This window comes from Pleuronectes platessa, chromosome 10, assembly GCF_947347685.1.
Source record: "Pleuronectes platessa chromosome 10, fPlePla1.1, whole genome shotgun sequence".
NCBI classification, from domain to species: domain Eukaryota; kingdom Metazoa; phylum Chordata; class Actinopteri; order Pleuronectiformes; family Pleuronectidae; genus Pleuronectes; species Pleuronectes platessa.
In genome coordinates, this window is record NC_070635.1 from 505672 (window position 1) to 643253 (window position 137582).

Genomic DNA, 137582 nt, shown 5'->3' on the forward strand with positions numbered 1-137582 from the left:
AATCCTTTTTCTCCCAGTGGACAAACTGCCTTAAGTCCGGTCACTGTGCATCATGAAGCATCAGAAAACACAAACATGCAGGAATAGAGGATGTAAACATCAGTGTTGGTCGGACCTGGAGTCCGAGGGAATCTAAGAGGTGGTGACATCTTCTCCTCGAGAAGAGAAGACAATGGAAACAGTCGAGTTTAGATCGTCAGCAGACCTGAAACTAATTTGCTCCGATTCCTCCGCAACTCCAGGCGGCAATAAAAAACAAAACAAATAGCTAAAGAGTCAAAAAATTCAAATGCATTCATAAAAAATACAGTATAATTCTATACCAAAACTGAACTCTGGCTAAATACTGATGGAAATATTTGATATATCAAAAGTTTAACAGTAGAAATACAAAAAATCTAAACATGCTAAAATAAAGCTCAAAATAAAAGCTACACATTATTCATGTCCAGTGATTCTACATAAGTGCTTCAGCTTCTGATATTCCTCAACAGCAGGTTAAACTGTGGTTTCAGCTTTTCACAGGAGGTGCTAATGGATTCAAGCTTCATGAGTCAAACACAAGAAAAACAAGAAGAAGCTCAGCAGGTGTGAACGTCTCGGTCCATCACACAAACATCAAACACACAAATGTTTTTACTCTGAAGAAATCAGCTTTGAGCAGGTGTGATGCAACAGGATGTTAAACCTCTGCACACTGAGAGTTTCTGGATCATCAGCCCCCCCCCCCCCCCACCCCCCCGATCAATTTTCCACACCCCAACGTACGAAAGACTCAAACTGGAGTCGCTAACATCACTAAGTGATTGTCAATTTTGCTAAAGAAATGATTATCAAAGAGTTTCCAATCATTGTTCTTTTGAGTAACTGGATTGCTCCAAACCAGTGACTGTTAACTTCTCTCCCAGTGTGTAGAGGCTGCATCGTTTGCACCAGAGGCGAAGACAAGAATCTCTTTTTGAATACATTAGAATTTGTCATGTAAATGTAAACTTCCACAGAGTCAAAGTGAAACAGTCGATTTATCCAATTAGACGTGAATCCCTTTGTTGTGTTGTCTGCGGCTCCACCGGGAGTTAAAGACACGTTCAGTGAAGGAGCGGATGCACCATGTCACTTTTTGGCATCTGATTGACAGTTAAGGCAGTAAACTGAAGATTAACGTCTCCACGAGAGCAGAGCTCAGTTTGAACTAAGCTTCTTTTAGCACCAGGAGAAAAACATTAGTGTGAATGAATTTTCCTTTTACAAACTTTTCTCAGAGACAGAAATAATGAGTAAACCTCCATAACTTTGATAACTGGGGAACCTGAATGGCAAAAACACAAATTTTACCAAGTCTGGTAAAATTCATAAACCTTAATCCTGAAGTCCTACTTTATTTATACAGTATCACAAATACTTTTTATTATTCTGCTCATTGGTTGGTTGGTTAATAGTTGTGCAAGTTGTTGAATAGTTAAATCCTCTGTGTGAACATTTTATTCACGTGAACCTGTTTAATAATCCAGACATGAATGTTTCTGATCCAGACCATTGGTCCATTAAATCATGATATTAATCTGAAAATCCGTTTGATATTTGGTTCATTTAATTATTTTTTGCATATTCTTTGTTAACATGTATGTTTCTGTGCAACAGATTTCCACAGCAGCTGACGAGCTCGAGAATCAACGACCAATCAGCTCGTGGCTGAAGAAACGATTTGTAGACGAATCCACAGCCGTTCAGACTCGTCTGTAGATAATATGTCGTTGGTTTGATTCTGCACTTCAAATATGTTGACAATAAGTAAACTTTATTAATCCAGGTTTTGTTTGTAGCCTTGTTAGCATGCTGTTGTTTTATTTTTCACTATTTCATATCATAAGACTTTTTCGCATGCTTTAGGTTTTAGCACACGTGTGTATTAGCCCCTGAGTAATGTTTTAGCATGCTAACAAAGTCATTAGCATGCAAGCTTTTTTCTATAAAATATCTGCTTGTAATAGTTATTAGCACACCAGAATGACAAGGCAGATATTTTGGTGTGCTAGCGATATTAGCATCGCAGGCTAACAGGGCTATACTGTGCATCATTGTGAAAAGTGATTTTAAAAGAGTCGCTCTGAACTGATGTCGCTGAGCGGAGGACGTAAAACACTGGACGTTAAAATCAATCTGAACAAATCAAGCTAGCAGCGTTAAACACTGAGGAAATTAAAAAAGAGAGCGCACTGTCAGGAGGACACACAACAGGAAGAGGGCGCTGTTCTATAGACGCTCACAGCTGATGAGCAACGAAAAGCTCACGAGACAGAAAAGATCTTTAAACATGTCGACCTGTTTCAGGCGGGAAGCAGCAGGGATGATGGGAAATGTAGTCGTGACAATAATATGAAAAGTGAGATTATCAAACGTGTCACTGATACAATCGATGGTTGAAATGTGAGACTCGGCACCTTTTCATGTGACGTCAGAGGTTTGAGAAGATTCAGTGGCAAACAGAATATATTTACATTTCAATGGTTGAAACGACGCTTGTCCTGGATCAGCACTAGTTACCTCTGAGTTGTGATCAGGTGAATTATCCAGGTGGCTGCTGAGCTGAAAGGTCGGTTTGCTTAGAGACGATGTCTTACACAGTCGAACCTGGAGGGGGAGCAGGGATGGAGGGAGCAACCAAAGAAGTGAAGAAGGGAAGAGAGGAAGACACAGAGAGGGAAAGTTAGCCTCGGTCATCACGTGGATCTGATCACATGATCACGTGAAGAAAGGAAACAATCGACTCAGTGTTGAAGATAATCTGGATATTCTCATGATGCTCCTCAGCTGCTCTTTAATGGCTGATTAGCAATGTTAGCATTCCTCACTGTGTGTGTGTGTGTGTGTGTGTGTGTGTGTGTGTGTGTGTGTGTGTGTGTGTGTGTGTGTGTGTGTGTGTGTGTGTGTGTGTGTTTGGTCAGAAGGAAAATGGGAACTTAATAAAACAGCTCATCTGAGACTGAATCCTGAAAACACTGTTTACCTGCAAAACAATCCATCGATCATCCCAACAGCTGAAATGTCAATCAACCAAAGAATGATTGATTGACTGATGGTTGTGTCCCCTTTGTTTTAACAGGTTTGTGGGACACGTGATGCAGTGGACAGGGGACACGAGGACGTACCTGTGGGATGAGGACCACAGGTCACACTGTAGGACGTCCACAGACTCACGGCCATCAGGAACGTGGCTATGAAGCCAAACACCTGAGGAGAAACATATCACTACATCAATACAACTAAATATGAACATTAATGTCATCATTAGAACTGAATACAAATATTAATACAATCGTTCAAACTCCTTGGTCCAAAACAAAACCAATTTACTTAACACAACAAACACATTTTACAAATAAGGAAACTAAGAGGACCTTGTTCCTTCTTCATTTTATATGATGTGTTTAACAATTTAACAATGACAGATTTGTCAAATGTGATGATAAATTATTTTGGTCACAAATTTCTTGTTAGACATTTTACACTTATTTTAATTAAACATTTGTTATTCTTTTGTCTTTTGAGTTAACAGCTGTCACGATGTGTTGGACGTTCAAACACAAGTTGTGAGAACACGTCATGGATGAAGGTATTAATGATTCTGAGAGTAAACACATCACAGAGGTCAGAAAGGTCAGAGGTCGTGAGCAGCTTCAGAGGTGGACGTTCTTCAGGACTCAGCTCATGGACACCTAACACGACCTTTCCCATGATTCCCAGTATGTGTACGTACCGATCCCACCACCAGCGCAGACACAGATCCACTGTTCACCGCAGCCACGATGGAGGCGATGAGGATGAGGACGGTGCCGACGGAGTAATGGAAAAACTCCTGAAGCAACAGAACAAATAAATAAATGTGTATCTTCAGGCTGAATCAAATCAATCAAGGATTAAAATACTTATTTATTAATAACTCAACTTATTTAAAACCTAGAACATAATATTGTACACATTAAAGACTTTTAGAGAAAGTCTTTAACGGCGCTCACCGTCAGAGGCCAGTTGATGCACGGCATCTTGGCCTGCAGCCTGAACAGGTGCATGAGGAAGAAGATGAGGAAGGCCACGAGGAACCACAGCGTCACCACCTCAAAGAACTGGAACGCCGCCCAGCTGGGCCAACCGCGAGCACAGCGGACACACAGGAAGGTGATGAGCAGAGCGAGCTGGAACACAGACCTCAGATCAGCCCTGGAACGTCTGAGGCTTCAAGGAGACTTGATGTTTACCTTCGTCTCTCTGAGCTTTAGATCAGATGATATGTAGTTTAAACTGGATTCAACTTAATTCATCAGTTTCATGAAACAGCCTCTCGATGTCATTTTATCAAACATGAAGACACCAGTTTAACTCCGTTAAACACCAGTTTAACTCTGGTTAAACACCAGATGAACTCCGGGTAAACACCATGTTAACTCCAGGTAAACACCAGGTTAACTCCGTTAAACACCAGTTTAACTCCAGGTAAACACCAGTTTAACTCCGGTTAAACACCAGGTTAACTCTGGTTAAACACCAGATGAACTCCGGGTAAACACCATGTTAACTCCAGGTAAACACCAGGTTAACTCCGGTTAAACACCAGTTTATCTCTGGTTAAGCACCAGGTTAACTCCGGGTAAACACCAGTTTAACTCTGGTTAAACACCAGTTTATCTCTGGTTAAACACCAGGTTAACTCCGGGTAAACACCAGGTTAACTCCGGTTAAACACCAGGTTAACTCCGGGTAAACACCAGTTTAACTCCGGTTAAACACCAGATGAACTCCGGTTAAACACCAGGTTAACTCCGGTTAAACACCAGGTTAACTCCGGTTAAACACCAGGTTAACTCTGGTTAAACACCAGATGAACTCTGGTTAAACACCAGTTTAACTCCGGGTAAACACCATGTTAACTCCGGTTAAACACCAGTTTAACTCCGGTTAAACACCAGGTTAACTCCGGTTAAACACCAGGTTAACTCCGGTTAAACGCCAGATGAACTCCGGTTAAACACCAGGTTAACTCCGGTTAAACGCCAGATGAACTCCGGTTAAACACCAGGTTAACTCCGGTTAAACGCCAGATGAATTCCGGTTAAACGCCAGATGAACTCCGGTTAAACACCAGGTTAACTCTGGTTAAACACCAGGTTAACTCTGGTTAAACACCAGTTTAACTCCGGGTAAACACTGGATACACTCCGGTTAAACACCAGGTTAACTCCGGGTAAACACCAGGTTAACTCCGGGTAAACACTGGATACACTCCGGTTAAACACCAGGTTAACTCCGGGTAAACACCAGTTTAACTCCGGGTAAACACTGGATACACTCCGGTTAAACACCAGGTTAACTCCGGGTAAACACCAGGTTAACTCCGGGTAAACACCAGGTTAGCTCCGGTTAAACACCAGGTTAACTCCGGGTAAACACCAGGTTAGCTCCGGTTAAACACCAGGTTAACTCTGGTTAAACACCAGGTTAACTCCGGTTAAACACCAGGTTAACTCCGGTTAAACACCAGGTTAACTCCGGGTAAACACCAGGTTAGCTCCGGTTAAACACCAGGTTAACTCCGGGTAAACACCAGGTTAGCTCCGGTTAAACACCAGGTTAACTCTGGTTAAACACCAGGTTAACTCTGGTTAAACACCAGGTTAACTCCGGTTAAACACCAGGTTAACTCCGGGTAAACACCAGATGAACTCCGGGTAAACACCATGTTAACTCTGGTTAAACACCAGGTTAACTCCGGTTAAACACCAGGTTAACTCTGGTTAAACACCAGGTTAACTCCGGGTAAACACCAGGTTAACCATCATATAGAACTTGATGTAATTAGTGTCAGATTCCCTTCAGTGATATCATGTCCTGGTTAAAGATGGACACAGTCTTGGTTCACGCCAGGTAGACAGCGGCTTGTCTCCGGGTAGTGTCCCACTGCAGTGGGTGGACTCTCACCATCTGTCCCATCTTCAGCAGACCCGGGATGGTCCGGGTGTAGCCCGCGTTGAAGACGCTGTCACCGGAAGTCCTGGTGGTGGATGTCGTGGTGACGACGGTGTGCGACATGTTTCCGGTAATCAGGGGTTCGATAACGTTTAACTCGTTAAACTGCGAAAGAGTCACGGTCAGTAATAACGACACAGACCGACTGACGGCACCGAGCACACACCGGATAAACAACCACACTTCCGGAGATACCTTTCAAAATAAAATCTAAGGCCCAGTATTTAAAAAAATACTTAAACATTTGACTTCATTTAAGATAAAATGATAAATAACAGGATTCAACAGTTACATCGAATACTCAAATATAAAGTTTGAGAAGAAGTATTATATATATTTTTTTATTTCATTATTTTAGGAATTATTATATCATATAAATATTATTAAAATCTGAATGTGTGTGATTGCATCTCTACATAGACTAATTATCATATATTAATCTTGTTCTTTCAGTAACTGAACCAACAATATTTTGTGAAATATTTTCCTTTTTATCTTATTTGACTCATTGAACTTTGGGATATTTGTTTGTGATTGTGTAGGTTTGTTTTATTATTATGTAAATCAATTGTTTTATTTTATCTTATTAGAAGTCCATCTTGTTACAAAGTTAAGATTTTTATAAATTATGATTATCATTATTACTTGTTTAAATGTGGTGCAGCGAGGTCTTAATTTAGCTTCTATGTGTATCTGTGCTTTTATTCTGAATTGTTCTTGCTGTTCCTGGTGTCTCCTTCCTCCCTCTCTCCTCCCTGTGATCTTTGTGGGACCTGTTCGATCACAATCCTGTGATCCTTCTATGAGCTTCGATCATATTCTTTTATCATATTCTTTTCATTTCCTCATGGTTGCTACTTGCCAGTAAAATGAAACTGTAGAGTCGCAGCTTTCTTTTTCACAATCAACCGTTTTCGCCAAAACGGAATCAAGAAGAAAACTGTTCACATTTTGTCCTTTGTCTTTCCCTGTAATTTATTCATGTCTGAATAAATTTGAATTGCAGTTTTTCTTTGCCCTAAACAAACTGAAAATAGATCCTACATGTGATATGAATGAATTTGAGGGAAGTGGGTCCATGTTACTCTCTGGTGAGGGATGTTCTAGGTCCAGTCCTCAGACTCAAGTGGATCTGGCTGTTGAGTGGGGAGCCCAGTGAGAAGTTAAAGGAGGAGCTTGACAAGTAGCTTGAGGAGAAGCTCGTCCTGAAGCTGGAGGAGGACCCCAAAGAGGAGCTGAAGGAAGAGCGCATCCTCCATCTAAAGGAGAAGTTCTACCACATCAACAAGCTTGTTGACGAGATCAAGGAGGAGCTCCAGGAGTAGTTTGATGAGGAGCTTGATGAGAAGCTTGAGGAGAAGCTTGATGAGGAGCTTGAGGAGAAGCTTGAGGAGAAGCTTGAGGAGAAGCTTGAGGAGGAGCTGAAGTAGCTTGAAGAGAGACTAAGAAAAAGACATGCTTAGGACAAGGAGACATAATGTTGAAGAAAAGGATCAATCAATCAAATTTGATTTGCATAGCCCATATTCACAAATCACAATTTGACTCATAGTCTTTGACAAGGTGAGACATCCTCTGTTCTTAACCTTCAACAAGAGTCAAACTACTGAAACCCTTTAACAGGTGAAGAACGTAGAAACCTCAGAGAGACACAGAGACATGTGAGGATCTGTCTCCCAGGACGGACACAAGTCAACAGATGTCAAGTTATATATCAGCCGGTCCTCCTGCAATCATAGTCTATGGTCAGAATAAAGGAGGAGACAAAGGAACGTGAACTCTCTCTCTCTCTCTCTCTCTCTCTCTCTCTCTCTTGTGTATATGGAATGTTTATCGGATATATTTGTGATGGTTATCTCTTGTCTTTTTGTCACGATCAGATCAGATCAGATCAGCGGTGAAGCAGTAGTACACAGATATGATGAAGAGTGGATGATGAAGAAGATGAGTGGAGTGGATCAGCATGCTCTCAACATGAATCCATCGTGGATGTGCGATGTGTTTTCTGGGCTAACCCTAATATAAGAAACAAACTCATATAAACTGTATGGGCAGCTTGTGTGTATTCTTCAGAACAGAAGTTTGTATATATTCAAACGGCTGTAAATGATGTGACACACTTCAACGACCTGGTGTTGCTCAGAGGGATTAATGTCCCGGTCTCAAAGGTCTCCTCTGCAGAGACATGACCATCTAGTTTGAGCTGATCTCTTGTCAGATTTCTGTATCTATCTCCACATTGACGACCCAACCAGTGGCTTGACAGCCGAACTCTGAAACAAGTCTTTTAACTGTGTCCAACATGTGACTGGTCCAACTCATAACCGCAGCCACACATTAGATCTTGTCTTCACCCTCAGTCTGAGCATCAACTCCTGAGCTCAGAGGACGGACATTTGTCTCTGACCGTCTTCCACAGGTCTCCTCCTCCGATTCTGATGTTTTACTCATTGGCTTCAATAATCTCTGTCAATCCACACTGGATACCATAGCCCCTATCAAACCAGACTGAAACCACCTGGTAACACCTCAAAGGGTTGATGAGAAGCTGCGAGATCTCAAACGCTGAGCAGAGACTCTGAAAGGAAGTGGAAAAGGCCGGGCTGCATGTCCACGACTTCTATATGAAAGACATCGTGGTGCACGTTCTGAGACAAGTTGTCTTTGTAAGTTTATTTGTAAAAGCTTTCTGCAGAAAGGATCACACAGGCAAGGTGGAGGTGGCAAGTGACATGACGAGTGAATCGCACCATAACGTTTATGTTGAGCTGTGTCTGTCACAAAGTGAGGACGGGCCTCACAAAGAGATTTGTACAAGAGCACACACACACACACTCACTCTCACACACATACACTCACACTCACTCTCACACACATACACTCACACACAGGAAGTGAAGCTGAAAGCTGCAGAGCTCTTGAACAGTCATATGGATCAAACTGACCGAGAACAGGAAGAGGTTCAGTTTCGAGTCGGAGCCGCAGTGAAACCTGGTGCACCACACTCAGACCCGACTGCTCTCTGATTGGCTGCGTCCAACCTTCAAAGACTTTGGTTAATATTGAATCTTTTCTCTCTGAAATTAGAATTTAGATTAGATTTTAATGTATGTGTTTATCTCCCAGTTGGAGACGTCACACGGTCCCCTCTGTCTCCCCCTGCTGGACAAAACCCAGAGCAGCTAAACTCGACCGAGGCTGGAACAAGAACCTTCTGTGAAAATCACGAACATGAGGAAAAACAAAAGAAACACAATCATTTTAAGTAAATGGATTTATTGACATTTCTCAACCCATGACTTTCTGTTCAGCGCTATCTTTTTTTTTATATCCGGAAGTAACCGGAATGGATGGGGGGGGGGATACGAGAGGACGTAGCTGGGTTGAGTCTCTGTGGAGTCGGAGGCTTTAAACCAAATTATGATTATGATTATGATTAAGAGAGTTTTAGAATACAAGCATCGCATCATTTCCGTTTCATGCATGAAACTCTCTGTTGATCCTGAGAAAAGAAGAACAAAACGATTATAAGCCAGATATTATATTTATTATATTATTATAATCATAATTATTCTTATGATTATCATTATTATTATTCGTTTTTCATACTTACCGCTGAACATTGACAGGAGAATACAGGACGACTGAAAAAGACAAAGTTCATTCATTAAAATTCACACTTCCTTAAACACTTAGTAAGTAACAGTACAGTTAGTAACAGTACATAATGGGAAAAAGTCCAAGGGGGGTGAATACTTATGCAAGGCACTGTATACAGTGTATATATCCTGTCTGTGTCTGGCTCCTGTTCACTCTCATCAGACCGAACATGGTCTCACTTGCACCAGTGTCTCATTGGGACTTTAAATCATTGATTCACAAACATCCTCAGGTTCTGATCTTCTAATTGATCATCTGATCCAAAGAGCTGCAGATAACAGTGAACTTGAGACTCAGAGGAACCTCCTCTCCTGTCTCCTCTCCTGTCTCCTCTCCTGTCCCCTCTCCTGTCTCCTCTCCTGTCTCCTCTCCTGTCTCCTCCCCTGTCTCCTCTCCTGTCTCCTCACCTGGCTCCTCTCCTGTCTCCTCTCCTGTCTCCTCTCCTGTCTCCTCACCTGGCTCCTCTCCTGTCTCCTCTCCTGTCTCCTCACCTGGCTCCTCTCCTGTCTCCTCTCCTGTCTCCTCACCTGGCTCCTCTCCTGTCTCCTCTCCTGTCTCCTCACCTGGCTCAGGGGGACAGCCGGAGCTCAACAGCTGATGACCAGTTGGACCTGAGGAGAAGAAACGTTGTCTCATCAGAGGTTTTTCACACAGTAATGATGTCTCATTGTTATTATTATAAGCATTTGATTATGTAACTATGCTGTAAATATATTAATATATAAAACAACCAAGTTCATCAGTGTAACGTGTAAAACATGCACGAGAGGACATGTTTACTTTTCATCATGACGACTTTGAATCGTTTGTGTGGAAATTAAATAGATTAAATAAAAGCTTGTTTTTGTTGAGTGACTTCCGAGGGTTCAGAGGTCACAAGGTCAGAGAGGTCAACAGGACTCACTGCCCACGACCGAATAAAGCAGCTGGATCTCAGAGTCTCCGTCGGCTGGAGGCTCGGACGCTCGCACACCCAGGGTCTTCACTTGTGGAAACACACAAACATGTTTTTACCTCATGTTGAAATCGAACTTCTCCTTTTCTGCAGATGTGAAACTTTCACTGTCAAACCTGAAGCCGACTGAGGCGCGTTCCTACATCAGCGTTCTCGTAAACAGTAGAAGAGTCGAGTGGAGCTGAAGAGAAACAAGACACATTACAACCAAGAGCCGGAGGAGCTGCTCATTTCAGAATTATGTTGTTCAAAATTATAAACAATAACTAAATAGATAAAATACAGATATTTCTGGTTCAGTGACAAACCGATAGAGATGCTGTGATTGAGGCGGGAACCACAGAAGTAAAAACTCTGTGTGTTCTTTCTCACCAGACACTGAACACATCACCTGCTCATTTATAGAAAGAAAATATAACAAATATCGATGATAAAAACGTTGTTTCATTTATCGTCTCCGCTTAACAGTTAACTGATCTACTGGGATGGTTCTACAATAATAATAATAATAATAATAATAATAATACAATAATATTAATTAAAATAACAATAAAATAAAAGAAATAGAGTAATAATAATAAAACACAAATACACTAATTACAATCATAATCAAATACATCAACAATAACAACAATAATAATACAAATAATACATAATACAATAATAACGATAATAAGTCTTGTAAATCGATCATTTGAGACGTTCCACTGATGATTTGATGGATAAAAAGATAATGAATCTGCTGGAGGAGCAGTTTTCTAAGATCTGACTCACCTCTGTTCCTGCGACAGTGAACAAGTCCTGCTGTGAAGAGCAGCAGCAGCAGCAGCGCCCCCATGAGGCCACACACCACCGCTGTTATCATCAGGGTCTGACTGGTTGGATACGACCTCTGAGCTCCGCCCAGCCTGCTCTCCGCCCTGCAGGTCAACTCCTCCCCCTCCAGGTAGGGCACCTCGCCGATCCGTCGGAACGGACCCGCCTCGGTCGTCCGCCCCTGGTCCTCTAGCTTGAACCCGGAGGCCGACAGCCAAACCAGTTTGGGCAGCGGGTGGCCCTCCACCTCACACTGCAGCCTCCGGGGGGCGCTGCCTGAGGCCGGGGGGGGCTCCACCACATCGAGACTCAGGATCTGAGGTTCAGCTGCAAACAGAACTTAGATTCATACTTCATTCCACAGATCTCAGCTGGTCTGTTTCTGTCGTCAGCTCATTCACGCTTGTGTGTTAACGTCTCAGTGATGTTATTGGTTCGACTTGGACATGTGACCTGTGACTCAGCGCTCTGTAGCATTCTCACAGCTAACAGTGACTCTCCAGTTCAACAGGTGAGCAGCTCTTCACCTGTAACATGAAGCTGGGTCTTTTGTCTCAAACTCCACCGGCCGTCCAGCTCCACTGTGCAGAAGTACTGACCAGTATCCGTCAGCTGGACCCTCCTGATGAGGAGGGACAGCTCCCCCCGCCTCGGATCTCCAGTCAGCGAATGTTTGAGCTCAGAAAACGAACATTCTGCGAGTCCCTGAGTCGCTGAGTCGTTTCTAAGTGAGCAGCTGAGGAAAGGTGACAAGTCAGCAGCTAGCCACCTGACGTGGATCTTCCCTGAATACTGCTGTCGATTGGAGCTGGTGAGGGAGCAGCTGAGGACGGCGTCTTCTCCTCTGGAGGCGCTGACCTCCGGAGAGACGGCCATCTTCCAACCATCGCAGCAAGACCCTGAGGAGGAGGACACGTCATGTATGAGCTGGGGACATGTTTTAGGGACAGGTCCCTGACGACAGCTCGCAGCCCTGAACGTCTCCTGGCGGGGTCCGGCCCAGAGGACCGAGGCCTCCTGGACCGGTTGTTGGTTCGGCTAATGGATGGATGGTTCTAACTGATCTTTGGTCAAGATTCATCTTCATTAACAACACGAGCCGACATTACAGCTTCAAACGGTTGGATTGAGTCAACGTGAGCAGAGAAGGAAGTTCTTACCTGTGAAGATCACTGACAGAATAAGAAAGATCAGCTGATTCTGCTGCTGCATCCTCGGGCTCCTCGCGAACTGAGAGAAGTCTTCACGGCTTCAAACCAAAATAGCAGCAGAGGAAGTTCTGTAAGATGTGTCATACGAAGACTTTGTTCGAAAGCGGAAGCAGAAGCTACGGACGCAGCAGGAAGTGATGTTTGACACATGTTTTACGTTTTTGAATATTTGAAGTCCTTAATATTCTGTGTACATATGATTTGAGTCTGAATCCTACATCTGATGTTTCAGTTTCACAAACAAGAACCTTGTCATGCAAAGGTTGTCCTCAGGATGGCGCCAGAGAAAAGGTTATGGGCTCATTCAACAGTGATAGTATAGACAACATCACAGCTCATAAAACAAAGCCAGGCGCCCCCTGGTGGTACCTCAAAATGGCAGCGTTAGCATCTGAGATATTCTGGCTTCATTTCTGGAGGAAATGCAGACGTGTCGTCCGTCTTTGTTTCTGTGATTCATCATCTGGGGATCAGGATATTTTTACAGTCAGTGAGTTTCCTGATGAATACTGTTCAAAAGCAGAAATGGGAAGAAACCTAGTGACACAGTGACAGGGCTGTGGAGGTACTGAGTCACACACACACACACACACACAAACACACACACACACACACACACACACACACACACAAACACACACACACACACAAACACACACACACACACACACACACACACACACACACAGCTAGTCGTGTAGTTCCTTCAGTCTCATCATGGACGTTCTTCTGCTCTGCAGCTCTCTGCTCTTCTCTGCTGTCGGAGGTGAGTTGATTCATATTCATCATAAAACTGAACATTATACATTTATTCATGTGCAGAATGTGTGTGTGTTGGGGGTGTTTCTCATATTGTGAGGACAATCATTGGACCGTGATGTACATTATGAAACTTAAGATTAGTTTGGGTTCAGCTTTAGGTCAAGTAGTAACTGTTTAGAAACAGATCAGCGGTTGGAAACATGAGAAACACTGAGGTTCTGAGTAAAGTTAAAGCTCCACAGGCTGAAACATGGACCTTCTACCTTCTACATAAAGACATTGAGATGCTCTCCACCATTCCCCCCCCCCCCCCCACCAGTGCTCGGCTCTGGAGACGACGGCTGGTCCATGAACGTGCAGCCGGAGGTACGAGCCATCGACGGTTACCCGGTGGTGCTGCCCTGCACCTTCAGTCACCCGCAGCACTCCCAGCATTCCTCCCTGAAGGTGCTGTGGCGTCTGGGCCACGGTCAGGGCGCCACCGTCCTGTTCCGCTGCACCAGTCACCCCGGGCCAGCCGCCTGCGAGCCGGGGCCCCAGCAGGACCAGCGCTACCGGCTGGAGGGAAACCCCCGACAGCACGACCTGTCGCTGCGGATCACCAGCGCCGCCCTGCAGGACAGCGGACGCTACTACTGCAGGGTGGAGGTTCAGGGACAGGCCCACATCAGCTTCGAGGACAAGATGGGAACCAGACTGAGAGTAGAGGGTACGTTTGACCAGACACAACGTCCTCAGCGCTTGAGCTTCTTGTCCTAACGAAGGATTCAAGTCACAGATTTAACAGCTCTACATCCACAAGGCAGGTGTGAACGGGGCCTGAGGTGTGAACGGGGCCTGAAGTGTGAACGGGGCCTGGGGTGTGAACGGGGCCTGAGGTGTGAACGGGGCCTGAGGTGTGAACGGGGCCTCAAGTGTGAACGGGGCATCAGGTGTGAACGGGGCCCCAGATGTGAACGGGGCCTGAGGTGTGCACGGGGACTCAGGTGTGAACGGGGCCTGAGGTGTGAACGAGTCCTCAGGTGTGAACGGGGCCTGAGGTGTGAACGAGTCCTCAGGTGTGAGCGGGGCCTCAGGTGTGAACGGGGCCTCAGGTGTGAACGGGGTCTGAGGTGTGAACGGGACCGGAGGTGTGAACGGGGCCTGAGGTGTGAACGGGACCGGAGGTGTGAACGGGGCCTCAGGTGTGAACAGGGCCTGAGGTGTGAACAGGGCCTGAGGTGTGAACGGGGCCTCAGGTGTGAACAGGGCCTGAGGTGTGAACAGGGCCTGAGGTGTGAACGGGGCCTGAGGTGTGAACGGGGCCTGAGGTGTGAACGGGGCCTGAGGTGTGAACGGGACCGGAGGTGTGAACGGGGCCTCAGGTGAGAACAGGGCCTGAGGTGTGAACGGGGCCTGAGGTGTGAACGGGGCCTGAGGTGTGAACGGGGCCTGAGGTGTGAACGGGGCCTCAGGTGTGAACAGGGCCTGAGGTGTGAACAGGGCCTGAGGTGTGAACGGGGCCTCAGGTGTGAACGGGGCCTCAGGTGTTAACGGGGCCTCAGGTGTGAGCGGGGCCTCAGGTGTGAACAGGGCCTTAGGGATCGGTAGACAAGATGACATCACCGTTCACACAGTCCACTGCTACTTTGTGAGACGAGTACGAGTCAGAATCAACAACAATGGCGTCTATGTACGAGTTTCTCTACGGGTGGTTAGCCCTGCTAGGTCTAATTACAAGTTAGCAGCTAAACTTCACTGCTGTATATCACCATCATTCTTCTCTGGTATTTGACGGGTCATCGATGGAGACTTTGTCGCCACCTACTGGCTCAGGGAACTTGTTTGTGTGTTGTTGTTTTCTTGTTTTGTTTTCTTGTTTTCTTTTTTAACGCAGACCAAAACACAACCCCATTGTTTTCAAACTAAAATGAGAGCTTTTACACGAGTCTCGGACTCAGAGGCTGTCCTCGGGGGGGCTGCTGCCCCCGTGCTGTTGCCTGCTCTGCCTGCAGGTGGCGACACTTTGTGTTACTCATCAGTTTCTTCCCGTCTGTGCAGCTCCTCCAAAGATCCTGGCCCTGTCAGTGGAGGGCAGCGAGCAGTCCGGGTACCGGGCTCTGTGCCGGGTGCAGGGCTCCCCCCTGCCGGACGTCCAGTGGCTCGGCCCCGATGAGCTGCTGGAGGGGGCGGTGGTCGGCCCGCTGGCGAAGGGGACGCCGGCTCACTACCAGACCGTCAGCCAGCTGCGAGACGTGGAACCGGGCCAGCACTACACCTGCAGCGCCTCCAACCCACTGGGCAAGGAGCAGGCCGCCCTGTACGTCCTGCCCCCCCGGCCGCCGCTGTCTGTGGGCGGAGCCTCGCCTCCTCTCCTGCTGCTCCTGACGCTGTCGGTGGGGGCAAAGGTCATCCTGCTGGTGGGGGTGGGGGTGTGGTTGGTGCAGGGCGGTGCTCTGCAGGTGGTCGGCTGCTGGTGGAAGTAACATTATTAAGTTTAATGCATGATGATTTTTGTCCTAATTATGTTTTGTGAAATTATTAATTATTATTTTGTTTCTTGGATCCTGTATTTCCAGATCATTTCCTTTAAATTTTATGAAAAGAACTGTGACGTGTTGTAAAACATGAAATTACTCTTATCATACGGATTATTATTAAATATTATAATATTCAAGATTAATTCATGATTCATGTTCACTCTGAGGACGCAAAATAAAACTTTGTTAGATCTGAAGACAAATTATAAAACCATTAGTTTACGACAGAGGAATTCTTCAGTTTGAGTCTGACAAAGAAACTTAATATCAATAAACAGTCTTTTAATGTTTTACTCCACGACTGTATTTTTATTATTTCAGTGTTTTGCATTAGTGGGTGCAGTGACCCGTGACAGCCAGCAGGGGAGCTGGTGTCCAACTGGAGGTTTGGGTAAATTTACAAGCTCTGCAGACGAATCACGTTGCAGAACTTACAGATGTTTACATATTGTTTTACATGAGCAGAAGCACGATAAGTACACATGAGAAACTTTGACCTTTGACCTGAATTATTTTGTGTGTGTCTGCAGATTGGAATCATCACGTTGTCATGTGGAAATGTTTGTAATAAAGTTTCTTTCATTTCATTTTTCCAAAAACACAGAAATCATGTCACACTTCAAACTTTATTTAAATAAACATGATGTTTAAACTACAGCGTCTATTTCTACACGTGTTAACGATTCACTGTTCATCTCTGACTCTTCTACACTGTGGTGACTTAAAGTGGAACTCGACTCTTCTTAGATAAATTATGTTTAAGGCTCCAGACTTATTGATTTAACGCTGTCACTCTAACATCTGCTGCTTGTGCTCAAACTACGCAGCTACACACTCAGCTCTTCATCTCTTCAGCTCTTCATCTCTTCAGCTCTTCAGCTCTTCAGCTCTTCAGCTCTTCAGCTCTTCAGCTCTTCTCCTCACACAAGCCTCTAGATGGCGCTGTGTGGTGAACTCGTGTCAGTGGAACTTCAGAAGAAGCGTTTGTGAAATGATCTGTACGTGTTGAAGGACAGACGCCAGGTGGCGCTCTAATGAGCACATCTGCTCTGATGATATTAATGCTATCAGACTACAGCAGCTACAGGTTGACCTAAAGCACTCTGTTAATGATTAGAGGGAAATATGAGCACATCTGGATCAGAGATCTGAGATCCCTCTTCCAGGTCAGCTGCTGGTTTCCCTCAGTCGCCGCTCCCGCCCTGCTGCTCTATCCCAGTGGGAAGAGGAGGGGGGGTCTGTAGCAGACGGGATGGACGGCCTTGCAGCAGTCCTGGTCGCTCCAGCCGAACTCCTCCCCGCTCCTCAGACTCATGATGGCACACTGGCCTTCGTTCACCGCGCCGGGCTCCCCGTCCTTCCAGTTGGTCGTGTTGACCGGCTCGTTGTCGAGCCAGTACCACTCCCCACTCTGGGAGCTGCGACGCATGCCGATCCAGGCCTCCTGCACGCTGTGGTTGTTGGCCCGGACCATCTCTTGGTAGATGTGCGTCACGTTGTGGCTGCCGGAGAGGCTGACGAGCTGCAGCTCTTTGTCTCTGCAGTACTTCACAGACTCGCGCCAGCCGGCCGCCACATCTCCGATATGTACGACCTCTGGTTCCAAGAGGCAGCCCCTGAAATCTGTCATTCACAAGAAACATCACACTGGAGTTAGTTTAGAAGTGAAACCAAACCATCGACCGAGCACAAGGACGACACGGAGCCACCGGCTTCTTCTCCTCGTCTCTGGAAACTGAGTCTTCATGTGAATATGTAGAATCTGTGGGAACAAGCTTCTGGTTCCTGTTCGAGTTCGATCTCCTTCAACAAACATTCATATACAAACAGCTGCTGATGTGTTTGTGTGTTTGTGGAGAAACGTTCAACTTGTGATGAAAGAACCGAGTCTGACTGAGAACAGACGGATCGTTGTCCCCAGAGGATGATACATCATCAGACCAGCCAATGGGCTCTGAGATTCATTCGCTCCAAACTACTTGATGAAAACGTCTAACTTGCAATTTTTTCTTTCTTTAACAACATTTCAAAAGGTTGCTTCAAATTTGCTACCTGTGATAACTGCTGATGATAACTTCCTGTTGGATGTTTGTTGATTCTTGTGTTTGAGGATAAAAAAAGTTTATTCACGACTTTGAGTAAATAACGTGACTGCTATCATCAGACAAAGATTTTTAATTCTCAAAGTTCAGTATTTAATCAAAGAGCATTTAGAGTCTTAGACAGTTAGCTAACGTCTGCTGAATTAGCTTCAACACAATCTGCTAAAACTAAAACCGTGTTGTTGATTTGTGTATTTGTTGAAGTAGTGACTGTGGATTCGAGCTGAAATCTGTTCAGAGTTTATTAAGTTTAAATGTTGAAGCTGAAACTCTGACGGATCCGTACCTGCAGTGCTGCTGATGACGGGCGCCGGGTTCCCAAACAGAGCAGCTCCATAGTTCCCATGAAAGTAGACGGCCATTTTGTGAGACGTGTGCCAGAGGACGCTCTTGTCCAGAATCACTTTGACCTGGGTCGAGACGAACTCTGTCCCCCTCAGCTCCTGCCAGACTGGATTCTCCAGAGGATCATTTCCAATTCGAACCCCGTCTGTGAGGTGCTTGTGAACGAGGATCACAGCAAAGTTCTGCATGTCTTTGACTCGATTGATCACATAGCAGGAGGCGAAGTGGGCCTCTGGGATCAGGGTCAGGAGGAACCCTGGGCGGTAGAGGAGGGCGGTTCCGTTGGTCTCCACCAGCGGCGAGTCCGGGTCAAAGCTTCTGATCGTGGTCGATTCGTTGCTGGATATTAGAAGACGTGTTTCGTCCGTGACCAGAAAGGGAGGAATGAAGAACCGGAGCTTGTGGTCGCTGGCGGGCGACAGCGTGGTCTGCAGGATGCCGCAGGTGCAGTTGTATCTGATGGTGCAGGCGTGACCGAAGAGGACGGCCACCGGCTGGTCGGCTGTCACAGCTCGAGGTCCTGCCTGTTGAACCAGGACCTGAAGGACCTGCTGGGACTGAAGCACCACTTCTCTGGGGGGGACTTCTCCGATGGTCACCGTGGTTTGTTGTTTCCCACTGATGACAAACAGGGAGAAGGGTCTCCTCTCAGTCACCTCCAACGAGACCTGGTCAGTGGTTCCTTGGATTTGCGGTACAGGCGGGATGAAGTACTCCTTTCCCAGTTGGGATGTTGGTAGAACCAGAGCCGTCTGCACGCTGTTGAGTTTGCGGCTGCAGGAGCGGACGGTGATTTTCTCAGTGCTGGTGATGAGGAGAGCTTTGCTGGAGATCTGATTCTTTCTGAGCTCCAGTTCCTCGTCTACCAGGATCTCTTTGGTTTGTCCGGCGCTCAGAGTCTCCTGCTGGTTTCCGAGTGTGACCTGAGTGTCACGTAGAGCGGTCAGCTGCACACTGTTCACCGGGGGGGTCGGGTGATAGTACGCGATGTTCTCCGGAAAAACTACAACGAATCTATGACCAGCGTCGTCTACACGAGGATCAGCAGAGGAGTCTGGGAAAATAACTCAAACTGTCAGTCACGTTTTTTAAAACATAAAAACTGCACAAATATTTCACATTTTTGTATTAATTATTTATTTTTTAAATCAATATTTCATACACTAATTAACTGGAACATTAGACTGTTTATAAACATGATCAGGGACTGTGTATTTCGATGATTCATGTTCACTGCATCTTCTTGCACCAGGTGTTTGTGCCCTGGTGTGTATGTGATTATTTGTATTTGTTATATAGTTATTATTATATATAATGATTCTATAGACTGTACCTGAGTTTCTGGCTGCCAGCAGCAGCAGCAGCACAGACCACATGTTCACAGCCGGTTCACAGTGAGTCACTGAGATCTGGAACAAAGATCACATCTGAGACGTGAGAAGGAAACCAGTCCCACAGTTGAGTTTTAAAAAACTGATAAATCAAGATATTAAATAAATGACAATTAGGAGCAAAAATATTTGCCACAATAGAGAAGACTAAACTTCTTAGAAGAAACAATTTACTTCTATAAAAACCAAAGAAATAATCCAGAACTCATCTTTAAATGAAAAGGTTGATAAAGGATCTGATGCCTTGTGACCTCTGACCTTCAGAAACATTAAAATGATAAATCATGGTCTCACCTGCAGCTGACGATCTGTGTCTGTGCTGCTCGTCAGTCGTCCTGTGTCCTCGTCTCGGCCTCAGCACTGGAAGGAACATTTGTCAGTCAAACGATCCGGAGACGTTTGCATGAGACGTAGATCAGGACAGAGGTCAGAGGTCACTCACTGTGTGTGTGTGTGTGGGGGGGGGGGGGGTGTGTTTGTGCAGCTCAGGGTCATTTGACTGTCAAACTGACACCAGATCAGATCAGGACACAAAACCTGCACACGCACACACACACACTCACACAACAACACACAAACACAGACCAACACTAACACACACACACACACACACACTCCCTTGCGATTTATTAAAAACATTCCTGACAAGATATTTAACTAGTAAATGATTTGTTTCTTCATGTTGGACACAAGATGTCGGTGCAGGCACACAAGCACGCAGACACACACACAAACACACACACTCACTCACACGTTATAATCCTGCTCACACTCCAAACCTTTATATATTCCAGTTGTCGTAGTTGTGTAACCGTCGACACTTTCTGAGAAAATAGGACAACGAGTGTTTGTGTGTTTGTAAAACAGAGTGAGAGACAGAGAGAGAGAGAGTGTGCGTGTGTGCGTGTGAGTGAGTATGTGTATGTGTGGGTGTATGTGTGTGTGTATGTGTGTGTGTATGTGTGTGTGTGTGTGTTAATCTTTAATCTGGCTCTAGATTACAATTGTCAGGAACTGACACGATGACCTCACAGCTCAGATGTGGCCCCTCCCTCCTCGTACATGAGGACAGACGGACGCTGTCCCTCTTCCTCTCTGGTCAAACCCGTGGACATGGCCGCGTTCGTCTCTGTGAGTAAATGTCTCCTTCGTCTTGTCTCTGGTTTGACGTGATGGAGATCAGATCTTTACACGATGGCTTCACTTGATCGGATCAATTATCAATGATCAAGATTCACTTCATTCAAAAAGCTCCATTACAGTGAGTAGAAGATCTGCATTCAAATAAAATATGACAAAAATCTGATTCGATCAAATAAGATCTGAAATTCTGATGTTTATTGATCAGTTATAATAATAGATTATTATTAGAATATTAAAATAATATGAACACAGAGTATTAATAAGAAACTGTCATGAGAATCAAATTGAGTGAAAAATGTGAAATATTTAGTTTATCAGCTGAAACATGATGTTTGTTTCTGTCAGATCATGTGACAGTGAAATATTAATCTTCAGGTTTCAGTCGATCCAGATTCCAGACTTTATTTTGTCAAGAGCAACAATTACATTCAACCGGCTCCCTTCTTACCGTGCTCCACAATATCACACAACAAAAAAAATTAAACAGAAAGAGAAAATTAAGAATAAGAGAATTAAAATATAATAAAATATACACATAAATATAAATGTTTGACTAAAATAAAGTATGTTACTGCAGAGTAGACTGCATGACTGAATGAAACATGTGATACTCATAAGGATGTGAAGGAGTTCAGAGCCGGGGGCGTCTCCGGGGGGGGGGGGCCGTCTCTGAGCCGGATGAAAGAACCGGATCAGGCAGCTTATCGGCTGGTCGGGTCTTTAATGATCCGGTTGGTGGTCTTCCTGCAGGGCCGGGTGTAGAGGTCCTAGATCTATATAGATCTAGGACCTCTAGATCGATATAGATCTAGGGTTAGCTTCCACGGAGGACCTCTAGATCTATATAGATCTAGAGGTCCTCCGTGGAAGCTGCTCCGTCCTGGTGCTCAGCCGTCACCAGGACGAAGAAGAGACGTTGTTCAAATCTCGTCACTTTTTAAAATAGAACAATTCATCGAAATGTGAGAAATGTACCTGCAGATTGACCTGTGTGTGTGTGTGTGTGTGTGTGTGCTTCAGCTGGCGACGTGTCACCACTGCTCGGTGGTGTGGTCTCGTCGGGGTCTCGTCTACAGAGACTCCCTGTCGGCTCGGTCCAGGAACCTGAGGGCCCCCGGGAGCCCCCATCACTGGGCCCTGGGCCCCCGGCTGCAGGGCCTCCACAGCAAACATTACTGCATCATCAGGTAACACACACACACTGAGAAGTACACACTGAGAAGTACACAATGAGAAGTACACACTGAGGAGTACACAATGAGAAGTACACACTGAGAAGAACACACTGAGAAGTACACAATGAAAATTACACATTCTGAGAAGTACACAGTGAGAAGTACACAATGAAAAGTACACAGTGAGAAGTACACACTGAGTAGAGCACACTGAGAAGTACACACTAAGAACATCACAGTGAGAAGTACACATTGAGTAGAGCAGACTGAGAAGTACACACTGAGAAGTACACAGTTAGAAGAACACAGTGAGAAGTACACACTGAGAAGTACTTCTCTTCATCGTCTCTCCTCTTCCTCACAGACTTCACCTCCCAGAATCCATTGCTCTGGCTCGCTCGAAGCCGTCAGGATGATGAAGATGAAGATGATGATGATGATGATGAAGATGATGAGTCTCACTGATCAGACAGCGGTTGGACACCAGAGGGCGCCGCAGGGCTCAGAGTAGTATATGTGAAGTAAAGATGATAAAATATTTATAAATTATACATATTATTGATCATATAAACTCAGATTAAAAAATATTTATTTTTATTGTTAGTCTCTTACTGAGCAGATGAATCTGTTTAATGCTGTAAAATGATGTGAAATAAACACACACGTTTATTTCTGTGTCTGTGACTTTTCACTTTTAAATCCCAGTAACGTTTCTAAAGCATCATGGGAGCTGGCGTCTCGACAGGGAGACAGGGGTCAAAGGTCGTGTGAAATATTAATAAGAGGGCGACGCAGGACGTGGACTCCTGCTGAGGTTCATCACTGCTGTGATGATGACAACCAGAGAGTGGAGCTGTAACTTTAACACACACACACACACTGACAAAGACACTCATCACACACACACACTCTGACACACAATGACACTGTGACCTTTGACCTCTAAAATCCAATCGGTTCATTTGTGACTGCCAGTGAACATTTGGACTAAACTTTCAAGGATTCATGGAAGATGTTCTTAGAATAACAGGTTCCTAAGGAAGCAGAGTTTTAGGCAACCTTGACCTCTGACCTTTGGACTCCAAACTCCAATCAGTTCCTTTCTTGGGCCTTTGTAGCGAATGTGAAGATGAAAATAGGACAAATGGAAAAGCTGACAACATAAAGAACAGAGGTCATGAATGAGAGTTTGACTCTTTCTCCGGACTGAGCGTGGAGCAGGAAGCAGCTGGTGTCTTCTGGACCTGCAGGAACACTTTGAATGTGAGACTCTGTGGAACAACAAAGACTTGACTGTGCTGAGATCAGCCGATTAGAGCGGAGCGGCCGGGGGGAGACCCCGAGCTGCTGATCCCAGATGAGCTGCTCCAATCACACTCTGGCTCCTTCTCAGATATGTCACCAGATCAGAGGGAATCTGATTCTGTTCCTTCTTCATCTTCATCATCTCCCAGCAGGAGGAGGGTGGTGCTTTCAGGGGCTGTGTTACACAGTGGGAACAATCCCCTCCTCGCTACAGGAGAACAAGCAGTGGAAACAACCAGCACTCGAACCTTCACACTCCTCTTCTATTCCTCCAGTGTGTTGTTCTCATTTCATTTCACCTCCAACTAGAAGGTTGTGTTTCCATCTGCCTTTGTTTCTGTATCTGTTAGTTTACAGTTTTCCATAATTCTGAAAGGAAAGAACAAAATTCTATTTGATGCAGAAGCGGGTCTGGAATTTGTTATCACTCAAACTGAGACATTTTAAAACATTTCCACTGACCTCTCAGAATAATTCTTTATTTGTGATTCAGCTGCTGTAAAAAGTACATATCAGGTTCTTATTAATAACATGTAAGAACCCTAAATGTTATATTTCTATTAAAAAGGAGAATTAAAGATAAAACATGTATATCTGATGTTAATATGATGTGAAATGTGTAGATATATAAACCGCTCAGAGTTAAATCTGTGATTTTATAAAGTTAAACTAACAGTGAAAAACGTTCATGACTCCGCCTACTCCTCATCTCCCTCGGTGATTGGTGGAAATCGGGCAGCCGCTGTCAATCAGAGAGGGGCGGGACATCTGGAGTTAATATCTTCCAGAGGTTTGTTTAGAAGGAGAAGCTGATTGAGGAAGAGGAGGAGGAGGAGAAAGAAGAAGAAGAAGAAGAAGAAGAAGAAGAAGAGGAGGAGGAGGAGGTGATCAGCTGCTCCGGGACGCAGAGGAAGAGGAGGAAGAGGAGGAGGAGCAGATGGAGGAAGAGGAACAGATGAGACCGCTCCTCACGGCGGTAAGTTCGACCGACAGACAGCGGGACGTTCCGCGGAGTCGAGCCGGACATGGCGCCTGTTGGCCCCGCGAGCTCCGGGGGGGGGTCCCGCTGTCTGTCCCTCTTGAACGAAGCACGCTGCTGCCAGGAAGTGATGGTGCTGATGAGCAAACTTCCCGGAACTCGTCCGTCCGGGTCCGTGGTGGTCGGTTCTCAGAGTCCCGTGAACCCGGTGGAGGTTATCAAACGGTCCTGAGAGCTGGTTCTGACCCGGACTGACCTGTTCTATCATTCGAGTTAAAGTGCATCCTTCAAACTCGAGTCTTTATCCCAATGTGTCTGCTGTTCTGTTCAACTGCTGTTACTCCCCCAGCCCTGAGGCCCCCCCTCTCAGTGCGTGTGGCCCCTCCCTGTAAATCCCTGTGTGTGTGTCGCCCTCGTGCACGTGCAGAATGCGGGTCTGATTTCTGGTGATTGTGACGAACTGTGTGGAAAGTGTGTTTGCACAGTTGAATCAGACGTGGAGCAGAGATGCTTTAAATGATGCTTTAAATGAATGGAGTTTGGTGAGGTGGACCAGGGCCCACGAGCAAGGCACAGAGCGCAACTTGCTCTAATGACCCGGTTCTGGGGCTGACCTCTGACCTCTGCAGTTCAAGTCCTGAAGCTCAACCTGCTGAGGTTTGATTTCCTCATCTCAGAGGCCGCTCCGCTGTTACCGCTGACACGAGTCAGGAATCAAACTTGTGAAAACTTTTCTTTGAAACTCGTCAAATTAAAGTGTAACAGTTCGGTGGGCTCTTACTCTGAAAACCGTCTAATTGATTAGTTACTTACAACAGATCCAAACACATTTAAAGTCCTTTTCAAACATTAGTAATTTAAGATGCTTACTTTTTGGTTTTTAAGTGTAAACATACGTCTCAATTATATCAATATTCTATAAGGAAAGGTTCCCAAAATATCAGAATGTAGTTATTTTCATTATAAATTAATCAACCATAAAGAATGATTTAATAAATAACTGGTAAATCGAAAGATAATGAAATGAACCGTTTCTTAAGAGAATATTAATTTATCACTAATAATAATGTACACGATGTCAGTGAAGGTAAAACAAAGATATTGGTGCTTTGACTGATCGTCGCACGTTTGGAAAAAAGTTATATTGATACAACTTTATATTCCTTTTTATTGATATGTTTCAGTGCTCAGCATTACCTCTAATATCTCCCTGTGAACTGAAGTGGAGTAAAACTAATAAAGTATCAGAAAGTACTTTAGTAAATGTACTTCGTTACCTTCCGTCACTGAAGTCAAGGAAATGAAAACATACTTTTATTGGAGCGGTCAGTTCGTACTTCTGTTATTTGTCTGTTGTTCTTATCAAAGATGGTGAAATAAATAATGTTTGAGTGTTGTTGACACTTTGTGTCTGTGCAGCCTTAGACTTTGTATTACTATATACAGTACTTCTATATATATATATATATATATATATATATATATATACACACTATAATCTGAGCCAGTGGTTTGTGAGTTTTTCCAGTGAGCTGAGCTGAGGAGGTTTACTGGAGGAACAGACTGAACCACTGGACCTGTTGCTCCACAGGGCTTCCTCTGAAAGGCCAGAGGCTTCAGAACCAGCTCCACTCTGAACTGCAGCAGAACCACTCACCGGCTTGATCCAGATCAACAGGAGGGAAAAAACATCAGTTTCCTTTTCATCAGCTTTTGGCAGTTGAAAGAAAATGTGAAACCTGGACTCAGTGAGTTTGTGTTTCTGCTGCTTCACAGTTTTATCACCAGCAGGCGAGTCTCAGTGAATAGAAAGGATTTCTCTAGAAACATCCTCTAACCTTTAGGGCTTTTTCAATCAATCACTCAATCAAATTGTATTTGTAAAGCCCACATTCACTTATCACAGTCTCCTAGGATTTAACAATCTGGAGCTTCCTCTGTCCATAACCCTCAACAAGCGTGAGGAGACACCATCAACCTTCATAGTGAACAGAGACGTCAGTGAGTTGAAAGAAGGATCCATCCTCTAGGAGCCGTTCACACCTGGTTCAGAGCTTCACTTCAATGTGAAGCTGAACATCAGGTGTGAACGGCTCCTCAGAGCAGGAGAGGAGTTCTGGGTTTGGATCCAACTGAACCTGGTTCTGTTGGTTTGCAGTGAAAACACTTAGTTGGAGTGTTTGGACTTTTGGACCAATCACAGGAAGTAGAGACAGAATTAAACAAGAGAAGAAGAAGAGGAAGAGGAAGAGGAAGCCGCTGCAGTCTTCACCTCCGGCGATATGTTTGAACCACGAGGACGTTCAATTGGTGCATTTGAACTTCTGTGGAGTACTTAGGTACTGTGGAGTACTGTGGTACTGTGTAGTATAGTGGTACTCTGGAGTACTGCACATAAAGTTACTGATGCTGCCATTAACTAATAACACGCCCACATCAGACGCCGTCAGTGTGTGGGTCAGTGTGTGGGTCAGTGTGTGGGTCTGTGTGTGGGTCTGTGTGTGGGTCAGTGTGTGGGTCAGTGTGTGGGTCAGTGTGTGGGTCAGTGTGTGGGTCAGTGTGTGGGTCAGTGTGTGGGTCAGTGCGTGGGTCAGTGCGTGGGTCAGTGCGTGGGTCTGTGTGTGGGTCTGTGCGTGGGTCTGTGCGTGGGGCTGTGCGTGGGACTGTGCGTGGGGCTGTGTGTGGGGCTGTGTGTGGGACTGTGTGTGGGTCTGTGTGTGGGTCTGTGTGTGGGTCTGTGTGTGGGTCTGTGTGTGCGACTGTACTCTGTCAGGTTGATGTCAACTTGTGATGTTTGAAAGATTTGGATAACTGACCACACACTATGAATAAAGATGGAAAAATAAATAGGATAAATTAAACTAATAGAAATATTGAAAAGCTAAAATGAATGAATGCGAGCTCCAGAAACACTGTGTGTGGTTTGTGTTGTTGTGCAGCTGTTGACACAGTCCAGCTGTTTTCAGCCACTTCCTTGTTGCTGTGGCGGCTGCGGGGGGGGGGGCTGCATCTGTTGGATCATGGGACACAGAAGAGCGGCTGGAGGCGAACAGCCAACACATGACAAACACAATTACTACTTATTATGTTGACACAAATATCGTCTGATCGATATTTACAGTTAAACCATAAATTAATTATAAAACAAATACAACCAAATATAGAGAACTTGATTTAATAGAATAAACATTTATTTATTTGTTTTATTAGTTTATTCTGTTTCGAAGTTTTGGTTAAACATGAGCACAGATATTAACATGTCTGTGAAAGATTCGTTAATTAACACAAACCTTCATTTACACTGAGGCTGGAAAACAGCTCCAATCGGAAAAAGCACAGAAAGAATTCAAATCGCTCTTCATTCAAATGATCCGATATCGATTCAGAATCTTTATGTACATGAAATATATGATTGACCACATTTTATATAAGAGCAGCAGCAACATGTTAGTGACTCGCTCATCTCACATATTTGTCTGGAGACACACACGCACACGCACACGCACACATTCCAAGGAATACAATCCTAATCATCCACTGTTTACCGAGCTGGTAACATCTGCCCTGTTCCAAATGTTCAATGCTCTTGTTTTGGTTGTGTGGTTTGTTTTAATTCTAATATTTGTAATCGATATTTAAATGTCAGACTGAATATTCTTAAGAATTCAAAGTTAATTGCTCAGTGAAAAGGTTAATTGTGGAATATGCTATTATCATTATATCAGTGAAATGGTTTCAAAATTAGGACAATAATATTATTTATCACAATCATTTCTGGGACAATTGATCATCCAACAAAAGTCATATGTCTGTCCCACCTTAATATTGTTTCTGAAAGTGTTGTTCATACCCAAGTCAAATTTCTATTTTACACTGAAATATCTGAATCGATATTGAAATGAAACGAGAGCTTGTGAATGGGAATCAAATCCTTTAGTTGAGTCAGTGGCGATGCTCAGTTGTAAAGTGAATATTTGTCAGACGACATTAACTGTGTGTCTTGTTCTTCTCTGCGCCGCTGGCAGAGTTGTGTACTCGGTCATTTGATTTGTGTTGTCGGAGCCCAGAGCAGTGGGTCTGAAACAGAAGTAAAACCCTCGTGTGTTTCTCTGGATATGTGATCTGTGCTCCTGTAGCAGCTTGTTGTTGTTTCTCATTAGAATTCCTGAGCTGAGTGGAAAAGAACTGGTATTAACTGAGGCAGAAGGAAATCTGAGCTTCTGTTGTTCCAAAGTTTAGAAACTAAAATGTTAAACTTGTTAATGTTCCATCTCTACAGTCAGAGAAACACCAGTGGCCCCACCCCTTATTTCATTTATCCTACTTCTACGTCTGATTTGGGCCAAAATCGTGTGAAGTCCAGATGATGTGACACAAGACTCCCAGTCAGCAGGAGAGTCCGTTTCCCACACCAGCTAAATTAAAGAGCAGCCAGGGAGGAAGGTCAAAGGTCAGAAGACAGTGTACGGAACAACAGACTGAGTCACAGGTTGAAGGAAAAGAGATCAGAAAATATAAACTATAAGTTTGTTGTAGAATCTAGAGCTAATGTGCCCGATCCAAGAGATCACTGTCGAATCCAATGTGAAGAACTGGACTTAACTGGTTGAGTTGACTTGGAACCAACTCGTTTTGACTCAGAACCTGTTGGACTTGGTTTGGGACTTTGTCTTACCTCAGGGCTTCTTTGTGAGTCTTGATATGAGACTCTGGTCTTTCTCTTCTTACGTCTTCTCTTGGAGCTTGTTGGTCTGGAAGCTCACTGGTCTTGTCTTGAAACCTTTTGGTTTTGACTCAGGTTTTGTTGGTCCTGATGTGGCTTCTTCAATTGGGAGCTCTTGACCTGAATGTATTTTTGAATTGGGACTTGTTGGTCTTGATATCACTTGATGGTTAAGACCTGGAACTTGTTCTTGAATCTGAACTTGTTGGTTTAGACCTGGAACTTGTTCTTGAATCTGAACTTGTTGGTTTAGACCTGGAACATGTTTTAGACTCTGGACTTGTTGGTTAAGACCTGGAACTTGTTCTAGACTCTTGACTTGTTGGTTAAGACCTGGAACATGTTTTAGACTCTTGACTTGTTGGTTAAGACCTGGAACTTGTTCTAGACTCTTGACTTGTTGGTTAAGACCTGGAACTTGTTCTAGACTCTTGACTTGTTGGTTAAGACCTGGAACTTGTTCTAGACTCTTGACTTGTTGGTTAAGACCTGGAACTTGTTCTAGACTCTGGACTTGTTGGATAAGACCTGGAACTTGTTCTAGACTCTGGACTTGTTGGTTAAGACCTGGAACTTGTTCTAGACTCTGGACTTGTTGGTTAAGACCTGGAACTTGTTCTAGACTCTTGACTTGTTGGTTAAGACCTGGAACTTGTTCTAGACTCTGGACTTGTTGGATAAGACCTGGAACTTGTTCTAGACTCTGGACTTGTTGGTTAAGACCTGGAACTTGTTCTAGACTCTGGACTTGATGGTTAAGACCTGGAACTTGTTCTTGAATCTGAACTTGTTGGTTTAGAACTGGAACTTGTTCTAGACTCTGGACTTGGTGGTTAAGACCTGGAACTTGTTCTTGAATCTGAACTTGTTGGTTTAGACCTGGAACATGTTTTAGACTCTGGACTTGTTGGTTAAGACCTGGAACTTGTTCTAGACTCTTGACTTGTTGGTTAAGACCTGGAACATGTTTTAGACTCTGGACTTGTTTGTTAAGACCTGGAACTTGTTTTAGACTCTGGACTTGTTGGTTAAGACCTGGAACTTGTTCTAGACTCTTGACTTGTTGGTTAAGACCTGGAACTTGTTCTAGACTCTGGACTTGGTGGTTTAGACCTGGAACTTGTTCTAGACTCTTGACTTGTTGGTTAAGACCTGGAACTTGTTCTAGACTCTTGACTTGTTGGTTAAGACCTGGAACTTGTTCTAGACTCTTGACTTGTTGGTTAAGACCTGGAACTTGTTCTAGACTCTTGACTTGTTGGATAAGACCTGGAACTTGTTCTAGACTCTGGACTTGTTGGTTAAGACCTGGAACTTGTTCTAGACTCTGGACTTGTTGGTTAAGACCTGGAACTTGTTCTAGACTCTTGACTTGTTGGTTAAGACCTGGAACTTGTTCTAGACTCTGGACTTGTTGGTTAAGACCTGGAACTTGTTCTAGACTCTTGACTTGTTGGTTAAGACCTGGAACTTGTTCTAGACTCTGGACTTGTTGGTTTAGACCTGGAACTTGTTCTAGACTCTTGACTTGTTGGTTAAGACCTGGAACTTGTTCTAGACTCTTGACTTGTTGGTTAAGACCTGGAACTTGTTCTAGACTCTTGACTTGTTGGTTAAGACCTGGAACTTGTTCTAGACTCTTGACTTGTTGGATAAGACCTGGAACTTGTTCTAGACTCTGGACTTGTTGGTTAAGACCTGGAACTTGTTCTAGACTCTGGACTTGTTGGTTAAGACCTGGAACTTGTTCTAGACTCTTGACTTGTTGGTTAAGACCTGGAACTTGTTCTAGACTCTGGACTTGTTGGTTTAGACCTGGAACTTGTTCTAGACTCTTGACTTGTTGGTTTAGACCTGGAACTTGTTCTAGACTCTGGACTTGTTGGTTTAGACCTGGAACTTGTTCTAGACTCTGGACTTGTTGGTTTAGACCTGGAACTTGTTCTAGACTCTGGACTTGTTGGTTTAGACCTGGAACGTGTTCTACACTCTGGACTTGTTGGTTTAGACCTGGAACTTGTTCTAGACTCTGGACTTGTTGGTTTAGACCTGGAACTTGTTCTAGACTCTGGACTTGTTGGTTTAGACCTGGAACTTGTTCTAGACTCTGGACTTGTTGGTTTAGACCTGGAACGTGTTCTACACTCTGGACTTGTTGGTTTAGACCTGGAACTTGTTCTAGACTCTGGACTTGTTGGTTTAGACCTGGAACTTGTTCTAGACTCTGGACTTGTTGGTTTAGACCTGGAACTTGTTCTAGACTCTGGACTTGTTGGTTTAGACCTGGAACGTGTTCTACACTCTGGACTTGTTGGTTTAGACCTGGAACTTGTTCTAGACTCTGGACTTGTTGGTTTAGACCTGGAACTTGTTCTAGACTCTGGACTTGTTGGTTTAGACCTGGAACGTGTTCTACACTCTGGACTTGTTGGTTTAGACCTGGAACTTGTTCTAGACTCTGGACTTGTTGGTTTAGACCTGTAAGGGTCAGAGTGGAGACACTGACAGTTCAGGGTCTTGTCAGTTCGGGGTCGGGTCAATTTGTTTGAATAGCTGAGTTTGTGTTTTGTCCATCAGTCCATCATCTAACCCTAACCCTAGGTTCGTTAACCTGTTGTCATCAGCTGCTGTGGTGCTGGAACCAGCTCAGAGCTGTGAGGTCACAGGAACGTGTGGAATCTGCTGTTAACAGGAGTTCTACCTGCAAAGGACACTGGGGTTCATCTTGTGTGTGTCTGTGTGTGTCTGTGTGTGTCTGTGTGTGTGCATGTGTTGCAGGGGACCGATGAGGAGGCGGTGCTGGACCAGGGGAAGACGAGCTCCACCCTCCACACCAACTTTGAGACAGAAGAGCTGGAGAGTGAGTCCACGCTTTGTCGGGTTCAGAGTCCGTCTGTTGTGTTGATCTGCAGCGTCAACTCTTTGTGTAACGAAAATTAAACGATAAAGTTCATAGTTATTAATTACTTTAACATGAAATATGATGTTTTAAAACTAGGTTAGAGAAAGTAAACATTCTGATCTTGTATGAATCATTTTTTATATGTAAATTTCCTTTTCATCAGAGGAACAGTGTCAGTGATTTTCTCCGTCAGGTCACAGGGCGGTGTACGTCGGGGTCCACGTCCCTCTGGGCCGACAGAGCCGGAGGCGTCACCGTCACAGAGGACACCGACCTCACCGGAGACGGCCTGAGCCGGAGGACGGACGGGACTCGCCCACACACGGTCCGGCCCTCTCTCTCTCTCTAATGGTCAAATATGAAGAACGAGTGTGACACGATGACGAGCGTGACTTGTCTCCACAGACACTCCATCACAGAGAGTCCAGTTCCTCCTGGGGACGGAGGACGAGGACGAGGAACACATTCCCCACGACCTGTTCACCGAGCTGGACGAGCTGGTCTTCAGGGACGGAGAGCTGCAGGAGTGGAAGGAGACGGCACGGTGAGGACACGCCCCCAACTCATCTACAGCCAATCAGTTCAGGACAGCGAGCCTCCAACGTGTGCGTGTGTGTGTGTGTGTGTGTGTGTGTGTGTGTGTGTGTGTGTGTGCGTGATCAGGTGGTTGAAGTTTGAGGAGGACGTGGAAGATGGTGGGGAGCGGTGGAGCAAACCCTACGTGGCGACGCTCTCGCTGCACAGTCTGTTCGAGCTGCGCTCCGGCCTCCTGAAGGGAACTGTGCTGCTGGACATGAGGGCCGACTCCATCGAGGAGATCGCAGGTCGGTTGGAGTCACTGGTTTCTACGTGTGGTTGTCACTGGTTTCTACGTGTGGTTGTCACTGGTTTCTACGTGTGGTTGCTCCGGTGTGTCTCATGTCCCGCTCTCTGCAGACATGGTGATTGACAGCATGCTGGCGTCCGGTCAGCTGGAGGACGGCGTTCAGGAGAAGGTGAAGGAAGCCGTGCTGAGACGTCACCACCACCAGAATGAGAAGAAGCTGAGCAACCGGATCCCACTGGTTCGATCCTTCGCCGACATCGGCAAGAAAGCCTCCGACCCCCACCTACTGGGACGTCCCGGTGAGACCAGGACGCTGTGGTCCCCAAGTTTAGACTCTGCTAGTGTGTGTGTGTGTGTGTGTGTGTGTGTGTGTGTGTGTGTGTGTGTGTGTGTGTGTGTGTGTGTGTGTGTGTGTGTGTGTGTGTGTGTGTGTGTGTGTGTGTGTGTGTGTGTGTGTGTGTGTGTGTGTGTGTGTGTGTGTGTGTGTGTGTGTGTGTGTGTGTGTGTCAAACACTAACACGTGTCTGTTCCTCCGGCTGAAGTGCATCTCTTCTGCAGTCATGTGGTTTGAATCAGCAGCTTCAGCTACGCTCACACACAAAGACGCACACAGACACACACAAAGACACACACACAGACAGAGAAGAGCAGACACCAATCAGACGATCTCAAAGCTGCAGCCTTAATAGAAGGATAAAATCCTTAATGGCAGAAAGACTGTGTCACTAATGTGTGTGATGGTTGTTGGATTTCACACACCATCAACACACACTTTAAACACTTCACAACATTAATATACATCAACATTTAACCTGCTTTTTGTGTAAATTTACAGTTTATGTGACTATTTATTTTGTGTTTTTACAAGTCTGTACTAAAGTTCCCCCACTTGTTAATAAATGATCTATTTGTACATCTTTCTTTTTGTGTCCTGGACGTGTTAATGCATCAGACACGTGTAGACGAGTGAATGTGTGACTGAGTCTTCGTGTTCTGCAGATCTGCTGACGTCTCCTCAGTCGGCGCCCGGAAACCTCGACCGCGGCAAAACCAGTGGAGGCAGCCGGGAGAACAGCTCGGGGGGCTTCACCAAGGTAAACAACCTGTTCTCAACACAAACCTTCATGGAGGGCCCACGGAGTCTATGGTTGAAACAGACGTCACATGTTTGATTCCTCATATTAAGTGTTAACAACATGAAGTGATGGGGGGAGCTGATCGTTCACACCCCCTGCAGGCTGCAGAATGAACTACAGGCTCAGTATGAACCCGTCATGTGGTTCCTCGTGTGTTTCAGGTCGATATGAACTTCATGAGGAAGATTCCTCCCGGCGCCGAGGCCTCTAACGTCCTGGTGGGCCAAGTCGACTTCCTGCAGCGGCCGATCATTGCGTTTGTCCGCTTGTCTCCTGCTGTGCTGCTGACGGGCCTCACCGAGGTCCCAGTGCCAACCAGGTACACACCACTCTGTCTGAACGTCCTCTGATTGTCCTCATCGAGGACGCAGGGGTCAAAGGTCTGATTGATTGTGTTGTGTGACCGTCCTCTGCTCAGGTTTCTCTTCCTGCTGCTCGGCCCGTTTGGAAAAGGTCCTCAGTACCACGAGATCGGACGGTCCATCGCCACCCTGATGACGGACGAGGTAGGAAGACGAGGAAAGGATTTGGACCACGAGGTTCCAGACGTCCCTTTAAGACTCCGTCTCTGTCTCTTCAGGTTTTCCACGACGTCGCCTACAGAGCGAAGGACAGGAACGACCTGCTGTCCGGCATCGACGAGTTCCTGGATCAGGTGACGGTGCTGCCGCCCGGTGAATGGGACCCGAGCATCCGCATCGATCCCCCAAAGAGTGTCCCGTCTCAGGTAAGACCCCCCCCCCCCGCACTGACCCACAGCAGCTTCTGCTGTTGGACAGAAAGTCCAGCAGGTCATGTCTGTCCTCTGTCCCCGCAGGAGAAGAGGAAGATGGCGTCGCTTCCTAATGGCTCCGCCCACAGCTCTGACACAGCGAAGGAGGCGGAGCATCAGAGTGGACCAGAGCTGCAGAGGACGGGGAGGTTTGTCCACTTAACAGCTGACTGACAAAATCTGATCATTTATATCAACAATATCCACAAAATACTTCTGATGTTTAATCTAACTCATTTCATAAATCTATAAATTAACCTGTTTTTTTTCTCAGGTTAAATTAAAAACTTGTTTCCTACTTTCGACTCGTTATGGATTTATCACTGTCAGGTCGAAGGCTCCGATTGTCTCTGATTTATATCGTTAATTTAATATTTTGTTGACCAGATGAAATGAGACATTTTGCCGCACTGGGCTGATGGTTGGCCAGAAGCTGGTGATGACCTCACATCCTGATGGTAACTCATCCGGAGGTGATGAGTCATGGAGCTCTTCTTCTTCAGGGTCTTCGGTGGTTTGCTGAACGACGTTCGGAGGAAAGCTCGGTTCATGTGGAGCGACGCCCGGGACGCAGTCAGCCTGCAGTGCCTGGCCTCCGTCCTCTTCCTCTACTGCGCCTGCATGTCGCCCGTCATCACGTTTGGAGGTTTGCTGGGCGAAGCCACCAAAGGAAACATAGTAAGCAGCACTGATGGAGGACAGGATATTCATATTTCACAATAAGAGGAGGCTAATGAGAGTTTCATCTCTGCATTGAAAACCATTTTTAAAATTCCTCATTTAGAAATATGAACATCTTCATCAAAAAGCTGATGTCTGTCTCTCTCTCTCTCTCTCTCTCTCTCGCTCTCTCTCTCTCTCTCTCTCTCTCTCTCTCTCCCCCCCCCCCTCCCTCTCTCTCTCTCTGGTAGAGTGCCATAGAGTCCCTGTTCGGGGCGTCTCTGACGGGCGTGGCCTACTCTCTGTTTGCTGGTCAGCCTCTCACCATCCTGGGAAGCACTGGTCCAGTTCTGGTCTTTGAGAAGATCCTCTTCAAGTTCTGCAGGTGAGTGGTTATGAAGTCCTGGTTAAGTAACCAGGGTCATTGAGCTTTAGGATCAGCTGTTTTATTGGCTCCAGAGAAACTTGAGCTTTTTTTTTCGTTTGAGGATTAAAGATATTTTTTGTGATGAAATGAATAATGAAATATCTTTTATAAAACTTACATAAAACCCTTTTTTCTTGAACCTTCTCCATTTACGAGAAGATTCAGTCTTTAAAATCAAAGTAATGACTATTCTTTCTGGGAAATCTTTTCTCATTAGACACTTTGACATTTAATTCTATCCCTTTGGATTTCAGGAAATCATTTCATTTAAAGAAAAACAGTCTCAGAGTTTGAAAGATTTAAAATTTATTTGAACAAAGTTTAAATCAACGTCCGTGTCAAAGATGATTGGACGACTGGATCTGGCTCCATGTTGTGTGTGGTCCTCACATGGAGAACAGCAGGAAGCCGCTGAAGGTGCTGTGGTGGTTACTGTTGTCCCAGATCTGAGTGTTCTGCCACAGCTCCATCTTCAGTGTGTCTCCCTGCTCCAGCAGCAAGGTGGCGCCATTGGACGCCGTGTCGCTGCCCTCGCCGGACGGCTGCTCGTGGGCGATCAGCTGGATGGAAGCTCCGTTCTTGTAGAGCACTGAGCTCATGGGGAAGTCGCTGGGGGCGTTGGCCGTGAAGCGGACGTAGTAGACTCCACGAACCGGGGCCGTGAACTCACCTGGAAGAGGAGGAGTTATGAACATAAGTACGGCAGCTGGGGAGGGACAAAATAACCGGAGCACAAGAAAAACAAGACCGTTCTGTTGTTGTTATGAAATATATGAACACAAAAACCAAAGGGATCAGATGAACGGGAACCAACAGGAAGTTCACTCTGATTCACAAGATTAGAAACATTCTGTGAAACAGGAACCTGGTCAGAGAAAAGATTTAAAATGTTAACATTACTTTCAGAGTAGTAACTAAATCAGTAACTAAAGTAACTAAAGATGATTCAGGAAGTTTTACGTTTTTGTAAGAATTTCACAAACTGAAAACTCAAAGCAAACTGGTTAAAACATAAAAGTTGATCCAAGAAAATGTAGAAAATGAAATACATTTGATAACTATTTATTGATTCATACAATAATAATATATTGCATTTACATAGTGCTTTTCAAAGCTCTTAGATAGGGAGGGATGAAATATGAAATAGCTCTGTGGACTCAAACAGGCGGATTATTCTGTTGCACTAAATGTTTTATGGACAATTCAAATTCTTCTCATCAAAAAGAATATCTCTGAAACCACAACTTGTTTATCGGCCTCCTGAGCAAAGACGTCTGAAATATGAATCATGAGAATTATCTGTTCATCACTTCTCTGAATCAACCTGAAAGAAGACATGTTGAACAAAGCAACGATTTCCTTTCACTTTCCACTCGATGTTTGTGAAGCTGTGTTGTTAAAACACATCTACCTCTAAAGTTGTGGTGTTAGTGATGCGTTGTGTTAGTTTGTGTGCACTGACCGGTCTCAGGGTTGTACGCTTGTCCGATGTTGGTCAGGACGTCTTTGTAGACGAGCGTCCTTCTTCCTGACGTCGTCTTCTGAAGACCGCTTCCTCCGAGAGAAACGGCAAACGCCACCTTTGGCACTTCTGAAGAAAACAATCATGTTTCTCCTGTTATGGATATTTATTTACGTTTTGTGAAAAAATATCACCATATTTATATTTGTTTGCTATAGAAGATGAAAAGTGAACGTGGACTCTGGTTTAATATGAGAAGTGTCCGACCTCTCGCAGCCTTCAGCTCCTGCTCGGTGGCCTCCAGTCGCTCTCTGATGCCTGAAGACAAACACACACTCATCAGTGGATTAAAGATGAGAAATTCAAGTCATTTATTCTTTTTGCTTTTAAATCTTTTTCTTATAAAAACAAAATTATCTGTTAAAACAACAAATATATAGAAGCATGTTGATCTCAGTCAGAAAATTGACTTCTGAGATTTAAGAGCAAGGAAACACTTCTATGACGTTACCGCAACACAATGCAACACAATAATCTGTCTCATCACATTATGAAGTTACACAGTGAAGAAAAGAAAGAAGACAAGAACAGGATTTACAGCTGATCAAAAACATATTCACTGTGACAGACGAGTGGAACCTGTGATGCATCAAACTCAGCAGAATATTAAATATTCAAGGTGCATTAAACCACAGCAATGAGGAGAATGAGTGAAATCACAGTGAGGAGTGAGTCCTACCGGAGTTTTCAGCCTGAAGCTGTTTCAGTGAAGCCTGGAAGGTCTTCAGCTGGTCTTCAGCGCCCTCTGTTGGAGGTCTGTCCTCCCTTCAACACGCAAAAGAGAAGGAAGTCCATCTTAGTCTGTGATTCATGTTGCTGCTGGTGACTTAATGTCCTGGTGATACACAGAGAACTCTGGATGACGTAGGGTGCAGTGTAAAATATAGAACTGTCCTAATGATGAGAACGTCCCACTCGTAGAAGAAGGTTTCAGGAGAGCTTCTGGTCATAAGAGCTGAATCTGACCCTCTGGACCTTTAACTGCTGAAAACCAGAACCACCGGCCGTCTGGGACCCGGGAGATCTGACATCGACTCAAACCCTGAAACCATCCTGTGGTCACAACTGATATTAAATTTGATAACCTGACCCTCGTGAATACTGCATGTGTAGGACTTCTTGTTATGCTCGTGTGGTGGTCGCTGTGGTCCTCACATGGAGAACAGCAGGAAGCCGCTGAAGGTGCTGTGGTGGTTACTGTTGTCCCAGATCTGAGTGTTCTGCCACAGCACCATCTTCAGTGTGTCTCCCTGCTCCAGCAGCAAGGTGGCGCCGTTGGACGCCGTGTCGCTGCCCTCGCCGGACGGCTGCTCGTGGGCGATCAGCTGGATGGAGTAGCTGTTCTTGTAGAGCACTGCGCTCATGGGGAAGCTGCTGGGGGCGTTGGCCGTGAAGCGGACGTAGTAGACTCCACGAATCGGGGCCGTGAACTCACCTGGAGGGAAATTGAGCGTATTTGAGACGAGTGTGTTAAGGTGAAGTTGATTTGAGCAAAATATAAATGTTATCGAAGGTTTGATCCCGTGTAGACGCAGACAGGAAGGTTCACTGTCCAACTCCTGTGGATGGAAACCAGCTGACGAGGTCTCACCTGTGGCTGGGCTGTAGGCCCCGCCCACGTTGGTCATCACGTCGGTGAACAGGAGGTCTTTGTTTCCGGAGGTCGTCTTCACGAGGCCGTTTCCTCCCAGAGACGCAGCGAAGGCCACTTTAGGGGTTTCTGCTCAAAGGAAATGGTGAATTGTGAATATGAATAACTGTATCAGGGCTTCAGCTCATGATGTGATCAATCCAACTTTTATTGTTTTTGATTGTTAGATCATGACATGTTAAAATGTCCATCACAAGTAACGACAGTTCAAATAACCGATTTACTATGAAAAATAAAACCACGTAATTGGTTGTTGCATAGTTTTTCCTTTCAGAAATGACATTAATAAATTGACCAATTGATAAATCATTTAAACATTTAATAAATTATTTTGTTCACATTAATATTCCCTCCAGGGGGAGCTAGAGTCGTTCACAGAGTTCTGTTAAAAGAAGCTGTTGAAGTAAATCCTAACCTTTGACCTTTCTCACCTCGGATTCTCTTCATCTCCTGCTCAGCCGTGTCCAGACGATCACTCATCACTGTTATCATAAGAAGCAGCAGCATTAAAACACATGAAGAAGAGTCTGGGTGCCGCTCAGAAGGAAAACATCCAGTCACATGATCACACTTCCAGCTACGCATCACTAGCAGATTCAGGATCAGACTCCAGGAGGTGGACTCGTGGAATAAGCTTTGGTGTTTGGTTATGACAAATTTAGTTTAGTACAAATACTGGGAAAGATGAAGCAGATTAAAAAGCAAGTAGTCAGTGCAAGGAGGACAATAAAGTTATGAGAGGTGCAAATTTGAAATTATATATATTTAATTAATTTAACATAGAAAATGATTTTATTTCAAAACCCTTTGTAATATCTAAATATGTGCTGTATGTTAGATTGTACAGAAGATATAGCAAATTAGAGAAACTGAGGATTATTATTATTCTGTCATTTCATATCGATTGACCAACGTCGATGTCGATACTAAAGAGTAAGTGTCACAAGAAAATATGATCTGAATATTCAATTTCTCTGTTTGCAGTGAATCTGAAAAGTTAAACATAGATTTTAGTAAGTTCACGTCTGGTTGGTTCATGTTGAGAGTTCAGGAGAGCAGCAGCTCCTCAGACGTAGTCTCACCTCGTCTCTCGGCCTTCAGCTCCTCCAGGGCGACCCGCACCTGCTTCAGCTCGGCCATGCTGTCCACCGGCTGAGCCGAGCCGGACCAGGCCAGGACCAGGACCAGGACCAGCAGCAGGGAAGAGACTTGATGAAACATTTTACCTGTTGGATTCAAGCTTCAGCAGAGACAGGCTGTGAGACGATTCTTATAGAGACATATGTCCCCAGATGAGCAGAGTCCATGTTGACTCAGGGGTGGGGAGACCAGTGATGTAACTGACAGGAGGTCGTTGACCTTTGACACTGAAGATCCATGAAACTGACTGCACATAAAGACCATCAGTGACTGTATATAAAGAGGATCAGTGACTGTATATAAATCAGAATCAGAAAGTATTTTATTGCCAAGTAGGTTTACACCTACAAGGAATTTGCTCTGGTTATTGGTGCTTACAATTAACATAGAAACATAAAAACATACAAACACAATAAATACAACACACATAAGAAAAGCAATAAAAAGAAACAATATATATTTACTCACTATTTACTTATTTACTCTCCTTTTCTAATATTTATACAAAGTAACATTTATTTAGACATAAACATTTCTAAAAAAAATATATATAATAGATAAAAGATATCAAAAGTGAAATGCAAGACAGTGAACAGTGTCAGATTGCAATATGCAATGTAATGCAGTATAATATAATATATGTTTTAATTTAACACATCCCTGAGGTGTGGGGGCAGAATAAAAGTCAGAGTCAGGTGGGGGGGGGGGGGGGGGGTCCGGGCCTTGTTGATGAGGCCGACAGCAGCCGGGAGGAAGCTGGTCTTGTGGCGGGAGGTTCTGGTCCTGATGGACCGGAGGGAAGAACCTCAAAGAGTTTGTGACCCGGGTGGGAGGGGTCAGCCACCATCTTACCTGCACGCCTCAGGGTCCTAGAGGCAACAGGTCCTGTAGAGATGGCAGAATGCAGCCAAGGAGGATCAGTGAGTGTATATAAATATGATCAGTGACTGTATTTAAAGATGATCAGTGACTGTATATAAAGATGATCAGTGACTGTATTTAAAGATGATCAGTGACTGTATATACAGAGGATCAGTGACTGTATATAAATATGATTAGTGACTGTATATAAGTACATGTTTACATGAACTATGAACATGTGATTGATCAGAATCCTCTGAACTCGAGCTCGTCTTGTAGAAGTTTGTTCTGTGGCCACTGATTGGTGAAGTATTGATCAGGTCTGTGTTCTGCTCTCTGATTGGTTACTTCATCAGTCAGGGTTAACTTATCTGCAGCTCAACATGAAGCTGGAATTTGAAAGTAGGTCATTGTGATGTCATCATGTGACTGTGTCATGTGACTGATGATCTAAACGTTTGCATTGATGCGCCTCCTCCTGTCTCCTCCTGCGTCCTCAGTGACTACGATCTGTCCTACCTGTCCCTGAGGACCAGCATCGGCCTGTGGACGTCCTTCCTGTGCCTGCTGCTGGTCGCCACCGACGCCAGCTCTCTGGTCCGTTACATCACTCGCTTCACCGAGGAGGCGTTTGCTTCCCTCATCTGCATCATCTTCATCTACGAGGCTCTGGAGAAGCTGTTCCACCTGGCGGACGTGTTCCCCATCAACACGGACATCCAGCTGGACAACCTCACCCACTACACGTGAGACAAGCTCATAGGTCAAAGGTCAATGTGTCCTCACTGTCCCCCTCTCCAAGATGTCTCCACAAATAATAGAGATGATCAGATCCTTATTCTGCTTCATATGATCAGTGGCGTCATGACATCATAATGACATTAGATTATTACAAGATAAAAGTCAACATTGGTTGATTGGGGTGAATATGAATATTAATACCTTATAATATTACACCTACTATAATTGTTGTCATAACAACCAGTGTGACAGTGATTAAACGATATGTATAAAATATAAATATATAAAAACTAAATCTCTGTAAAACCATGACTCAGCACTTTGTGTCTTTGGCAGGTGTCGTTGTTCTCGACCCGTCAACGTCTCTGCTGACGTCCAGAAGAACTTCACCTCCGAGGACGTCCAGTGGGAGCAGCTGAGTGTGAAGGTGCAGGACGACACACACACACACACACACACACACACACACACACTCACACACACTGTGCAGATCCAGGAGTCATGATATCCAGGTTCATTTCATTTTTACATACTTGGTGTAATGAGCAGCAGCAGCATCTAGTGGACGTGAGGGGAACTGCATCTCTTGACTCTTCCACCCTCTGTCTCCAGGACTGTCGTGGTCTACACGGGGACTTTGTCGGCTCGGGCTGCAGCCACAACGGACCCTACGTCCCCGACGTCCTCTTCTGGTCCATCATCCTCTTCTTCACCACCTTCCTCCTCTCGTCTTTCCTCAAGCAGTTCAAGACCAAGACGTACTTCCCCACCAAGGTGCGTCACGTCAGCTGACTCGTATCGATTTCTCTCAACTGAATCACGAGCAGGTAGAAACCTGATCAGGAGGTTTTTTGTGTTTGCAGGTTCGATCGACCGTCAGCGACTTTGCCGTCTCCCTGACCATCATGGTCATGGTGCTGGTGGATCATCTGGTTGGAATTCCTTCACCGAAGCTCCACGTGCCCGACGGCTTCGAGGTGATGGCCGACTCCACGCCACTGGTTTCATCACAGCATCATGTTGTTTGTCATGTTTCACAGTTTACTCACATTAAACTGATGTTAAATATGAAGCATGAGCATAAAGTTAGTTTATCATCAGGTTTATAATCAGATTCTGTTTCCTGATGTCGAGCAGCTTGTGGATGTTTGAACAAGGAACTTTGTTCACGGTCGAAAGTCACTGATTATCACCGTTCAGATTGTCTTATCTATTTATCTATTTATTTATTTCCCATGCTATATATCTATATATCTATATATAGATATATATTCTCCCGATCATTTCACTGAATTCTCTGTGTATTGATGAATTGCTTGATTGTTGCAGCAGTAACAGTGAAAGATGCTGACGGCAGCAGAACCTTCTGAGGCTTAGTTCCACACAGAACCTCATGGTTCTGGTTCTACACTTTGTCTTCGTTCAGCCCACGTCCAGAACTCGAGGCTGGCTGATCTCGCCGCTGGGCCCGAACCCCTGGTGGACGCTTCTGGCTGCTGCCGTCCCCGCTCTGCTCTGCACCATCCTCGTCTTCATGGACCAACAGATCACCGCAGTCATCGTTAACAGGAAGGAGAACAAGCTGAAGGTCAGGGCGAGCGAGGGTGAGACTGACAGGTGTCTCTGTGACGGACCCCTCCCCCTCCTGAACGTGTGCGCTGTGGTTGCAGAAAGGCTGTGGCTATCACCTGGACCTGACGGTGGTGGCGGTGATGCTGGGCGTGTGCTCCATCATGGGCCTGCCGTGGTTCGTGGCAGCCACCGTGCTCTCCATCTCCCACGTCAACAGCCTGAAGCTGGAGTCGGAGTGCGCGGCGCCCGGCGAGCAGCCGAGGTTCCTGGGCGTCCGGGAGCAGAGAGTCACCGGCTTCATGATCTTTGTCCTGATGGGCTGCTCCGTCTTCATGACCTCCGCCCTCAAGGTCACCGCCAGCCGTCGTCCTCGTGTGACCTCCGCTGATCTTGTTATTCTATTTTTGATATATATACTGTTTTTGTTTCTCCTCAGCCATCACAGAGTAAAATCATTTTCCTGCTGAACGTTGTCTTTGTCCTCAGTTCATCCCGATGCCGGTCCTGTACGGCGTCTTCCTCTACATGGGCGTGTCCTCGCTCAAAGGCATCCAGGTCACTTCCTGTTTGTTTGTCCCACAGCAGCGTTGTCGCCGTTTGGTTTTGTGTTTTTATTCTGTGGTTCCGTCTGCAGCTGTTCGACCGGATCAAACTGTTCGGCATGCCGGCCAAACACCAGCCGGACCTGATCTACCTGCGCTACGTGCCGCTGTGGAAGGTCCACGTCTTCACTGCGGTGCAGCTGTCCTGCCTCATCGTGCTCTGGACCATCAAGGCCTCGGCCGCCGCCGTCATCTTCCCCATGATGGTGAGTCAGACGCAGCCGCTGTTGGTTTTTCTATTATCCACAGAACTCAGCGACTCCCCTCCTCTCGCCGGCAGGTCCTGGCTCTGGTGTTCATCAGGAAGCTTCTGGATTTCCTCTTCACCAAGAGAGAGCTGAGCTGGCTGGACGACCTGATCCCAGAGAGCAAGAAGAAGAGGATGGACGACAAGAAGAAGAAGGAGAAGGAGGTGAGACGCTGAAGCCGAGCTCTCTCTGCCTCCGGCTCCTCGCTGACACTGTGTCTGTTTCCCAGGAGGCTCAGCGGCTGCTGGAAGAGCCGGACGACCCCCTGCCTCACGACAGAGAGGTTCTACAGCTCCCGATCAAGAACCTGAAAGGACGGTGAGTCGATAGCGGAACACACTGATCATGGTGAGCACAGAGCCTGGGCAGCAGAGAGTCATGTGTGTGTGTGTGTGTGTGTGTGTGTCTGCAGAGTGGATCCGTCAGACGTGAACATCTCACATGAAATGGACAAAAGTGGAATTTGGAAATCAGTTTCCATGAACTCTGACATCAGAGGTCTGAAACGCTGCCACAGGTAAAACATCAGCTGCTGACACTCACTGTGATTGGTCGACTCACATGACATCACGTAAACAGTCAGTTTACGTGATGTTTACTGGTCGTTGTTTTCAGTCTGGAGAAGTTTCCGAGCGTCCAGATAAACGTGGAGGACGAGGACGGACGAAGAGTCGTGGACGCAGAGACGTCCCTATGATCCACTGACGCTCTGCACCACCAGGTGGCGCCACAGAGGGGGCGTGGCTGCCTCTAGTAATGGGACTCATCCGACTTCTCTCAACCAATCAGGCTCCTCCTCGTCTCGTCCTGGTTTCTCTGAAGAAGGTGACGTTTTATTTTCTCATCGTTTTATGGTGAATCATGGAGGCTCCGCCCCCCGGAGCAAATCCACCACGTATGGAAATGACCTCATGTCCCTTGGGTGGTTCACTGCTGCGCTGTCATTGGCTGCTGCAGCATGGACCCGATTGGATGCTGATTGTTTTTCCAGACTGATGAAAACAGCTGAAGTTAAATTTTATGATGTAAGTTCTGTGTTTGTGCTTTAATGAAGCAGCTCTGACTCACAACCAGGTTTTTACTCTGTCATTAAATCATCGTGATTTAAACTGTGTGTGTGTGTGTGTGTGTGTGTGTGTGTGTGTGTGTGTGTGTGTGTGTGTGTGTGTGTGTGTGTGTGTGTGTGTGTGTGTGTGTGTGTCAGAATGATGTCACAGTAGATGTCATAAAAGGATAATAAAATCATTTGGGTTAGGAACCGTCTAAAGTTTTAAATGATTTAATGTACAAACTGAAAGACGACCTCAGCTGTCAATCATGACGTCTCGTTTTTATATCAAATAACTGATTCAAACCAAACTGATCAGAAACACGAACAAACATCAGAGAAGAACTGAAACGACAGAAACATCTTCACAAACATTTATTTAACGTCTACTTTGATTTCTTAGTTTTGTTCATGTCCCACCTGCTAACATGGAGGAGGTTTATGAGCGATACTGCAGCCAGCCACCAGGGGGCGATGCAGATTTTTATTTACCATCTGATCTGTTATCGACTGAAACGTGTCCAAATAAACCAGTAAATCATTTAATCAAATAGAAAAACACATTATAAACATGAACCAATCATAATTCAGATAGATATGATGATGTCACTAGCATAATGGTTAACAAATTAAAGGCCTCTAGGTCCTGGACCTGCAGATCTGATCCTGGTTCTGATCCTGGACCTGATCCTGGTTCTGTTACAGCACAGTGAACATGACCATCAGCAGCAGAGTGACAGACACTGGAGCTGTGAGCTGGGATCCACCTGCAAACAAACAGTTCAATGTTAATGAATGAAGTACTCTGAGACATGAAGTACTCTGAGACATGAAGTACTCTGAGACATGAAGTACTCTGATACATGAAGTACTCTGAGACATGAAGTACTTTGATACATGAAGTACTCTGAGACATGAAGTACTCTGAGACATGAAGTACTCTGAGACATGAAGTACTCTGAGACATGAAGTACTCTGATACATGAAGTACTCTGAGACATGAAGTACTTTGATACATGAAGTACTCTGAGACATGAAGTACTCTGAGACATGAAGTACTCTGAGACATGAAGTACTCTGAGACATGAAGTACTCTGATAAGTGAAGTACTCTGAGACTTGAAGTACTCTGAGACATGAAGTACTCTGAGACATGAAGTACTCTGAGACCCCCCCTCACCACTGGGCAGCAGCAGTGGCTCGGTGACCCTCATGGACCCGTTGTGTGCCCCCCCCCCCCCCACCACTGGGCAGCAGCAGTGGCTCGGTCACCCTCATGGACCCGTTGTCCCCCCCCCCCCCCACACCACTGGGCAGCAGCAGTGGCTCGGTGACCCTCATGGACCCGTTGTGCCCCCCCCCCCCTCACCACTGGGCAGCAGCAGCGGCTCGGGGACCCTCATGGACCCGTTGTGCCCCCCCCCCCCCTCACCACTGGGCAGCAGCAGCGGCTCGGTGACCCTCATGGACCCTTTGTCCCCCCCCCCCCCTCACCACTGGGCAGCAGCAGTGGCTCGGTGACCCTCATGGACCCGTTGTGCCCCCCCCCCCCCCCACCACTGGGCAGCAGCAGTGGCTCGGTGACCCTCATGGACCCGTTGTGCCCCCCCCCCCCCCTCACCACTGGGCAGCAGCAGTGGCTCGGTGACCCTCATGGACCCGTTGTGCCCCCCCCCCCCCCCCCCCCTCACCACTGGGCAGCAGCAGTGGCTCGGTGACCCTCATGGACCCGTTGTGCCCCCCCCCCCTCACCACTGGGCAGCAGCAGTGGCTCGGTGACCCTCATGGACCCGTTGTGCCCCCCCCCCCCCCCCTCACCACTGGGCAGCAGCAGTGGCTCGGTGACCCTCATGGACCCGTTGTGCCCCCCCCCCCCCTCACCACTGGGCAGCAGCAGTGGCTCGGTGACCCTCATGGACCCGTTGTGCCCCCCCCCCCCCCCCCCCCCTCACCACTGGGCAGCAGCAGTGGCTCGGTGACCCTCATGGACCCGTTGTGCCCCCCCCCCCCCCTCACCACTGGGCAGCAGCAGTGGCTCGGTGACCCTCATGGACCCGTTGTGCCCCCCCCCCCCCCTCACCACTGGGCAGCAGCAGTGGCTCGGTGACCCTCATGGACCCGTTGTGCGGCGCCGGGTGGATCTGCAGCAGTTTGCACATCAGAGGGTAAATGTGGACGCTGTCGAACGGCTCGGACACGAAGTTCCTCCTGAAGTCGGGACCGAACGCCCTGAAGATGGTCTTCATGTCCATCTCCCCGTTGTGGTAGCCATGATCGCCCTTGTTGACGTACACGATGAATCTCTGGTGGGAAACAAACCGATGAGGAAATTAAAACCAGAACAGACTCGAGTAGAGGAGGTGGTCCAGAATAAAACCACAGCTGAACAAGTGTCTCATGGTGTCTCACGTGTCTTTAATAAAACCAGTTCAGTGTCTGTGTGTCCTGATGAGGGTTACAGACCTGGACCCAGTCCTCAGAACCTGAAGACCTGGTCCTGATGATGGTTACAGACCTGGACCCAGTCCTCAGAACTTGAAGACCTGGACTCAATCCTCAGAACCTGAAGACCTGGACTCAGTCCTCAGAACCTGAAGACCTGGTCTCATTCCTCAGAACCTGAAGACCTGGACCCAGTCCTCAGAACCTGAAGACCTGGACTCAATCCTCAAGACCTGAAGAACTGGACCCAGTCCTCGGAACCTGAAGACCTGGTCTCATTCCTCAGAACCAGAAGAACTGGACCCAGTCCTCAGAACCCGAAGACCTGGACTCAATCCTCAAGACCTGAAGAACTGGACCCAGTCCTCAGAACCTGAAGACCTGGTCTCATTCCTCAGAACCAGAAGAACTGGACCCAGTCCTCAGAACCTGAAGACCTGGACTCAGTCCTCAGAACCTGAAGACCTGGTCTCATTCCTCAGAACCTGAAGACCTGGACCCAGTCCTCAGAACCTGAAGACCTGGTCTCAGTCCTCAGAACCTGAAGAACTGGACCCAGTCCTCAGAACCTGAAGACCTGACGAGTGCTGGTCAGCTGTTTATTCAAAGTCTATTAATATTGAGTGAATCTTTGTAATAAGCTCAACGCTGAACTTCCCTGGACCTGAACCACGCAGATGAACGTGTGAAGCTGATCAGGAATCTTCAGTAGAACAGAATCCAGCTGAGACAGTGAAAGGTAAAAACGGGACTTGACACAAACTGAAGGTTTCAGGTGAAACTCACAGAGTTCAGGTTGAATCCCAGATCTGCGACGACCACGATGGGAGGCAGCCGCTCACTCTTGCCAAGATGGAAGCTCTCGGGCATCTGGTCTTTATGGTAGACTGTCAGATTGGGTGCTTTGGATAGAGAATCGAAAACCTCCTGCTCCTTCCCCGGCCGCGGCGTCAGGATGCCGAACCCGCCGTAGTCCAGGATCTCGAAGCTGGCGAGCTTGATTAAATTCAGGTACTTGTTGAGGATGATCTCCTCCACCTGGGGGCGCTTCTTCACTGTGGTCATGCCGTGGTCGGAGGTGATGATGACGTTCAGGCTGTCGGTCAGGGAATGCCGATCAATGGCCTCCCTCAAATAGCCGATGGTGCGGTCGATCTGTCGGATGATCTTCTTCCTGTCCTCGGTATCCGGGCCCTTGGCGTGGCCCACGTTGTCCGGCTCGCCGTAGTACAGCGTCACCAGGTGGAAGTCCTCCTCGGAGAACCACCTCAGCACCGTGTCAACGTTCTGACGCCACTCGGTCTCGTTATCGTCCGGGTGGTCGAACTCCTCCACCAGAACTCGGTTTACCGCCTGACCGCTGTAGTTGGCGCCCCCTCCTGGGAAGTGGAAGGAAGCGGTTTTCAGACCCTGGAACAAAACATCGTGAGATCAGTTTAGACATCAGGCCTTGGACCAGCAGACGTTCCTCCTCTGAGGTGAGTCCAGGAGCCGGTGGCCTGAAGAGGATCCATGACCCACCTGGTTCTGAGCTGTGATCCATAACGGCAGGACTCCGTTGTCCCACCACTCCGACCTGGTCAGTGTCTTTTTGTGGGAAACCTTCTGGTTGGTCTTGCTGTCGTACATCATGTTGTGGACGACCTCGTGGTCCTCCACCCACCGACCTGTCGCAGGAAAACAAAAACAATCACGTTTTCAAATCAACGACAACACGAGAAGAACAAAACTGTTAACATGAACTTCACTGAGCTCCAGATAATCTGGAGAATCCATCAGGAGGTTCTGTATCTGAGCAACACGCACAATCCTATACACAGTCGAAGGTCCAACTGGAGCATGTCTGTAATGAGGTTCTGAAATTAACCAATCAGTGAATAGATGTGTCCATAAATCTGAGATAATATCATTTATGATGTGATTATAACCACGAACATGTCGTAACGGGCCTGATCTGTTCCCTGTGACCTTTGTGCTCAGAGCTTCATACGCCTGTCACTGGTCTGACCTTCATCTGCGTTCATACCTGAAAGATTTTACATCTTATACACAAATAAAACATTAAATGTGAAACAAACACCAGTGAATTATTAAAAATGTTAATTCAACAGATTGATTTTCAGTAACAACATTTTAGAATTTTCTAAATCTTCCCTTCTCACAACCTTTGAACCTCAGTTTTATTTTTCCCACAACATATATTTATGATAAATAATGAACTTTACACAGAGAGCGGCTGCTGCTGTCGTTTCTACATCAGAGATTTGAGGCAGAATTATTATATAGTTACAAACTGAGGTTTTCATATAAAACACAAAGAGTTTAAACCACATGACCGATGAAGCTACAGTTGAGCTAGAACGTGGAGTTGATCAATAATAATAATAATAAAGTCTGATTATATCGATAATGATTCATTTTTCATATCAAACAGTCGCAGTTTGAGTTAAAGACTCTTTTCAGGTTAATGGAGAAAATAATTCCTACGTTGATCCAACGTGAAAAAGTTCATTAGTTTAAGTGAAATGATTCAGAAACATAATCTAATGATTTAAATAATATTAGTCACATTTTTCCAAACAATTTTCATATAGTTTTACTGTAGTTTTCACTTTATAATAATAATTATTAATAATAATAATGATATTAGTGATAGCCTGTATTACCGGTGATGGTGGTGAAGTGGGACGGCGAGGTCATGGTCAGCATCGGGGGGGTGATGTATTTGGCCTTGACCCCGTCCCAGCACCAGCTGGTCCAGGTTCGGTGTCTCCACGTCCTGGTCGTAGTCCCACCTGAAGCCGTCGAAGGAGATCAGCAGCAGCTTGTTGGCGCCCACTGCCTTGCTCGCCGGCTTCCCGGCAGCACTCAGGGCTGCTGCGACGAGCAGGAGCAGCTGCAGCTTCTTCATGGTCAGACCGAGTGAGAGCGGCTGAACAGAGCGGCAGCGGAACGCTCACCTGCTGGTTACTGAGTAACTGGTGAGATCGAGATCTGCTGAGCCAGCACACCTTGACCTCAGCAACAGTACAAGTACTGCGTTACAAATACTCAGCTACACGTAAAAGTACTAAAGATTCAAATGTCAACGTTCTGCCATAAAATTGACCTCTGACCTGTCACATTATGAGTCGTCTGAGGGGCCGGCCTTCAAGTGTTTAGTTCCAGAAATTCTAAACAATCGTTTAAAGTAAAAATACTTGATGGTTGAGTCGGTGTTGGACCTGAAGCTACATGTTGGTTAAGTGATGAAGAGCCTCTCATCTCCTGCTCTTCATCAGCACAAAGATGAAGTTTAATCAGATGATCATAAAGTGATGATGTCAGACTATTAACGACTCGTCACTGATAAGATGAATCATTAGTCATCACAAACACCGAGGTCATCGACCGCCTCAGCTTTTTTGTTTCTGTGGCAAAAATCAAATGATGTTAATACTTCAGATAAATAAACCTCAATGAAATAAATACAAAGGACAAACTAAAGAGCTTTTATTGTGAAGGAGACGACTGAGTGTTGATCTTATAGCATTTATGTTTTAGTTAAAAACATTTTTTTGCAATATCAAGAGCAAAATAACAAATTCAACAATATTTAAAACAGATTTTTCAAAGCAGACAGTGGAACATGGTCCACTTCACTGTCACAGGTTCGAGTCCCCAGAGAAAAATATCATCTGCTTGGTACATACGAAAAAACTCAGATGAATGTAAATTAATCACATTCCAGTATTTAAGAATAAAACATCTGACTTATTATTAAAGATTTTTTTTAGGATTTTATTTCTTTAGTGGCCAATGGTGTAATTCACCCTCTTTTCCACTTGATGGCGGTAATACGCCATTTTGTTGTTTACCAATAAACACAGAAGAAGAAAGAAGCCTGTGAGAATAACTTCCGGGTGATGTAGTAACTTCCGGCTGTCACAAGTCCGAGTCCCTAGCGCTCAGGGTTAAAGTGGATTATTTATTATTGTATTTAAAAAACTGAATACAATAAAAAAAGCTTCGTGACTTCCGGGTTGTCTTCCCCGGTCTGTCCCGGTTCTCTGACGGAGTTTCTCCGGAGCTCGGAGCAGGTTGGTGCCTGAAACCACGTGACCTCTGCGCTGCGTCCGTTAGCTTAGCACAGGTTAGCATGTAGCACGTAGATATAGATCCAGGTTTAATTAAAGATGTAACCTTAGCTTAGCACATGTCAGAACTAGTTAGCACAGGTAAGAACTGATTAGTGCAGGTTAGTACTAGTTGGCACAGGTTCGCATGTAGTTAATATGTCACCATGTAGTTAGTTAGTATGTCACCATGTAGTTAGTTAGTATGTCACCATGTAGTTACACTAAGAATCTTCTCAACAGATCCACGTTGTAACAAACTCGTAATGAAGAAGAACTGACGTTGTTCTTCGTCTCCTGGAGGAGATGACGTCAGTAGCATGTATTGATGAAGAGGAGGAAAAGAGAAGCTCCACATATATATGTATATACTCTTCAGGCCTCTTGCAGCAGACCTCAGATCTGCGTCTCGGACCTGTTGTAACGATCAGCTGTTAGTTCACGACAGTAACCACTGATCTGTTTCAGAAATGTCTTCGTTATGGAGCCTGAGGCCGTTTCTGACGTCACTGTTTCAAGGTACGTTTACTTTGCTTCATCTGGACTTTGTTGTGTTGAGCGATCACAGGAATGTGGAACTCGAACTGAGGCTGTGACGTGAACCAGGCTCCCACGGACATGTGGTGCGCTCTGCAGGATGAAGCTCATCAACCATGATCCACAGTCTTTCTTGTTGCCAGTGAAAGCTTCAGGAGAGCATATGAAAGCTTCACCGCCTCGGGCAGAGCGCACGGAGCCGGGAATCGAACCAGGGACGCCTGACAGCTAAACCGCCAAACTGCAGATTCTCCTGGATTGATACAGACTTTATACAATGAGGTCGGGGGGTGAAGTCTGCAGATAATCGGAAGCGTCTCACCTGGACATTTGCGTTCAAACATGCTCCTCCCGTTGTCTGAAAGCAGCTTTAGTGCAGGATTACTCAAAACCTACTGGACGGATTTCCATGAAACAGTAAATATCCTTCAGGTAGTGTTTCTCACAGAAGGAGATCAAACCGGTTTCAGCCGCTGCCGCGTGGTACGTGTCCGGTGGAGCGACGGGTAGACGGGGCCGACGTTAAGCGGAGGTTCACCTGCTCAGAACCGTCAGGCTACAGGAATGTGTTTCATGAATATTAATGAGCCGTCAAACTCCATCTAATGTTTCATATTAAAATGTGTTCTCTCCTGCAGCCTCCCATCATGCCCCTGCCTGGACGGGGCCCCTCCTCTCCAGGACGATGGCCACCCTCAACCAGATGCACCGGCAGGGGAAGCCCACACCGCCTCCTAAAGCCGTCGGTGCCACGTTTGGCCGGCCCCAGCTGAAAGCGGTGATCCTGAAGACCATGATCCGAAAGCCCAAGAAACCCAACTCCGCCAACAGGAAGTGCGCTCGGGTGCGTCTGTCCAATGGGAAGGAGGCAGTGGTGTTCATCCCCGGGGAGGGGCACAACCTACAGGAGCACAACGTGGTGCTGGTGCAGGGCGGGAGGACGCAGGACCTGCCCGGGGTCAAACTCACCGTGGTCAGAGGCAAATATGACTGTGCCCACGTGGTGAAGAAGAAACAGTAGAGTGAGAGAGGGCAGCGTTCAGTCTCAGCTGTTTTATAAATGTTTGTGCTCTTTACTTTGCATCATCACGGTGACCTTGTCAAAGGTCAAGTCAGAAACCTGTGGACGCACAGAGACGTGATCTCCGGTCGTGCTCCTCAGAGGTGGAACCCGGCTGCAGAGTTTACTCCTGTTCAGACAGAGCGTTGGTGCAGCACTGATTCTGGATCATAGTGTCTATGACACATGGGAATAATTTGAAGGATCAATGACTCTTTGTCTCAACCTAAATTCATGAAGTCATATTTGAGGAAGAACAATAAAGACGCCTCATGTCCCACAAACCCAGATTTACTTGATTTCATTAATGCTGCGTGAAATGTTTGAATCTCCAGTGAAACAGACGTCACATGTTTGATTTCTCATATTTACACGTGTCCGGTGAAAACATGATGAACGAGGAACTGTTTGTTTACAGCGGCTCATGGCTGTGATGTGCGTGAGCGCCCTCCTGTGGCCGAGTGGACGGTAGTCTCCACATGGAGTCATGTAGACTCAGTTGTAAAGAACCTGATATTAAAACAAATGTAAACTATTGTTGAGTTTATTAATGTTATGACAGCAGAGACTCTTTCTTCCCTCAGACCGAGAAGCTGTAGGAATATGAACAGGTCACGTGATCAGTTCCAGGAGCGGATGAATATAACGAAGATTTATAGATTTGGACTCAGCAGATTCCTGCAGTTCTCGGTCCCGCCGGCCGCGGCAGCACCGAGCGGCTGCTGGACCAGGAGGGCCCCCTGGCGGTGGGTTCTGACATGACGTCACGTGACGAGCTGAACTTTAACTCACACATTTAACATCAAACACCACCGAAGAAGAAACCAGTCCAATCGGCACAGCGGCGGTGGAGCTAAGCTACAACCGCTGGAAAACAGCTGGATTACGCTAAGCTAACGCTAGGAGAAAGCTAAGCTAACATCAGTATAACGCTAGGAGAAGCTAAGCTAACGCGAGCCGCCCCCCCTCCGCCGGCTCCTGGTGCTCACCCCGTCAGGAGGCGCTGGTTCTCGGTGCCTTGCTCGTTTCCTCTCGTCAGAAAACGACGGTAACGTTTCGTGTTCATTGTGTTTGTGTTGTGTAGGTTATTGATCTGCAGGCTAACTGTTAGCTTAGCATTACGCCTCCACAGTCAGTCATTACAGCTCGATGTGTTAACTCAACATTTTAAAGACAGTGTTTCATATCCGGTGATCCGCTTCTCCTCCGTTGATTAATCGAGTCTTTATCTTGTTCTTGGAAACAGTTAAAACGCGTGTTTTCATTTCCAATTGTTTAAATGTCTTCTTCTGTCCAAACTTTAAATTTCACAACAGAGGATATAACAAATCTTCTCTTTTTAAATGATATAAACGTGTATTTAGTAATCAAATTTCCATGAAGCTGAATTAAAGCCAAGTTTGAGAGAAATTACAAATTAAATTGAATAAGTGTATTTGTCACACTGAGTTGAGAGTTAGTTGAAAGTGACAGCGTCTTCTCCAGAAGAGTTATTATCAAGATTTAATCTCCTAATATGTTAAACCCGCTCTGGAGGCTCAAGCAGTCAACACACAACACAGACACACTAATATAAATAATGATTCAACGGATCAAGACGCAGAGACCAAACTTTCTTGATCACATGATCAAGTAACTGGTCAGACTGGGACCCCTCACTCACTCACTGGTTCTCCACCTTTCACCACCTGCAGCTCTTTAGAGATGAAACCCCCAGAAGCTGCTTTCAGACCCTGAACTCCTGGGAGGCTCCCTTCCTTCCCTGGAGGACGTGCATGTCTGAACTGAGGCTCGGAGATAAAATGCCAAAGATAATTATAGCAAAATAACTTTTCCTCGATAGCAATATACGACATGGTCGATTCAACGTTGATAGAACTCATTCCATCCATGATTTGACAGACAACACGAACAGCCAATGAGGAGAGTAGAGCTGCGCCGAACCGATGAAAGCTGGAGCGACAGCGGGACTGAAGAAGACACCACATGGACACTGGTGAAGAGACGGGTTCGAGGACCCAGACGGTCGGCAGCTCGAGTCCCAGCCCAAGCCCAAGAGTCTTTGGAAAGAGGTTGAACCCCGAAGGACTCCTCACAGCTGTGGATGCACTAAGTGGAAGTCGCTCTGGATTGAAGCTTCAGCTGAATGAGCTGCTTCCTCTAATTGAGTGAATTAAGACTCAACTCGCTTTATTCCTGATGGTCTGTAGCCACAGTTGAAGAAGTGTATAAAACCTCCTCCACCGCTTCTTCTTCTTCTTCTTCTTCTTCTTCTTCTTCTTCAGAGGAGCTGCAGGCAGCTCGTCGTCCTTCCTGCTGCTGCCGCTCTGTTCTTCTGCTCTTGCTGACCTGCCGCTGCTCTAACATCTCTATAGTCTTCTGCATGTCAGAGAACTGCATCTGGAGGACCTCATTCTTCTTTTCCAGATCATGTTAACCCGTTTGATTCTTCTTGTTCCTCCGTCCTCTTTGAAGCTGCGGTGTCTAGCTGTCTGCACCAGACTTTCACCATCATGTACTTTTCATTCACGTCTCCAGTTGTTCTCTGAGCTCCTGAATTTCATTCTGCAGGATCGTGTTCATACGTATGAATTCTTTAGCGTCTACCTTGGACTTTGAACTTGTATTTAACTTTTCGCACTGGTCTCTGGTCAGTTGGTACTTTTCTTTCATCACCTCCAGTTCTTTACTGAGCTCCTGATATTTCTTTCTCTTCTTCTTCTTCTTCTTCTTCTTCTTCTTCTTCTTCTTGTTTAGTGGCGGGTGGCAGCTAAAGTTAAAGGTTAATTACTGCAACGACTTCTCTTCATTCCTTCTCAGTTCTCTGGATGTATATCAACATTAAAGGAATATAACCATGTCATCCAACAAGGGGATTCATGATGTCACAGATTCAGTGACGCCACAGAGACTATTTCAAAATATTGATTTAGTCTCTGGAACAGGAAGTTGAACACAGTGGACGGCGGTGATGCACCGTGGCGTTGGTTGACAGGCGCCAATAAACCGGACGAAGAAGAAGAAGAATGCGACGGTTTGGCTGCACGCTGCCGTGAAACCTCAAAGAAGAAGAAGACGACACGTTAACTCACCTCGCCAGCTCTTCATCAAATTACCAAACATTGGGACTTGTCGTTTTTTTGTAATTATCTGTTTATTTATATTTATACCAAACCCTAACCCTACTTATGTCTTTGTAAGTAAATGATTTAAGTTTCAACTCTCAGCTTCTTCAATGAATGATATTCAGATCCTGCGTCATGATTACAAGTTATCGTATTTCAGTTAATTCTAGAAATTTGTTCGACGTTCAACTTCCAGTAAATTTTAACTTTCCAAGTTTCTGCTGTTCAACTTCTTTCCACGTTTCTGAAGTTTCCTTCATCTTCATCTTGTTGATTCTTCATCTCAGCTGTTTTCATGTGACCGGAGGCATCTTGTTCTCGTCTTGTCGCTCCTTGTGAACACGATATCTGAGGAACTCTTTAAGGGAATTTCTTCACATTTAATAACATTGTTTATTTGGACTCAAAGATGAAATATTACATTTTGCTGGTTGAAGATAAAGCTCATTGCAACCTCATGTTCTTATGAATTTCATCACATTTGACAGAAACACTCAGAGACAACCCACAAACACATTATCTGTAGAACATCTCTAGAGCAACCGATCAATTTGGCACCAATGTTAATGTAAACTGCTTTTCCACATGAACCAAACTCTGCAGAAACCTGTATTTCCTCAAGAGGAGGAGGAGCATGTGTGAACATTTAGTCCGAGTGAGAGGCTCTGCTCTATCTGCAGTCTTTCTCTGCCTGGCCCCCGAGTAGAAAGTCCGTAGAAGGTCCGGAGAGCACAGCAGGGGGTCCTCCGCTCGGGATGAAGCCGTTTCATGCACAAAGAAGAAGAAGATTTCCAGAGAGTTTGTGGAGATAAGAGCTGAATCAGGCCCATTATCTGGAAACTGTCTGGAAACATCTTGTGGAGCTAGTGTTTGTCCTGTGAAGCAGCAGCAGGTTGTCGGGTCGGACTCGAACATGTGGGATCATTGGGGCGAGGAGCGCACAGTGTAACACTGAAGCTTCAACCAGAGCATCCACTGAGCGAAACTCTGGAAAACATCCAAACAACAGTTTAAGGCCAAAATAAATCTGCTCTACACTTCTGGAATCTACCTTCTAGGTTTTCCAGAGCTCTCAGACACATCCTCTAGTCTTCCTCCACAGGAACAGGAAGAAGCCTCACACACGTCTAATGTATAATAAGCTGTCGATCTGATCAGGAAGTGACTGACGTCTCCTTGTGTCTTCTCCAGAGTCGTCCAGAGGATGAGGAGATGAATGGAGTGAATGTGGAAGCAGAGCAAACGGGAGAGGCCTGTGAAGGTCAGAGACTCCTCCTTCCACCTTCATCTCAACATGTCCACTTAGCAGCCTCACATGTGGCAGCTGTTTGGTTCCCCGTCTTCCTATGAGACGCGTCTCGTGCTGTGGGACAGGAGGACGTCCTGTTTGAATCAGACATGTCTGTGGTGACCGAGGTGTAGAACATGGAGGCACAGAGTGGATCCTGCCCACTCATCCTGCCCAGATTCAGAGTCGAGCTCTGAATCTGGAGGCAGCTTGAGATGTTCATGTCAGGCTTGTTTCCTACAGGAGGAGCGACGGCTCCAGACAGAGCTGCTGTGAGCCGAGGTCGCTCTAGATACCGGCACCGCTGCACAGTATGCAGCCGGGAGTTCTGTCGCCCGTCCCGCCTGGCGGACCACGTGGCCGCGCACTCCGGAGACAAACCACACAGCTGCTCCGTGTGCGGGAAGCGCTTCAGCAAGAAGATCAACGTGACGGTGCATCAGCGCGTCCACACCGGAGAGAAGCCGTACGCCTGTCCGGTCTGCGGGGTCCGCTACGCCCAGCTGGGCTGCCTGCGGCGGCACCGGCTCGGACACGCCGCCGAGAAGCCGCACCAGTGCTCGGTGTGCGGGCGAGGCTTCGTCCAGCGGCGGCATCTCGTCCAACACGAGCGGATGCACACAGGCGAGAGGCCGTTCTCCTGTCCGCTGTGTCCCAAGCGCTTTGCCTCCCGGACCGGGCTCAGCGGGCACCAGAAGACCCACAAAGAGGAGAACCTGCGCTCCTGCTCGTTCTGTGAGAAGGTCTTCTCCACGCCGTCGTCCTTCAGGGATCACGTGAGGCTCCACACGGGACTGAAGCCCCACCCCTGCTCGCTGTGCCTCAAGAGCTTCAACCGGCCGGGGCTGCTGAGGAAACACCTGCAGAGACACGCTGAGGAGGAAGATGTGCTGGAAGCTGCCAAGAGGGTGAGTCGGGCTCTAGTGAGCTGAAGGTCTGGAGACAGAACCAGAACCTTAACGGCCTCAGAGCCAAACTCAACGACACGGTGGAGTGGAGGAGTGATTCCTACCTGAACTGTTGACCGGGGTCGAGAGCAGATTTCACCTCCTTCTGCAGGAGGTGTTGAATTCAAACTTCAGTTAAACACCGAGTGCAAGAAGCAGTTCAGTGGTTCTATAATTGGACGATGAGCTTTGTATATTTCAATGGTTATTGGTTATTTTAGTTTTGGTAATTGCTCTAATCTTCTAGTTAACGGAATCACAACATACAGATATTTGAATACAGCGACGTGAGGTGGCAGAGGCAGGGTCACATGTGCAGATAAGGAAATGACTGATTTATATATATTGAAGATAAAAGATGTCCCATGAGGGAGAGAAATGTTACTGAGGTCTGATATTTTACAGTTTAACCTTAAAATCATTATAAAAACACGAATACAAACATAAACACAGATACTGGTCTATCTATCTAACTGATCTATTAAAGTCCCGTGGATCTGCTGATATTTGTTTTGGCTCCGGTCTTATTCCATCTGTGTGATCTCACATTGTCTCGAACCTCAGGGGGAAACTTCTCATAGCTGCCTCCTGTGCCACAAGAGATTCTCCACCGCGGAGAAGCTGCAGCTGCACCAGCACCTCCACCAGAGGGCGCTGCACTTCAGCTGCGACACCTGTGGCCGAGGTTTCACCAGAGCGTCCCGGCTGAGCGAGCACGTCAGGTCTCATACCGGAGAGAAACCGTTTCAGTGCTCGGTCTGCAAGAAGCGATTCTCCGTGCAGAGAGTGTTCAGGAAGCACCAGGAGATCCACAGCAAAGAGGGAGGAGCCGCCACAGCCCCCGACGAGGGGCCCCCTGACGAGGGGCCCCCTGACGAGGGGCCGCCTGACGAGGGGCCCCCCGACGAGGGGCCGCCTGACGAGGGGCCCCCTGACGAGGGGGCCCCCCGACGAGGGGCCGCCTGACGAGGGGCCCCCTGACGAGGGGCCCCCCGACGAGGGGCCCCCTGCTCGAGGAGACCACCAGGTGAGCGTCAGTGTGTTCTGGTCTGAGCTGGTTCCTCTGTCTGTCTGTGGAAGGTGAATCCATCCATTCATCTCATCCTCTTCCACCAGAGGAAGTCCACAGAACCTGAACAAACAGTCTGGGGGGGGGAAGAGACCCACTGAGCGAGTGTGTCCTCACTCAGTGTGTGGGGGAGGGGGGGGGCGGCAGTGTGTCCTGGCGACAATACTCACACAATCACTTCCTGTTTGGCAATTTCTCTTCAAAGTAAAGCACAGCTTCATTTTGTCGCTGCATTACGTAGTTTTTTTATTTTGATAATTTGTGAACTTGGGTCTGAAGATTGTCGGTTGTTTATAAAGACTTTGAAATAGTGGACATGTGACGTATGAAACCAGAACACACGTTTCTCTTCCTGCTCAGATGGACGCTGTGCAGACGCCTCACTGCTGCTCAGCTCGTGGAAACAGGTTCCTCACGGCCGGCCGCCTGCGAGCGCACGTGAAGGTCCACGCCTCCGACAGAACTCACTGCTGCAGCATCTGCTCCAAGAGCTTCCTGCGGCCCGGCCTGCTGCGCAAACACATGAGGATCCACATCCGAGACGGACTCATCGCCCCCCCCGCCGACCAGGTGCGACCGCCACAGAGGTTTGAGACGATGCACTGGAGTCACAGATCAAAGTCTCAAGATAAGACAAGTCAGCTTCTCAAAGCAAAGACACATCTAGAGCCAGGAAATGAATCGGACCTGTTGGTTCGGTTGATGTTTGCAGAAGAACAACCAAGAACCAAAGGGTGAAGATGAATGTGAGGTTTTGTCTGTTTCAGGAGTTCTGGTCCAACATGCAAACTGTGCAGGAGGAAGAGGAGGAGGAGGAGAAACGAGGGATGAAGATGGAGGACGAAGAAGAAGACGGTCTGGACGAGCAGATAAGAAATGTACAGTTTCACATGGATGGTTTTTATTCTGTTGCTCGGTTCTTGTTTAACACGTCAAGCAGCATCTGTGTGTGTGTGGGGGGGGGGGGGGGGGGGGGGGGGTGTAAGGTTCCTGTCACATGACTCTCTCCCTGGACCCCTCCAGCACTCTGGATCTGAACAGTCCGTCTCCTTCAATAGAAACGAGGGGTTTCCTTATTCTTAACTCTTTACTTACTATGAGAGGACTTTTACACTGAGCATCATTCTCACCTCAGACGTCTGTGCAGTTCACTGCTCTGGGATCAGTGCAGTTCACTGCTCTGGGATCAGAGCCGTGCACGTGAGAGGGATCAACAGGTGTCAACTGTTAAAGTCGAACCACATGAGATCCGATCTGTTTTGATCCTCCAGGACTCAGGAGACCGTTCAGCCGGCGCCGAGTCCTTCACCTGGACGTCCAGCCGGCTGCCAGGTCCCCAGGAGAACCCTGACCGCTCGGCTCTGAGGGAGGACGACGGGGACGTCAGCGGTTTGATAAACTCTGATGGAGAGGAAGAGGAGTGGAGGCCGCCCCTCACAGGTTCTCAACTCTCACGTCACATAACACAGATTCTTTATTCACCTTTACAACTTGAATCTCAGTCACTCACTTCTCTCCTCGCCTCCTACCCGACCTTCCTTCCCTCGCCTCCTCTCTCCTCAGTTCAGAATCTCATTTACTCTCCTCATGTTTTATTTTCACCTTCACATGTGAAAGGAGCTGTGACCCGGTGACGCTCAGTTAGTTGGTTCAAGTCAATCTGAGCCTCACGGGTCGGTTTGGTTCCTTCACATTGAGGAAGTGACACAAGCAGAATGAGTTCAGATTCTCTTCAGGTACAAACAAGACGTTTGGAGAATTCTTAATATTATTATTGTTTTGACCAGTTTCAGGCTGGAAGTTGGAGAAATAGAAAATAAGCACATTTTCATTCAACTTAACTCAAACCTTGTGTGATTCTTTCCCAGACTCAGCGAGCGGCTCGGAGACGCCGGCGGGGGGGGGGGGGGAAGCACTGCTGCCCCGTGTGCCGCCGCGACTGCTTCAAAGCCTCCGCGCTGCAGAAGCACCTGAGGATTCACTCCGGCGAGCGCCCGTTCCACTGCCCCACCTGCAGGAAGAGCTTCACGCAGCAGGTCCACATGACGGAGCACCTGAGGACTCACACCGGAGAGAAGCCCTACACCTGCACCGACTGCGGCAAGAGCTTCACCTTCTCCAGCGCTCTGCGCCGGCACCAGCGGCTGCACACTGAGGCCCGGCCGCACCAGTGCTCCGTCTGCCAGAAGACCTTCAAACAGCAGTGCTCGCTCAAGACCCACCTGCTGACCCACTCCGGAGTCCGGTACCAGTGTCCGCTCTGCAGCAAGAGCTTCAGCCGCGCCCTGGAGCTCACCTACCACGTGGACATGCACTCGGACGCACAGCCCTACTTCTGTGACCTCTGCAAGAAGAACCTGAGCGGAGCCAGGATCTACCGCAAGCACATGAAGAAACACGAGTCACAGACGTCCCCACAGACGTCCCCACAGACGTCCCCACAGACGTCCCCACAGACGTCCCCACAGACGTCCCCACAGACGTCCCCACAGACGTCCCCACAGACGTCCCCACAGACGTCCCCACAGACGTCCTCAGGAGAAGGTGCAGAGGAAGCGGCCGGAGCCCCTGAGACTCTTTGAATGATGGATCTGGTGTTTTCCAGGTTTGTGCCGGTTCCTCCTGAAGCCTGAGAACCGTTTTGTTTCTGAAATACTAAAGTCTTAATTTTCAAGGTGCTGGTTTGTAGCAAACACAAAGTTGAGCTGGAGCTGATGTGAAGCTTCGGTTTGGAACTTGAGGTGGATGAACTCTGTTGTGAACCTGGACCAGTCTGCAAATAAACTGGTTTTACATTTCTGTTACTGGTAAATAAACCAGAGACCGATCGTTCTGCAGTGACCTTTAAATGTGTCGGTAGCTTTTCATTTGCCTTCATGCTAAGCTAGGCTAACGTTATCCTGACTCATCGATCTACAGCTGGAATCTGTTTCTATTCTCCCGCTCTGAACTGCTCTCCTCTGATTGGTCGATAGTCTTTTCTACTGCATTGCTTGTTTTTCCCACAGACTGTAAATAAAGATGGAAGTCATGAGAACACATAGAAGTGACACTAGACCACCTCCATCGCCCCCTGGTGTCCGGCTGCAGTACAGGTCATAAACCCTCCTCCTCCATGTTAGCAGATGGGACATGGACCAAACAGGAAAACAAAGTAGATGTTAAATAAATGTTTGTAAAGTATTTCTGTTGTTTCAGCTCGTTCTTATCTCACTAAAGTTTGTTCAAGGGTTTCTGATCAGTTTGGATTTAATCAGTTATTTGATATAAAAACTGTCTGAGACGTCATGATTGATCAGCGTGTTTTTAATATGTTCAATAAAGTGACTGAGACACAAAACATCAAACAGCAGCTGGAGGAAATGATGAGGCTCAGCTGTGAGGTGACATGGTGTCACGTGATGGAGGAAGGAGACAGTGAGCAGCTCCACCTCTTCTCCTGCTGCTGGGGCGGGGGGGGGGGGGGGGGGGGGGGGGCAAAGAGAAGGCTCAGCTGTTGAGTTACAGGTGTTATTGTAGAGTCAGTTATAAATAATGTAAAATGTTAAGATTATAGTTATGGGATGAGCAGTAAATCCAGTTTCCCTTATAGGCTGCAGAATTCATTACAGTCTGTGTGTCGTGTGAAAACCGTCCACTGGATGTCAGTAGAGAGACAGGTCCCGGAGTCTCGCTGCGGTCCTGCCCCCCCCCCCCCCCAGCTGCAGCATAAGAGGCAGGCTGCTGCAGGTTCGTCTGACACTGTGCCATCGAGCCTCAGCACCGAGCTTCCTCTTTTACCTTCCAGCTGATCTGTGAACCTCCAGCAGGACATGTCCAACATCTCCGAGAGCAACACGACGGCCGCGGTCGACTGGTCTGAGGTCAGTTCTGTCCACGTGCAGCCTCGTTCTGTCTGTTGATGCAGTTTACTGTTCACTGGTCTCATCGCTTCTTCAGCCGAGCTGCTCTCAGCAATTCATAATCAATAAAGGCTCAGGAGACGATTTTAATAAGAAGTGAAATCAGATTTAACATCAGGCCTGAAAGCTGAACTTATTATTCAGATGACACCTGCTGCTCAGCGACATGTGAAACAGAACTAAACAAGAATATATAGAATATATTATTAACAAGAATGTATTATTTACTGTGATATTTAACTTTTACTGAAGAAAATATCAAACTGTTTGGCAGGACGTTTGCTCACATGTGAAGAACATTACTTCATTATTTACACATTTACATATATGATTATTAATATGTAGTTGTGACACATTCAGATTCTTCATGTATCTACAGTTTCTGTGGTTTATTAGTTTAGAAAGTGACGAGTTTCCTGAAGATGAGAAACGTGTTCGCTGCTGCTGCTCGTTTTCCATCTTTCAACTTCACACCTGATGTTTTTCTTCTTATCAAGAATCAATAATCCCACAAACTCAATGTCTGCACGTGTCGTGTGTATTTCCCCTCTGAGCCCCGTCATCACTGTGACATCATTATGACATCATTATGGGGTGAAAGTCAGAAGTAGATTTTCTTTTTGCATTTGGACAGTTCAGGTGATATTTAGTGAATATTTCATGTTTCCTCTCTGGTTCTGATCCAGTGTTTTGCTGCCTCACATGTTGTTTGGTGATGTCTCTGGTCTCAGGTGTATGAAGCCGTCAGGTGCGTCCAGCTGGTCACGGCTCTGCTCAGGTCAGTGATGTCATCACACACAACTTCAGTCTGAGGAATCGTTGAATCTGTTTCACACTTTCATTTCATCCACATGTGTTTTAAAGCTGTAACTCACAGGATCCTCAGTGAGTAGAGAGATCTGATGACTGATCCTTGATTTACTTTATTCAGGCAGAAGTTTGTTTCCTCTGAAACATGAGGAAGTGACGTGTTGTGACGTGTGTGTCTTTGTGTTACAGTGTTCTGGGCTCGGGCTCCGTCATCGTCTGTGTGATGTCACAGAGACTCAGCCGGAGGCCGGAGGTCAGTCGCCCGCTGTCAGAGTTTAACAGACCTGGGTCACATGACAGATGCAAACAAACAAACAAACAAACAAACAACACAATCAGGAACTTGAAGCAGCAAAATGTGACTTTGTGTTTCAGCTTCAGCCTCTTCTCCTGCTCGGCGTGTCCGACCTGCTGCTCGCCCTCTGCTGGCTGATCGGAGCCGCTGCGTTCTCCGAGCGCTGCAGCGGCCTCAACACACACTGCTACAACCTGCACACTGTGGAGCAGGTAACACAACAACACACACTGCTACAACCTGCACACTGTGGAGCAGGTAACACAACAACACACTGCTACAACCTGCACACTGTGGAGCAGGTAACACAACAACACACACTGCTACAACCTGCACACTGTGGAGCAGGTAACACAACAACACACACTGCTACAACCTGCACACTGTGGAGCAGGTAACACAACAACACACACTGCTACAACCTGCACACTGTGGAGCAGGTAACACAACAACACACACTGCTACAACCTGCACACTGTGGAGCAGGTAACACAACAACACACACTGCTACAACCTGCACACTGTGGAGCAGGTAACACAACAACACACACTGCTACAACCTGTTATTATTCACTTGGGTCAGTTTCACTTATTGAGACGTTGGAAGAAGAAACTGTGACGGTTCAGTTTCAGGATCTTTAAGTTTGACCTTCTCCAGCAGCTGGAGGTCGAAGGTCAAACCTCTGAGCGTTTCTCTGGAATCAGGAACCTTCAGGTGAAGTTCACTCTCAGTCGTTCAGGAAACTCTCAACTTCCTGTGGGGAAACGCTTCTGAAAGCAGACGTCACACAAAGTGATTCACTGAATCTGATTCTGCACATTTGAAATGACGTGCACGTGTGTGTGCACGTTGATGCTTCAACATCATCAGACACCATCACATCCGTTTCAGTGAGCGCGTCCTGATTGGTCGGATTGGATCTGCTCTGGGCCAGTGAGAGAGGAAGTAGAGAAGAGAAAACATGAGAGAACATTCCTGACCTACATCCTTTGTTCAGAGGCAGCGAGCTCAGCTGCTGCTCTCATCACCAGCGTGCACGTGAACAGAGAGTGCACGTGAACAGAGAGTGCACGTGAACAGAGAGTGCACGTGAACAGAGAGTGCACGTGAACAGAGAGTGCACGTGAACACCTGTACCACAGAAGAAGAGTGTCCTTCGCTAGGAGTGTCTCCTTTGCTTCCTCGTGAAGCAGGAGGGTTAGAGGGCCACGCCCCCTACATCCCATACAGACACACAACATCAGTAAACCTACATCCCATACAGACACACAACATCACTAGACCTACATCCCATAGAGACTCACAACATCACTAGACCTACATCCCATAGAGACACACAACATCACTAGACCTACATCCCATACAGACACACAACATCACTAGACCTACTTCCCATACAGACACACAACATCACTAGACCTACATCCCATAGAGACACACAACATCACTAGACCTACATCCCATAGAGACACACAACATCACTAGACCTACATCCCATAGAGACACACAACATCACTAGACCTACTTCCCATAGAGACACACAACATCACTAGACCTACATCCCATAGAGACACACAACATCAGTAAACCTACATCCCATAGAGACACACAACATCACTAGACCTACATCCCATAGAGACACACAACATCACTAGACCTACATCCCATAGAGACACACAACATCACTAGACCTACATCCCATAGAGACACACAACATCACTAGACCTACATCCCATAGAGACACACAACATCACTAGACCTACATCCCATAGAGACACACAACATCACTAGACCTACATCCCATAGAGACACACAACATCAGTAAACCTACATCCCATAGAGACACACAACATCACTAGACCTACATCCCATAGAGACACACAACATCACTAGACCTACTTCCCATACAGACACACAACATCACTAGACCTACATGCCATACAGACACACACCATCACTAAACCTACATCCCATAGAGACACACAACATCACTAGACCTACATCCCATAGAGACACACAACATCACTAGACCTACATCCCATACAGACACACAACATCACTAGACCTACATCCCATAGAGACACACAACATCACTAGACCTACATCCCATAGAGACACACAACATCACTAGACCTACATCCCATAGAGACTCACAACATCACTAGACCTACATCCCATAGAGACACACAACATCACTAGACCTACATCCCATAGAGACACACAACATCACTAGACTTACATCCCATAGAGACACACAACATCAGTAAACCTACATCCCATAGAGACACACAACATCACTAGACCGACATCCCATAGAGACACACAACATCACTAGACCTACATCCCATAGAGACACACAACATCACTAGACCTACATCCCATAGAGACTCACAACATCACTAGACCTACATCCCATAGAGACACACAACATCACTAGACCTACATCCCATAGAGACACACAACATCACTAGACTTACATCCCATAGAGACACACAACATCAGTAAACCTACATCCCATAGAGACACACAACATCACTAGACCTACATCCCATACAGACACACAACATCACTAGACCTACATCCCATAGAGACACACAACATCACTCCCACTACATCCCATAGAGACACACAACATCACTAAACCTACATCCCATAGAGACACACAACATCACTAAACCTACATCCCATAGAGACACACAACATCACTAGACCTACATCCCATAGAGACACACAACATCACGCCCCCTACATCCCATAGAGACACACAACACCTGTGTTTATTAAAGTGTGTGTCTGTTGTGTCAGGTGCTCTACATGTCCTCGTTCTTCTACACACTGAACTACATGTGGAACCTCTACAGAGGAGTGAGAGAGAAGCTCTACAGCTGCCTGGAGGGATACTCTGTACAGGTACACACAACGGACACACACCTGCACACACTCAGTTACACATGTGTGACAATCACAGATGACCTACACACTAAAGTGCCGCCTGTGTTCAGAGTGTGATGAAGCATGTGATACATGATGAAGACGAGCTGCTCTTCCTCTTGTGTTCCCAGTTCTCCAACAGAGTGAGAACAGCTGATCAAACCACGGCTCTGCTCTCAGGGTCAGTTCACATCTTCATTTAGCTCCAGGCTGTAAGAACATGCGTGTAACATGCGTGTAACATGCGTGTTGTCCCCAGGCTGCTCCCTCTGCTGCTCATGACGCCCGTCTTCATTCAGGGAAACCTCAGCCAATGTCAGACCAACTTCAGTGAGCCGTACAGGTGAGGACGTTCTAGTTATAGATTTGAAATGATGAAGATCATCTCTTTGTTTTCTTATCATCTGATGTTTTGTTTGGGCGTTGACCTCGTGGTGCTCCGCCCCCGACCAGGTGTCTGCTGATGGACACTGGAGCGCTGTACCTGACCTCAGAGCTCCAGCAGCCAATCAGAGCCTGCCGCCTGCTGCACACCTACGCCATCGCCGTCTTCCTCATCACCTTCGTCCTCACGCTCCTCATCATCACCGTGAGTTTGCGTTCGTAAAAATGTGTCTGATCATTTACCACTAAACAAGATGGCGCCCCCCCCCCCCCCCCCCCCCCCCCGCTGCTGCAGGTCGTCATGGTGAAAGCGCGTCGCCTCTACAGGCGGGTTGTGGCCTCCAGCGGTTACCTAGGCAGCGAGCAGCGGACCTCTTTCCGTGTGATGGACAGACGGACGCTGCTCCACCCACTCGTCTTCGTCCTCTGCTGGGGACCAGGTCTGTCCCCCTCTATCAACTGGGCTGCTGGGGGAGGGGACAGGGGGCTCTCCGATTGGCTGCTACGGCTCCACTGATGGAAGAAGCAGGGTTAAGATATATATGTGTATATTTATATGTGTATGTGTATATATATTTATATGTGTATGTGTATATATATTTATATGTGTATATATTTATATGTGTATATGTGTATATATTTATACGTGTATATGTGTATATGTATATATATTTATATGTGTATATGTGTATATGTATATATGTGTATATGTGTATATATTTATATGTGTATATGTGTATATATTTATAAGTGTATATGTGTATATATTTATACGTGTATATATTTATATGTGTATATGTATATATATTTATATGTGTATATGTGTATATGTATATATGTGTATATGTGTATATATTTATATGTGTATATGTGTATATATTTATAAGTGTATATGTGTATATATTTATACGTGTATATATTTATATGTGTATATGTGTATATATTTATATGTGTATATGTGTATATATTTATATGTGTATATATTTATATGTGTATATGTGTATATATTTATATGTGTATATGTGTATATGTGTATATGTGTATATATTTATATGTGTATATGTGTATATATTTATATGTGTATATGTTTATATGTGTATATGTGTATATGTGTATATATTTATATGTGTATATGTGTATATATTTATATGTGTATATATTTATATGTATATATATTTATATGTGTATATATTTATATGTGTATATGTATATATATTTATATGTTTATATGTGTATATGTTTCTTTTGAACATGGCTCCTCCCCCCCTCAGCCGTGGCCCTGGCCTTCCTGCGGCTGGTGAAGCCGTCAGCGTCTCGGGGAGAATCCGCGGCCGTCCTCTACGTCTCACAGGTCAGGACTGTCTCTTTAAGAACTGGAACTGGCAACCAGACCAATCAGAGATGTTCACTCTGGCTCCTCCCATTCAACCAGATGTCCATCTGTCTGACATCACAATGTCCCCGATCATGTCCCGTGGTGCACGCCGGTTAGGGGCCGATTCAGGAGCTCCAGCTCTCGGCCTTGTGTGAAAGACAAACTCCCGACCAGTGTTGCCATAGTTACTTTGAAAAAGTAACTTAGTTACTTTACAAGTTACTTGATTTTAAAAGTAACTAAGTTAGATTACAAGTTACTTGATTTTAAAAGTAACTAAGTTAGATTACAAGTTACTTTATTAGTTACATTCAGCAGCTGCCGACAACACCCCCGCCGCCTCAACATAAAAATGACAACCGGTTTGGCCAACACTAACTTTATTAGACACCGCCGGAGGTCCCCCCCCCCCCCCGCGCGAACGGAGGGTTCCCCCAACGGGCGCTGTAGCTGAGGTGATCTGACGGGACCGACACGCGTCCAGAGTCGCTGCCGCCGACCGTCGTACCCGGTCCCCGCCTTCCGCAGCGCCGACGGACACCGCCCCGCGGCATACTAGAAGGAAAGCCCCCGCACCGCGGATGAGCACCTCCCCCCCCCTAAAAAACGTCGAGGCGTGCCGCACACCGAGCCTCCGGCGGCGTGGTGAGGAGGGCGACGGGGCGACTGCTCCCCCAGCCGCAGGACGTGCCCAGCGGGTTAACCACAAATACCGAAATAGTAACGCAAGGTGACTTGGACAAGTAATTTTAATCTGATTACTGGTTTGGAAATAGTAACGCGTTAGATTACTCGTTACTGAAAAAAGTGGTCAGATTAGAGTAACGCGTTACTAAGTAGCGCGTTACCGGCATCACTGCTCCCGACACTAAGTTGTGGACATTCTCTGGAGTTCATGTCGGACACAGTCCTCATGGTGTCTCCATCTGAGACACCACCAGTAGATGGACCTTGTTCAGTTGGATCTTTCTGAACTCAGTGTCTCGTCTTCTGTCCACAGACCTTCACCTCGGCCTCGCAGGGTTTCCTCAACTGTCTGGTCTACGGCTGGATGCACACGAGCCTTCGCCGCGCCGGCAGGTCCATTCTGTCTCGGGACGTGGACACTCAGACGCCTCTGCTGTCCTCACAGAAGAAGAAAAACTACCTGGCACTGCCCAACATCAGCTGAGAGAGACAGACAGCGAGGGACAAACTGTCACTACACCTGCAGTAAAGACACCAGAGGAAAGTCTGAACTTTCACTTTCCACTGAGGGAAACCCCAGAGGACACGAGGCGTCCACCTGCCATGTGGAACCTCTGAAAAGAGGAAGAAGAAGAACCGGGGGGGTTTACCTCAAGAGGAAGAAGGACAGAAACAGGATTTGAAAGAGACAGACGGCTGCCTCCTTATATTGGTTTGCTCCAGGTCATGTGACACCTGCTGCTCAGCGTCAGTACGACAACATGAATCTTCAGTTTGTGAACAGAAGCAGAAAACATCATATTTTAATGAGTTTAGTCTGAAAACATATAAAAACATCTTGAGTTCATCAGATGTAGAAACTTTGACTTTCTGGCTTTTCAAATTAAAAGTCTTCAGCGGTGTGAGGAGTTCGTAGCAGAATGTTCTGATGAAGGTCAAAGGTCACAGTGGAGAGAGAGAGAGAGAGGGGGGGGGGGATGGATGGATGGAGAGAGAGAGATAGATGGATAGAGAGAGATAGATAGATAGATAGATGGATATATATATATAGAGAGAGAGAGATAGATAGATGGATAGATGGATGATAGAGAGATAGATAGATAGATGGATACATATAGAGAGAGATAGAAATATGGATAGATAGAGAGAGAGAGATAGATAGATAGATGGATGGATAGATAGAGAGATGGATAGAGAGAGAGAGAGAGATAGATAGATGGATAGAAGGAGACAGAGATAAATAGATGGATAAATAGGGAGAGAGAGAGAGAGAGAGATATGGATAGATGGAGAGATAGATAGATGGATGGATAGAAGGAGAGATAGATAGATAGGTGGATGGATAGATAGACAGATAGATAGATAGATGATAAAGAGAGAGATAGATAGATAGATAGATGGATGGATAGATAGAGAGATAGATAGATAGATAGATAGATAGATAGATAGATAGATGGATGGATGGATGGATGGATAGATAGAGAGATAGACAGATAGATAGATAGATGATAAAGAGAGAGATAGATAGATAGATAGAGAGATAGATAGAGAGAGAGATAGATAGATGGATAGAGAGATAGATAGATGGATAAAGAGAGAGATAGATAGATAGATAGATGGATGGATAGATGGAGAGATAGAGAGATAGATAGATAGATGGATAGATAGCTAGAGAGATAGATAGATGGATAGATAAATAGATGGACAGATAGATAGATAGATGGATAAAGAGAGAGATAGATAGAGAGATAGATAGATGGATGGATAGATGGAGAGAGAGATAGATAGATGGATAAAGAGAGAGATAGATAGATGGATGGATAGATGGAGAGATAGATAGATGGAGAGATAGAGAGATAGATAGATAGAGAGATAGATGGAGAGAGAGATGGATAGATGGAGAGAGAGAGATAGATAGATGGATGGATAGATGGAGAGATAGAGAGATAGATAGATAGATGGATAGATGGAGAGAGAGATAGATAGATGGATAGAGAGATAGATAGATGGATAAAGAGAGAGATAGATAGATGGATGGATAGATGGAGAGATAGAGAGATAGATAGATAGATGGATAGATGGAGAGAGAGATAGATAGATGGATAAAGAGAGAGATAGATAGATGGATGGATAGATGGAGAGAGAGAGATAGATAGATAGATAGATAGAGAGATAGATAGATGGATAGATGGAGAGAGAGATGGATAGATGGAGAGAGAGATAGATAGACAGATAGATAGATGGATAGATGGAGAGAGATAGATGGATAGATATTTGGAGAGTCTCTCAGTCTGTGACCTCAGAGGCTCGGACCTGGCTCCTCCCCCTGGTCGTCCTCCTGCTGATCTTCTGTGCAGTGAGTCTCTGAGGCGGCTGCACCACTTGACCACCGGTGCGTTCCCCGGACTCGGCCTGACGCAGGAGGCCTCCCTCATTAGGAACTCCACACCGCCCCCCCGCCCTCGAACAATGACTTCCCTCTGCTTCAGACCTCGACTTCTCTGAAACACGGAAGTTCACCACGTCATCAAATCTGTGACCTGAGGTCAAAGGGTCCCCTGCACAGTTTCTACTGTCACATTAAAGACAGCTCAGATGAAATGTTAATGTAGCTGCAACTTTAAAGTGGTTCTTTAACTTTTCTAACTTTAAATGTGGAAAATACAAACATAAAATAGGTTTACACTGGTTTTGTTGAGGTTATAGATTTTTTATTGAGAAAAACAAAGCAAACGTCCGATATGAAGAAAATGTTGTTTGTGTAAAATGTGAAGAATAAGAATGTTTTAAATATTATTATATTATTTATCTTCTAACCCTGTTCAACGTCATTTATATTTATTGATTGTAAAAATAACCTGGAATTAATGTGACGAGGTTACTTCATTGACGATTTTCCGCACAAACACAGGAGCTGGAAACTGGAGCAGCTCCATGAATCCTTTATTATTAAATCTGTTTTAAGAACTTGATCCGTCCCTGACGTCCACGACCTCTGAGCTTTCTGAAAGTTTGTTTATGTTTCAGAAACTTTGCATAATTAGTGATTGTTTTGGTTTTAATTGTAGTTTTATAATAAAAATATTTCCTGTCTCATCTTTGTTTTCCTACATCACGTTTACCCGTCTGCTAGCATGCTAATCGGTTAGCAGCCGTGTTCATCATGTACTCGACTTCCTGTGTCGTAGACGAGTTCGGTTCCAGAAGAGAAACGAAGAGTTTCTGGATTTCCTGGTAAATTCATCGAGAAATTATCTAAAATAAGATAAAAAGAAATTCTTCAACATCAACAGTTTTTATAAAATTCAGTTTAGTTTCTGAATTTCATCTTCTTCTTTCAGTGAGACGCATCAGGTGGTTTTCTCTTTGATTATTGGTTAGACAGGTGTCAATCAGGGTGAAGCTGTGACCTATCAGATCTTAGGTGGGCGGGGCAGCGACTCAGGTGAATGTTATCATTCGTTAGTTCTGTGGTCTCGTTCCTCCAGAGGAGAATCGTGTGTTCAGAGCAGCTGCTGAAGACGTGGGACATTTGAAGATCTGTCTCTGTGTGTCTCAGTGTGTCTCACTCTGTCTCAGTGTGTTTCAGTGTGTCTCTGTGTGTCTCAGTGTGTCTCACTCTGTCTCAGTGTCTCTCAGTGTGTCTCAGTGTGTCTCAGTGTCTCTCAGTGTGTCTCAGTGTGTCTCAGTGTCTCAGTGTGTCTCAGTGTCTCAGTGTGTCTCAGTGTGTCTCAATGTCTCTCAGTGTGTGTCAGTGTGTCTCAATGTCTCTCAGTGTGTGTCAGTGTCTCAGTGTGTCTCACTCTGTCTCAGTGTCTCTCAGTGTGTCTCAATGTCTCTCAGTGTGTGTCAGTGTCTCAGTGTGTCTCTGTGTGTCTCAGTGTGTCTCTGTGTGTCTCAGTGTGTCTCAGTGTCTCAGTGTGTGTCAGTGTGTCTCAGTGTGTCTCAGTGTGTCTCAGTGTGTCTCAGTGTGTCTCACTCTGTCTCAGTGTGTCTCACTCTGTCTCAGTGTGTGTCAGTGTGTCTCAGTGTGTCTCAGTGTCTCAGTGTGTGTCAGTGTGTCTCAGTGTGTCTCAGTGTGTCTCAGTGTGTCTCAGTGTGTCTCTGTGTGTTTCAGTGTCTCTCAGTGTGTCTCAGTGTCTCAGTGTCTCTCAGTGTGTCTCAGTGTCTCAGTGGGACTGTGACCTCTGCAGGAGTAACTTTGTTTGTGAGAGAATAGTTTTGTCAAAGTTCTGTAAAAAACGATTCAGGTCCAGTTGAGACATGAAACCTGTTTTAGACTCAAACACAAATGAGTTTGTCTCTGATCCACGTGGACAAACATTCGTCTGAATTACATAATCTTTGTGTAACAAGTGGATGAATCGTCCAGTGTGGTGACATAATCTCTGCAGGCGTCATCACAACCGATTAAACAGCTTCAAGCAGCCGTTTGTTCTCGAGCACAAACGATCGTGATGAGAGGAAACAGAGAAGAACCACCACAGAGCAGGAAGAAGAAACAAGACCAATGAGATCATCAGGCCAATGAGAACATCAGACCAATGAGATCATCAGACCAATGAGATCATCAGACCAATGAGAACATCAGACCAATGAGATCATCAGACCAATGAGATCATCAGACCAATGAGAACATCAGACCAATGAGAACATCAGACCAATTAGAACATCAGACCAATGAGATCATCAGGCCAATGAGACCATCAGACCAATGAGAACATCAGACCAATGAGATCATCAGACCAATGAGATCATCAGACCAATGACAACATCAGACCAATGAGAACATCAGACCAATGAGATCATCAGACCAATGAGATCATCAGACCAATGAGATCATCAGGCCAATGACAACATCAGACCAATGAGATCATCAGACCGATGAGATCATCAGGCCAATGACAACATCAGACCAATGAGATCATCAGACCGATGAGATCATCAGACCAATGAGATCATCAGACCAATGAGATCATCAGGCCAATGACAAGATCAGACCAATGAGATCATCAGACCGATGAGATCATCAGACCAATGAGATCATCAGGCCAATGACAACATCAGACCAATGAGATCATCAGACCGATGAGATCATCAGACCAATGAGATCATCAGACCAATGACAACATCGGACCAATGAGATCATCGGACCGATGAGAACATCGGACCGATGAGATCATCAGATCGATGAGTCATGTATAATAATAAATATAAAGTGTCTTGAGTTGTCAGTCTGCAGCTTCAGGTCACTGCTGTCGTCTGATTGGCTCAGCAGTGACATGTGCCGCCCGGGGGACAGGATGTTATCGTGGTCACGATGGCGTCCTGGTGAGCGATGGCCTCCCGGCTGCCGAACAGACTGGAGCTGCTGGAGGACACGCCTCCGATGAAGGGCAGGTAGGAGTGATGGAGGATCGGCAGCTGCACAGACACACGCCGCCGGACGCTGAGAGGAATCAGACACAAAGACAAAGTGCTCACATCATCGTCTCATTGACTCATTGACTCATTGTCTCATCGTCTCATCGTCTCATCGTCTCATTGTCTCATTGTCTCATTGTCTCATTGTCTCATCGTCTCATTGTCTCATTGAGTCATCGTCTCATTGTCTCATTGTCTCATCGTCTCATTGACTCATTGTCTCATCGTCTCATTGTCTCATTGAGTCATCGTCTCATTGTCTCATTGACTCATTGTCTCATCATCTCATTGAGTCATCGTCTCATTGTCTCATTGACTCATCGTCTCATCGTCTCATTGTCTCATCGTCTCATCGTCTCATCGTCTCATTGTCTCATTGTCTCATTGTCTCATTGTCTCATCGTCTCATTGTCTCATTGAGTCATCGTCTCATTGTCTCATTGTCTCATTGTCTCATTGTCTCATCGTCTCATTGACTCATTGTCTCATCGTCTCATTGTCTCATTGAGTCATCGTCTCATTGTCTCATTGACTCATTGTCTCATCATCTCATTGAGTCATCGTCTCATTGTCTCATTGTCTCATCGTCTCATTGACTCATTGACTCATTATCTCATCGTCTCATCGTCTCATTGTCTCATTGTCTCATTGTCTCATTGTCTCATCGTCTCATTGACTCATTGTCTCATCGTCTCATTGTCTCATTGAGTCATCGTCTCATTGTCTCATTGACTCATCGTCTCCTCAGAATCAAACTCTTCAGCCGACAAACACAAAGGACACCAATCTGTGACCTCAGCATTTGGATGATACAAGTTTGATGGTCAGGTCGTCTGTCCACCTGAGAACAAGGAGCTAGCTGCTTCTCACATGAAACCATCACCTCCATCGTTGTGACATCATCAGACCAATCAGGGAGCACATGTGTTCTGAACTCACAGCTCAGGAGCGTTGACGTCCTCTGGACTCGACAGATTCTTCTCCGGGTTCCTGTCGTCAGCAGGAGCTTCGTTTTTCCAGCTCACAGATCTGAGCTCAGCTGCAGGAGGAAGAACAAACAGTGAAGACATGAAGGAGACAAGCACCCACTGAGGAGGAGGAGGAGGAGGAGGAGGAGGAGGAGGAGGAGGAGGAGGAGGAGGAGGAGGAGGAGGAGCAGCTGCAGCTCTGATGTGTTGTGTAGTTGTGTCTTGTGTGTGGTTACCGTTGTTGGACCTCGTCACATGACGGAGGACCTCGGACTCTGAGGACAGCTGCATGGAGATGGTTTCTATTTCTGCATCGAGCTGCAGAGGAGACGACAAACAGAAGAACAGTGAAGAACGTGGAGCCTTCAGGTTCCAGGATGCAGCTCCTGCTCCTCGTGGCTGATGATCAGAAGTGTTGTGACCTTTGACGGTTTGGATATGAAATGTGAAGACGGAGTAGAATCTGAGGGATTGTCTCTGGAGCTGGACCTGAGCACCTGATGCTTCTGGAGACATGAAGAACCTGAGGAACAGAATCAGGCCTGAAGGTTCCTCTGACGTTTCCTCACCTGGGCCCTTCGACTCTTCAGCCGTCGGTTCAACCTGCTCAGCTGCTCCTCCTCTTCCTCCTCCTCTTCCTCCTCCTCTTCCTCCTCTGCAGCCTCGACCTGCAGCTCACACGGCGGCGGCTCTTTGCTGCTGCTCAGCCTCACGTGAAGAACCTGCAGACACATGAAACCCTCTCAGTCGCTCGGGGAGTTCTCAGGTTTGAACATGAACGTGGAGGCCGAGCCGCTGACCGTCGGTCCGAACAGGCCAATCAGGAGGCAGATGTTACAGCAGAGGATGAGCACGCTGCTCAGACAGAAGTGAAGAGGAGGATTGTGGGACGTCAGCAGTGAGCCCAACACCCCCGACCCACTGAACACCGTCACTGCAGACATGCTCAGCGCCAGACGCCGACCGCTGACAGCCGGACGGTCCGTCTGCACCGACCTGATGTTCCAGGCCAGGAACCATCCCAGACCCTGAGGAGAGAAACAAGGTTCCATTTTATTACTTTATTTAAAGACCCACACCAAACCCACAGCCCGCCTGTAGAGTCAGCGCTGACCAGCAGGGGGCCTCTGTATCCGTAAACAGCCGATAGCCACAGCTCCATGTGGCTGCAGCTGCAGTGTTCAGAGAACGGCTGAACCAGGACGTCCTGGTCCGACGGGTCCGTCTGCAAACAAAGAGTCCACATTCATTTCTGCCAGTGCGATCAGAACACATGGTGTTTATGATGAGAAACCCTGGTCACCTCTAGGGGATGCTGCAGCACCCCCCGTCTGAGCGGGTCCAGAATCTGCCAGGAGGTCAGAACCAGCAGGTCCATCAGGAGCGTCCCGAGCAGGAGGCGGCTGCAGCGACTCTGCTGCTGTCGATGACCAGGACACAATGAGACTTTTCTCAGAGTTAATCACAACATTGGGTTTGAGCAGATGAAGGAGATGAGTCGTACCTTCAGCTTGACTGAGCCCAGAGAATAGAGAGTCCATGTTCTGACGAGGAGCCCGGTGAAGGACACGGTGTGACCCACACACAGAGTCCACACACCAGCCTGCAGCAGGAAGAACACTGAAGGTTTCCTGTGTACATCTTTAAATTCATCTAGACAACGTCAGTCTCCTGCTGAGGTCTGACCTGAGGACTGTGAACAGTCCTCAGGTCAGACCTCAGCAGACCACAGCAACACAACAGGTCATCATCTCACTGACCCATTGTGACTCACTTCCCCTGAGAAGGACGAGCACTGTTTATAAACCCCTCTGCACCTGAGAGGATCTTTTCATTCTTCAAACTCACAGAACAGAGAATCTGAAACGTCCCGTCGGACATCGAGGCTCCGTCCAGACCAGAGACCAGGACGGAGGAGGAGGACAGGAGGACGCCCAGCAGGAGCAGCTGGTCCTGGGACACGCTGCCGGACCTCAGCAGCCTGGAGGAGGAGTCACAGCTCAGCGTGCGACAGGCGACACAGATGTGAACGTGCAGACGTACCAGTGTTTGCGGTGGAAGATGATGAAGCCGAGGAGGATCAGGGCGATGAAGATGGTCACAGCTGCAGCCGAGGACACGATGGCGTACAGAAGAAGCTTCACGTGAAGACGCTGTGGACGCACCAGGGTCTGATCCCGGGCTGGGCCTCCACCTGCAGGACAACAACAACACCTCATCTCTGTGAAAACATTCAGCTGTTTTCATTTTATTCATTCTAATGAAAGAAAGACTGGAAAAAATCTAGAAACTCATTGAATTGAACTTGAATTAAGGTAAAACAGCGAGAAAGCAGCTTTAAAAATAAAATGACTTTCTGACCTTTAAACTTGAGAAGGTGGTTCCTCAGGCGGAGCTGTTGTGTTTCTGAACTGAACTCACCCACCAACACACCACTGCTGCCTGCTCACACACACACACACACACACACACACACACACACACACACTGTACATGAGCTGGATGTGATGATGTCAGTCTTCACTCAGCAGGAACTTGTTTCTTCACCTTGGAGCTGAATCAGTTCGATGGTCGTCGGTCTTTCTCCGTTTCTGAAGAAAACTGGTCCCTGAAAAAAAAGCATGACAGTAACACATGAGCCGTGTCAATCTCCACATCCACATGTCAAACATCTCATTCATATAAATCTACTGTATATACATTTAAAAAGTACCAGTTAAAGTACAAACCTGCAGTACTGGTACCAGTACCACTTACAGTATCTCGACTAGTTCAGGTTAAAGTAGTTATCCAGAATCAGAGTCACATTCACTGTATTAGTTCTGGTATTGGTACCATTGTAATTGCAGTACAAATATCATCACAAATATTAGTACTAGTCCCAGTTAAAGCATCATTACTAGTACTAGTGCTGGCTTGGTACTAGTACTGGTGTAAGTACCAGTACTGAGTACTAGTAACAAGAATAGTACTGACAGTATTAGTATATAGTTGGTTACAGTAACACGACCACACAGGTGATCTGTTCTCTCTGGATGTATCTTTATATTTTCCCTTCAGGGGTCAGAGGTCACAGTTTCTCACCGTGACGCCTTCAAACTGTGTTTTCTTCACGGCCTCCAGAAGCTTCTTCTGCACCTCCACCTCGCTGACCGTCACCTTCCTGCTGCCGAACTTCTCTCGGTGCTTCACGGCCTCCATCACCTGAGCCAGAGCGGAGGCCGCCACCCACACGCTGTCGTAGGCGAAGGCATGGAGGGCGCTGAGCGGGGCCCCCTCCTGGATCAGCTGATGGAGGTAGGCGTCCTGGTAGCTCTGAGCCGTCTGCGGGTCAAAGGTCACGGTTACAACACGGCCCAATCAAAGTGCTCCGTCTCATCATCGTGACTTCCTGACCCGTCCAGAGACTCCCGGTGAGTTGCTGTTGCTGAGCGGTCGGACCTGCAGCCTGATGGATCCGTCTGCAGCCGTCAGGACGCTGGTGCTCGTACAGCCAGAGACCTCCCCCCCCGGCCTCCACCCGCCGGTTCCTCCATCAACAACGATCCACTGGTAACGAGACCCAAACAGGTTCAGCCTGTACGCCTGAAGGTCAGAGAAACACACAACCGGACTCACAGCTCCTCCAAGTCAAATCCAGTCAAGCTGCACACACTCATTAACATGCGTCCTCTGGTCATGTCGGAGTTTTCTCTGAGAAAGTAGTGAGAATGTTGGAAAGCATCAAATCTCACTCTGTTAAAGACAGAGGGAAACAGACCCTGAATCAGAAGCTAACTTGAATGAGTTCTTCTCTCAGACAGTTTCCTTCCACTGGTTTGTGTTTCCATCGATCAGACTGAACTCATCGATCAGACTGAACTCACACAGCAGAAAACCTCCGACACAGAATCTTCTTCAAACTGAGCGACGATGATCCGAACGTCAAGATCCTGCAAAAAAACACATCAGCAAATAGTTCAGTCCTGAATCTGTCACGTTGAATTCACCAGTTCAATCTTCACTGAACAACACGTGACTGGAATGAGGAGTTAGCTCCTGACGCACCTTCAGGCTCTTCAGGCTGCTGCACACGTCCTCAGAGACGAGCTCCGTGGAAACAGGCTGAACTTTGACCTTCAGCAGCTGTCGCACCAGATCCTTCTTCATCTGGAGGTTTATCAATGTGGACAAATATTGAGTCATTTCACAGATTCTTCACGGAGCTGAAACCTCAATGTGACTGATCAGACATGTGGGTTTTTATGTGTTGACTCATTACGCCACCTAGTGGTTCAAACCCTCTGGGCCCCTGCAGCCTCGATGCAGTCCACAGTTTACAGGACATCTACATGTGAAAAACAATCATCTGATCAAAGGTGGGCGGCTCCTCATGTGGGGGGGGGGAGCACCTCAGCAGTTGGGAGGCCGATGACAGGTGAGTGTGCACGTGGCCTCTTGGTGAGCAGAGGAAACTTTGTGTTGGAATCAGAAGTGTGTGACTGTAGATTCACCCTGAGGCGATGGAGTCCTGCTACGATGATTTAATGACAAAGTGTGGGTCTATCAACAGTTAGTCTTTTGTAAAGGGTCATAATGGTGCAGGAGTAGTGACCTGATGAAGTCAGATGAAAGGTCAAGAGGTCACCATCATCATCACCTGTGAGAGTCTGGTTGTTTCCTGCGTGACGATGCCGACTCTGGTCCAGTGGTGGCGCTGCAGCAGTTTGACCGTGGCCTGGTTCACAGCCCGGTCGGACGGCATCGTGCTGAACAGGTTCCTGTACCACTTCCTGTCGGCCAGGCCGGGGGCCGCCGCCGCAAACGACACCTGGAGCGTCCGAGGACACACAACACTGTCCTCAAGACCACAGCAGCAGCTGATGCAGTTTCACATGAACAACAGACGTGAGATCTACAAGGTCTAGTGAATCCTGGTCACTGGTGTCCTCCTGTAGAAGCTGAGGTGTGAACGTACCTGCACCAGGTTGAGAGCAGGCAGCGAGCGAGCGATCAGGGACGTCACCTCTGGACACACCCCTCCAAACACCATCAGGTACTTTGGCCCCGCCCACATTGCGTCGAACAAAGCTTTAAGTGATTCCCCAGGATCGCACTGCAGAGCGGACACACAACAGAGGACATGACAGAATCTATCTCACCCCCTGGTGGCTGGCTGCGAGACAGCTCATAAACCCCGCCTCTTCCATGTAGGCTGACGGGACATGTTTTATATTATAGGACAAGATGGTGAATATCTGCTGTTAGGAGCCTTGTGACAGTTAAGTGTCCGTCAGTGAGTCCACAGGTCTGAGACCCACCTGTGAGTCCAGCAGCTGGAGCTGAAGATCATAGTTTCCCAGGGGCGGTGGTTGTTTCTTCAGGTCCTGCAGAGCCAAGGTGACGGCTGCACCCAGTCCGGCCGTCAGGTTCCCCCCCCCCTGCCCGGAGCCGACCGGCATCATCCAGAGAACAGGCAGAGGGTGGCGGACCTGAGCCAGCACCGGGCCGAGCGTCAGCCGGCAGAGCAGCAGCAGCAGGAGCAGCTCCGAGCGTCCACCGTGCCACATCGTTCACCTGATCCCCCTGCTGCAGAGACGCTAATCCTCACTGAGCAGATAAAGAGATCAAGTGCCCCGGGATCCTCAGCACAGACGCTCAGTACAGACTGTTCACTACAGACTGTTCACTACAGACTGCTCTCTGCTACAGACTGTTCACTACTACAGACTGTTCACTGCTACAGACTGTTCACTACTACACACTGTTCACTACTACACACTGTTCACTACAGACTGTTCACTACAGACTGTTCACTACAGACTGTTCACTACTACAGACTGCTCTCTGCTACAGACTGTTCACTACAGACTGTTCACTACAGACTGTTCACTGCTACAGACTGTTCACTGCTACAGACTGTTCACTACAGACTGTTCACTACAGACTGTTCACTACTACAGACTGCTCTCTGCTACAGACTGTTCACTACTACAGACTGTTCACTACTACAGACTGCTCTCTGCTACAGACTGTTCACTGCTACAGACTGTTCACTGCTACAGACTGTTCACTACAGACTGCTCACTGCTACAGACTGTTCACTACTACAGACTGTTCACTACAGACTGTTCACTGCTACAGACTGTTCACTGCTACAGACTGTTCACTACTACAGACTGTTCACTACTACAGACTGTTCACTACAGACTGTTCACTACTACAGACTGTTCACTACTACAGACTGTTCACTACAGACTGCTCTCTGCTACAGACTGTTCACTACTACAGACTGTTCACTACAGACTGTTCACTACTACAGACTGCTCACTACAGACTGTTCACTGCTACAGACTGTTCACTGCTACAGACTGTTCACTACTACAGACTGTTCACTACAGACTGTTCACTACTACAGACTGTTCACTACAGACTGTTCACTACAGACTGCTCTCTGCTACAGACTGTTCACTGCTACAGACTGTTCACTGCTACAGACTGTTCACTGCTACAGACTGTTCACTACTACAGACTGTTCACTGCTACAGACTGTTCACTACAGACTGTTCACTACTACAGACTGTTCACTGCTACAGACTGTTCACTACAGACTGCTCTCTGCTACAGACTGTTCACTGCTACAGACTGTTCACTGCTACAGACTGTTCACTACAGACTGCTCTCTGCTACAGACTGTTCACTGCTACAGACTGTTCACTGCTACAGACTGTTCACTGCTACAGACTGTTCACTACTACAGACTGTTCACTGCTACAGACTGTTCACTGCTACAGACTGTTCACTGCTACAGACTGCTCTCTGCTACAGACTGTTCACTGCTACAGACTGTTCACTGCTACAGACTGTTCACTGCTACAGACTGTTCACTACTACAGACTGTTCACTACTACAGACTGCTCACTACAGACTGTTCACTGCTACAGACTGTTCACTACTACAGACTGTTCACTACAGACTGCTCTCTGCTACAGACAGTTCACTACAGACTGCTCACTGCTACAGACTGTTCACTACTACAGACTGTTCACTACAGACTGTTCACTGCTACAGACTGTTCACTGCTACAGACTGTTCACTACTACAGACTGTTCACTACTACAGACTGTTCACTACAGACTGTTCACTACTACAGACTGTTCACTACTACAGACTGTTCACTACAGACTGCTCTCTGCTACAGACTGTTCACTACTACAGACTGTTCACTACAGACTGTTCACTACTACAGACTGCTCACTACAGACTGTTCACTGCTACAGACTGTTCACTGCTACAGACTGTTCACTACTACAGACTGTTCACTACAGACTGTTCACTACTACAGACTGTTCACTACAGACTGTTCACTACAGACTGCTCTCTGCTACAGACAGTTCACTACAGACTGCTCACTGCTACAGACTGTTCACTACTACAGACTGTTCACTACAGACTGTTCACTACAGACTGTTCACTGCTACAGACTGTTCACTACTACAGACTGTTCACTACAACAGACTGTTCACTACAACAGACTGTTCACTACTACAGACTGTTCACTACTACAGACTGTTCACTACAGACTGTTCACTACTACAGACTGTTCACTACTACAGACTGTTCACTACAGACTGCTCTCTGCTACAGACTGTTCACTACAGACTGTTCACTACAGACTTCTCTCTGCTACAGACTGTTCACTACTACAGACTGTTCACTACAGACTGTTCACTACTACAGACTGTTCACTACTACAGACTGTTCACTACAGACTGCTCTCTGCTACAGACTGTTCACTACAGACTGTTCACTACAGACTTCTCTCTGCTACAGACTGTTCACTACTACAGACTGTTCACTACAGACTGTTCACTACAGACTGTTCACTGCTACAGACTGTTCACTACTACAGACTGTTCACTACAGACTGTTCACTACTACAGACTGTTCACTACTAGACTGTTCACTACTACAGACTGTTCACTACAGACTGCTCTCTGCTACAGACTGTTCACTGCTACAGACTGTTCACTACAGACTGTTCACTGCTACAGACTGTTCACTACTACAGACTGTTCACTACAGACTGTTCACTACTACAGACTGTTCACTACAGACTGCTCTCTGCTACAGACTGCTCTCTGCTACAGACTGTTCACTACTACAGACTGTTCACTACAGACTGCTCTCTGCTACAGACTGTTCACTGCTACAGACTGTTCCCTACTACAGACTTTTCACCACAGAATGTTCACTACTACAGACTGCTCTCTGCTACAGACTGTTCACTACTACAGACTGTTCACTACTACAGACTGTTCACTACTACAGACTGTTCACCGCTACAGACTGCTCTCTGCTACAGACTGCTCTCTGCTACAGACTGTTCACTACTACAGACTTTTCACCACAGAATGTTCACTACTACAGACTGTTCACTACAGACTGTTCACTGCTACAGACTTTTCACCACAGAATGTTCACTACTACAGACTGTTCACTACAGACTGCTCTCTGCTACAGACTGTTCACTACAGACTGCTCTCTGCTACAGACTGTTCACTACAGACTGTTCACTACAGACTGTTCACTGCTACAGACTTTTCACCACAGAATGTTCACTACTACAGACTTTTCACTACTACAGACTCACCTTATTCTTAGTTTTTTCTAAAATAAATAATTGTTATCCAGAAGAAACATCTATAACAGCAGGACACAATTTCAGGATTAAAAAAACATCTTTAATAAACAGAACTTATTATTTTCAGAGGCACAGTCTGTACAAACATTTCAACAGACAGGAAACAAGGGCAGGAAACCATTAGAGCAGTTTAACAACGTGTGAACCTTTTCAAACACCAGCTGAAAGCTGAAGGTCCAAGAAACGTCAGATTTCTGCTTTAAGAGATCTTTGAGCTCATTAGCTTGATTCCTGGTGAGAATTCACCAGAGTTGGATTTGATCCGTCGACTGTGACTGGCGACGGCTTCAAGTTCCCTCTGAGTTAAAGCTTTAACATCCCAGACTTCACTATTTAGATCTTTTTCCAACTCTGAAACTAAAAACTGGCGTCAAAACGACCTCAAGTCATTAAAATTAAAGTCAGTGAGCAAATGAAATAACAATCAACTGAAACGTTGAGTTCATTGAACCAAACTTTGACTGTTCTTTGTGACCATGTCGACTTCCTGTAGCTTGGACGTGTTTCCAGCCGATAAAGCTTCAGTGATGTCACTTCCTGCTGCTTCTGCGCTTCAGTCTTTCTGTTCATGCAGTTTTTGAAAATGGACATCATTTCGCTGCATCTCGGGATCGCACAGTCTTACGTCCGGCGCCCTTTCCTCGGCCTCCACTGCTGCCTTCACCGCCTCCCCCTCCTCCCCCCCCTCTCTTCCTCCGGTGTCCTGGTCTCTGTGCAGGGGGGCCGCCCCCCTCCTCCCTGTTAGCAGACTGAACCCACAGGCCGTCGTACCGCCCGGGTGCCTGGTACCCGGGCTGGGCACAGTCCAGCTGGTCTCTGGAGAGGAGGATCCAGATGGCGGGCAGGTTCCTGTTGACAGTCAGACTGTCGAGGCCGGCGGCGGGCTCCAGCGGCTCCCACACCTCAACCACGGTGCTGTACAGCAGCCGGGTGAGCTGGTGGAGCCCCTTCACGCGCCGCTTTACGATCTCAGCGCAGGTGATGGCTTTGGAGACGCCCTTACCACTCGCCGTGAAGATGATCTGTTTGCAGAGGGGCTGGCTCGGTGCTTCCTGTTGGCCCTCCACAGCCACGCCTCCCTCCTCTGGCGCCGGGCGTCCCGTCTCTTCGGCTGCTCTGGGTTCGGCCTCCAAGCGGCTCAGGGCGTAGCGCAGCAGGTTGCGGATCTTACTGCCGTCTTTGACCCGGACCTCTGGCGTGTCGGGGGGGAGGCCGGGGAACGGACAGACCGACGGCTGCTCCGACGCTCGAGCTTTACTGTAGTTCTCCATCTGCAGACACACAACACACGTGTTACTCTTACATCACATTTCATCTAGCTGACGCTTTTATCCAAAGCGACTCACAATAAGTGCATCAACCACGAGGAACAAACCAGAACAAGAATCAAGAAAGTACTATTTCCTCAAAAAAGCTAAACTACAAAGTTCTATAAGTGAGGGACATGTAAGTGCTACTAACTTATTAGATTAAACTTTTATTCAAGATATCGTCTGTAGAGATGTGTCTTCAGTGTGGAGGACGATGTGTGGACTTCCCGTCCTGATTGTCCCCGTGGAGCTGGTTCCAACGTTTAGGAGCCAGGACAGGAAACAGTTGTGATGTTGTTGAGTGACAGCTGTCCCTCACTGGGAGGGAGCAGCTGATTGGTCGAAGCAGAGCGGAGAGGACGGGCTGTGAGGTTTGACCAGGTCCTGGATGTGGACTGGACCTGATCCGGTCACAGCATGGTACCAGTACTAGTGTTTAGAAACGGATGCGGGCAGCCACTGGTAACCAGTGAAGGGAGCGGAGGAGCGGACCATTACACTCTATTAACTATCCACTTTGTCACGTGACGTCTAAACAAACACACACACATTGGATCCTATAGAAGCAGCGGACACACTGTGGAACTGAAGGACTCACACAGTGTCCCCGTGTGACTCTCCTGTCCTCCGGATGTGAGACACAACAACCAGTCGTCATCTCGACAGTTTAAACATCTGATTCAGGAGCTCGTTTTAAAATGTTCTGTTCGACTGTAGTTTCACTTGTGACAGAGGCAGTTCGGTGGAAGTGGTTCCGGTTCGATGCTCGACACACACGAGACTTTAATCCCTGAACTGATCAGACTAACTTTAATAACAACACTAAACTCCTCGCTAGCTGTGTTAGCGGCTAAGCTACATGCTACCAGCCCCGTTAATGATCCGGGTACAGAAACACGCTGAGTCACGATGACGGTCGAACACGTTTTCACACGGTACATTATGAACTCAGATAAATTATTAAACTTCTCCATCTCACCAGAGGCTTCACCGTCTGCTACTCCACATGTTTGAAGAACTTTACGGCACCGGACCTCAACGGGCACTGTCGTAAACCGTCGTGCTTTCCTATCGTTTTAATGTGATGGTCACACAAAACACGATGCAGCGGCAATTTTTTTTTTTAATTAAACATGTAATTATCCTTCTGATATCACGAATCTGACACTAACGGTTTTTACACTATTTAATGTCGAGTTTCACTATATCGACCTTAGGGGGCAGCAGTGAGCCCGATCCTGCTCAGAGAAGAAGAAGAAGAAGAAGAAGAAGAAGAAGAAGAAGAAGAAGAAGAAGAAGAAGAAGAAGAAGATGTCAAATATGAAACTATAAACTTGATCCAGAGCTTTTGAACGAGTTTGCTTCGGTTTCCAAGAAAGAAAATTAAAGTCAGTCAGTAAATAAAATAATACTGAAACTGAAAGGTTGAGTTCATGAACCAAACTTCACTTGAATATACATATAGATATGTATAAATATATATATACTAGGGCTGTGAAATGATTACAATTTTTAATCAAATTAATCACAGTTTCCTATGGATTAATCATGATTAATCACATTATCGAATTTCTCTTTATATTTTTGTGAAAACTCAAAGATTTAAGACAAAAGACGGATATATACATTCAACATGTTTTCTTTTTATATTCATAAATAAACAAAACAACGCTGCTGTAACTCAGCAGTTCTTTAGCAGTTATCTTTGCTATTCCATATGGAACATTAATATAATCTTCATCCTAAACAGAATTCGGGCTCCTTAGCCATTGTGTGGTTGAATAAAACTTTTCTTTTTAAATCAAACAGAAATTATTTGAGCTTCTTAGCCATAGGATGGTTGAAATTTTTTATATTTTTTGTCAAACAACCATTAATACGGTGGCCCTGAAAGCTCAACGAACGGCAACTTAAGAAAACACATGCAAGTTGACAAAACGCCAGCAAAGTAAAAAAACATCTTCATCAATTTCACAACACAACACATGTGTTTTCTTAAGTTGCCGTTAGTTGAGCTTTCAGGGCCACCGTACATTAACCACACCATGATACAATCTAATGCCTCTAAAGGCCCTCTTAGCTACTCGGTCTTTAGCCAGTTGGTGAGGCAAACTAACTTGTTCAAATTCTCTGACAGTAAAGCTGACCGCTTCTTTTGCACAATGTGTCCTGCGAGTGAGTCTGGTTTGGCGCATTCCACTTGAACGCCCCTCGCCGACCAACACATGCTTCGCGTTGCGGTGGTTAGGCGGGTATTGCTACGGTGAAACGATAACTTCTCGCAGAGTGTGCATATCACCTTGGTTTTACTGAATGTTCGATCTTTGTTTTTTTGGAACACGATCTTCCCGTCCAGAAGGTCCTCAGGTTCATCAGAATTATCCATGTTGTTTGTTTGTTTGAATGGCAGCTGCCGTCTGACTGCATTAGAGCGGCGACTAGTGCAGAGGCGGCGGAATTGGAAGGTCCTTCTGCGCATGCGTTAAATGCGTTAAAAAAAAACAACGAATTAATCCTGTAATTTAATCATAGCGCGTTAACTCGTTATTTTTCACAGCTCTAATATATACATATATATATGTATATATAGATGTTGGGCCAGAGCCCAGCGGGGAGCCGCCAGACACTGGAGCCGAGAGGAACAAAGGGTTGTTAAACTTTGGGCGGGAAAACATCCTCCTGCAGGCTCAAGAATCTCCCCCTGGTGGTGGAAAAATGTCCTGGGGTTTTCCCAGAAGCCCCTGCTCAGTTCCAAGCCCCGCCCACTCAGATCCATTTCTGACACTCAATTGGCTTAAAGCCAGCATCATCCTATGACCAACTCCTCAAGGAGGAGGACCTCTCAGGTAGAACAAAACCACTGAGACCCCAAACATCGCAGCCATTTTTACCCTGCTCTGAAGACAACACCAGGCCCCCTTCGGGGCCTCTCAGCTGATTCAGTTGCTAACGGGGGCAACCTTAACTTTTAGTTTATCAACCAGAGTTATTTTATTTCATTTCTTTTATTTCTTTATTCAGTCGACGTTTTTATTTTCAAAAGGACTTTTGTTATTTTAACTTGAAGAGGCCGCGCACAGGAACTCGCTCGCCGGTCGAGCATCACAGACTTTCTTTCCAAATCCGCTGTTCATCCCCTGCAGAAGCGCGAGATTCATTCCGCTGAGGAGCACGAGCTCCACATCCCTGAAGAAGAAGGACGACGTTCATCCCATCGAAGCAGCACGAGCAAATCCGCTGTTTGTCCGGTCCAGCGGCCGAAGACCGCTTGAGAGACCACGTGATTCACTGGCCCGACGCGCACGCACACCGCGAGGGTGGTACAGTAAGAGGCTTTATTGTCTGGGCAGATGTTAATCTAATACGTAGCGTATTGTTTTAATACTTGAATGTATTTGTTTTGTATGAGACCGCCGAGTCTCTAGTGTTAGCGGCGATTCGCCACTTCCGGTTTCCGGTTACGGCCTTGTGCCACAGTTTTTAAGCGCCGTGAGCAGCGTCTCCAGCTCATTGTGACCGTTTGAACAACTTTAAAGAGACTTTACCGTTCAAACCTCAGCACACAACGCCACTTGGGTGCTGAGTGGTAAAGTAAATGTAACTTGTCTCTGACGGTGCTTTTAAGAGCTTTGCTCTCTCCTTGTATGTATGCTCTCTCTCTCTCTCTCTCCTTCTAAACCGACCTATACACACATCCGATCTGTATTTAGAATACAGTTCATGTAACATAGTTAAATCTATATTCAGAGAGGCTGGACACATCTGGAAGCCATGCGGCCGAACGCCGAAGCAGAGACAAAGAATTCTCTTTGTCTGAAAATCCCTTGGTGTAATTCATGTGACGACCACCAGTGTGAGCTCCGGCCACATGGTGTCATTAACATAGACTCCATTTTGAATAACGCAAGTTAAACCCACCATTTTGAGTCTATTATTGCCACGCCTCCTCTCTCCCTCTCCTCCCATTCTGGCTCTAAATTCATAACGGCTCCGCCATCTTGTTTTGTAGTCAATCCGCCATTTTGAGAGTTTTTAGGCCTTGATTCCACGAATCATGATCGGCCGCCATCTTAGATGTGACGTCACCAAGTGACTGCGTCATCGCCACGCCCCCTTCTTTTTCTCTCTCTCTCGCTCTCTCACACACCCACACACACACACACACACAGACACACCCACACAGACACAGAGACACATTGATAGACACAGACAGATACACACACACAGATACACATAGATGAATACATGTGTTTTTCTAAATTGTGATAAGCGGCTGCTGTTGTTATCTTTGAAATATGGGAGTTTGTTAAAATGATGAATCATTAAATAACACTAACTTTATTTCACATGCATCAGAATCAGAATCAGAATTCTTTTTATTGCCTTGTATATTTTCACATACAGGAAATTGCCTTGGTGTGGTTGGTGCACTTTACAAACAACAATATAAAAACAACAATATAGAGCAATATAAACATCAATATAAAAAACAACAATATCGAAAAAATAATATATACAGTAAATGTGTTTTGTGCGGTTTTAAGGTGCAAAGATTGGTGGTAGTGCCAATAATGTAGTGTTATAAATTATGTGCGAGGGTGGGGGGGGGGGTCAGCAGAGTCAGATACACATAGACACACACACACAGAGAGACACTTTGACACAGACACACACCGAGACAGACATACATAGGTAGAACGCCGGTTTTACATGTATTGTCTGAATTGTGCTGCTGCTGTGTTTATCTTTGAAATATCGGAGCTTGTTAAAATGATGAATCATTGAATAACATTAACTTTATTTCCCCTTTTTAATAAATACTTTTGTAATTAAACTATTTGTATTTCTGTGATTATTTGTACATGTGTATGTGAATACAGCTGGATTATGATTGCCTGTGCTCGAACTTAGTAGCCTTCACTGTTAATTAAATAATTATTAATATTAAATATTGAGATTATTGATTTGACATTTATCATTATGAGACTGATATTTATAGATTGTATCGTTGGTCCCTGTAACCAGGGTGGTGCCCCGCAACAATAAGCAATGATTACAGATTTGTATTATTCTTAATTGATAATTTTATTGTTTTCATTAATTATTTTAACTATTATTAATGGATAACCGTATCATTTCTAATTAAATGTGTTACATTTCTTAATTAATAGCTTTATCATTTTTGATTATTTTTAAGAAATAATTGTTATTTTAATAATCATATTTCATGATTATTAATAATTAGCCAACGTCAATTCTACTCCTACTATTGCACAACATAGATATATAAAACTGCATTGTTTTTGGAGTCGGAGGGTCCCATGACAAATAACTGATTGAGATAAGATTTGTTTTTATGGCTTGACCAACAGAGGGATTATGATGTCGGCTCTTCTGTTCCACTTGAGGGGGGGGGGCTTCTAACACGGGACACAAACATGAAGAAACTAAAACAAATGTCTCTGGTGAAGAAGTGCTGACACACACGGATAAGTGATGTAAACAGGATCACATGACCTCTGTGGCAGAGGTAACAGGTCACTTCCTGTGTGTGTCTGCTGCTCCGCCCCTCACCTGAATCCTGCAGAGAACTAGTTGTTGTTGTTGTGAGTCAGGCTTCTACAAACAAACGCCAGAGCTGTAAACAAATTCACTGAGATTTTTACAGCAGAATTTATACGTCATGAAAGTATAAATATAGTAACGGTGTTGACAGGTCGCACATGAGGACAGAGGAGGAGGAGCCGGCGCTGATGGTGAAGATCAAAGGATCTACGTGTGAAGTGTTTGATCTCTGAGTTCTTAAAGGAACATGAAGTCGGTTCTTCCTCAGTTCCGTTTGTGAAAGATTCCATCGTGTGTGATGAGAAGCAGCTGGAGGAGAGGATCCACACACACACACACACGCACACACACTCTAACACACACTCACACACCCTCACACACACACACACACCCTCACACACACTCCCACAAACACACACTCTCACACTCACATTCTCCCACAAACACACACTCACACACTCACACACTCACACATCACACTCACACACACACACTCCCCTCACGGGCCTCCGGGGGCTCAGGGAGAGCTGGCACATTAAGCCTTTGTGTATTTTACAGTTTGTATTTGGTGAATTTGAATAATTGTGTTTGCCTGTACGTTCCCAGTCGTGTTGTGTAACTTGCCGTCTCTCTTGTTATGTCTTTATGGATCTGTCGGGACTCGAACCCACGGTTGACTCCCTGCTCTCTGGTTTTATAGGTGAGGCTGGGAAACTTTTCAACATCTGTAAAACAGAAACACAGTCGGACAGTTGGAGTAATAAAAAGCTGTTAAATGGACAGAGAGAGAATGAATATTTGAATGATGCCTTATGGAACATTCATAAACCGTTAGTAAGAACATCTCGTGGTTCTCCAGGTTGTGTGAAGTCCTCCTGCAGCAGACGCTGTGCTCTTCTTCTCTGGGGAAACATCTCCACTGGACTTCTCTTTACAGCTGCAGGACGTCTGGACCTCAGTTTATCAACTGCCCCTTAACATTTATGACTGTTGTAGAATCCCTATTAACATCTATGTGGCTAACCTTTGATTATGGCCTAAAGAATTAGTTGTACCCATATAATTGTTCATAGGCCTTTTATAAAATCTCTGTGTAAATAGTTACTCACATGAAAAAGGTACAAAAGTACAGTGAAAGTTATCAGGCTCCATGTCGACAGCCTCACAAACACAAACCACGTCCACCACGGCATGTGGAGGCGGGGCGGCAGTTACCGATGACTCAGCAGATTCATGCTGATAAAACAAAACCTACGAGCTAATCTTGTAACATGGAGCTGGAACTCCTCCGGGGAACTTCCCCCCCGACACGTTGGGTTTGGTTCTGGCCCAGTTGGATGGGATTGCTTCTATGTGTACGAGGACAGACTCTAAAAGTCATGACCATATTATTATGATTTATGTGGTCTCTTATATATCATTGGGTTTAGCTCATTTTGGGCAGATTTATTATGCTCATCATACAAAAATACAAAACTTACGATGATCTCACAAATGCAACTTTAAAACCGTAAATTTATTAAATTATAATTTTTCTAGTTATAGCATTAATTTGCAATTATAGTTAATTTGTCCTGCCTTAGTTTCAATTCAGCTGTCAATCATGACGCCTCCGCCTGTTGTTATATCAAATAACTGATTCAAACCAAACGGGTCAGAAACACGTGAACAAACATCAGAGAGATTACAAAGATTTATAGTTTGGTTCTTGTCCCGTCTGCTAACATGGAGGAGGGTTATGACCGATACTGCAGTCAGCCACCAGGGGGACTTCTGGAGCCACCGTGTCGTCCATCTTTATACTCAGTGTCATCAGTAACATGTTAAAAGCCGACATCAGCTGGTGGCTGAGTTTTATGAACATGGAATAAAAGCAGCGAGAAGCTGAGCTGCAGATCTTCACCCTGAATCATCGAAGCTCGTTCTGGGAGCAGTGGCTGATTAAGATCCTGACTTCTTGAGAACTCTGGATGTGCAGCTCTGTGGAGGAGGTGTGGAGGAGGTGTGGAGGAGGTGTGGAGGACGGACTCCCTCGTCTGGGCTGCAGGCTGCAGGGCTCTGGTTGGAGTGGACGACTGGGAGGTGTTTCCTGCTGGAACCAGCCTGCACCTCCCTGCATGTCCGTGGGACTCGTGTGGTCGGCTGCAGAGAGTGAGGACGCTGAGCGGGACACAGGTAAGTGACTGCTTTACTCACCAGGGGGCTCAGGTTCAAACCTGCTCTTTGTTTTCAAGCCTGAGTGGAATCTCATTGGTTTCAGGGCAGAGCTGCTGGGGGATGGGATGCTCTTAGGAAAGTGAATTATCTTGAATTCATCCTTTTCTCCTGCTGTGTTTCACATGTGACATCAGCACTTTTAAAGATATTCAGATTTCTCATAGTTTTTATTTTTCATGAACAGAATGTGATTGATCATAGTGATCATGAAATCCTGTCATATCTATTCAAGCTTCTTCAATAAGAGACTCTGGTCTCAACAAACCCAGAGTGAGTTTTTAACTTTGGATTCATCATCACTTCAGATCTATACCATAAAGCTGCTTTAGTTCTGATCCATCTTTTGAATTTCAAAGTAAAACACAGGTGAAAGACTCGGCTCAGTTTCTTGGATCTCAAGGTGACGCTTTTAAAACAATTGTTTTTAGTTTGAACAAAAAGTCAAAGATATTCAGTGTAATTTCAGGAGTATTAATATATTGAAGCTTGAACAAATGTGTTTGACTCGTCCTCCTCCACACGAGGGCTTTGTAACGACTCGATATAAAACACATGTCGAGTCCAACTATTCAACACATGTTTTTTAAATTCTTCAGAACAATAGGGGTATGGATCAGGCCGAAGAACATTTTTAAGAGGCCTGAGTCAAATCAAAGCCAGATGTTTGTAAGTTCAATAAGGACATAAGGTTTTTATGAGCGCTTGTCTTTTTGAATTGCTTCCCAAGGAGACGATGATGTTTGTGGCTCCAAAGACTTATTTTCATTTATCCACAAAGTGAATGAAATGATCAAGTGCAGATGTCTTTAAATATATATGAATAATTAAATGTAACAGTCACGATGATAATAATAGAAGGCACATTGGACAAGTGATGGGACAAAAGACAGAAAGTCCTTTATATTATTGAAATTACTCTTGACAACATGAAATAATATGTTTTTCATTTGAACACTTCACACTCATTATTAGTGTTGCATGTGTTTATTTGCTTTGAGTGTTTTGGGTTGAACATCACATATAAGTTCTAAATAACTTATTTCTAATCGCACTAATCTCTACCTGCAGATAAAGTCCCATCTTAGATTAGTTGGAACTCTCTCAATGTTTTAGTTTTGTGTCTGTTGAGGTCCTGTTCTCCACAGCTCTGCTTAATGTCAGTGTGAGACCCCCCCCCCCCCCATCTGCACCTCATCTGCTTCTTATTCAAACTCTGAGTCTGTAGTCTTCATCACACGGTGCAGCGAGGGGAGATCTGTCTCGGGTTCAGGACTCGGGTTCAGGACTCGTGCCAGGACTCGGGTTCAGGACTCGGGTTCAGGACTCGTGCCAGGACTCGGGTCAGGACTCGGGTTCAGGACTCGGGTCAGGACTCGGGTTCAGGACTCGTGCCAGGACTCGGGTTCAGGACTCGGGTTCAGGATTCGGGTCAGGACTCGGGTTCAGGACTCGGGTCAGGACTCGTGCCAGGACTCGGGTTCAGGACTCGGGTTCAGGACTCGTGCCAGGACGTCCAGGACTCGGGTCAGGACTCGGGTTCAGGACTCGGGTCAGGACTCGTGTCAGGACTCGGGTCAGGACTCGTGTCAGGACTCGTGCCAGGACTCGGGTCAGGACTCGGGTCAGGACTCGTGTCAGGACTCGGGTTCAGGACTCGGGTCAGGACTCGTGTCAGGACTCGGGTTCAGGACTCGGGTCAGGACTCGTGTCAGGACTCGGGTCAGGACTCGGGTCAGGACTCGTGTCAGGACTCGGGTTCAGGACTCGGGTCAGGACTCGTGTCAGGACTCGTCCATCGTCCATTTGTTTTCTGTCCGTAGACCAGTTCAAGGATAAATGACCTTCAGCTGCTGGCTGTGTGTTACAGATTTACACATCATGTGATCATTACATGTTATCATCATGAAAACCCAGTGACACTAAAGGGTCGATTTCCTGTGACAACATCAGCTTAACTGTTTAAATACTTCTGTGTGGAATGTTAAAATAATTTCTCTTGTGTGTATCATAGATCTGCTGTACGTGTGTATGTGTGTGTGTGTGTGTGTGTGTGTGTGTGTGTGTGTGTGTGTGTGTGTGTGTGTGTGTGTGTGTGTGTGTGTGTGTGTGTGTGTGTGTGTGTGTGTGTGTGTGTGTGTGTGTGTGTGTGTGTGTGTGTGTGTGTGTGTGTGTGTGTGTGTGTGTGTGTTGTCCCAGGAGGCAGAGCGAGCAACTCAGGCCTTTTTTGGTCAGAGTTTCTAAATGCACAGTCATTAGCGAGGCGAGACGGAAACCAATCAGATGATAAGATCAGGTTGAGGTTGCAGGAAGCAGCTCACTCCAGATATTTCCACACACCCTGAAGGTCCTGAGGTCCGTTCACTGACCCTGGTTCAGCTGATCAGCTGACATGAGGCCGACGAGTCGCACAGTAACTCACTAATTGAGAAGAAACTCGCTCGGCCTGTTTCCTGTTTGTCACCTCGGAGCAGCTGAGCAGGTGTGACAGGGATTTCATAAAGTACACACACCAAATGTTGAGTCTGTTTAGTGACGTCCTATAAGCAGCAGACCACACACCCGCTCACCCACCGCGGCTGATAACCACCGGGGCTTTCCTGTTTATCTGGGCTCAGACTCAGACTCAGAGCAGAAGATGTAGTTTGTATAAACTCACACTAATGGTTCAGCACCAGAGGTTTAGAGCAACGCTCCCAGCTTCACACTGCATCTTACAGATTTAATACTATTAGTAGTATTTACAGTACTACTAGTAGTAACAGCAGTCTAAGTAAAGACAGAAGTATCAGTGAGTATATTAAATAATATTCTGATATTTACCAGATTAAAAAAGATACTGACATGTAAACATCATGTTCGGATTTAACCTGAATAAATTCAATAATCAGATTAAGGCCTGAGGAGTATTCTGACCTCAGCCTCATTATGGAACCTGGTTCTTCAGGTCCAGGGCAGTACTCAGAGTATCAGTGTCGAGCTGGTCAGAGTACTGACTGGAGAAGTACTAGAAGTTAGAGTAGTACTGACTTGAGAAGTACCAGTGATGTTTGATTGAAGGTTTGTGTGGTTGGTAATATCTTTGTTTTGTGATCCAGGATCTTCTGAGTCTCTGAGGCCCCCCCCCCCCCCGTGGTCCTGCTGAAGTGTCTTTGAGCCTGAACCAGGTAAGAACCCCCCCCCCCCCCCCCCCTTCATGGTTGACCCTGACCCGAGCTGCTTCCACACATGACCTGTGAACATCCTCAGAGTTCCTGTGTGACCCCTCAGTCTGTGAGGACGCTCTTTGACTCTGAAGCTTCTCACCTCAGTGGAGCTCAGGTTTCTCTTCTTCTTGTGCTTCAGTCACGTCTGTGATGGACTCACCTCCAGCATCGAGCTCTGTGGAGAGATGGCTGCTTTTAGAGCAGAAGTTCCTTTGGAGCTGAAGCTGGAGTCCTGCTCACCGACTCAATGAACCTCCTACTTTCTTCTGCTTTCATCAATGATGAGGAATTTCCTGCAGATTTAAATCTTCACTCCGTTGCGGTCGAGTGTTTTTTATTTTCACAGGAGATTTGAACAAGATGACAGACGAAGCCGCCGAATCACAAATGAGACGAAACAGAATAAGTCTTTCAATCTTTAAAAGCAAAAATAAATCATGTCAAAGAGACGATCTCTGACATTTAATCAGATCCGGACATTTTTTAATTAAACTTAACTTTAAATAAAACAAATAGAAGTGCACTTCACCTCGTAACCCATGGTGTCATCGTAGTGTTTTCTGAGGAGCATGAAAAACATAAAAATGCTAAATTGTCTCATTTAAAACCAGCTGAACTGATGGTGAACAGCTCTGGACGTGTTCCTCACGTGTTCCTCACATGTTCCTCACATGTTCTTGACGTGTTCCTCACATGTTCCTCACATGTTCTTGACATGTTCCTGACGTGTTCCTCACATGTTCCTGACGCGTTCCTCACGTGTTCCTCACATGTTCCTGACGTGTTCCTCACGTGTTCAGAATCAGAATCAGAAGTGTTCCTCACATGTTCCTGACACGTTCCTCATGTGTTCCTCACATGTTCCTGACGTGTTCCTCACGTGTTCAGAAACAGAAGTGTTCCTCACATGTTCCTGACGTGTTCCTCACGTGTTCCTCACATGTTCCTCACATGTTCTTGACGTGTTCCTCACATGTTCCTCACATGTTCTTGACGTGTTCCTGACGTGTTCCTCACATGTTCCTGACGCGTTCCTCACGTGTTCCTCACATGTTCCTCACATGTTCCTGACGTGTTCCTCACGTGTTCAGAATCAGAAGTGTTCCTCACATGTTCCTGACGCGTTCCTCATGTGTGCCTCACATGTTCCTGAGATGTTCCTCACGTGTTCAGAATCAGAAGTGTTCCTCACATGTTCCTGACGTGTTCCTCAAGTGTTCCTCACGTGTTCCTCACATGTTCCTCACATGTTCTTGACGTGTTCCTCACATGTTCCTCACATGTTCTTGACGTGTTCCTGACGTGTTCCTCACATGTTCCTGACTCGTTCCTCACGTGTTCCTCACATGTTCCTGACGTGTTCCTCACGTGTTCAGAATCAGAATCAGAAGTGTTCCTCACATGTTCCTGACACGTTCCTCATGTGTTCCTCACATGTTCCTGACGTGTTCCTCACGTGTTCAGAATCAGAAGTGTTCCTCACATGTTCCTCACGTGTTCCTCACGTGTTCCTCACGTGTTCCTCACGTGTTCCTCACATGTTCCTCACATGTTCTTGACGTGTTCCTCACATGTTCCTCACATGTTCTTGACGTGTTCCTGACGTGTTCCTCACATGTTCCTGACGCGTTCCTCACGTGTTCCTCACATGTTCCTCACATGTTCCTGACGTGTTCCTCACGTGTTCAGAATCAGAAGTGTTCCTCACATGTTCCTGACGCGTTCCTCATGTGTGCCTCACATGTTCCTGAGATGTTCCTCACGTGTTCAGAATCAGAAGTGTTCCTCACATGTTCCTGACGTGTTCCTCAAGTGTTCCTCACGTGTTCCTCACATGTTCCTCACATGTTCTTGACGTGTTCCTCACATGTTCCTCACATGTTCTTGACGTGTTCCTGACGTGTTCCTCACATGTTCCTGACTCGTTCCTCACGTGTTCCTCACATGTTCCTGACGTGTTCCTCACGTGTTCAGAATCAGAATCAGAAGTGTTCCTCACATGTTCCTGACGTGTTCCTCACGTGTTCAGAATCAGAAGTGTTCCTCACATGTTCCTGACGCGTTCCTCATGTGTGCCTCACATGTTCCTGAGATGTTCCTCACGTGTTCCTCATATGTTCCTGACGTGTTCCTGATGTAAACAGCAGGACAATGTCCTGAAGCTTCCCCTCATGCTCCTGAGATGAGGAACATGCACCTGTAGCGTCACAGAGCGTCTTTCCTCGGTGTCTTCGTCCAGACCTCCCTGCAGAAGCACAGTTTGAAAACCTCTAATGAGGTCATGTCTTCTCATGCTGCGACTCTGCCTTGAAGAATCAAACTGATCCTCTGGAGGTCTGGTCTGTCGCTGTGAACTGAAGTCCTGAATCTGAGACTGTCCCCGAGAGATTTTGTCTGAGTTGCGACTCCAACATTAGAACATGACTTATTGTGCGGAGGAACTCGCTGTGAACTCTGGGAAACCACGAGTGTTTTCAATCAGCAGAGGGTTGGTTGGTTTCCTCCAGAGTCTGAACAGGGGAACATGCTGATGCTCCACAGTTCCACTCATTCTGTGAGATGGGTTGATTTCCTCCAAGTTATCGTGCTGAACATTCACAGGATTTTCTTCTGCTCACAAATATCTGATCCTCCAGGAGTGTGAGGGAGTCATGGGCCAGATGGTCTCTGGTGTGAAGCCTGGAGCCTCGCGCTGCAGACTTCAGGGCCAGAGTTTAATCTGTCTTCTCTTCGCTGCTCCAAACACGACCTCCATACATTGAAATAACAAATTCCTCAGGTTTAGATTAGTCAGAGCTCAAACATCTGCCTTTCAAACACGGCAGTCACCAGCGGTTAATCACATGGAAGGAGGGAAGCTCCTCGGCCGGCTGTGTTTGGTGATGTTTAGCAGCTGGGGGCCTCATCCAGGGGCCTCATCCAGGGGCCTCATCCAGGGGCCCCTCTGGGGAGCCTGGGTGTCTCTGGTGTCTCACGTCACAGAATATACAGCTCAGGTGTGTGTGGGGGGGGGGGGGGGGGGGGGGGCACACATGAGCAGAGTTCAGACACTGGATAGATGATGATCTTTAACTGACCTCAGTGCTGTGATATAATGATGAACAATGAAATCTCATCTCCCTCATATGAGACATTATATTTACAATGCAGTCAAAACTGGCCAAAAGTATGTGGACACCTGAAAGTTGTCCAAAGAGCATCAAAGGATCTGTTTTCATTCACATGTGTTGAAAGTGTGACTGGACTGAACACTGTGCCTCAGGGCCGAGGCAGTGATGTGCTGCTAGGGTCACACCCACAGAATCTAGGAGTGAACATCATAAAGGAATCATATTCTAATCAGTGCTGTGACTGAAAAATGTGGTTTGTAACCTCAGAGATTATGAGTTGACTGTCCCTTCGGTCAGAAACGACTTGAATTGGGACATTTCTGCTTGAAACACAAGAGATTTATTTTATTTTGAAAAGAGCTGCAGCTGACATTGAACCAGAGAGTTTGACACTGAGCTGGAGTCTGCGCTGGATGGAATGAATTCATCAGACTTTTCCAGTTTGTAGCTGAACTCAGAGCGTGTGGTTCCCCCGGAGGTGTTTGGTGAAGCCGAGGTCAGGTTCTTCCACACCTCATCTCTCCTCCATGGAGCTCCGTGCACAAGCGTCTGTCTCACGCTGGAACAGGAAGGAGACAAAGTGTTGGACCAACTCCTCTATGGTGTCATTTTATTGTCAGCTAGAGGATTTAGATTTCCTTTGTGGAACTTCAGTGGATCTTTGACGTCTGTGTGTAACATGTTGATGAGAGTTTGAGTCTTCAGATCAGAACTCAGGTCGAGTCCTCAGAACGTTTTCCCTCTGGAGCGTAGTCGTAGCTCTCAGACGTGTGGAGCTGAGCAGGAGATGTGAAGCTCTCTGGTCAAACATCTGCTCTCAAGATGTGAGTCTAAGTGTCCAGATCGGAGATGTCTCCGCCTTGTCCCGGGTCACTCGTGATTGGGATGCAGGTGAGCCCTCGGGCAGATGGGCCTCTTGGTGGGTTAGTGAAGAAATGACGGTGCTGATGAAGAACGCTGTGGGAGCAGCTGTGAGCTTCAGTGTTGGTCCTTTAATAAGAGCTTTGACTTTCAGTTTCCACAAACTGGTTCCAGCTGAGCAGGTAAACCTGTAGAGCAGCAGTCTGAGACCCTGAGCCCAGAGACGTCCCCACAGTCCTCCTCCTCCTCCTCGTCCTCGTCCTCCTCCTCCTCGTCCTCCTCGTCCTCCTCGTCCTCCTCCTCCTCCTCCTCCTCGTCCTCGTCCTCCTCCTCGTCCTCCTCCTCCTCCCCTCCTCCTCCTCGTCCTCCTCGTCCTCCTCATCCTCGTCCTCCTCATCCTCGTCCTCCTCGTCCTCCTCCTCCTCCTCCTCTTCCTCCTCATCCTCGTCCTCCTCATCCTCGTCCTCGTCCTCCTCCTCGTCCTCCTCATCCTCGTCCTCCTCCTCCTCCTCGTCCTCCTCCTCCTCCTCCTCCTCCTCTTCCTCCTCCTCCTCGTCCTCCTCCTCGTCCTCCTCCTCCTCCCCTCCTCCTCCTCGTCCTCCTCCTCCCCCTCCTCCTCCTCGTCCTCCTCCTCCTCCTCCTCTTCCTCCTCATCCTCGTCCTCCTCATCCTCGTCCTCGTCCTCCTCCTCGTCCTCCTCATCCTCGTCCTCCTCCTCCTCCTCGTCCTCCTCCTCGTCCTCCTCCTCCTCCTCCCTCTCCTCCTTGTCCTCCCCTCCTCCCCCTCCTCCCCCTACTCCTTCTCCTCCTCCCCCTCCTCCTCCTCCTCCTCCTCCTCCTCCTCCTCCTCCCTCTCCTCCTTGTCCTCCCCTCCTCCCCCTCCTCGTCCTACTCCTCCTCCTCCTCCTCCTCCTCCTCCTCCTCATCCTCCTCCTCGTCCTCCTCCTCCTCCTCCTCCCTCTCCTCCTTGTCCTCCCCTCCTCCCCCTCCTCCCCCTCCTCCTCCCCTCCTCCTCCTCCTCCTCCTCCTCCTCCTCCTCCCCCTCCTCCTCCCTCTCCTCCTTGTCCCATCTGAGCTGTTATGTACTGCAGCCAGCCACCAGGGGGCGATTGAGACGAGCTGTCATGTCATTTGTCTCAACAGTCACATATAGTGTCCTCAACAAATGTCCAGTTATGAACAGATGTGAAAACAGACGCCTGTTTGTTGCTCATATTGTTAACCTGCAGTTTGGGGTTTGTCGACGTCCCAGTGGTAGAGCGGCGATACGAGTGGCCCGGCCTGTTTGATCCCTTCAGGCCTCAGCTCTCCGACGGATCTACAGTGTTTATCTAATATCCTGCCTGAAGGAAAGTTGGTCGCTGCACAGACATAATTCCAGTGGTTCCAGTTTCAGCAGCTCCAGAACTGAGCAGTGGCTCCAGTCCGGTTCCTTTTCCTTCTCATTTCTACCTCCAGAGGAAACACTCCTCCATCTTTACACACGGATCATCTGCGTTTATACAGATGGCTGCTGCAGATTTATATCGACCCTCAGACGACCTCCAGAGAAAATCTGGACCAAAGAAGAAATGCTTCGGGTTGTCCAGAACCTTCTGCTTTGTGCTATAGGCCTGATTTGAGTGTGAGCTGTAAACAACGAGGCCCCTCGGTTCCTCAACATCACACACTCCATCAGCTCCAGCAGAAAGCTCGGCTCCACCTCAGGCTACATAAATACGTCTGGAGGGAAGCGCGGAGGTTCATGTAAATAGACCTGGATGTGTAAACGATGCAGAGACCCTCGTCTGCATCGGCCTGTCGGTGGAGCGCGGTGATTAGCTGCACATGCTTCCCATCTGAGCCCCCCCGCCCTTCACCCGGGGCCTCGGCCATTTCCTTGATGATTACACACAGATTTAAAGATGTTTGGGGTTTTCAGGCGCACATTACATAGCTGGAGGTTTAACAGCATGCTCACATTAAGTTCAAGATCTGGGGATTTTCACATCTACCGAGTGTGGGGGGGGGGGATGAATGCTTGAATCATATCACCGCCAAGCGTCTTTGGACTGAAGCAGCAGGAACATGGTGTGAAACCGAAAACTATTGAAAAACTCGATTCAGCCAAACTGCAGGAGGATGTGTCGGCCACAGTATATTATGTGTAATTCATATTAGTTAATGAAAATGCAGTCTGCTGTGTGACAGAGGAGGAGGAGGAGGAGGAGGAGGAGGAGGACAAAGCAATAGAAACACTAAAGAGAGTAGATGTGTATCTCAGTAGAATCAATACACTCATAGAAACCTTTGCAGTAAAGGTTGAAGACAGAAAACTCAACAGAATATCGACTTTATTTCTGAATCTTGATGCGTTGATCTTTGCAAACTGATAATTGGACACAGAAAATGGATGGTGACTTAATGTCTGATAGCAGATGTTTGCACACCAAGTCGATTGTTGTCTGGAATGGCTTTGAAAGGAAATACAACCTCATGTGGAGTCAATCACTTTACAGAGTTTATTGGCTTGTTTGTGCTGCTCGGGATCAGCTGGATCACAGAACATGTATTTAACGTCTCCTTTGATTTGTGTAGTTTAAGTTCATGTCCCACCTGCTAACATGGAGGAGCAGTGGTTGCATCCGTGAGAAGGGACAGTGACCTGGTCCCTCATCTGAGATGTGGCAGGACGGGACAGGAAGTGGCACCATCTGGCAGTAAGACCCAGCCAGATGGGGCCGCCTCTAATCCTCCTGTCCGGTGGTTTGAATTCAACTGGCTGCCGGCGCTGCAGGCCTCACTGTGTGACACGGTACACAACTATTTGTTTGTCACATCTCATCTCTGCAGGATCAAGACTTTAATGAGTGAGTTTGAGTCTGCAGGAAGAAGGAGGCAGAGTGTGTGGGAGGATCTGAGGAAACAGGATTGAATGAAACTCCCTGTTCTGTATAAATCGTTTCTCTGCACTCAGGACGCTCAGGGAAACTTTACTCTTTAACACTTGTAAAGCTGGAGCCGGGTGAAGACTCTCCACTGAGACAGTCCTCCTCACATCTTCAGCATCTCCTCGTGGACTTGATGCAGAGTTTGAAAGAGATGGAACTCAGGTCCTTTTGGACGTAGTCTGTGAGATGCTTTCAGCCGTCAGGGTTTGTGTTGTGTTCCCAGGTGGTCACATGATCACACGTAGCATGTCCATGTTAGCACAGCCGCTCTGCAGCTGTCCTCATACTGCTCTCATCTTATTCATGAGGAGACGATTCTGAGGAAATTAACTCGGCCAATATGAACATTTCCATTCCTCCGGTCGGGCGGTGTGGAGCCAGCCTATCAGGCCTCGTCTGCACAGGTGCAGATGTGGGAACATCTGGCTAATGACTCTCAGTAGAGCTCAACACTCATAGATAGAAGTGCTATAAATATGAGGACTCACTCTTTGTCCCAGAGTTCTTTATTTGTCCATGTCTCTTCCTCCAACCAACTTTACTGGAAACATGTTCAGTGCTTAATTCTGCTGAAAAATAACTCCGGCCCAGTTTCCTCCCATCGGCGGATCCAGACACTGAAAGTCCAAATCATCTTCAACTGCTAATGAAGGAGAAGCCGTGAGGAGCTAGGGAAGGATTTAGGAAAGGAGAACCATGCTGAGGAGAAAATCCGACTTTATTCATTTGACTTTATTGAAATAGCAGATATGCACAAACTGTAAAGTACCTTTTATACAGAGGGAATATTTGACCCTCAGTTACTCAGAGAAAGAAACAATAAAATACATTTCATTTGAACAATGATGAACTACTTAATTCAATTTTATCTGTATAGCGCCAAATAAAAAAATAAATATCTCGTGGCTCTTGACAAAGAAGGTTAAGACGTTAAAATTGATGGAGAAAGCAGCAGATGAGCAGCTGCATAAGTTCAGTGTGTTGTTGGTCAATGTGAGATCAGGAGCTCAGACGATCATGTGACGACTCACATCAGCTCTGTGTCACCACAATAAAACACACTACCTATATTATTTTTATGTCTGATTCAGTTTTTTTATCCTCAGTTTTTAACTGTTTGGTTTTTCTCCAATTTGTTATTTCAGTGGGTCAATAAAAGTTGTTTCTAGAGTCCGGCATAACAATTCTATATTGAGGGTAATTCTGTGTGGAGGTTTCTCTTTACCAGGTAGACGTGACCAGGAGGCTCCGCCCTGTGGGATCCCAGGCTCAGAGAAAAACTTTGATTTGAGAGAGAACAGCTGTTGCCTCTGTTAATCTGTCATATCTTCCATAACGAGAAATACCTGAACTATCATCAGATTCGTGGACTAGTTATAAAGCATAAAGGTTATTTGCCTGTTGGTAACACTCGCGGACGAACACAGTTTTATAGTCGAGTTGTTAATCGTTTGCCTGAATTGATTTATTTTCTGTTGTGATTCACGTTGGATTGGTTATTGACTCACTTCATGATTTAGTATCTATATATTCCCAATGCTGCGGTTATGGTTTTATGTCACTCAGAGCAGATGAGCTCATCCTTTCAGTAATTATGCTGTTACTGCCGAACACGCCCACTTCACACGCTCCTCACATGTCGCCAGGCTCTCAGGTCAGGACTTTGGAAACCACGGACGCTTCTGATCCCAGGAAGAACGAGAGACTCTCTCTTATCCTCAGAGGGAGGACGAACCTAACGCTGGACAAAGACACAATAAAACAAACACACAACCAAAGAGAGAGTGAAGACATCCATCCCAGAAAATAGCTTTTACAAAGGTTCCAGAGTTGAATCTTCAAATCTAGAATCAGCTGGTTTGGATTAAACTCTTCTCCTTCGGTCAGCCGGTGTGCTGCTACGTTCCTCTCCTCCAGGCTGAGGCCACAGGAACCTGAACATCCATGTTGCTGTGAGGTTCTCCTGCGACTTCCATGACCGATGTGTTTGACATCGTGAATCCACCCTGTGAACTCTTCTGCCTCCACCAGCCGCTGTGTGTTTCTCACTGTTAACTCATTTCTTTGGCAGTTTTGTGTAAATTCCTCTTTTAATGGTGTTTTTCCTCAAATGCCAACAGTTGGAACCTGTTTGTTGTGCCCCACAGTTTTAGAGGTTTTATGTAACACACGGTCATGGGGGGTGAGCGCCTTCCAGATGGGAAACAGATTGGTTCCCTTGTTCCATTGACTGATGGTGGTCTTTGTCTTTGTGCTCTAGGAAGAGAGAAACCCGAGAGCCAATCAGTCAACATGGAGGGGAGGCGTGTCCTCCTGGGCCTGGTCCTAGCAGCGTGTTTCTGTGGCAGCTCTGCTCAGAGGACAGGTGGGTGTGATTATGCAGCTATGACTTCACTTCCTGCAGCATACGTGCCTGTGCGTTGAAATCACATCAGCCCACAACATCTGCACATCACTTTCCACAGACATGCATGTAGATGCCCACAGCACATACTTTCATGTTGGTTATAAACATACAAGCTCCGTTACTAACCCTGCACAGGAATGTTTTCTCTGCTGAGCACATGGATATGATGCATTAACTGTTTCACCAAAGCACAAATCATGGGTCTGATGATCAGACGCTGCATAAAAAACCTTTATAGTTCTCTTACAAGCTCCTCAAACCGAATTATGTCCTGGAATTGAGTTGTTTTACTTAAAGTAATGCTCTAATTGTATTTTCAGTAGCAGGGGCTCGCTGTCTGAGGGTTGGGGTTCGACTAGCTTCTCTGTCACAGAGGATGGCAGCTCCAGTCAGCTTGGATCCAGATCAACTGAATAGAAATGAGGTTCAGGAGAATTGTACTTTTTGTTTTACTTCTAAGTCCAGGAGAACCTCAGCTGCTGTCCTCTGCAAACAGAGAACCCTGATGAGAGGAAGATAAAAAGCTACAGTAGATTAGTTCTGTGAATTAATTCAATATTTCTCGACCTTTGGAACAATTTGCTTTCAACGACGACAGCTGCTACGTGTGGATTACACCTCATTTGATTTATCTGAACCAGAACTGAGTCCGTTAATCAATCAACTTAAATTCGTCCAAAAGTATTCAGGTAAAGGAAAACATCTTAGAAAACGATTCAGGTGAAATGAATATTTATGCAGCCATGCTCGTGAATAATAGCTGTGTAGAAGATGAGGTGATGAACTGATGCTGGACACTTGAAAGGCTATAGGAACGTTAGGGGGGGGGGGGGGGGGGGGGTCATGTTTCCTATCAAGGCTTTCTTAAAGAAATGAACACCAGCAACTTTCTTATTTCACTTTCCTCACGCTTCTGCTCCCAGCTGAAGGTAAGTCCTCTCAGTGCGAACCCCTGTCCAGAATCCACCCACAGCCTGAACCCTGCAGCTCCTCACTCGGCCACTGGCTTCCACAGCTGGGCAGCGACTATCTGTAAATCACGCCTCACCTCTGGCACGCTTGTTAGGTAGAGCTTCCCTTGTAGCACCCTCTGACTTCTTAACTCCACGCCCTGATTCTCCTTGACTTGACCAACTTCCCCCTCAGTCTGCACGCAAGAGGCTGTAGCTGACATCATCTTCATGGTCGACGGGTCGTGGAGCATCGGAACCCTGAACTTCGAGCAGATCCGTCAGTTTCTGTTCACGCTGGTCGACAGCTTCGACGTGGGGCCGGACCACGTTCGCATCGGCTTGGTCCAGTACAGCACAACGCCACGCACCGAGTTCCTGCTCAACTCCTATCAGAACAAGGACGACATACTCGAGTACATCAGCAAATTACCTTACATGGGGGGCGGCACCCAGACAGGGCAGGGCCTGGACTTCATGATGAGAGAGCACTTCACGGACAAAGCTGGGAGCCGGGCGAACCAGAAGGTGCCGCAGATCGCTGTGGTGATCACTGATGGCAAATCACAAGACAACGTGGAGTCCCACGCCCAAGATCTGAAGCGCAAGGGAATTGTTTTATATGCGATCGGTATCAAAGAAGCAGACGAAGAGCAGCTGAAGGAGATAGCGAGTGAGCCGCACAGCCAGCACGTCTACAGCGTGTCGGACTTCACTGCTCTGCAGGAGATTTCTCAGAGCATTGTCCAGACGCTGTGCACGACCGTGGAAGAAGCCAAACGACAGCTCCTGCAGTTGTCTGAAGGTAAAACCCGTCGCAGCGACCTGCAGGCGGCGATGTGCTGATTTGAGTTTTTGTTTTTAAGCAGATGTCAGAGCATTTACTCTGCCTCGATAATTTAAATGGTGGAGGAAATAAAACGAAAACCAAGGATTTGAATATTGACAGAACACAATCTAGCAGCTTTGCTGGAGCTTCCAATCATATCATGTAGTCCCTGAGTCTGGACCATTACTTAATTCAATGTTCAATACTTCGTTATTGTTGCTTTTATGGTTTTCACTGATGCAGTCAACAAGGTGTTCATTCCTCTACTTTGTGTGTTTTCCCTGCATTTATAATATTCGAAGGTGCTTTTGTTATTTTGTCCATAATCCTACACACAACTGATCCATTCTTATTTAGAGCTGATCCTCCAACCAGTTGACTCACAGGTGCATTAACATCGTCTTTCCAGTGAAGGTTTGTAGTGACATAGACTTACAGGACATCTTCTAATGTCCCAGGCACACAGACACGTTCCTGACCTTGTTGCTCCATGTTCTAACTTTCTTCTTCCTCCTGTGCAGACTGTGTCAAAGCTACTGTGGCCGACATCGTCTTCCTCGTCGACGGATCCTCCAGCATCGGCAAAACTCAATTTAAGGAAGCTCAGCGGTTTCTTCACAGTGTTGTTGAAGGCCTGGACATTGGCCCTGACAAAGTTCGGGTTGGCTTGGCACAGTACAATGAAGAACAGCACCCGGAGTTCTTGCTGAAGGATCACAAGGACAAGCAATCCCTGCTTGAGGCAATAGACTCATTTCCCTACCGAGAAGGCAGCACTTACACCGGGAAGGCCATCGACTTCCTCCGGGAGACGTACTTCACACGAGAGGCCGGGAGACAAGCCGACCAACGAGTGCCTCGGATCGCTGTGATCATAACAGATGGCGACTCCTCAGATGATGTGAAAGCTCCGGCAAAGAAGCTGCGGGATGAAGGAGTTATTGTGTTTGCCATCGGGGTGGGACAGGCCAACCTAGAGGAGCTTGGGTCCATCGCCAGCAGACCTCTAGAACGCTTCCGACTCACCATCGATAGTTACGAAGTTCTCAAGACGCACAGAGAGGGACTACTGCGAACTGTTTGTGTCTCCATGGAGGATCAGAGACAAGGTGAGGCAAAGAACTATGAGACACATCTTCAGCAGTAATGTAAAGACTTTAAGAACAACTACACACCAGCTGAATTAGCTGGTGTGTAGTTCTTACTGGAGGTGGTGTAAGGACACCATCACTGGGCTCATCAACATGTGTTGTCTCAGATACTTCAGTCAGGATACTTACATGATGATGTGTGAAATCAGTGGAGCGGGTTAGGGTCTGTCCAGTAATTGTGTTAATATAATGAAGATCTGACTGCTTGTTTTATCTCAAGCTACCAAATGACAAGGAATTAGATAGAAATGTGTTTTTCCTGTGAGCCTGCAGATGGTTCTGTAGTGATTCATGTTTCACTCTCTGGTTCCAGTGATGTGAGAGGTTAGCCAGCAATAATGCAGAGTTGGCCAAAATATGCAGCATTAAGAGTGAGAGAGGTTGTTTTTGGAAATGGAGACAAATGGTATTGAACTTGCTGTTAATGAAAAGCGTGGGAACAGAAAGGATTGATCCCCGTGCTACATCCACAGTTTTAATCCAGTGAAAGAAAACTACCTGATTCTGAGAAAATGTTGGTTTATTTTCTAAAACACAAAAGTCAGTTTTGTTTAGTTTGTTAATTTGAAGTTCACCAGCCTTTGTGACTTTTAACAAAAAGTATATTTCTCTCACCGATAACTGCTGGAGGTCATCCATTAGAGTTCGTGAAATTATAAGAACATTGGAACGTCTCCTTATTTTCAGGCATAAATGATGAGTTTATTTAAGATTCCGTAGGATTGTGAAGTATTGTGTTGTATTAAGAGATACTGAAGTTTATCATTTCTAAAAGCTTGTATTTTTCTCATGACTGTCTCTGTTGGTTTGTTTCCTTTCAGCTTTGGCAGAAAGGTTTTCAGACATTTTCTTCCTGGTGGACAGCGGCGTGAGTGGACCAGAGTTCCAGCAGGTCAGGACCAACCTCATCAAACTGGTCACTCAATTTAACGTAGGAGCATCTTCCCACCGTATTGGCTTGGCTCAGTATGCTGAAAATACCTCGGTACAATTTCATCTCAACAAGTTCCAAACCAGAAGGGAGACCCTGGACGCTGTTCGGAGTTTCCGGAAGAATCCAGTGAAGCCGAACACGCCGCGTAACCTGGGCGGCGCCCTGCAGTTCGCAAGCAAACACTTTTTCACCCATGAAAGCGGAGGCCGTGCAGACCAGGGGTACCGACAGTTTCTGGTTGTCCTGAGTGGGAAGGATTCAGATGATCCTGTGTATAAGGGCTCTCGTGAAATCAAAGCAGAAGGAGTTACTGTGATCGGGGTGAACCTCAAAGCATCCTCAGACATGGGTTTCATATCCACGGCATCTTATGCCTACGATTCTATCGCCGATGCTGTTTCTGTACTGAAAACTCTTTCTGAAATACAGTACCAGGAAGCAGCTACTACTGAAGGTGAGTGGCTCTTATATTTAAAATCAATCACTTAGTTTTTTTACAACATTATGTTCTGTCACTCACTTTTGAATCTTGCCTTTGGAAAAGTCTCAGATACGAAGGTTGTTACTTACTCATGAATAAGTTTGATTCATATGTGCGACTGTAGCTCAACCTGATGAATCACAAGATCCAACGTGGACCTGAGATCTGAAATCATCCTATTCATGTTTTGCTGCAAAAGCTCACACAGTAACTTCTGGGTTAGCATCTCAGGACCATATCTCCAATGTATTATCTGCAACTCTTTCATCTACTGCTGGAAACCAGCGTGAACAACCTGCCTGAGGCATCAAGCGTCTTCTGTTCGCCTGGTGCTAGAACCAACATCCCTCAGACTCGCTCCTGTTGATCACTTTCAAGTCAAAGTTTATAAATCAAACAAATCTGCCATGCAAATCTTTGTTCAGCGTAAAGTTTTAAGGTGTTTAAGTCCGTCCGATGATTTTGGGCTGAAATTTTGTCGTCTCACTGGAAATACTTAAAATCTATTTAACAAATGTCTCATAGCTTGAATACTGTCCTGAAAGCTGCCGGACGACAGTACATGTTACTGTTTGTAGAACAGTATTTCATATTTGATGAATATTAATTGTTGAGTGGCTCACAAATGAATTGTCATTGATTACTGAATGGTCGTTCACTCTGTTCACAGATTGCCAAGCAGCCACATTGGCTGACATCGTGTTCATTGTTGATGATTCCTCAAACATTGGACCTGACAACTTCAGACGTGTGCGTGACTTCCTGCACTCGACCGTGAGCGGCTTTGACGTCGCTCCAGACAAAGTCCGAGTCGGCATCGTGATGAACAGCGACGTGCCCAGCGCACAGGTCTACCTGAACACCTTCGATACCAGGAAGGACCTGCTGAACTTCATCAGGATTCTTCCTTACCATGAAGGGGACACTCACACTGGAGCGGCACTGAATTTCACCCGAGAGAATCTTTTCATCAAGGCAAACGGAGGCCGGCGGCAGAGGGGCGTTCGGCGGGTGGCGGTCGTGATCACGCTCGCTGACTCCAAGGACGATGTGAGCAGAGCAGCAGCTCTACTCCGTCGGGATGACGTCACTGTTTACTCTGTTGGAGTTCAGAATGCCAACGAGAGCCAGCTGGTAGAGATGGCGTCTCATCCCGCCTCCAAGCATATTTTTACCGTGGACAGTTTTGCCAAACTGAAATCTCAAGAGCAGAACCTGCAGAAATTCCTTTGCTTAAACATTCTGCATGAATCGTTCTCAGTCGAGACGAGAAGAACCGGAATCAAACAAGGTCTGTCTGCACCAGTGTGTTTTCAATAGTTCACTTTGTTTACTTGAAAATCAACAGTATATACAAATGTAAATCAATTGTTAGTCTCATTAAAGCATCCAAGATTAACATTACATTAATATAAAGGGATTATCTACTGGATGCATTTGGAAAAGAACTCACACTATGTTGCTTTTCCTTTCCAGGGTGCGTTCAAACAGATGAAGCAGATATCTTCTTCCTGATTGATCACTCAGGAAGTATTTACCCCTCAGACTTCAGTGACATGAAGAAGTTCATCATAGAGTTTCTCAACACATTCCGCATTGGCAAAGATCATGTGCGTGTTGGAGTTGTAAAATATGCAGATTCACCAGAGTTAGAATTTGATCTGGATAAATACGAGGATGCCATGAAATTGGAGAAAGCGGTGGAGGAAATAAAACAAGTAGGAGGCGGGACAGAGACAGGAAAAGCATTGAAATTCATGAGCCCACTTTTTGAAAAAGCGTCTCGCTCCCGAGGACACAAAGCCCAGGAGTACCTGGTGGTCATCACTGATGGAAAATCTGCTGATGACGTAAAGGTTCCTGCAGAAAAGCTGAAGGCTCAGGGCGTCATCATCTATGCCATCGGGGTGAAGAAGGCAAATGAAACGGAGCTGCTTCAGATTGCCAGTGACCGACAGAAGAAGTTCTTTGTTAAAAACTTTGAAGCCCTAAAGCTAATCAAGGATGACATCATCACAGACATATGTTCTACAGAAGGTGAGGAACCATGTAGAGTTTAAAATACAAGAGCGACACACTCCAGCAACATCTGCTCACCTGCCTCTACCTGCAGAACTTATGCTCTTTACTCATTTGTTCTCCAGATCAGCTCAAATCAGTGACTCTAATCTGACTCCTCCCTCTCTCTCTATTCAATGAGTGTCACATTCGTAGTAAAGTAAATGATGTGGCTGGTGTGTGTTGCTCTTTAATTATTCCTGAAAGGATTCTGTTATTACGTTTCCATTTTAGCTTCCATGAGACCCTTGAAAATAGCAAAATAAGAAGACCACACTAACATGTCTGTGTCCTCTGTCCACAGTTTGCAAAGACAGACCAAGCGACCTCATCTTTTTGATTGACAGCTCATGGAGCATCAATGAACTAGACTTTGTTAAAATGAAGGAATTCATGAAGTCTGTCATCAACAAGACCGCCGTCGGGCAGAATGATGTGCATGTCGGTGTCATGCAGTTCAGCTCAACTCCACAACTTGAGTTCCAGCTCAACAAATTCTTCACCAAAGAGGACATGTCCAAAGAAATTGATAATATGGTTCAGATGAAAAAACGCACCCACACGGGTGAAGCCATCACAGTCGTGTCGCAGTATTTCGATGTAAGCAGTGGAGGGCGTCCCGACTTGAGGCAGACGCTGGTGGTGGTAACAGATGGTGAAGCCCAAGATGGTGTCAAAGGACCCGCGGAGGCTCTGAGAGCCAAGGGAGTGGTGATCTACGCCATTGGAGTTATGGAAGCTAACACCACCCAACTGCTGGAGATCAGCGGGTCGCCAGAGAAGATGTATGCTCAGCGGAACTTTGACGCCTTGAAGGACTTGGAGAACCAGCTGGTTTTGGAGATGTGTGAACCAGAGAGAGGTGAGAGTAAGACTTTGTAGGCCCTCTCAGGGAGGCTGTCTTCGGGGTTGCCTACACAATATTAGCACTGTCACCTCACAGCAAGAAGGTTCTTATTTTGAACAAGTACTCCAGCTTCTTCCCGTAGTCCAGAGACCTGCAGCTTGGGGTTAGGTTAGTTGGAGACTTTAATGTGGTTTGGATTTTGAACATGGGGGGTTGTTTGTCGTTATGTGGCGGGTTAGGGTCAGCCCTCATGCCCTCGTCAAACAATAAGAATGATGGATGGATGGAAAGTCCAGAAACTTAAAGTCATTAGAAGTTTTGGCTTTAGCTCAGACCAACAGGTTCCTCTCCTGTGAACCAAGCCCCGGTGACTCTGGGATCGAGAGTTAGCAGTTTGCTAGCTAACAACACAGAACATTCAAACAAGATAGCATTCTATTTTTTGGACTGGGGGTAAGATGGTAAACAACTTTAGGAAGTGCTCTCTTAATTTTTTTTTTTTTAAGATTATTTTTTGGCATTTTATGCTTTTATTGATAGTTTTAGAGACAGAGTTGAAATGGGGCAGAGAGGGGAGTGACATGCAGAGAACGACCGCGGGCTGGAATCGAACCCGGGTCCGCTGCTGGCCGAGGCCCATGGGGGGGACGCCCTACCAACCGAGCTAAGGGCGCCCCCAGGAAGTGCTCTCTTAATTTACTGATTTATTATAATGTAAATGCATTTATTGTTTCATTGTTTTTCCTCTGACTCCAGTAACTCGTTGTTGTGTTTCCAGATTGTAAGAAGACATCACAGGCTGATATTATTTTCCTGGTGGATGGTTCCAGAAGCATCTACCCGCCTGACTTTGAAACCATGCAGAGGTTTATGCAGTCAGTGGTGAATCTAACCACAGTTGGTAAAGACCTGACTCGCTTCGGGGTCATTATGTTCTCCAACGACCCCGAATCCATTTTTACTCTGAAACAGTACAGCTCCAAGCAAGAGGTTCGTAAGGCGATCTCAGCCCTGACTCGCCCGGACGGAGAGACCTACACTGGAAAAGCCTTAGCATATTCATTACCGTTCTTTGAAGCTGTTAATGGAGGTCGAGCCGCACTCCGGGTGCCTCAGATTCTAATGGTGATCACAGATGGCGAGGCTACTGACCCTGCAAATCTGGCTGCACCATCCGAGGCACTGCGAGAGAAAGGAATCCGCATCTTCAGTGTCGGAGTTGGAAAAGCGAACGTGACTGAGCTAGAGATCATGGCTGGTGACAAATCCAGAGTTTTCTATGTGGACAAATTCGAGGCCTTGGAAACTCTGTACAAGAATATTTCTGGAGTTCTCTGCGTTGACACCAAGCCAGGTAAGAGGTAGAAGTGGTGCCTTGGTGCACAGTAAATATTGAAAGTTAACCAAGTCTCTTAAACTCAGTTATAAATTGACATTTCAGAGAATTAACCCAAGCCACTCAAAGAGCAGCTCCTCAGTTAATCCACTCAGAATGTATCTAGACAGCAGCATGAAGTGCACTCTTATCAGTACTGTGGACATTTCTCTCTTTTCTTTTGCAGTTTGTGAAAAGCAGCAGGCCGACCTGGTCTTCGTACTCGATCAGTCTGAATCCATCTTGGAGGACGAATACTCCCTCTTGAAGAATTTCACAGCTGAGATAGTGAAGAGCTTCAACGTCAGTAAAGATTTGGTGCACGTTGGACTAGGACGGTTCAACCACGAATTTACGCATGAGTTTTACCTCAACGATTTCTACTCGGAACAAGCAGTGACCAGGCACATCATGGAAATGAAGCAGATCAAGGGAGGAACTAAGATTGGAATGGCCTTGAAGTCCAGCAAGGAATATTTTAAGGCCTCACGGGGAAGCCGTGTATCTGAAGGGATCTCCCAGAATCTGGTGCTGATCACAGATGGCGATTCACAGGATTCGGTGGCAGAAGCAGCCGAGGAGCTCCGGGTTCTGGGGATTGAGGTCTTCGTCATCGGCATCGGAAAGATCAATCACCAGCAGCTCCTGAGTATAACTGACTCAAAGAAGGTCTTTATTGTGGAGAACTTCAATAGCTTGGAAAAGATCAAGCAAAAGGTGACGGAGCGCATCTGCGAACCCACAATTCAAGAACCTGAAGGTAAAGTGTGACTCAGTCAATGTGTCTTTCTTCCGTATGTCTACGACCCTCCAAGCTGAAGACATTTGTCCCTTTCTCTTCAGGCTGCACCATCGATGTCGCCATGGGATTTGATATTTCTAGAAACAGAAATCCTGGGGACACGCTGATCAGCGGCCACCCCAAGCTCGAGAAGTTCTTACCAGTCATCGCCACTTACGTTTCCTCAGTAAAAGACATCTGCTGCGTCAACCCCTCAACTGTTAGGACCAGCATCGGCTTCCGGTTGGTGAGTCCGGATGGACGCACCCTGGACGACACCGGCTTCGAGCTCCACAGTCAAGACGTAGTGGACAAAGTCAAGAGCCTGACGTTTGCCGAACCAACTAAATTCAACACTGCCCTCCTGAAATCCTTCAAGGAGAAGTTCCAGGGGTCCAATGCTGGAGTGAAGGTGAGTCTCAAAAAGCACTGGGACATTTTGACATCCCTGTCGAACACATTATCTTGGAACTTGGAGTTCCTGTGCTCACATGGAGCTGCGCCGCACTGGCCTGAGTCTGTTCAGTTAGCATTTGTGGTTTCAGAACATATCTTAAGATAAAAACTATAGACTGTCAATAAAGACGGACGATGTGACAGCTCACCCAACCTGCTTCCGCCATGTAAGTGCATAAGACCGAACCCTGTTTATATAAATGGAGACTCCACTTCTCACCTGATATAAAACCTCAGTAAAGGAGATTTTCTGTGATAAAAACAAAGTCTGACGCTGATCAGGAGAAAGTCTAGTTTGTGACTGGTTCAGATGTTCTTCACGTCCTGTTTCCTGCTGCAGTGAACAGAACACAGCTCAGTCAGATGGTGAAATATCCACAGAGATTTCATTTGCCTGCAATAAATCAGATTTCTAAGTTAAGAAAATGACTCTTAATGGATTTTCAAGTATTTCCATGTGGCTGTGGAAACTCTCAATGCGTCTTTCTTCGGTGTCAAACCACAAATCTGGCACCGATGTAGGATTAATGAAATCACATGACTGTTCACCAAGTGCCAGCTGAGGAGCAGAAGAAGAAGAAAACCTGAAGCTCTGACTTTCGTTTGTCACAGAATCAACAGGTTTTATCCTGAGATCCAGTAAAGTCGATATATTTAGACTTTATACTATTTACGTGAGTTGAGGGATTATTGAACGTTAACATTATATAACAGTGTCACAACCATTTGAAGAACCTAAGCTGATGAGACAGTAGAGATAACAGCAGAGTGTCATGTGACCTTCCTCCTCAGGTGCTGGTGATCTTCTCAGACGGACTTGATGAAGACGTGATGACGCTGAAGAAAGAAGCCGAGCAGCTGAGACTGTCTGGTAGAAACCCAAACAGGACTTTGATTCAGCAGAGCCGTTAGAAACGTTATTTAATTATCATTCATGCCATCGACGTCTTCCTCTGCGTTTGTTTGTCGGCAGGCGTCAACGCCCTGCTGACCGTGGCCCTGGAGGGAGCCGGGGACTCCGCCCAGCTGCAGAAGGTGGAGTTCGGGCGAGGCTTCGGTTACAAGCTCCCGCTGAGCATCGGCATGTCGAGTGTGGGCAGCAGCGTCCTCAAGCAGATTGTAAGTGAAGGCAGAGATCAACTTCCTGTTTGTGTTATTCAAGAGAATCAACACTTTATTCTATAATAATAACTTGAAATACAAGAAGATTTATTTTCCGAGTTGAATGAGATAAAGTTTCACCGGAGAGCAGAGCACTTCCTGTGAACAGGAGCTTTGAGTACGGATTCACCAAACTGAAAACCCTGTTGTCTCGTGTCCAACGTGTCCTCTCTGCAGGACACCGTGTCCAACAAGGAGTGCTGCGGCCTCTTGTGCAAATGTTCGGGAAATGAAGGCATCCGTGGCTCGTGGGGGCCCCCGGGGTCAAAGGTGACCAGAATATACAAACCTTTCAAGTTTAAACATGATGTCTAAACAATGTGTCCCGGTTCAACAGTAACGCTCCACATGGCTTTGGTTCCCAGCATTCCAAGGTCAATGTTAAATTTATACTTCCACAGAGGTCAAAGTGTCGGAGCTGGAGCAAGTCCTCAGGTCACTTAGTGCGAAAAGTGGAGTAAGGTCAGAATCTGTGATGAACGTCAATAGAATTATAAAATCTCATATTTCATTAATGACTTTACATTCGAGAAATGACAGCAACGAAAAAACAGCAGCAGAGAAAAAGTTGCGTTCAGATAAACCTGCACTGTTCTTTGTAATGTTGTTATTTTGTATGTTTAACTTTGCAGCCATTAGATAAATGCAGAGGTCGTATAAAGTTATAAAGTACAAGAACCTGAACCTTGTACACAAACAGTAAACAACAGCAGAATCTGAAACTCGTCACACATTCATTTTCCTGATGTGAACAGTTTCCTCGAGTGACGAGAGAAATGATCCCTGATGTGAAACGATGGCTTCGTGTTTCTCCTCATTTAAAATCACAGATTATTCCAGTTTCCTCCTCAGAGTCTGAACGTGTCTGTGTCTTTCCCAGGGTGCCTCTGGACAGAAGGGTTATCTGGGCTTCCCGGGAGAAGAGGGCGGCGCTGTGAGTGACTCTTTCATCATCAACTTCACATCTGACCAGACAAAGACTAAACCGGATCCTTATTGAGTGGAAATAACTGTAGATCAACATTTGAATGAAACAGGAGCAGATCAGAAGAAAGGTTCTGATGTTCTGTGTCCTCAGCGGTCGAGTTGTTCTCAGTCGTGTTCTCACTGTTTATAATGTCTCATTTGTCTGGGACAGGGCGAGCGGGGGCGTCCCGGGCCGAGCGGACCCCAGGGCCTGGAGGGATGCTCTGGGCTCAGAGGACCAAAGGTACAGAGCAGCTGAGTCAGAATCACTGAACTCTCGTGTCAGATCACAGATTATCATTGTGTTCCAGATGTTGTCTGTTGTCTGACTCGTGCGGTTTGTTTCCTCAGGGCTTCCGAGGCATCCGGGGGAACAGGGTGAGTGAACGAGGGAGGAGGAGGCGATGTGACGTGTCCTCAGGAATGTTTGGATAAACAGTAAAGATAGGAGACAGAGAAAAAACATCTCTGACGCTCAAGTCTCCTTCAACGTTACAGGGGGAAGACGGCGAGGACGGGCTGGACGGAGTCAACGGAGAACAGGTACCAACCGCAGCAGACACACAATCATCCAGTCTATACGTTTCTCCAGAATCCTCCAGTCTCTACGTTTCTCCAGAATCATCCAGTCTCTACGTTTCTCCAGAATCATCCAGTCTCTACGTTTCTCCAGACTGAAGCGCAGCTGAATCTTCTAGTTTCCCCTCAAACATGAAGTGAAGCAATCAGACGATCAGAGGCTGATTGCTTCACTGATTAATCCGATCTGTGGACACGACTCTTGTCTCTGTTTTGGTTTCCTCGACACAGGAAATGAGCGATAGCTGTGAATCTCTGGCTCCAGCTTCCTGAGCAGTTTCCTCTGGTTTGTGTTTCAGGGAGTGACGGGAAACAGCGGAGGCCTGGGAGACAGAGGACATCTAGGAAACCCAGTAAACCTTATTATTATTATCATTACTGTCTGATTATGCTCTTTATATTTAAAACTCTCTATCACATTTGTTTATTTTTTTAATGAACAACAGAATGATAATTTTACAACGTTGCAAAAACATTTATAATTGTTTTGTTCCATGATATTTTATTTAGATGTTTTTTAATGTAAATGGAAACTTTTTACGAACTTAAATAGTTATCTCAACAATGGTCATTTATAGATTTAATTATTGATAGAAAGTTATTGTTTGATTTAATTTTCTTTTGTCATTGATTAACATTTGCAACATTTAACAAATGTTCACTCACAAAGACTCTTCATATTTAAATGTTATATTTATCACATTATAATTGTATGAGTTATTTTTACTGTGGATACATTTCACAAATTGTTTCAATCACTTAAACTGAAAGTTAGATTTCCACAAAGCGTCACACGCAAGAGCGGACGTGGTCACTTGACGCCCTGGGGGGGGGAATTCAATCTGTAGTACAAAGCGTTTCTCTGGAATCGGTGGAATCCCCCCCCAGCTGTGATGTCATCACGATGGACGAGTGGCGCTCTGAGGCGTTGACCTCTGACCCCCGGCTGTTGGATTGACATGTTGTAATGTGGTCCTCAGGGTATCCCCGGTATCAGAGGGGAGGCGGGGCTAAAAGGACAGCGAGGACTGAGAGGAGATCCGGTGAGTAGTGGCGTTAAACACTGTAGTGTTGCATTATGGGAAATTGTACTTTAGGATCTCACATCAGAAGTTTGAGCTCAGAGAATTTTTTATTTCCTGTCGTCTTTGTCAACGTCATCAATAAACTGAACTGTTTGTCAGCTGATGAACCTGAAGTTTACAGTTAACATGTATTATTATTATTATACCTTGTTTGGTGGTAAATGGAGAAAATCAACCTTTGAAAAAAAAATTGTTGTGTAATTGATGGTTGTGTATTTTTGTGTGTTTTTATTTGTCAGGGTGAACCAGGCGCTGACAACACAACCCCAGGACCCAGAGGGGAATCCGGCAACCCGGGTTCACCGGTAGGCCGTCACAGAAAGAGGGTTTAAGGGTCAAAGGTCGCCACTGACTAAAACAAGCTGCATCATGTGAACATACATGTTAATAATGCATATATAATATTTTTAAGATTTTACCCACATTCATAAATATAAAATATTCAGTTTCCTGCTACAACTTTCAGTTTTTATTAAATCACATTTGAGTCTTTTTATTCTCATTTTATTTACCAGATTAAAATGTTCCTTTATATTACACCTAGCAATGCATTGTGGGATACTGAGTCAGCTGTACTGGATGTGATAATTCTCAGTAGACTTGTCTTTATGAAGCTAGATCCGTGTTTTCTGAACAGAAAATCAATATTTATTAAATACTGATTATAGTAAAAGCTGAATGTGTCTGTGGTGGTTCTGATGTTTGGATCCACAGGGACCAGCCGGACTGGACGGACGTGTGGGGGGGGGAGGAGGCCTTGGAAACCCGGTGAGATTTATTAAGATATCTGCTCACTGTAAAAACTGAGCTGTGATGTAACCGAATTTATAAACAAGTGAACTGTTACAGACACTGTCCTGTTGCATTATGGGAAATGTGGGACCCAGTGTTTGAGCCAAAGAATTAATAATAGGATCAGATTTGGATTCTCTCTGGATTTGCACTTCTTCATATTTTAGAATCTGACATGTTCTTCTATTTATAAGATTCTATTCTTTTTACCTTTATTTACTCTTTACTGGAGTAATTCTACTTTTTCCCGATGGGGATCAATACAGGATTTTCTGATCTTTATCTTAATCTGTCTCCCTCCGAAGGTTAAAGGTTACACAACAACAACACAACAACAAAAACTAGATCGAGATCGTTTTATTTGTCTCACACTCATAAATATCAGTTTTATAAACATGTCTCATGTTTTCCATCTGAGAAATCAAGGAAAATGTTGGAAAACTTTAAAGAAAGAGATGAAAAATAAACAGATAAGATTAAAACTCTGATGTTTCTATTCCAGGGTCCAAATGGAAGGAGAGGGCCGCTCGGGGAGAAGGTAAGAGAGGACATCAGACAAAGCTCTGAGCTGCTAGTGACGGTGTATGTGACACCTGTGTGGGTCTGTGGGTCTGTGTGTGTGTGTGTGTGTGTGTGTGTGTGTGTGTCCTCCTGCAGGGGGCCTCTGGAAGGCCAGGAGATGCAGGAGTACCAGGGAGCCCTGGAGCTTCTGGTAAACAGGTGAGTGGACTCAGCAGGACAGTAGCTTGTTAACCACCAGCAGAGAATTCCCCATCGTCTCCAACCAGTCACATGTCGTCTCCACAGGGTCCCCGAGGGGTCAGAGGTCAACCTGGACCGAGAGGAGGCCCTGGTCTTCCCGGACCCCAGGTCAGTCTGCGTTTACTTCCTCTGAGCTGATCCCAGACCAGCTCAGATGCACAGAGCGTTTTTGAATTCATTCTGATAAATGCAAAGATCAGACCAAACGACTTGAGGCCTTCATTGTGTGTCACTCTGACGCTCCTCAGACATTTCTGTTAGAGCAGAGAGAAACCATGAGAAACTTTTGATTGACACACAAAGTGAAAACAGGATTCATTCAGATCTCAGACACAGACGCACCTCCTGAGGAACTGAGACCTGGTTTCCAGACTCCGTTAGAATCTAATTCTAAATATGATATCGATGAAGTTTAAGTTGAAGCCAAACTTTTTCCCCCTGATTCTCGTGGTTGAGAATTTTCTTCTGGTCGATCGTCGGAAGTTGTTTTTGAGTTTGACGGCTTTTAAAGACTGAGTCAGTCTGTGATGTCATCTGCTCTCTGACTCCAGGGTCAGATATTCATCAGTTTGATTGATTTGTGAAGTGGACAGCAGGTGGTAACACACACACACACACACACACACACACACACACACACACACACACACACCCTTCTGCTTCAGGTTGTCAGCTCTATAGTCGTGAGCGATATCTCTAGAGGCCGAGAGGGAATTTCTTCAAGTTGTGAACAAAGGTTCAGTTTGACCCACAGATGAACTGGTTCGATTTGGGAGGTCAAAGGTCACAGTGACCTCACCTGTTGTGACCTCTTGGGTGTTTCCCCTCTGGCGGAGGTGACCAGGTGATGACTCTAGTTTCTCTCTGGGTTTGGAATAGAAAGCTGTTATTGTTTATCAGATAACACACAATCAGAGTTCTACTGATCATTTGTGGACTGATCCCCTCATGCATGACTCAGCAGGTTTCTCTCCATACAGATGGACGGTGCGTTCAGGGACGCTCAGATTCCAGATTGCTCTTGTTGCTCTAACGCTTTGTTTGATGCAGGGAGGACCAGGAGCAGCTGGAGCACCGGGTTCCGTCGGGCAGCGTGGAGCCAACGGGCAGAAGGTCCGTGAAGTGGTTTCATCTCCAGACCAGATCAGACCAGTTTAAATACAACAGATTAGATCCATCCAGGTCATACAGACATGAGATTAGACTTAATGAGATGAGACTAGGTTAAACTCATAAATAGATATTATAGATATTATATATAGATATTACAGATTGCAACACATTTGAACGGGTGAGACCAGAACATTTCAAATCAGTAGGTTATGAATTATGAGACTTCTGATGAATAAAATCTAGATTTGATTAGACTTGATGGATCAGGTAAAAAAAAAAGATATTACATTTGAAGAGTGTAGATCATGTTCGATCAAACTGGTTTATAAAAATACAAGATAACACTAGATTAGATTTATATAATCTAGATTAGACAAAATGTCAAAGTAAGTAAGAAAACCTAAATAAACAAGTGTTGTTGTTGTTGTTGTTGTTGAAGGGCCAACCAGGAGACTCCGGGGTTCCGGGTGTGTCAGGATCCCAGGGACCCAGAGGAATGCCTGTAAGAGCCTGAACGTCTGTTTACTGCTAAATATCAACTGGGTTTTTAATATTAAAGCTTGTGACCGACTGTTCCAGGGTCAGGATGGTCGAGATGGTCATGGACCTCCGGGACTGAGAGGTGTCAAGGTAGGAACAAAATAATAATGTTCATCCTTTTGAATCATTTTGTTTATCTTTGAAATGACCTGTTTGTGTCGGTCCACAGGGAGATCCTGGTTTCCCCGGTTATCCTGGTCTTCTGGTGAGTCGTCCACTCTCACTCATCACAAGTCTTCTGAAGGCTCACACACTAAACAGGGTGATCGCCCCCTGGTGTCTGGCTGCAGTACATGTCATAAACCTCCTCCATGTTAGCAGATTGGACATGGACCAAACTAATAAACCTGAGTAGACGTTGAATAATAAAGTAAACTCTATGTGAGCTGTGATGATGTAAAAACACGGAGGATCTTCTCCATCGTCTGGAAGAAACCTGAATGTTTTAAAGAATGAACGAGAGAGTCAAAGTGAATCTACAATCAGAATGAAGTAGATAATAGGAGTTGTTGTGCAGCTGAAGTTCGAGAGGTGAGATGATGTGAATACTTCCTCTGGTAGTACATCACAGTGTGAGCGGTGGAACCTCCGAGTTTTAACCCTTCAGCAGTTTTATTTCCCAGAGTTGAAATGATGAGTTGATACTGAGAACACGATGTTTGAAGATGAGCGAGAGGAAGCTGAGCGTCCAGAAGCTTCACAGGAATCAGGAGGATCTATTAACAAGTTGATGAATTTATCTTCAGACTCTTTCAGAGCTTTGAATCATTCTGAGTTGTCAGGAAAATCAGCTGCTTCCTGAAATGATGATGTTTGGATTGTATTTAACTCCCAAGTAAAATGAAACAGGAAGTGTTGATCTCTTCCTTCAGGGTGAGGAAGGTCTGCAGGGACCCGAAGGATCCCCAGGTCCTAAAGGCAACAGAGGACGAGGAGTGAGTGAAGATCAACGAGTCACATGAGATTCATCCAGTTGAAGTTGTTTCTGCTCAAGTGACGTGATGTTTGCTTCTGCTCCGACCGACACAGGGCAACTCAGGCCGACCGGGGGGGTCAGGAGGGACTGGAGAGCCGGGTTACTCAGGACACAGAGTGAGTGGGGGGGGGGGGTCGACTCGTCATCATCATTAAATAAACAGTTAATCCTGAGTTAGTTGTCTGTGACAAGTCAGTTACAGACATTTCATCGTTTATAGAAATAATTCCGTCGAGTTGAAGAAACTTTAGAGTCAAACTTTAATTTATTACCACATAAAATTCATCATTAAACCAAAATAACGTGAATAAAACCAAATTCATACTTAGAATTTACTCTGAAAAAAAGAATTAACTCTGACAACAAAACAAAAATATCAAATGTTCAAAAGTTCATACAAATTTTTTTTATAAGAAAATAAAATCTACAGTTATAAACATCAAAGTGCAATATCAAAATAAAGTTAAAGCTGGGCGGAGTCAGGTTCATCGGCAGAAAAAGAATCAGTGATTCTAAATCATTAAATACTTATCTTGTATTTAATCTTATTTATATATTAGAATTCATTTTCACTGCTGTCTGACGTAAATAATGAATTTCAGAAACTTTTAACTAAATATTAAAATTAAGTTGATTAATAATTAGTTTAAATGTAATATTTGCAGATTCAGCTCTGAACTCTTTATGTTCCATCTTAACTTCCTCAGGAGGATGGATTCAAGAAAACAAGCGCTGACCACATTAATCACTGAATCAATAGTTTTATTAAAATAATCTTTGTCTGCTCTATCCTCAGGGACAGCGAGGCCTGCCTGGAGGCAAAGGCATGACGGTAAGTCCCCCTCACTTCTGATTCACATCACTGCCACGATCAGATGATAAGACGTGTTTCCTCATGTGTCCTCAGGAGTGTCAGCTCGTCACCTACATCAGAGACAACTGTGGTAAGAGATTCTTTTTTATTATATTTACTTACACAGAGAAATCAATCCACAACTGGACAATGACATGACAACACGTTTGTGTATCTGTTGATCCGAGTGTCTCCTTCATCGCTCACAGCAGCTGACTCTGAACCATTTGTTTCCTTCTGCTCGCAGCTTGTTCCTTTGGTACGTATCCTCCAGCAACACAACGTGCAGAGAACACAACTGTGACATCATCACCACACAAACCCTCCTCAGGTCTTTGACTCCGTCCCCATCGAGGACCAGATCCGTCTCCTGTGGTTTCCCCAGAGAATGTGATGCAGCCCAGGTTTTGGAGTCTGGGGTCATTTCCTGTGTAACTCACATGATTCTGGGGTTTCTTCTTTGTTGGTTTTCAGATCGGTCCCAGTGCCCGGCCTACCCCACGGAGCTGGTGTTTGGTCTGGACATGTCTGAGGACGTGACCCCGGCCTCCTTCGAGAGGCAGCGGGCCGCCCTCCTGTCTCTGCTGGAGGACGTGGCCGTGTCCGAGAGCAACTGTCCGACCGGCGCCCGGGTCGCTGTGGTCGGCTACAGCGCCTACACCAAGTACCTGATCCGCTTCCAGGACTACCGCCGCAAGAAGCAGCTCCTGGACTCGGTGAGGAACATCGCCCTGGAGAGGACGTCCAACAAACGCCACCTCGGGGCCGCCATGCGCTTCGTGGGTCAGAACGTCTTCAAGCGGGTGCGAGCTGGAATGATGATGAGGAAGGTGGCGGTCTTCCTCTCTGGCGGGCGGACACAGGACGTTGACAACATTGTCACCGCTGTGATGGAGTACCGGGCCCTGAACATCGTCCCGGCGGTCATCTCTCTGGAGAACGCTCCAGCCATTGGTCGAGCCCTGGAGGTAGGTTCGATTCCTCAAAGGTTCTGACCCAGAGAGCTCAGGAGAATCCAGCCTGGGTCCCATGTCTCTAGTGCCGGTGCTTTCTCTAGAACTGGTTCCTCAGATCTCCACCACAGAATCAGAGGCTGCGGGAGGAGCAGGAAACTTCTGTCATTCTGAAACCAGCTCCCAACCCGAGCTCCGGGGCCTGATCAGCAGATTCTGTGAATCTAGGGAATCTGCATCGATTGATAAATAAATTCTTCAGTTTTTATCAAGTAACAGATCTTGAGAGTTCAGGTCACGTCTCAAATCCTAAAGTCATCGGTCTGCCGAGAACATCTGGATCCTGGTGTCTGTGGTGTAAATAGAACCTGATGACGTGAGAACATTCAAACCAAACATCTCAGACTCAAGCAGCGAGCAGGTTACTGTTGATGCTTCAAACGGCAAACTCTGAATATCTCCAGCTCCTCTGGCTCCAGCTCCTCTGGCTCCAGCTCCTCTGGCTCCAGCTCCTCTGGCTCCAGCTCCTCTGGCTCCAGCTCCTCTGGCTCCAGCTCATCTGATTAATGATCCGTTCAGTGAGAGCCACCAGATGTTTGTGTTTGAGAAGCTGCAGCTGGAAATCCAGCAGCAAGATGTTTAATCCTGGAGATGAAGGAGATGATTTGTAGTTGTGTGTGTCATGCTCTCGGATCGTGATGCATGACGCCTTCTGTTTCTCCTCAGGTCGACGACTCCGGAAACTCCATCTTCTCTGTGCTGGGTCGGGACATGGCTGCCGACCTGAGGAAGGTCAAGAACTGTGCCATCTGCTACGGTGAGAGGTCGTGTTCAGATGAATCATAAAGAAATCCTCTTCTCATATTTCTGTCAATGGTTCTGCTTCATTCTTCACTTCACAAAGTCTATTCTGCTCAGTAAGTGCTGAGCCGGTTTCGAGATGATGAGTTCTGTTTCTTCAGACCCGTGCAGCCGTGCAGCCGAGTGCACCTCGGTCCAGGAGCCGCTGCCCCCCCAGGAGGTGGACGCGGACCTGGTCCTGTTGCTCGACAGCTCCAGGGAGATGCAGGCGGACGAGTACACCGGCGCCCAGCAGCTGCTGGGCTCTGTGGTGGAGCAGCTGGCCGTGAGCTCGCAGCCCCGCCGGGCCGGCAAACAGGCCCGGGTGGCTGTGGTCCAGCAGAGCGGCACCCAGGCGCCCAAGGTGGAGTTCGGTCTGCAGGCCTACCAGAACCACAGCGTGATGAGGACGCACCTGATCCAGAGCATGCAGCAGCAGGGCGGCTCCTCGGCCCTGGGACAGACGCTGGAGTTCAGCCTCACCGAGCTGCTCCTGAAGGCCCCCCAGCCCCGCAGGAGGAGGGTGCTGCTCGTCGTGGTCGGCACCCGGACCGCCGAGTCCGACCGGGCCAAGCTGCAGTACATCTCCCAGAAGGCCAAGTGTGAGGGCGTGGCGGTGTTTGTGGCGACGGTCGGCGATCGCTACAGCCGGGCGCAGGTGGAGGCGCTCGCCAGCCCCCCCCTCCAGCAGCACCTGATCCACCTGGGCCGACCCATGGCCGACGAGCAGGGATACGCCCAGCGCTTCTTCAGAGTGTTCCTCTGCGCCCTCACCAGTGAGACCCGCCCACATGAACCGAGCCTCCTCATGAACCCTCCAGTAATATGAGACTCATATTCAAACACGAGTCTGAGGCGCTGAACGTCTTCCTTGTGTCTTTCAGAGGGACTGAACTCGTATCCTCCTCCGTCCTCCAGGCAGAGGTGTGATCAGCTGAAGGGTCAGGCTGGAGGTCAGGGTCCAGCTGGAGGACAGGTCTTCATCAGCGGGTAACAGACGGAGCTGGACTCTCAGCTCTGAAATTACCTGTTTCACTAGAACAGGAGATTATTTGTGTGTTTCTGTGATTTCTTCACAGTTTGAAAGATGAAGTAAGAACATGAATTCAGATTCGTGGGAAAATGTCTTTGTTCCTCGAGAGTGAAGAGAAAGAATCCTGAGTTCTGATTAACTAACGACTCTTTAACAATGAGGGAAAATAACATTAACAACTGGTTCCTGAAGTCGAACGTGTTTTCTGAGCTGAACCCGGTTCAGCTTGATCCAGATCCAGACCTCCTCTGGGTCTGAGGAACCTTTTCAAGTACAACTCTACATTCAGGAGAGTAATTACATTACAATGAGCTGAGTCACACTAAGCATCAACCAGGAGGGAACAAACCAGAACAACAAGAATCAAGAAAGACAAACTACAAAGTTCTACTAAATGTTTAATGTAAAGTTATTAGTTTTTAGTTTTTATTCAATGTGCAGTTTGATAATGTTCCTCAGAGTTCTGCTGTGTCTGGTGAGCGGCCGCAGGAAGACACAGTCTGACCTGGTCCCCCCCGTTTGGACCAGTTCCACCAGTTGATCACGACTCAGCAGAACCTGAATCACACACTGACACATGTGGTCTGCTGCGTCCAGTCAGGAGCAGGGGGCGTGGCCTGAGGAGGAGGAGTTTGCCGATGAGGCGAAGGAGAAGTTCCAGGAGACGAGGAGACGGACACAGAGTGGACAGCTGGACGTCCTCCAGAGGCTGAGCCAGGGAGAGGGACACACACTGATCACTGGAGGCAACGGTAACACACACAGAGAGACACACACAGAGAGACACACACTGATCACTGGAGGCAACGGTAACACACACAGAGAGACACACACAGAGAGACACACACTGATCACTGGAGGCAACGGTAACACACACAGAGAGACACACACAGAGAGACACACACAGAGAGACACACACAGGAAGACACACCCAGAAAGACCACACAGAGAGACAAACACAGAGAGACACACACAGAGAGACACACACAGAGAGACACACACAGGAAGACACACACAGGAAGACACACACAGAGAGACACACACAGAGAGACACACACAGAGAGACACACACAGGAAGACACACACAGAGAGACACACACACACAGAGACACACACAGAGAGACAAACACAGAGAGACACACACAGAGAGAAACACACACAGAGAGACACACACAGAGACACACACACAGAGACAAACACAGAGAGACACCTCACAGAGAGACACCTCACAGAGACACCTCACAGAGACACACACACACAGAGACACACAAAGAGAGACACACACAGAGAGACACCTCACAGAGACACACACAGAGAGACACACACAGAGAGACACACACAGAGAGACACACACTGATCACTGGAGGCAACGGTAACACACACAGAGAGACACACACAGAGAGACACACACACAGAGAGACACACACTGATCACTGGAGGCAACGGTAACACACACAGAGAGACACACACAGAGAGACACACACAGGAAGACACACACAGAGAGACACACACAGAGAGACACACACAGAGAGACACACACAGAGAGACACACACAGAGAGACACACACAGAGAGACACACACAGGAAGACACACACAGAGAGACACACACAGAGAGACAAACACAGAGAGACACACACAGAGAGACACACACAGAGAGACACACACAGGAAGACACACACAGAGAGACACACACACACAGAGACACACACAGAGAAACACACACAGAGAGACACACACAGAGACACACACACAGAGACAAACACAGAGAGACACCTCACAGAGACACACACAGAGAGACACACACACACAGAGACACACACAGAGAGACACCTCACAGAGAGACACACACAGAGAGACACCTCACAGAGAGACACACACAGAGAGACACCTCACAGAGACACACACACAAAGAGAGACACACACAGAGAGACACCTCACAGAGACACACACAGAGAGACACACACAGAGATACACACACAGAGAGACACACACACACAGAGACACACACAGAGAGACACACACTAATTCAAAGTTAAAGGAGACATCTTCTTGTTCTAATGTTCAGAATCACGTTCCTCAGAATGTCCATCGCTGCTGCTCCTCTTTTCAGCCTCTGTCCCAAACACTTGGTTTTAGCTCCTGTCTCTTTAAGACCCCCAGTCTGCTGTGATTGGTCAACAGCTCTTGGCTGGTGGAGGATCTCACTTTACGTGACTTAGTTTATAACGTAACGTTTGTTTAAATCTAAACGATGGCTCGTTAACTGAGAAGCTCATAAGACCACGTGCGTTAAATAAAAAAATATGTCTCTGTCTTTATCTCCAGAACTTTGCAACCACTGTGTCACTGCCTCTTTAAGAGGGCGGGGTTTATAACCATGGTAGGGGCGTGTCAGAGTAGATTTGCCTTGCGGCCTCTCGGACACGCCCCCTGTCCCACACAGACTTTGACCTTTGCCCCAGGAGAGGTTAGAACCTCTGAGCCCTGAGTGGAGGCTGGAGGTCTCAGACAGGGGGCGCTGGTTCTCAGTGTGTGTAGTAAATGTGTGTGTTCTGCTTTCAGCCCGGTGTCGGCTGGACGCTGACGCTGGTTCTCAGTGTGACGACTTTGTGCGAGTCTGGTTCTTTGACCGGCTCCTCGCTGCATGCTCGCCCTTCTGGTTCGGCGGTTGTGGCGGTAACGCCAATCGCTTTAACACGGAAAACGAATGTTTGCAGACGTGTTCCACGGACAGTAAGTCGCTGCTCGGACGCTAACTAACCTCTGTCCACTCGTCTCCACAGGGATTCTCTTCCATTAACGATCTCGTCATAAAATGATTTTAATATTTCTTTCCTGTTCTTTACTGAGACGTTGGAAAGTTGATTTTCTCAGGAATTGAAACACGTGAATCGTTGGGATAAGGATTCAGAGCAGACCCGTTGGTCACGTGGTGTTTGTTCACTTCCTGTGAGACACTGACTGTTTCCTGCAGCTGAGGTTCACGGTTTCTTTTCCTCCGTCAGATCCCAGCGTCCTGACGCCGCCGCAGCTGAACAGCTTCGTCTCCACAGGTAAGAGCGTCACACAATAACAGGCCAATGATCATCACCTGCTGGGGGGGGGGGGCAGGATGTGACACCAACCACACAAACACGTTGCTATTGGTTGAGGTGATGTCACTGGTTCAACTTCACCACAGGAAGCAGATGTTTTTCTAAGTGAACGTTGGAAGCTTCGTGTCCTCGTCAGTGAGACGTCGTGTTGTCTCTGACCTTTGACCTTTCTCCTCAGACGCCTGCTTCCTCGGCCAGAACCCCGGCAGCTGCCAGGACTACACCATGATGTGGTTCTTCGACACCGAGCAGAACGAATGTTCTCGCTTCTGGTTCGGAGGCTGCGGCGGAAACGAGAACCGCTTCAAGACACAAGACGAGTGTGAGAACCTGTGTTTGACGAAGAGTCGATGAAGAGGAGAAAAACATGCATCTTCAAGGAAAACCACCAGGGGGCGGCCATGAGTTCTTTAAAAGTCTTTAAACTGCTAATGTCTTCAGGGAAAGTTGAATGTTTGAATTTGTTTAATTTGACTCGTGGACGAGTTTCCTGTGTTTTTTCTTCAACGTGCTCGTTTGACTGAGGTCGACGTCGAACTCCACTTTCATGAGTTTGACCTGAAAACTCAATTTCTCACAGTGAATGAGGGACAGAAACATTAAAAGTGAGTTTATATGAACTTTGAAGTTTGGTTTCATCATTTATCACATTGTTTTAAATCAAAACTAATAATCCGATGTCTTTCTGGGACTGAACGTGTTGAAGAGAAAAACCTAAAAGATGTTTTATCTGTAAACTTTCTTTTTTAATCAAATAATCAAGTATAAATTAATTTCATTTCAACAAAATAAGTAACGATCAGTATGTGAACACAAACAACCAAAGAAGACGACTCTGGCGAAAATGTAAAACTGATCCACTCCAGCTTTTAGAATATATTCTTTATCGTACAGTTTGTTCTGCTTTATTCTGTCGTCTCCATGTTTTATTTTCATGTTTCCTGAACTTGTTTAAATCAGGTTTGATGAACTTTCACTTTGTTGAGCTGCAGCTTCGTTAATGATTAAAAATCAAGTTTCAAACTGACATCGAGCTGCTGATGATTCTCTTGAGTGTGTGTGTCTGTGTGAGTCTGTGTGAGTGTGTGTGTGAGTGTGTGTGAGTGTGAGTGTGTGTCTGTGTCTGTGTGAGTGTGTGTGAGTGTGTGTGAGTGTGTCACTGAACTTTCTCTGTTCGGTGTGTTTTAGTTCACAGATGTAAACACAGTCTGCGGCTCGTCTCCCAGTTGGAGCCTTATAAGGGCAGAGCCTCAGCTTCAGCTCGTGTCATCGTGTGCGGTGATGATGACGAGGACGTCTGTAGTTCATCAACCTGACGAAGACAAAAATCTAAAATATCCAGAAAGCTTCGAGTCCCGGGAGCGTGATCAGCTGTTCATTCGATTTCTGATTGGTCATGAGAAAAACCAGTGGTGATAAAAAATGGCGGCAGGTTACAGAGAAGCTTCCAGATGTTGAACCACTTCCTGTCGCTTTGTGGGTTTCACATCAAAACCTTTAAATTTTCAATGAGTCGTTTGATTCTGACAAAAACAAAGAAAACGAATCTTTGTCAAACTCACAGATTCATGGTTTTTATTTTTTATTTACAGGAAAAAAAAACATTTAAAAGTTGAATATCAATCAGCCACAGATTGTAAATCAAGAAAAGTTAATCCAAAGCATCTCTATCGCCCCCTGGTGACAGGCTGCAGTATTTATCATAAACTCCTCCTCCAGGTTAGCAGATGGGACAAGTAGGCGTTAAATAAATGTTTGTAAAGATGTTTTCAGCTCGTTCTCATCTCTCTGACGTTTGTTCAAGTTTCTGATCAGTTCAGTTTGAATCAGTCATTTGATGATATATACTTACTCCTGATTGGTCGAGCCCATTGTCTGCTTTGTGTTTTGTTGATCAACATTAATAAGACACTCGTTCACGATGACGCGTGACGGAGGAGATGAAACATGAAACTCGTTCTGAGACGACATCCGTTATTTTTCAGAAAACATTTTCTTGTATTCGAACATAAAACAGTTTCTTGTAGATATGAGGACGAAGCCTTCTGCAGATTGTTCCCCATCAGCTGGAGGACGGGCTTCAGCTACAGGGAAACATGACTGAGACACTTCAGAGACGTCCTCACTTCCACACTTTGACGATGCCGTCTCTGGACGAGGTGACGATGAAGCCCTGCGTGGTCTGAAAGGTGGCGATGTCCGTGATGATGTCATGGTGTCCCACAGGGAGGGAGTCTGGGCCGCGGCGAGGAGAGTCCTCCACCACGCCGCTCTTCTGTTTACTGTGGATCTCCTGCACAACACAGAGGCATGATGGGAAACAAAGCTCTGGATCATTGAGGATTAAAGTGTGAGGGCGTAGCGTGACCTCACCTGAACGACCTCGGTTCCTTCAATGATCTTCCTGCTGTAGAGGACGGACGGGCAGTGCAGCGAGTCGTTGGCTCCGCCCGCCACGATGTAGGAGCGCTCAGGATAGGCCAGGTCCCAGAACCTGAGAGCCACCGTTTCAAAGTGTTGAGTCAGATCTGACGCTCGTGTCCAGGTTGTATAAAGCTTGTGTTACAGTTGTGTTACAGTTGAACAGATTCAGGTTGTGTGGGTCAGACCTGATCCTCATGTCGGAGCCGGCCGTCAGCAGCAGAGGGTTCCCATCAGCCGGACTGCAGTAGATCCCATGAACGCTGTGAGGAGACGGCTGGAAAACAAAAACACATTTTAATGTGAAGAAGAAGAATCTGTTCATTTCAGGCCCGGCGGTTCTCACCTGAAAAACTACAACAGATATACTTGAATGACATCATGACACACACACACACACACACACACACACACACACACACACACACACACACACACACACACACACACACACACACACACACACACACACACACACACACACACACACACACACACACACACACACACACACACACACACACACACACACACACACACACACACACACACACACCTGCATCTCAGAGAGTGGAGGAGCTGAACTCGCCCACAGGGTGAATTTTCGATCTCCAGTCTCCATGTCCCACATCGACACTTCATTATTACCCTGGACGGCTGGTGGGGGGGGGGGGGGGGGAGAGAGAGAGAGAGAGAGAGAGAGAGAGAGAGAGAGAGAGAGAGAGAGAGAGAGAGAGAGAGAGAGAGAGAGAGAGAGAGAGAGAGAGAGAGATAGATAGATAGATAGATAGATAGATAGATAGATAGATAGATAGATAGAATGAGTTTTTTCTCACTTTACATTTTAAGGTGTAAAGTTAAATGTTAAGACGTCGACCGACCTGCGATGACAGATGATTGGTAGAGCGGATGCATGAGCAGCCGTCTGATTCGTGCTCGAGCCGGGTGGGAGTGGTTTGAGATCGGCAGCTGGAACCGCATATCCCAGCAGGCCATGGTGCCGCTGCTCGTCCCTGTGGAGAAGATAAAAAGCTCAAACTTGTTTTACACGTCACTTTAACAAATAACTAAATGAAGTCGAGTTCTGATATTAAACCGTCACTTCTGATCAAACCGTCCAAGAACCTGGATGAGTTCCATCAGAACGTCAACGCACCTAAGCAGAGCCAGCACTGGTGCATGTCCACGCTGAAGGAGGTGATGAGGCCCAGACGCAGGTCGTGGCGGAGCGTCCAGGCGTTGGAGTTGGAGCGGAGGTCCCAGCCGACCAGCGAGCCGTTGACGGTGGCGTACGCCAGCACAGACTGAGCGCCCGAGTTAAAGTGATGGATGTCGACGGCGCAGCCATCGACCTGCAGGTCCAGAGACCTGAGAGGAGTCCGGAGGACAGAGTGAGACACGAAGCAGGTCACACTTCAGAGTTCTACCTGCGCACGTGTTTCCTCACCGGGTCTGGAACGGCTGAACTTTGGGGGATTTGGGAGGTTTATTGGCTTCGACCGCCAGCAGCTGGATGGAGCCGTTGTCTGAGGCCACCGCCAAATAATGTGACCCCTGACAGAAGGTCAGTGTCTTCACGTGGCCGCCGATTCGAGAATAAGTCAACACCGACCTGCCGGGAGCAAGAGAAGACGCAACAGAGACGTTAACTCAGAGTCCAGCTTTAGACTGAAGCCCTCACGTGTTCCTCACATGTTCCTCACGTGTTCCTCACGTGTTCCTCACGTGTTCCTCACATGTTCCTCACATGTTCCTCACATGTTCTACAGGTTCTGTCAGTGAGAGCAAACATCTGAGTCAGTGTCTCTGGACATGTTCTGGATCTTCTCCTGCAGCCTCCTGGTAACATGTGTGTAACATGTGGGAGTGAGTCCATGTGAGGAACCAGCAGGACAATGTGTGGAAGCTTCCCAGTGAGCGAGTGGACGTGTTGATGAGGTTTCTAACACGTGACGTGAAACCTGAAGAACACAAACATCTCAGGATGAAGAAGAGGAGCCGGACACGTAGAAGACGAAGACGTCCACTTGGAAACACGAGGAGATTCGAGGTTCTACCTGGTGGTCGTGGTCTTGCCCTCCATCTTCTGACTGTCCCAGACTTTGACGGTGCCGTCGTTGGACGCGGTGGCGAAGATGGAGTGTTCGTCTGAGACTTTGATTCTGTTCACTGCAGCTTTGTGTTCGTGGAGGTGTGCGACCAGCAGCCCTTTAGGATGCCAGCCTGAAACACACAGTTACACACTGAGCCAGGAAGCAACACGTCACAGTGACAACCTTCAAACAGCTGATTGTTTCTAAAGTCACATTTCAGGACTGAAGATGATTTTCTTTCTCCCTGAGAGTTCAGAGCCGACGCTGCAGCTTCATCTGAGCAACAGTAACTCTGTGTTTTAGGTTTTATAATATTTGAACTCTGGTGTTACCGGGAGGCGGCGGTCGGCTTTCCCACTCGGCGCTCTCCATCATCTGTTTGGCCATGCGCTCGGCGCTGCACTGCTCCCTCTTCTGCTGCACCAGCTGCTGCAGCTCCGCCTTGCAGGTGTTGATGCGGCGCTGGTAGGCGGCACCGCTCGCCACCGACTGCAGCACGGCCACCGCCGGCGTCACGGCGCTCTTCCTGCTCGGACCGCCCGGCCCGTCAGCCGCCTGCGAACCAGACACGCTCTTTAATATTTCTCCAAATCAAAGCATCAGCTAAATCTGATTTTAGATTCATGTTGAAGCTGAAGCCCTGTGAGGATGTTTCAGGTTCTGTAGTAACAGAGGTTTTCTGGTCTTGATGAATTCACAGCTTCTTGGGTTGTGCAGACGTTAACGTTACAAACTGTTCAGACGTGAGAACAACTGACGAATCTCAAAAGCTTCTACGACCCAGAATAAACTCAACAAGGGAACAAGAGCCTGAGATGAAGAAGAAGCCTCGATCCAAACATCTGGCTGATGAGAGCGAGCTTCCATGGGGGCGGAGCCACAGGCTTTTTATAGACCGAAAGATTGAGGATGAATCATTATCTGCAGCTTTGAAACTAATGAAGATTTACTTTTCTTTCTTTGGACAAACCAGTGTGTGGATGAATCATGAATCAGAAACTCTGTGTCCTCTGAACACCTGTGAACAGGTTGGTGGTAGTTTGGACAAACAGGATCAGCTCCAGATGCTCCTGACTCGTATCAACACAGTAACGGTCGACTGCACCTGAACGCAGCGTCGGGGGGGGGGGGGTTACCGTGGCCAGCTGGGAGGAGGCCGGCTCCTGGGACCCGAACATGCTCTTCCACTCCTCGTTCATGGTGGAGTCCTGCTTGGTGTGCTTCCTCGCTGCAGGACACAGGAAACAACACACAACACAGACACACAACACGATGCTTCACCTTGTACAACCAGAAGTGATGGGATTCACATGAGACGAGGGGGAGGTAGAGGGGGAGGTCAGGAGGAGATCAGGGGGAGGTCAGGAGGAGATCAGGGGAGGTCAGGAGGAGATCAGGGGGAGGTCAGGAGGAGATCAGGAGGAGATCAGGGGGAGATCAGGAGGAGATCAGGGGGAGATCCGGAGGAGATCAGGGGGAGATCAGGGGGAGATCAGGGGGAGGTCAGGAGGAGATCAGGGGGAGGTCAGGAGGAGATCAGGGGGAGGTCAGGAGGAGATCAGGAGGAGATCAGGGGGAGATCAGGAGGAGATCAGGAG

The 137582-nt window shown here is 46.5% G+C and overlaps 15 protein-coding genes across 21 annotated transcripts in view; 8 read left to right on the forward strand and 7 right to left on the reverse strand.

The window, feature by feature from the left end:
* The window catches only part of cmtm7 (CKLF-like MARVEL transmembrane domain containing 7), a 6867-nt gene extending 671 nt beyond the window's left edge, over positions 1–6196 (reverse strand). The window contains exons 1-5 of the mRNA XM_053431818.1: positions 5974–6196; positions 4017–4193; positions 3758–3856; positions 3150–3231; positions 1–2631 (exon numbers count right to left, since the gene is read on the reverse strand). The exon at positions 1–2631 is cut by the window's left edge and continues 671 nt beyond it. Of these exons, the coding sequence (XP_053287793.1) occupies positions 2618–2631; positions 3150–3231; positions 3758–3856; positions 4017–4193; positions 5974–6084 (483 nt within the window). The 5' untranslated portion in view covers positions 6085–6196 and the 3' untranslated portion in view covers positions 1–2617. The remainder of the gene's footprint in view (positions 2632–3149; positions 3232–3757; positions 3857–4016; positions 4194–5973) is intronic.
* Positions 6197–9319: 3123 nt separating this feature from the next.
* Positions 9320–12830, reverse strand: LOC128448935 (sialic acid-binding Ig-like lectin 15). Of its 3 annotated transcripts, none has more exons than XM_053431813.1 (8): positions 12613–12830; positions 11980–12351; positions 11411–11779; positions 10753–10817; positions 10586–10661; positions 10173–10292; positions 9635–9665; positions 9320–9523 (listed from the first exon to the last, which is right to left on the reverse strand). In XM_053431813.1, exons 1-8 carry the CDS (start codon positions 12662–12664, stop codon positions 9499–9501), a joined length of 1110 nt encoding a protein of 369 aa, XP_053287788.1. In that variant the 5' UTR covers positions 12665–12830; the 3' UTR covers positions 9320–9498. The 3 variants fall into 3 exon arrangements, with proteins under 3 accessions (XP_053287788.1, XP_053287789.1, XP_053287790.1); XM_053431814.1 differs by having other exon boundaries at positions 10209–10292; positions 12613–12829; XM_053431815.1 differs by having other exon boundaries at positions 10245–10292; positions 12613–12828.
* Positions 12831–13380: 550 nt separating this feature from the next.
* On the forward strand, positions 13381–16259 carry si:dkey-11p23.7 (V-set and Ig domain-containing protein). Its single transcript, XM_053431817.1, has 3 exons — positions 13381–13429; positions 13745–14134; positions 15466–16259. The coding sequence occupies exons 1-3, from the start codon at positions 13381–13383 to the stop codon at positions 15888–15890; spliced, it is 864 nt and encodes a 287-aa protein (XP_053287792.1). The 3' UTR covers positions 15891–16259.
* Positions 16260–24167: 7908 nt separating this feature from the next.
* LOC128448938 (sodium bicarbonate cotransporter 3) lies at positions 24168–45425 on the forward strand. The gene is made up of 25 exons (XM_053431819.1): positions 24168–24381; positions 31886–31967; positions 32203–32334; positions 32415–32553; positions 32673–32833; positions 32946–33134; positions 33835–33929; positions 34133–34290; positions 34390–34477; positions 34552–34698; positions 34789–34892; positions 35247–35421; positions 35655–35788; positions 41505–41750; positions 42082–42172; positions 42358–42519; positions 42609–42722; positions 43172–43333; positions 43416–43667; positions 43804–43872; positions 43952–44125; positions 44200–44331; positions 44397–44485; positions 44580–44684; positions 44783–45425. Exons 1-25 carry the CDS (start codon positions 24343–24345, stop codon positions 44862–44864), a joined length of 3321 nt encoding a protein of 1106 aa, XP_053287794.1. The 5' UTR covers positions 24168–24342; the 3' UTR covers positions 44865–45425.
* Positions 36120–40322, reverse strand: LOC128448939 (complement C1q tumor necrosis factor-related protein 4). The gene is made up of 8 exons (XM_053431820.1): positions 40086–40322; positions 39435–39485; positions 38944–39072; positions 38508–38787; positions 38032–38117; positions 37560–37610; positions 37293–37421; positions 36120–36500 (listed from the first exon to the last, which is right to left on the reverse strand). Exons 1-8 carry the CDS (start codon positions 40222–40224, stop codon positions 36217–36219), a joined length of 1149 nt encoding a protein of 382 aa, XP_053287795.1. The 5' UTR covers positions 40225–40322; the 3' UTR covers positions 36120–36216.
* A 489-nt stretch (positions 45426–45914) lies between the features above and the next one.
* Positions 45915–50567, reverse strand: zgc:153896 (uncharacterized protein LOC569930 homolog). Its single transcript, XM_053432179.1, is given in 6 exon segments — positions 45915–45982; positions 47295–47517; positions 48443–49066; positions 49178–49323; positions 50323–50398; positions 50400–50567. Coding segments are annotated over 6 exon segments (1305 nt in total).
* A 967-nt stretch (positions 50568–51534) lies between these two features.
* On the forward strand, positions 51535–53652 carry mrps12 (mitochondrial ribosomal protein S12). 2 transcript variants are annotated; one of them, XM_053432530.1, is made up of 3 exons: positions 51535–51735; positions 52151–52290; positions 52947–53652. In XM_053432530.1, exons 2-3 carry the CDS (start codon positions 52242–52244, stop codon positions 53327–53329), a joined length of 432 nt encoding a protein of 143 aa, XP_053288505.1. In that variant the 5' UTR covers positions 51535–51735; positions 52151–52241; the 3' UTR covers positions 53330–53652. The 2 variants fall into 2 exon arrangements, with proteins under 2 accessions (XP_053288505.1, XP_053288504.1); XM_053432529.1 differs by having other exon boundaries at positions 52240–52290.
* A 4344-nt stretch (positions 53653–57996) lies between these two features.
* LOC128449134 (endothelial zinc finger protein induced by tumor necrosis factor alpha) lies at positions 57997–59694 on the forward strand. The gene is made up of 2 exons (XM_053432180.1): positions 57997–58689; positions 59293–59694. Exons 1-2 carry the CDS (start codon positions 57997–57999, stop codon positions 59692–59694), a joined length of 1095 nt encoding a protein of 364 aa, XP_053288155.1.
* A 463-nt stretch (positions 59695–60157) lies between these two features.
* LOC128449136 (zinc finger protein 524) lies at positions 60158–61681 on the forward strand. Its single transcript, XM_053432182.1, has 3 exons — positions 60158–60367; positions 60565–60675; positions 61069–61681. Exons 1-3 carry the CDS (start codon positions 60158–60160, stop codon positions 61429–61431), a joined length of 684 nt encoding a protein of 227 aa, XP_053288157.1. The 3' UTR covers positions 61432–61681.
* On the forward strand, positions 61513–62980 carry LOC128449139 (gastrula zinc finger protein XlCGF49.1). Its single transcript, XM_053432184.1, has 2 exons — positions 61513–61533; positions 61666–62980. Exons 1-2 carry the CDS (start codon positions 61513–61515, stop codon positions 62377–62379), a joined length of 735 nt encoding a protein of 244 aa, XP_053288159.1. The 3' UTR covers positions 62380–62980.
* Positions 62981–63597: 617 nt separating this feature from the next.
* tmem116 (transmembrane protein 116) lies at positions 63598–72043 on the forward strand. The gene is made up of 11 exons (XM_053433564.1): positions 63598–63660; positions 64431–64477; positions 64699–64762; positions 64885–65016; positions 67611–67715; positions 67868–67917; positions 67996–68079; positions 68190–68325; positions 68416–68560; positions 69392–69471; positions 70496–72043. The coding sequence occupies exons 1-11, from the start codon at positions 63610–63612 to the stop codon at positions 70664–70666; spliced, it is 1065 nt and encodes a 354-aa protein (XP_053289539.1). The 5' UTR covers positions 63598–63609; the 3' UTR covers positions 70667–72043.
* Positions 72044–75352: 3309 nt separating this feature from the next.
* On the reverse strand, positions 75353–82123 carry LOC128449140 (gamma-aminobutyric acid type B receptor subunit 2). The gene is made up of 20 exons (XM_053432185.1): positions 81875–82123; positions 81532–81669; positions 81214–81384; positions 80622–80723; positions 80441–80506; positions 79971–80159; positions 79659–79898; positions 79122–79182; positions 78936–79016; positions 78618–78768; positions 78423–78555; positions 78079–78177; positions 77878–77988; positions 77689–77799; positions 77375–77602; positions 77243–77296; positions 77144–77212; positions 76811–76892; positions 76546–76645; positions 75353–75631 (listed from the first exon to the last, which is right to left on the reverse strand). Exons 1-20 carry the CDS (start codon positions 82121–82123, stop codon positions 75454–75456), a joined length of 2613 nt encoding a protein of 870 aa, XP_053288160.1. The 3' UTR covers positions 75353–75453.
* Positions 82124–85275: 3152 nt separating this feature from the next.
* Positions 85276–87776, reverse strand: rpp25l (ribonuclease P/MRP 25 subunit-like). Of its 4 annotated transcripts, none has more exons than XM_053432540.1 (3): positions 87547–87776; positions 86719–87026; positions 85276–86528 (listed from the first exon to the last, which is right to left on the reverse strand). In XM_053432540.1, exon 3 carries the CDS (start codon positions 86526–86528, stop codon positions 85848–85850), a length of 681 nt encoding a protein of 226 aa, XP_053288515.1. In that variant the 5' UTR covers positions 86719–87026; positions 87547–87776; the 3' UTR covers positions 85276–85847. The 4 variants fall into 4 exon arrangements, with proteins under 4 accessions (XP_053288515.1, XP_053288513.1, XP_053288514.1 ...); XM_053432538.1 differs by having other exon boundaries at positions 87166–87776; XM_053432539.1 differs by lacking the exon at positions 86719–87026.
* A 6463-nt stretch (positions 87777–94239) lies between these two features.
* On the forward strand, positions 94240–132497 carry col6a4a (collagen, type VI, alpha 4a). The gene is made up of 42 exons (XM_053432271.1): positions 94240–94307; positions 106713–106817; positions 108006–108614; positions 109160–109747; positions 110611–111177; positions 111875–112495; positions 112681–113241; positions 113567–114124; positions 114888–115463; positions 115672–116244; positions 116328–116677; positions 117514–117592; positions 117695–117840; positions 118060–118152; positions 118763–118816; positions 119021–119092; positions 119200–119226; positions 119347–119391; positions 119727–119780; positions 120408–120470; positions 120752–120817; positions 121227–121280; positions 121807–121842; positions 121962–122024; positions 122112–122174; positions 123117–123179; positions 123619–123681; positions 123759–123809; positions 123889–123924; positions 124592–124654; positions 124749–124811; positions 125492–125527; positions 125603–125639; positions 125796–125807; positions 126023–126516; positions 127228–127318; positions 127464–128117; positions 128226–128331; positions 128972–129071; positions 130877–131108; positions 131381–131428; positions 131649–132497. The coding sequence occupies exons 1-42, from the start codon at positions 94250–94252 to the stop codon at positions 131822–131824; spliced, it is 8406 nt and encodes a 2801-aa protein (XP_053288246.1). The 5' UTR covers positions 94240–94249; the 3' UTR covers positions 131825–132497.
* Positions 132498–133016: 519 nt separating this feature from the next.
* pik3r4 (phosphoinositide-3-kinase, regulatory subunit 4) overlaps positions 133017–137582 on the reverse strand; it is a 12006-nt gene continuing 7440 nt past the window's right edge. Inside the window, exons 12-22 of the mRNA XM_053433344.1 lie at positions 137085–137212; positions 136781–136812; positions 136317–136555; positions 135949–136114; positions 135339–135503; positions 135048–135259; positions 134773–134904; positions 134448–134548; positions 134080–134168; positions 133844–133964; positions 133017–133763 (exon numbers count right to left, since the gene is read on the reverse strand). Coding sequence (XP_053289319.1) covers positions 133593–133763; positions 133844–133964; positions 134080–134168; positions 134448–134548; positions 134773–134904; positions 135048–135259; positions 135339–135503; positions 135949–136114; positions 136317–136555; positions 136781–136812; positions 137085–137212 — 1556 coding nt within the window. The 3' untranslated portion in view covers positions 133017–133592. The remainder of the gene's footprint in view (positions 133764–133843; positions 133965–134079; positions 134169–134447; positions 134549–134772; positions 134905–135047; positions 135260–135338; positions 135504–135948; positions 136115–136316; positions 136556–136780; positions 136813–137084; positions 137213–137582) is intronic.

Bases quoted from the DNA above. Each gene is read 5' to 3' on its own strand.
- LOC128449134 (XM_053432180.1), top strand. From the start codon at position 57,997: ATGTTCATGTCAGGCTTGTTTCCTACAGGAGGAGCGACGGCTCCAGAC. The intron at 58,690-59,292 runs GTGAGTCGGGCT...CTCGAACCTCAG, and splicing joins TGCTGGAAGCTGCCAAGAGG to GGGGAAACTTCTCATAGCTG.
- LOC128448935 (XM_053431813.1), bottom strand. From the start codon at position 12,664: ATGCAGCAGCAGAATCAGCTGATCTTTCTTATTCTGTCAGTGATCTTC. The intron at 11,780-11,979 runs GTGAAGAGCTGC...TTCTGTTTGCAG, and splicing joins GACCCAGCTTCATGTTACAG to CTGAACCTCAGATCCTGAGT. The intron at 10,293-10,585 runs GTGAGTCCTGTT...TCTTCTCCTCAG, and splicing joins GCTTTATTCGGTCGTGGGCA to GTCCAACTGGTCATCAGCTG.
- col6a4a (XM_053432271.1), top strand. From the start codon at position 94,250: ATGTCCGTGGGACTCGTGTGGTCGGCTGCAGAGAGTGAGGACGCTGAG. The intron at 116,245-116,327 runs GTAAAGTGTGAC...CTTTCTCTTCAG, and splicing joins CACAATTCAAGAACCTGAAG to GCTGCACCATCGATGTCGCC. The intron at 123,925-124,591 runs GTGAGTCGTCCA...CTCTTCCTTCAG, and splicing joins CCGGTTATCCTGGTCTTCTG to GGTGAGGAAGGTCTGCAGGG.
- LOC128448939 (XM_053431820.1), bottom strand. From the start codon at position 40,224: ATGTTTCATCAAGTCTCTTCCCTGCTGCTGGTCCTGGTCCTGGTCCTG. The intron at 38,788-38,943 runs GTGAGACCTCGT...ATTTCCCTCCAG, and splicing joins GGCCTACAGCCCAGCCACAG to GTGAGTTCACGGCCCCGATT. The intron at 37,611-38,031 runs GTAGGACTCACT...GTTTGTCTTCAG, and splicing joins GCTTCAGGCTGAAAACTCCG to GCATCAGAGAGCGACTGGAG.
- LOC128449140 (XM_053432185.1), bottom strand. From the start codon at position 82,123: ATGTGGCACGGTGGACGCTCGGAGCTGCTCCTGCTGCTGCTGCTCTGC. The intron at 80,507-80,621 runs GTGCGTCAGGAG...GTTTTTTTGCAG, and splicing joins GCAGCCTGAAGAGCCTGAAG to GATCTTGACGTTCGGATCAT. The intron at 75,632-76,545 runs GTGAGTTCAGAA...GATTCCTCTCAG, and splicing joins GACGTCAACGCTCCTGAGCT to CGTCCGGCGGCGTGTGTCTG.
- tmem116 (XM_053433564.1), top strand. From the start codon at position 63,610: ATGTCCAACATCTCCGAGAGCAACACGACGGCCGCGGTCGACTGGTCT. The intron at 63,661-64,430 runs GTCAGTTCTGTC...CTCTGGTCTCAG, and splicing joins CCGCGGTCGACTGGTCTGAG to GTGTATGAAGCCGTCAGGTG. The intron at 64,763-64,884 runs GTCAGTCGCCCG...TTTGTGTTTCAG, and splicing joins GACTCAGCCGGAGGCCGGAG to CTTCAGCCTCTTCTCCTGCT.
- si:dkey-11p23.7 (XM_053431817.1), top strand. From the start codon at position 13,381: ATGGACGTTCTTCTGCTCTGCAGCTCTCTGCTCTTCTCTGCTGTCGGA. The intron at 13,430-13,744 runs GTGAGTTGATTC...CCCCCCCACCAG, and splicing joins GCTCTTCTCTGCTGTCGGAG to TGCTCGGCTCTGGAGACGAC. The intron at 14,135-15,465 runs GTACGTTTGACC...CCGTCTGTGCAG, and splicing joins AACCAGACTGAGAGTAGAGG to CTCCTCCAAAGATCCTGGCC.
- LOC128449139 (XM_053432184.1), top strand. From the start codon at position 61,513: ATGAGTTCAGATTCTCTTCAG. The intron at 61,534-61,665 runs GTACAAACAAGA...ATTCTTTCCCAG, and splicing joins TGAGTTCAGATTCTCTTCAG to ACTCAGCGAGCGGCTCGGAG.
- LOC128449136 (XM_053432182.1), top strand. From the start codon at position 60,158: ATGGACGCTGTGCAGACGCCTCACTGCTGCTCAGCTCGTGGAAACAGG. The intron at 60,368-60,564 runs GTGCGACCGCCA...TGTCTGTTTCAG, and splicing joins TCGCCCCCCCCGCCGACCAG to GAGTTCTGGTCCAACATGCA. The intron at 60,676-61,068 runs GTACAGTTTCAC...TTGATCCTCCAG, and splicing joins TGGACGAGCAGATAAGAAAT to GACTCAGGAGACCGTTCAGC.
- LOC128448938 (XM_053431819.1), top strand. From the start codon at position 24,343: ATGGAGGAAGAGGAACAGATGAGACCGCTCCTCACGGCG. The intron at 32,554-32,672 runs GTGAGGACACGC...GTGCGTGATCAG, and splicing joins GAGTGGAAGGAGACGGCACG to GTGGTTGAAGTTTGAGGAGG. The intron at 43,334-43,415 runs GTCAGGGCGAGC...CTGTGGTTGCAG, and splicing joins GGAAGGAGAACAAGCTGAAG to AAAGGCTGTGGCTATCACCT.
- rpp25l (XM_053432537.1), bottom strand. From the start codon at position 87,225: ATGACGACTGGTTGTTGTGTCTCACATCCGGAGGACAGGAGAGTCACA. The intron at 86,529-87,165 runs GTGAGTCCTTCA...GTGTGTCTGCAG, and splicing joins GAGTCACACGGGGACACTGT to ATGGAGAACTACAGTAAAGC.
- mrps12 (XM_053432530.1), top strand. From the start codon at position 52,242: ATGTCTTCGTTATGGAGCCTGAGGCCGTTTCTGACGTCACTGTTTCAA. The intron at 52,291-52,946 runs GTACGTTTACTT...TCTCTCCTGCAG, and splicing joins TCTGACGTCACTGTTTCAAG to CCTCCCATCATGCCCCTGCC.